This window comes from Oncorhynchus nerka, linkage group LG14 (assembly GCF_034236695.1).
Source record: "Oncorhynchus nerka isolate Pitt River linkage group LG14, Oner_Uvic_2.0, whole genome shotgun sequence".
NCBI lineage: Eukaryota > Metazoa > Chordata > Actinopteri > Salmoniformes > Salmonidae > Oncorhynchus > Oncorhynchus nerka.
In genome coordinates, this window is record NC_088409.1 from 26502356 (window position 1) to 26614287 (window position 111932).

Sequence of the window (111932 nt, forward strand, 5' to 3'; positions counted from 1 at the left end):
GAAAACACGAGACAATGGCGAGGGTTTCAATTCAAAACATCACTTGCTGTGTGATGTTTGTTCGTTCTTGCCACCCTTACCAAGCACTTCCCAACTACAAATTCCCAAATCAGCTGACAGGGTTGTAAAGCCGTTGAAGGAGGAATATGACCACTATTGTGCTGCTTCACAGCAAGCGAAATGGAGGAATCCGGGAGAAAGAGAGCGTGTTTGTTTGAAATGGAAAAAACGTTGTGGTAGCTTTGATAAAGAAGAACATCAAGACAAAACAGCTGCTTTACAAGTGGGATGCACTGTTGAGTGCTACATCCAGAGGGGTTTGTGCTGATTGTACAGAGATTGTGACAGCCGGTAACTGATGTCTTGAGATGTTGCTTCAATATATCCACATAATTTTCCTTTCCTCATGATGCCATCTATTTTGTGAAGTGCACTAGTCCCTCCTGCAGCAAAGCACCCCCACAACATGATGCTGCCACCCCCGTGCTTCACGGTTGGGATGGTGTTCTTCGGCTTGCAAACCTCCCCCTTTTTCCTCCAAACACAATGATGGTCAAGTGATCCCCTGGTGTTTTATACTTGGGTACTATTGTTTGTACAGATGAACGTGATACCTTGCTCGATTTAAAAAAAGAAATCTCACTGTTTAGGAGTGCAAAAGCAATTGAGTTATTGCACACACACTTCACAGAGTAGGTGTTCCCTAACATAAATATGCAGATGTATACTAGAACGCGCCAATAGGATATCGCTAGCGCGTGCTTGCTCTGCCCACTACGACTCATTTGATACCATTTGAAACGACAAGCTGTGGTCTATCTTGGTTTAGTTACATCTTTGCTAGTCACATGCGTTTCCTTGTTTAGTTCCACTTCCGCATCTCACATAAAGTAACGGTAGACGCTGTATAATGATTTTATAGCATAAATCGTTTACTTTAAAGTACATTTTATAGCGGACTGTTAACGAACATGATTTCGTAATTGTGCGTGATCGAAATTGATTACCAGGTGTTATTCTGTTGCATTTGCAAGGCAAAACAGGGGACAGTGTCCAGTTTAGCTAGCTTAGCTTTCTTTTGCTAGCTACCCGATCAGCTAGGTTGTAGCCATTTCAACCTAACCCAACCAACACATTCGGAATAACTGGCTACATCTTTTCGGAATGAAGGTATGTCTAAAAGTTGTTTGTGTTACAGTATCAGCCGCGGCTAGGGATGGATTCAGGATGCGTAACGTTCTAAAACGTTTCAAAAGTTGCATGACAGCTGCTTTGTTAATTACAGCTTTATCATCTATTTCGCAATGATTTACGGCATCTACCACGGTGTTAAGTTTATCTTCGACAGTTTTGCCTTGAGCGCTCACGGAACGTTGCAGAAACCATCCTGAATGTACCTTAGGTCATGGGTGTGCAAGTCAAGATGGCGGGATAGTTTCATTTCCTCCTGCAAACAGAGATGTTATGCCGCATTTAAAACAACTGTAAACTCGGAAATCTCAAACTTCTGAGCGTTCGAGACAACTGGGAAGAAGTTTCTGGGAAGAAACGAGCTCCGCTCGTTTTTTTTAAACTGTCCGCCTAATTCTAACTGGGGAACTATAACTAGGGCCTTTTACAAGAGTTCCGAGTTGTAGATCACTGACGTCATGATTTTACTTGGTATTTTTCCGAGTTCCCAGTTCTCTTGAACGCACCATTTTTGAAAGCAGCTTTGCTGCGTCATTTTACTTGTCAGAGTTCATTTGGTCTGACTCGCTGTTGTAGTAGAGTTTTGTCTTGGTAGGCCTACTTGCTCATGAGATGTGTCTCTGTCTTAGGAATCACAGAAATGGTGACAGTGTACAAAACAATAGGACACCTTCCAAATATTGAGTTGCACCCCCGTTCTCAGAACAGCCTCAATTAATTGGGGGCATGGACTCTACAAGATGTCGAAAGCGTTCCACAGGGATGCTGGCCCATGATGACTCCAGTGCTTCCCGCAGTTGTGTCAAGTTGGCTGGATGCCCTTTTGGGTGAAGGACCATTCATGATATTCACAGAACTGTTGAGCGTGGAAAAACCCAGCAACAGCGTTGCAGTTGTTGACACACTCAAACCGGTGCGCCTAGGCACCTACTACCATACCCCATTCAAAGGCAGTTAAATCTTTTGTCTTGCCCATTCACTCTCTGATTGGCACAATCCATGTCCTTAAAAATCCTTCATTAACCTGTCTCATCCCCTCCATCTATATTAATTGAAGTGGATTTAACAGGTGACATCAATAAGGGATCATAGCTTTCATCTGGTCAATATGTAATGGAAACAGCACGTGTTCCTAATGTTTTGTACAATCATTGTAAATATCACAAGGCAGGTGTTTTTTCTCAGTAGTCCTACAGCGTCACTGTGTCAAATGAATTGGTTAGGAAATGAATCAGTCATGCAGTGAAACAGACCAAATAAGCCTTACTAAGTATATTATTTTAATCGTGGACCATTCTATATTTTCCCCAGGTGTCCATGTCCCCCCCACACACAGCGACGTCTGGGCGGCTGTTAGTTCTGGCTGTTCAGCTGGTCCTGTTGGTGTGTGGAAGCCGGGCCCGTGACGACACCAAGAGGTGTAAACTGTTCTCTGAGTCCCCGGCAGAACGGAAGGTCCTCAGTCTTCTAGAACCGCTCACTAACAAGACGTAAGGAATGACCGTTTTAGAAATGGAAGAAAGCATAGAAATATCTGTGGTATATCCTATTGCTTTACCAGGTGAGGGGTATCAAAGCAATTGTTTATCAGCCAAAAAGTAAGACCACACACACTGACGTCCATTGCTTGTGGAGATGAGATTATACTTTGTCAGCTGTCACAGAAATGCATGATGGTATAAAAGGTTATTGTTCAGCAGTCAGGAGGCCACATTAAGCTTGGAAACTCCCTTAGTTTTCATGTTCCAGAGTGTTAATTTTAGTCTACCTCACTCATGTAACATCACACGTAACACTTATACAAGGTAAAGTTACCTCGTTTTTTTTTCACGGTTCCCTTGGTTACAGTTTCTCTGTGGAGACGACAAGCGACAAGGAGCGCTACACGTACCAGTTCCAGGTGTGTGGGGATGCGGGGAAAATGGTAGGAGCGGGACTCGTTCAGATCGACCATACCGAGAAAAAAGTTGAGACCGTGCTTGGCCTGTACACTGTAACTCAGGCCATCGGAGGAAGTAAGAATGTCCAGGTTCTATATCTTCTTCTCTCTTTTTTTTTGTCATGTGGCGGTCTTATCAGTGTGTTATATTATAGTATCTCTGTAAGTCAGCTCTAGCATGACCAGATATAGTGATGCCCTTTCTCCCCTTCCATCTCTCTTGCTCACTCTCTCTCTCTCGCTCTCTGCTACCCATCACCCCCTACAGGTGACTGGGTGATGTTGATCTACAGCAATGGCACCAAGTATGACGGCCACTGTTCCAAGGAGATGAGGAAAGCCATCGTCATGATCTCCTGCAACAGAGGAGTGGAACTGGTGAGAGAGGGAAGGGAGGGTTTGGTCCGTATTCTTCAATGTCTGTAGATCACTGTGGTGTGATGATTTGACTTGCCAATCTCCCTCTCTCCCTGTCACACACTGATGCACACCTCTCTACATCCCCTCCTATCGTCTTCCCTCTTGCTCAAACCTCTGTCTTTCTCTCTCTCTCCCCATGTGTCTCTTAGGGGAAGCTGGAAGTGGTGTTGGAGGAGAGGGAGAGGGACAGGGACTGTTTCTATCTGTTTGAACTGGACTCCAGTGCGGTCTGTCCCGCTCTGCCATCCCAGCTCAGTGCAGGCTCCATAATACTCATCATGTTAGTACTAAGATTATGCATCCTTCCTGATTACACACATCCCGGTGACTACAGAAATACTTAGACTTATCCCCAACCCGCTGGCTGGCACGCAGGGTAGCAACCAAAGCTCTCCATTTCTCTCTCCAACAAATACTCAATACCCTATGAAATGGACTTGTCATTCGCTCACAACAAACAAAGCTACAAGACCAAGCAAAACAGATCATATTCACATATTTATTGGTATTCATTATAATAATGGTCTCTTATTTCCTCAACGCTTAACACCGCAGAACACCAGAATAATTATCACTGTGAATCATTGTGATGTTTGTTTATATGTCAATTAATGGGATGGGTTTCCAACTGGGGATTCGACACCTTTTTAAAATGTTTATTCATTCCTCTGTCCCAGTGGGTTCGTCCTCTTGTCAGTGTACCTCATTTGTGGATTCCTCTACCAGCGTTTGATTGTCGGGGCCAAAGGGTTACAGCAGTTCCCCAACTATGTCTTCTGGACGCAGGTTGGCAACCTGGCAGCGGTGAGTGTTTGTAGAAGTCACATCACTGTCTCACGTCAGGCGGCGTCACTACTACGTGAAGCTAGTCCCTCAACCGTTCTGTCTTGTAGGACGAGGACCTAATCGAAAAAAATCACACTAACACTAATGGCTAATTCTGAAAATCGCTCCTCTCTTGGTAGCTATGATGTGCTGGCTACTACGGCATATCCTGCTCGGTCAGCTGAGCAAACTTGCTCCAGCTAGCAGCCTAGTGCAAGGTGTTTGAATGGCCATACAGTAGCTAGTTTGCCAGCTTGTTGATGAAGTACGGCAGCAAAGTTCTCGGACTGTTCTCAGAAATCAGCATGTATCTGACTCGGACAGACGGCACTGTGCCTCGCTACTTTGGAACATTTGGCCAACTCGATAATGTCCCAGAGAGCAGTAGAACTCGGCGAGCTAATGACGGCAGAACAGATATCATGAAAACGAATTTGTCCATTAGCTGGAACTTCACTGCACTAGCTAACTAGAGGGAGTATATTCAGCATGGAGTGTGTGAACTGGTGTTGTTAGCATTCCTGCCTTTCATTTCATATGGATTGATTTGAGACTGGTTCAGTAAGCAGACAGCTAGCAAATGTCTGTGCGCATTTCGAATTTCATAAATACTGATTCTACCACCACAAAATACCTAGCTAGAGAATTAGGTAGTGAAAACTTGCTCATGAAAAAACATCAATATTAGCTACAGGTTTATTGTTTTTGGTATGATTAACTCTGACTCTTTTTGAGGATGAAAGGGGGTTTAGTGGACTATGTCAACTTGGTAACGTTTTCAAGCTTCTTTCTAGCTATGCCATGAGTGTTTGTGAGTTATCAGATAGCACAACGGCCATCTGCACTGAACTATCTGACGTGAGAATATGGACATCACATATCTCTCTGGTACAATCCCAAACCAAACTTTATCCCCTACGAGTGTTTTAGGTTGGAAGAAGTTATATGGGTTGATTTGGGATTCAGGGTCTATGTTGAAGGCCACAATTATGCATTACTTGAGGGCACTTAGCTGTTCTTTTGAGGGCTGGGATTGGCTAGTCAGTCATAACTCTCACTCTCTCTCCCTCACCCTCAGGATGGATGTAACGTCGTGTGTAGAACACAGGGCCCCGAAGAGGAACGTCCCACATACAGGGGTGTGTCCACAGAGCCAGAGGAGGAGCCAGAAGAGAGGGATGACCACTTGCTTCCCATGTGATCTGATGTCAGTAGTGGGAGGGATCTATCCCGTGTGAAGCTTTTGACACTTCGGATAGATATTGCCCTTAGGCACAGATCTAGGATCATCACTTACTATCTCCAAGTCCGGAGAAACATAAAACTGACCTCAGTTCAGTGTCTAGGCGCAACGTCGTCCTAGTTAATTTTGACAGTTTCAGGGATGAGTTTAGAGGTGGGCACACCAGTTTATGGAAGGCTGGAGGATTTGTGACATCCAGGATTCCTAAACACTTAGTTCATTATATTATATGGTAAGTCACCTGCCCTGGTTTGCATGGCCCAGGCGTCATTATTTGGAGGTGGCAACAAAAACCTGGATTTTTCCTTTCATGAACTGGAGTGGCCACCTCTGGATGGAGAGTGACGTCTCAAACAGACTCTGTTACATCTGGTTCATCTGGCACAATACAAGGTGTTGTTACTAGTTAACGCAGCCACAAAGTCTTGAAACCCCACCGATTTCTACAATGTATCTTTTAAACCTAACTAACCTTAACCAAACAGATAACCTGATGCCTAACCCTGACCTTTAAATTGAGACCAAAAGCACAATTTTGTTTTCATGATTTTTTACAATGGAGCCAATTTTGACTTTGTGACTGTGTTATCTAGTGGAAACCGTAAGGCCTTTCTACATGACTGACGTGTTACTGCTGACACAATGCAACCATAGGAACAGTTTCTAACACTCCCATCCAGTTGGTTTCAGTAGCTGATGGCTGTGTACTGACTCGTAGGTCACACTTTATTTGAAGGTCTACTTATACATTGCTTAGAATCATTTTTACATAGTAATATCACAGTAAGTGAAAAAGCAGGCTTTTGTTCACGATTTATATGCTTACAGGTCATTGTAATAAATTGTTTACATTTAAAACAGTTAGATATGTTTACTATTGTTAATAAGGAAATAAACACACTATCACTTAGCCTAAAATTTATGAATGGGTAAAAATATTGAATAATGACCTTCAAATTCAGTTGGACTACAGTACAGAGCCATTTCATCCAATGCACTGCTAGACATACACATTTACTCTGTGTTGCTATTTTAGAGTAGGATGCTGACTGGGCCTTGACCAAAATGTACTTCTGATACGTTATACCTTTTCCTTAGCTATTTGAAGAGTAGGGTTGGAACCTATTCCATTTTAATTCTGTTCCCATCAGTTCACTTCCTATGTTGACAAAATTGAAATGGCATTGACCCCAAACTATGGTACTAAGTAGTAGCTGTGTTCATAACCAAGTGGGAAGGTGGTATTTACCAGTTGTGAAGTCGTAAATACCAGTTGGATATGTTTTACGTTCTTTGAATTTGTTGGGAAACGCTGATTGGCTAATGGCCAACAGGTGGCGTCAACTGTAAATTAAAAGTACAGCTTTCATGCTTGTAAACAAATTAGTGGTCAAAAACCATATTAATATATTGTTTTTTATAAATAATGCTTTGTTGCATTTAACAGCCAAAAATTCTATTATCGAGGTAATATTCTTATAGGTGACGTCAGAGGTCACCATGAGGGAGAAGTCGGAGCTCAGGGATGATAGACAAGTTTCCCATTAGTAATTACGAGTTGGAATGGTGTTCAAGTGGGTTTTTCCCAGTCATATGTGGTAAATGCCACCTTCTCACTTGGTTATGAATGCAGTATTAATGATACTAAGGATATTGATTATGTTTAGGATTTTGTAATATAATGCTGTGATTGAACAGGTCCTTCATAAGGCAACAGAAGGCACTTTGTGTTCAACAGTAAAATGGAGGAACTTAAGTCATTTATATAATCATGAAAAATACACATGTACTATCTGTGACATGTGGGTGAATTTTTTATTTTATTTTGTTTTTGTTTCTTTGTGGTGTTTTAAAAACAAAAAAACTTAGCCCATGGCACTCGCTTAGTTCAATCAAGACCTGAAAGATGGCATTAGTTAGACCCGACCCAGAACAACAGGCCCCAATGAGATGTGGTGAAATGGATCAGAACTAAACCAGGTCTGGGTTCAAAAGATTTGGTCAGTTCTGACTTTGGCTTTAGTTTGTGATGCTGTTTGTACTTGCAGAAGAGGGGAAGAGTAAAAGAGAATTTGCTTAGTTTGTTTTGTGCTTTTGCATCTAATTAAATATGAGTTATGTTTTATTACAGTTCTGAATCTGTCATGTATGACAAGTTTTAGTGTGCTGGCGTGTTTGCAGGGTCAATTAACTCCCAACGCAATGTAAAACATAATAAATATATTTTTAAAACGATTGCTCTTTGTATGTACTGATAAAATATGATTTATATTTAAGAAATAAGGCCTGGGGGGTGTGATATATGTCCAATATACCACTGCTAAGGGCTATTCTAATGCACGGCGCAACGCAGAGTGCCTGAATACAGCCCTTAGCTGTGGTATATTGGTCAAATACTGTACCACAAAAACCCCAAGGTGCCTTATTGCTATTATAAACTAGTTACCAATGTAATTAGAACATTAAAAAGTAATTTTTGTCATACCAGTAGTATACGGTCTGATATACCACAGCTTTCCGCCAATCAGCATTCAGGGCTCGAACCACCCCAGTATATAAACATGATCTAGATAATCTTTATTTTTTTCTTTCCAGTTTAATAAGTCATATACTAAACCTAAACATACTACCTAATTAATAATAAAATCACAGTTATTGAGGTTTAGTTTCTCTGGAATTTGAGGTTGAGGAGGGCTAAGTAGCAAGCCAACACCACCTGGAGTAGGGCCCTCAGCTTGTCTATCTCAGCCTGGACAGAGGGCTCTATCTGCAGGTAACTCCAGTGGGAGTCCCTGGGAGGGTTCCCTCCCTGGTGGTAGTGTCTCACAATCATCACTGCTCTCTGAGAACACTTTTCTACCTCCCCCTCCCTATTCAGAATGTACATGTAGGTCTGGACCTGGTAGCTGTACTGGTTACTGTTGGGAATTGTAGTGACCAGTTTCCCAGTAGTGCTTTTGCATTCGATCACAAGCTGTTCACATTTCTTCTTTTCAGCAGCTTTTCCATTTTTTCCAGAATTGCCCGTCTGGATTTGGGCCAGGAAGTCCAACCTTCCGCTGAGGAATCCATACTAAACTTTTGTTGCCTTTGGTGTATGATGCGGTCATGGTTCCACCTGACCAGTCCTCTCCCAGCTCATGAAAGAACTTGAGCATTTCCCACTCCTCTGCTTTATTCTGGAAGAACATACCGAACCTCCAAGGCCCGGGTGACACTCCGTTCCTCCAAAACACTGACTCGTCACAATACTCTTTGCTCTCAATGTCTTTCGATTCACTCTGGTTCCTTTAGTCACTGTCGAAGACACCCCCCCCCCCCCACCCCACCTCCAACCTAGCCCAACTCCTGGTGGCAGCACTGGTGTACATCGCCGCTGTTGAGACAGCCATATCACCCATGTACCTATTCCTCAGCCCGTGTTGGTCTTGCTCCCCCTCCAGTGTTTCCTACGCTGTTCTTCATCATTCTCTTGGTCAAAGAAGAGGAGTTTTGTGATTTGAAGGACCTGGCTGTCCCTTTTAACCTCCCGGCAGCCCAGTCGAGGAACGGCTTTGAACCGGATGTTAAAGTGTTCCAGGTCTGGGATGATGGCCTGGACATCCTGGATTCTGCTCTCCATGTTAGCCGGCTCAATCATCTGTGGGGTTAGGACACCTTCAGGGAGCCTGACGCTCAGTGATTTCATCAGCTGGAGGTAGTCCTGCTGGGTTAGATGTGTCTTCTCCTGGTCTTCCACCAACCACGGTGCTATCTCCTCTCTGTCCTACCTTATTCTCATGCTGCTCCTACTCTGCCTCCCCCCTTTCCAACACCGGTCTTTGCACCCTTTCCTCCAATGTTTTCCTGACCTAGAGCACATTTTTCTGCCCTACTCCCCCTCCTCTTGCCCTTAACTGGAGGTCTTAATTCCTCACCTCATTCCCCACTACCTCCTTTCCCCCTTGTCTGTCGCTCCTTCACTCCTCTGTGTCCCATTCTTCCTCCTCTGCCAAAGCTACGATCTCATGTGGAAGCCTGTCATGTTGGCCAGAGTTACGGTCAGAAACTCTAGCCTCTGTAGTGGATGGAAATGGAAAATAAAAAGAAAGACCCGTTTGGTTTGATGAAGTGACTCACAATCAGACAAACCTCAAAGTAGAGAAGACTGTGATCTGCCAGCCCACTATTTCACAATATCCTCTCTCACTCTTGTCAGTTTATTTTCTCCATGACAGTGTTGTAATCATTGTCATATGCCTAAAAGAGGCAACTCCCAATGTAAAGTGGTGTGGACCTATTGATACAAAAAAATAAATGACATCAAATTTCATCCTTTCTGATAAAAATGCCTCTAATATCAACAACAATGACTACAAATAAAAGAAACACAAAACATACATCAATCTTTTTCCAGAGCAGATAAAAATATTGAACGGGCCCCAAAGCAGTTACAAATTCGTAACATATCGTAGAAATTGGAATTTGTAACATCACATGAATTGCAGGAAAAAATGTTGCAAGATGTAAAATATCATACGAAATGGATGACTTTATTCTCTGGGACCTGTTTTGGCTCGTGAGCTCTACTTTCAAAACTACTGGCTGAAATGATAAAGATTACACATTTCCCTTTTATGTTGTATAAAATAGCAAAGTAGACCTTCTTAATCACTGAAATAGGTAGGCAAAACAATCAACTTTACTGACACACAAGTATAAAAAAAATAGTGATTTTCAAAGGTATTGGGACAGTGATCATTTTTTGTTTTGGCTCTTCACTCCAGCACTTTGGATTTGAAATGATACAATAAAGTGCCGACTGTCAGGTTTAATTTGAGGGTATTTTCATCCATATTGATGAAACGTTTAGAAATTACCACACTTTTTGTACATAGTCCCCCCTTTTAGGAGACCTAAAGTATCGGGACAAATTCCCTTATGTGTATTAAAGTAGTCAATTTGGTCCCATATTCCCAGCACGCAATGATTACATCAAGCTTGTGACTCTTCAAACTTGTTGGATGCATTTGCTGTTTGGATGCATTTGCTGTTTGTTTTGGTTTGTGTTTTGGTTGTGTTTCTGATCATTTTATGCCCAATAGAAATTTATGCTAAATAACGTATTGTGTCATTTTGGAGTCACTTTTATTGTAAATAATAATAGAATATGTCTCTAAACACTTCTACATTAATGTGGATACTACCATGATTACGGATAATCCTGAATGAATCGTGAATAATGAGTAAAAGAGTTAAGACGCACAAGTACAGTATCAACCCCCAAAAAATGCTAACCTCCCCTCTTATTGTCATGGTGTGAGATGTTAGCATGTCTTGGGGGTATGCTATTTGTGCGTCTAACTTTTTTACTCATTATTCACGATTCATTCAAGACTATCTGTAATCTTGGTAGTATCCACATTACTGTATAAGAGAGGATTTGACAGGTGTAAGCAATATGGTGAAACGTATTCAGAGACTATCAGAGGGAAATGTGGAGCTATTGCCATATTACTAACAACTGTCAAATTGTCTTAGAGCTCCACAAGTGCAGGGTTTGAGGGTCTAGGAGTCCATTTTGGATTGGCCTACTGTTTTTATTTTTAAAAATGTATTAACAATATATCAATACAGGAAGTACATGTGGAAACAAGTATATATACAGAGGACAATTGGGCTAGGGGCACGGCTAGGGGGTACAATATCACATTACACAAGGACCTTAAGGGCTAGGGGCACGGCTAGGGGGTACAATATCACATTACACAAGGACCTTAAGGGCTAGGGGCACGGCTAGGGGGTACAATATCACATTACACAAGGACCTTAAGGGACATACAGACACTTATTATTCTAACAGCTTTCTTGTTAGTAGAGTATTTCATTGTCTTAAAATACAGTTCAATGTATTTTTGTAAGGTAAGAAAATGTGTTTGTTTGTAAATTTACATTTGTGAATATGACATTTGGCCAAAAGAATAATGAAATTAATGACATAAAAATGTTTCATCTTATTTCTATCATAGGTAAAGAATCCAAGCAGTACATCTATCCACATTAGTGTAAGATCTTCATAAATGTGTTCAATTATAAATCTACTGATGTCTTGCCTCAGTTTTCTTACATGAATATAATGCCAAAAAAGATGCAACACTGTTTCTGGGTGGTCATTACAAAAGGAACAATTTGAGTTGATGTTTTCCTTAGACTTCTTCATATAGTGGTTGGCAGGATAATATTTATGAATCATTTAAAGGATACTTCCTTCATTTTGTTAACAATTAGGTTTGTGTGTGGCAACATCCAAACTTTTTTTCAACAGATACAGTGCCTTGCGAAAGTATTCGGCCCCCTTGAACTTTGCGACCTTTTGCCACATTTCAGGCTTCAAACATAAAGATATAAAACTGTATTTTTTTGTGAAGAATCAACAACAAGTGGGACACAATATTGAAGTGGAACGACATTTATTGGATATTTCAAACTTTTTTAACAAATCAAAAACTGAAAAATTGGGGGTGCAAAATTATTCAGCCCCCTTAAGTTAATACTTTGTAGCGCCACCTTTTGCTGCGATTACAGCTGTAAGTCGCTTGGGGTATGTCTCTATCAGTTTTGCACATCGAGAGACCGACATTTTTTCCCATTCCTCCTTGCAAAACAGCTCGAGCTCAGTGAGGTTGGATGGAGAGCAACTCAAAAGTGAAACTAGGCTACCTAAATATGGTTCTCAATCAGGGACAACGATTGACAGCTGCCTCTGATTGAGAACCATACCAGGCCAAACACAGAAATAGCAAATCGTAAAAAAACGAACATAGACAACCCACCCAACTCACGCTCTGACCATACTAAAACAAAGACATAATAAAATAACTAAGGTCAGAACATGACAGTACCCCCCGGCCGCAAAACCTAAACCTATAGGGGAGGGTCTGGGTGGGTGTCTGTCCGCGGTGGCGGCTCTGGCGCGGGACGTGGGCCCCACTCCACCATAGTCCTTCTCCGCCTCTTTACCCGCCTCCGTGGCCTCTTTAACGCGGCGACCCTTACCGCCGACCTCGGACTGGGGACCCAAGCCACAGGTCCAGAATGGATGTGAGATTCCGGCAGCACCGGACAGGCGGGAGACTCTGGCAGCTCCGGCGTGAAGGGCGATTCCGGCAGCGCCGGCGATCCCGGCAGCTCCTGGCTGACTGACTGCCCCGGCAGCTCAGAACAGACGGGAGACTCAGGCAGCTCCGGACAGACGGGAGACTCCGGCAGCTCCGGACAGACGGGAGACTCCGGCAGCTCCGGACAGACGGGAGACTCCGGCAGCTCAGAACAGACGGGAGACTCCGGCAGCTCAGAACAGACGGGAGACTCCGGCAGCTCCGGACAGATGGGAGACTCCGGCAGCTCCGGACAGACAGGAGACTCCGGCAGCTCCGGACAGACGGGAGACTCTGGCAGCTCCGGACAGATGGGAGACTCCGGCAGCTCCGGACAGACAGGAGACTCCGGCAGCTCCGGACAGACGGGAGACTCCGGCAGCTCAGGATAGACGGGAGACTCTGGCAGCGCTGGGCAGGAGGAAGACTCTGACAGCGCTGAGCAGGCGGGAGCACCTGTAGGAAGGAGATGGAGAGACAGCCTGGTGCAGGGGGCTGCCACAGGAGGGCTGGTGCGTGGAGGTGGCACCGGATAGACCGGACCGTGAAGGCGCACTGGAGCTCTCGAGCACCGAGCCTGCCCAACCCTACCTGGCTGAATGCTCCCCATAGCCAGGCCAGTGCGGCGAGGTGGAATAGCCCGCACTGGGCTGTGCTGGCGAACCGGGGACACCACGGGTAGGGCTGGTGCCATGTACCCCGGCCCGAGGAGACACACTGGAGACCAGCTGCGCTGAACCGGCTTCATGGCACCTGGCTCGATGCCCACTCTAGCCCGCCCGATACGAGGCGCTGCTACGTACCGCACCGGGTTATGCCTGCGCACCGGGGACACCGTGCGCCTCACGGCATAACACGGTGCCTGCCCGGTCCCTCTCTCTCCACGGTAAGCACGGGGAGTTGGCGCAGGTCTCCTACCTGACTTCGACACACTCCCCGTGTGCCTCCCCCCAAGAAATGTTTGGGATTGCCTCTCTGGCTTCCAGCCGCGCTGCCTCCTCATACCACCGCCTCTCGGCTTTCGCTGCCTCCAGCTCAGCCTTGGGGCGGCGATATTCTCCAGCCTGTGCCCAGGGTCCCTTTCTGTCCAGAAAAGAACTAAGGTCAGAACATGGCACTGATATTGTTAGAAATATGTCTGTTCCTCATAAAGCCAGACTGTGTTTCATCAATGATTGCATCCAGGACTTATTTTATTATTTTTGCAAGTGGTAAGCCTAATATCTTATAGTCATTATTAAGAAAGACAAATTGGATGCCAGTTATTGATGAGCAGCACTTATTTTTTAGGCTTAGGTATCAGTGTTATTAACCCCTGAGTCATTGTAGGAGGGAGAACATTGTTTTTAATACTCTCTAAAAAAAAAAGACTTCAAATAGGAAGGGAGCTACTTGTTCAGAAAATAATTTGTAAAATTCTGATATAATTCCATCAACACCTGGTGATTTATTGTTCTTTAGATGTCTATAATCTCTTCAATTTTGATGGGTTCATCACACTGTTTAGATTCTATATCACTGATACGTAGAGCTATACACATTTCTGTAAGAATTGCTACAGTATTTAGCGATTAATTTTGGGTCATCTGTAATAACACCATCAATGTTTAACTTATGGATAGTGTTATTTGTAGAGTGAAATATCTCAAGTCTAAAGAAATGGGATGAATTCTGTTCTCCCTCCTCAATCCATTTTTTCCTAGATCTAATAAAGGCTCCTTCTGCTTTGAATCTATATATATTATCCAGTTAATTTTGTAACTCAATCAGTTCCATCTTCTCCTCCCCGAGAGGCCTGCTGGGGACCTCTGAGAAAGGGACGTTATCTTAATGATCACCTTTTCCTTCTCAGCTCTTCTGGTCTTAGCAAGATTACTACCACATTTTCTAAGGTATTTGGACACCTAAAATTTAAAAAGCTCGCAGTTCATGCAATAATTGGATTGGCCTACTGTTCTGTCTCTGATGCATCTCAATGACGTAATTTTTGGCGCCGGAAAGGAACGGTAAAGAAAGAGAGGGGGCGGGATTTTTCTCATCTGCCTCACCGTTGTTTGCTTCAAACAATAATCTGAAAAACATCACCAAAGATTCCTTCCAAAAGCAAATTGCGTAAAACGTTTACGGATAAAAGCTGGATTTTATATTAAAAGGTACAAATAAAGGTCCAGGAGGTTGAGGTAAGAGAAAGATTTCACAAAGTCTTGCGGTTAACTTATTATCTAGCTCTAGCTTAATAGCTAGCTATGCTAACGTTAGCCATATGCACTGTTGCTGCAATGATCTCGCCTAGTTTTTGTTCTAATTCAACATTGCCAGTCATTGAAAGTAAATTATATAGCTAGCTAATATCAAAACGCAATTGGCAGTCCTTAATTTTGAATGTCTATTTTAACGTTTTAAACGTTTGGAAGAGCAACTTTTTGTCAGTCCTTGTTCCCTTCTGGCTGCATCCCTCGGTCATCGATCATGTTGTTGACAGCCAGCCAGCCAGCCTCCTACCGCTAATGACAATTTCACCCATTGCATTCGCTAGCTAAAAATAGCAACTGCAAAAACATACAGCAAGATATAGCTTTAGCAGTTATGGCCAGTTAATTTATAGACTAGATTAGAACGTGATAACTAGGTAGGGGTCTATTGAGGTCAAATGTGTGATACTGAGAATATAAATTTCTAGGTTATACAATTACTTTGCAATTGTTATGGTATATATGTTAATATAAGAAAGAAAAATAATGATTTGACAGTACTGTAAGAAATTAGTGCATGATTTGATTGACATTTGTGTTTTGTGCAGAGAGCATGGATGCAGGTGATGACCAGAACACAGGCTCTACCAATGGGAATGCTCCGTCTGCTGGGAACACCCGCCCTCCCCAGATAGCCCACATGTCTCTGTATGAGAGGCAAGCGGTGCAGGTGATTTTATTTTAAAAAGCCTGCTGCATGAATCATTATCTTTGATAACAGGGTGACTGTCTGCACTGAATGTTGAACGACTAGCCTTGCCTAGGAATGGCTAGTCAAGAAGACCATGTGCATACTGGAGGGTTGCTGGTATAAAATCCTAGATGCCATTGCCTGCAGTTGTGCCTTGGAGCAAGGCACTTACCCCCCCCCACAACAACAGCTCCCCGGGCACCCAGTGTCGCAGCCCCCCGCACCTCTCCAGAAAATACCTGTATGTGTGTCTTTCGTAGTGGTTGGGTTAAAAGCGGAAGTCAAATTTCCTTTGGACCTTGTGTGTATTTGAACAATGAAGTGATGTTAATCTTAATGAATATGATGTTGAGGATGATGGTGGTGATTTGTACTCTCTAGGCCCTTCAGGCGCTGCAGAGACAGCCGAACGCAGCCCAGTACTTCCAGCAGCTGATGCTGCAGCAGCAAATCAACAGTGCCCAGCAGCTTCACAACCTGGCTGCCGTGCAACAGGTAATAATAACACAATAATAACTGGTAGCACAACAGCTAATAACACAATGAAAGGTAACAGAACAGGCAATAACACAATAATAACAGGTAATAACACAATAACAGGTAGCACAACAGGTAATAAGACTAATGGGTAACAGCTAATAACACAGTAGCAGGTAACAACAGGTAATAACACTATTATACCATGGCATTGTTGAATACTTGTTTCTGATTGGCTTGAATGGCATTCTAGAGCATGCATTATTTCCCTATAACACACTGTAGAATTCAATGGCTGTAGTTCATTCTTGCATGTTCTGTTTAAGCTGCTTTTGAAAGCAAAAGTTGAATTGAAAACATTGGTATTGTTGAATTCGATGTTCATAGTAGCAAGCTAGGCATGATGTTTTGGTTAGCTAAACTAGCAAGTTTGTTTGTTTACTAAGACAACTGTAGCTATCTAGTAAACTTGCTAGCTACTTCAGTGGATGTTGAACACATTTCTACCGGCAAATTAACACATGTCTAGCAGTAAATGTGTTAAATTATAGCCATGGTATAAAAGGGATAATCAACTCAGGACTTTGCGTTCTCTGGAAAATAATGCAACCCCGTGGAAGGTCAGTTCCATTTCGCTAGCGCATCGTGGAACACACCTTCCATGTCATTCATTATTTTCCATAGAACGCATCACCCGTCGTTAGTTATCCCTTACATAGCAGGTTAGTTATCCCACAATAACAATAAGCAGAGGAATGCACTGCCACAACGTTCAAAGTTTTTACTTTCTCTTGACCTCTTTCATTTTGTGTTTCTCTCTCAGGCCACCCTCGCTGCTAGTCTCCAGTCCAACTCTCCCAACCACAGTGTCTCCCAAGCAACCACCACTGTAAGTTTCACAGTCAATATTTCAAATAAAACATGGCAAGCGCTGTTATCCTTAATTGCAGTTTCTTAGCTTCTTTCTTTGAGATTCCTGACATATGGCAGCGTCAACATTTTCCCTCTTGTCACAGGTCAATCTGAGCACCACCTCTGGGGGAGGGACCATGACCAATCCCCGCCCCCTCGGCCCTGCCACATCAGTGACATCATCAGCTCTCAGCCAATCAGTGCTGCTGGGTGGGAACTCAGCCGGGCAGGGCCAGATGTACCTGAGAGTGAGTTGAACGAGGAGAATACTTTTTTTGTCAATTGAGAAGGAGCCTCTTTATATTCAATAACCTCTGACCTATGAGCCCACAGGTCAACCGCTCCCTCAGGGCACCCCTCGCAGCCTCCCAGCTCATCTTCATGCCTGGTGGCACAGCAACGGCTGCTGTGGCGACAGTTGCGCAGCAACAGCCTCAGCAACAACAGCAGCAACAGGAAGTCCATCCCACCTCCAATGCCCAATCCGACAATGACCAGGTAGTACCCACTTCCTGTTGTGAGAAGCACTTTTTTTTCAGTCAACATTTGTCTGTAATTAAGATTTTGCACAGATAATATTGTTTCTAATTGTTTGCCTTATTTTCTCTCTCCCTGTACTAACTCTATCAGGTGCAGAACCTGGCTCTCCACTGTATCTCCACTCCCAGAGTGGCCGCAGTGAAGACTGAGTTTCCAGACAGGAGAGACGCAGGTGAAAGGACTTATCTTTGCCTCCAATATGCAGACACAATTCTTTATCAATTTGTGTGCCACTAAGATGCAAAGAACTGTCTCTCTTATTCCAACTTTAAACATGCTTTAAACTCTCTCTCTCTCCCTCTATCAGCCAACTATTCTTTTAGTCAACAACAACAACAGCATTCTCAGCAGCAACAGCAGCAGTTCTCTCAGAACACCCAGCAGCAACAGCAACATATGGCCAACAAACTGACTAGCTACACTCATCCCACTGCTCTCCCCAGTATAAATGTCAAGACTGGAAACCAGCTGAATATGGCCCCAACCGCTGCCAGCTCAGTTCCTGCCTCCTCCTCCCCCTCTCCCACGCTCCCTCTCTCCCAGCTCCTCATCTCCCCCTCAGGCCTTTGTCAGGCCCGGGCGGTAACCACAGTTACCCCTGCTGCCACGGTAACGCACATCCTAGTCCCCACCTCCAACGTTCCTACTTCCTCCCAGGGCTACCCCATAGGTTCAGTCGCTCCCAAAACTAACGTCAACACCCAGACCTTGGTGGTGCAGCCACTGCAACAGTCCAACACTAACATGGACAAGGTGAGCCACAGCTCTGGCCCTGTGCACATACAGCCCAAAACCTCACAGGGTCACCGCTTACCTGTCCAGCTTCCCCCACGCCACCCTCCACCTATCCTCCCGGCTCCGCCCAACACGGGGGGCCATCACCCGCCCCATGTCCCAGTCCAGCTGGTGGGAGCTAGGCAGGGCTCAGTAGGAAACTCCCAGGCTTTGGCACAGGCCCGAAGCTGCTGCCCCCAGGACAACGGCACCGCTATAGCCTCTACTGGAGGGAACACCACGGTAACCCTCTTAGATACTAAAAGAGTTGGGGTGTGTGTGTGTGTGTGTGTGTGTTAATCAAAACTTGTCTCTTCCTGTTGCATCAGGCAAAGCCTGCAATTGGCTCATTGAAGAGGAAGTCGGAAACTGATGCAACCAATGAGATGGCAGTCGAACCTTCCCAACCTTTCTGTCCACCAATGAGAGATTCTGCCCCTCCTCTATCTCCCGCCCCCACGTTGGACTCAGGTAAGATGTCTGAAGACATAATGTATGTTCTTGTTTAGTTGAATCCTATCTAAGGTTGGCGATCGCTTGATACAAGGATTTAAGGTTAAGTTGTAAAACTTAGATTCATATTTGATAAATTCATGTTTGTTTTTTGAATTAGTGTAAAAACTCTGACATTTCACCCACACTCTTTTCTACCCTGGTTCCCTCACTTCCTCGCTCTCCTTTTCTCCAGCTCCTAAAGTGTTGCCAGCCTTCTCCTCTCCCCCCACCCTGTCTCTGCCTCTGCCCCTGTCTCGGGGAGTGGGGGGTCAGGGAGACAGAGCCCCTCTGCCCCAGGCGGTGGTCAAACCTCAGGTCCTCACCCACCTCATAGAGGGTTTTGTCATCCAGGAGGGAGCTGAGCCTTTCCCTGTGAGTTCACATACCTGGCTAGCACCTAGCTACCTGCTTACCATGGATCAGGAGAGGAGATGTGGTTTTGTTTGCACAGAACTTTGCTTTAGGGCTAGAACATATTCTTCTCTAACACCCAAACTTGACATCGATTGACAGGTGACTGGGCCAGTGAAGGAGCCTCTAGCCGTGGGTGTTCAGCAGGCTGACAATGGAGGCCCTGCAGGTTTGTGGGTGGTACATTTTCTACCTTCCATAAAGAATACACTCCATACCAGCTGACTAATGCACCAGCCTTTATTTTGATTTGATTCTGCCTCTGATCCAGTTGTCTGTGAGAGGTTGCAGTACTATAGCTTGATTCTGTACAGTAGTTGTCATCCTTAGCATAGGAGGCTGGTGGGAGGAGCTATAGAGGATGGAATCATTGTAATGTGTTTGACAACGTTCCATTTATTCCATTCCAGCCATTACAATGAGCCCGTCCTCCTATAGCTCCTCCCACCAGCCTCCTCTGACCCATAGTCATCTCTGTACTAACAGTCTGACTCTCTCCTCACCAGTGTTGAAGTGCGAGTACTGTGAGAGCTTGGCTCCAGCCAGCCAGTTCAGGGGCTCCAAGAGGTTCTGCTCCAAGACCTGCGCTAAGAGGTACCCTAGCCACCTCACCTGTCTTCTCACTATATCACACACCTTTCTGACCAGAACAGGTCTACACTTTAAAGTCAGCACTGTTGACATCACATTTTTGTCCTGGGTGCAACCAACACTATTGACTCCTTGTTATTACCTGCTTTGTCCACTCTCCTCCAGATACAATGTGAGCTGCAGTCATCACTTCCAGGTCAGTAGGGGGCGAGCTTCTGCACGGCCGCCTGGTCCTCCCGTTCCCCCAGATAACATCGTCAGACGCAGGGGTCCTCGCAGGAGTAGCTCGGAGATCGCCTGCGCTAAAATAGCCGGCAGACATTTGCCTGTCAAGGAGGTAATGATCCATGAAATAGAAATGTTGTTGTTGTTGTTTACTCTCCTCCTGTTTCAAGTTTGAATGTCACATACACAAGTACAGTGAAAATAGTTTCCAACCAGCTCTAACCCCAACACTGTAGTAATCAATAACAATGTAATACTAAAACTAAAAAGGTAGAACTGAAACACACCAGATAGAAGAACATGATAAAGTAAGTAAGCATACTATACTGAACACAAATATAAACACAACATGTAAAGTGTTGGTCCCATGTTTCATGAGCTGAAATAAAAGATCCCAGAAACTTTCCATACCCTCAAAAAGCTTATTTCTCTCAATTTTTTTGCACACATTTGTTTATATTCCTGTTAGTGAGCATTTCTCCCATGTCAAGATAATCCATCCACCTGACAGGTGTGGCATGTCAAGAAGCTGATTAAACAGCATTATCATTACACAGGTGCACTTTGTGCTGGGGACAATAAAAGGCCACTCTAAAATGTTTTGTTTTGTCACACAACACAATAGACGTCACAAGTTTTGAGGGAGCGTGCAATTGGCATGCTGATTGCAGAAATGTCCACCAGAACTGTTTCCAGATAATTTAATATTAATTTCTGTACCATAAACCGCCTCCAACTTTGTTTTAGAGAATTTGGCAGTATGTTGATGTTGATGTCAACATTGTGAACAGAGTGCCCCATGGTGGGGTTATGGTATGGGCAGGCATAAGCTACGGACAATAAACACAATTGCATTTTATTGATGGCAATTTGAATTCACAAAAATCCAGTGATGAGATCCCGAGGACATTCTTTTGTTGTTGTTACTATCTTTGGCCAAAAGATGCTTATCTTCTACTCCCAGTAGGGAATCCGTAGATGAGGACCTAATGAAGTTATTTCAGTTGACTCTAACTCTAACTCAGTAAAATCAATGAAATTGTTGCATGATGTGTTTATAGTTTTCTTCAGTGTGTATGTATAATATACATACATCCATACATACAGGGTCAGTTCCAGTACCATATTTAAACTGCAGGCCTACATGTATGACGCTCTTCTCTCTATGATTGGCTGTAGTGTCGTTCTGAGTCCAGTCGCTCAGTGTCCAGCTGTGACGGGGAGGAGGAGGAGGAAGATTCCCCATCACTCTCCCCTAGCTCCTCCCTCTCCTGCCCTAGGCCTGCCCACTGTGATCCCCATTTGGACGACTCAGCTCAAGGCAGCCTCCCATTGGATGAGGCCAACTTCCTGTCTGGGAGCCCCGCCCATTGGGGTGTGGAGGAGGTCTGCAGGTTCATCTCTTCACTACAAGGTCAGTACTCATTCATTAACAGTCAATGAAGTAAACAATGAATTAAGAGTCTTCATAGTAGGGGAATCTGTAAAAATGGAACCCATGGCCAACTGGTCAATTAGATCAGGGTTTCCCAAACTGGGTCCTGGGGGCATGTTTTGGGTTTTTCCCTTGCACTACACAGCTGATTCAAACGTTCAAGCCTGAGATGATGAGTTGCTTATTTGAATCAGCTTTGTAGTGCTTGGTCAAAAACCTAAATGTGCATCCAGGGGGGCCCCAGGACCCAGTTTAGGTAACCCTGAATTAGATCAAAGAAACCATGAGTTCTGGTTTGCCCGTAACCCACGCCAAAGTGTATTTTAGGTTGATGTTCATTGCTAGTGAGCAGTCCCTTTTCATAGCGTATTCACTCTCCTCCCCTCCCAGGTTGTGAGGACCTGGCTGCCCAGTTCCTGTCACAGGAGATTGACGGACAGGCCCTGCTGCTACTCAGAGAAGAACACCTCATCTCCACCATGAACATCAAACTAGGACCCGCCCTCAAGATCTGTGCCTTCATCAACAGCCTACGAGACTGAGGGGGGAGGGAGGAGGAAAAGGGGTTTCAATGAACTTGAAACTGGGACCCACACTAAAGACTTGTATTAGTGACATTCAAGCCTGAGACCAAGACTGAAAGACAGGGGAAAATGGGGGTTGATTTTTATCATAAACCTCAATCATTTTAGAGACTAGATGAAGAGAAGGGGGTTAAATATAGGTAAGAGGGGAAATAATTAGAATATGCTTTGACTTTACTGGACATTGATTGTGCAAAAAATCTGTTATGAGTGAGAGGTGAGCATGAGCATCAGATAGTCTGTCTTTAGAGTTCATGTTTGTGAGGTAAACTGACAAAGCATGGGTGAGTTCATGTATGTGTGTGTCTGTCAGTAGAAACATATACATACTCATGTGACACTGCAAACGTGGTCACCTACAGTAACCGTGGCTAGCTAGCTAGGACAGTTCAAGTTGCCTTTTTCTACATTTCAACGGTGCTATAACCATAGTGTTATTATTGAAAATGGTCCATTTCACTTTTCTTTTTACAAAGTGGATTTGTAATGTTAATGTAGATGCCAGGCTCTAATCAAGTGTATGAAAGGACATTGAAGAGCTTTAACAAATCATTTTTTTATTTCACCAGATATGACTCTTTTATAGCTTTGATCTTTTGTACTACAATCAAAGTTATTATTTTGGTGTGGAAGTTTTTCATGGAGGGGGATGTAGTGAATATTAGTAACTGACTGAACTACCTGAATATGGGTATTTGTCCTGAGAGGGGAGATACTCTGTGTATGCAGTACTACCAATAAACACCTGTTACTGGAACTATGCTCTGAGTGTTGTTTGTATATGGCTGCTACAGACTGTCAGGGCTATTTAACTCTGGTCCTGGAGGGCTGAAACACTTCTGTTTTTTCTTTCTACTTGGTAGTTAATTGCACTCACCTGTTGTCCCAGGTCTGAACCAGTCCCTTATTAGGATAGGATGAAAACTAGAAATGTTTCAGCCCTCCGGGACTGATACTACACTGAACAAAAATACAACATGTAAAATCTTGGTCCCATGTTTCATGAGCTGAAATAAAAGATCCCAGAAATGTTCTGTATGCACAAAAAGCTTATTTTTCTCAAATGTTGTACACAAATTTGTTTATATCCCTGTTAATGAGCATTTCTCCTTTGCCAAGATAATCCATCCACCTGACAGGTGTGGCATATCAAGAAGCTGATTAAACGTCATGGTCGTTACCCAGGTTTGCCTTGTGCTGGCAACTCCAAAAGGTGCAGTTTTGTCACACAACAGAAGGCCACAGACATCTCAAGTTTTGAGGGAGTATGCAATTGGCATGCTGACAGCAGGAATGTCCACCAGAGCTGTTAGCAAATAATGTCAATTGCTCTGCCATAAACAGCCTCCAATGTCGCTGTAGGCGAGCAGTTTGCATTGTGAACAGACTGTTCCATGGTGGCGGTGGGGTTATGGTATGAGCATAAACTATGAACAACAAACACAATTGCATTTTATAGATTGGCAATTTGAATGCACAAATATACAGCAATGAGATCCTGAGGCCCATTGTCAGGCCCATTTTTTTAAAGGTATCTGTAACCAATAAATGCATATCTTTATTTCTTGTCAATTAACATCCATAAATTAGGGCCTAATGAATTGATTTATATTGACTAATTTCCTCATATGAACTGTTTTTGTTCAGTATAATTAGCCTTGACTCTATAGTGGCATTTCAATGACTTGTAGGGTTCTCACTGCGCAATGTTACAATCATTCAAGGCCAAACTCCTGTAACACCTGGCTTGTAGAAAAGCATTAAGTAGAAGTAGAAAAAAATGACAACAGAATTGAAAAGAGAAAAACAGCCACTGGCACAGAGTACTGCTGACCAATTCAGATGAGAAAAAGCATCACTGTGAACGATTTTAATTGACATTGGTAAACTTCTATCTTGATTCACATTGTGGAGAGTGTGCAAATGACGTGACTTCAGATGTGCTCATTTACAGTAGAACATCAACCACTGAACTCTGACCTTTCATATACCTTGTACCAAATATCCCACTCAGGCCATTTACCATAGAACAAAAAATTGTCACAGTTCCGGTCTGCTTAAGGGGTGGCACCGTGGCATTAGCGGCTGAGTCTGGTCTTCTTCATTTCATTGATTGTTTATGAACCAGAAAAAAGGAGTGAGTGAGATTTTGCTTCCTCTTCCGGGAGGTTTCATGATCACATGACCTGACCAGAACAAACTGGAGGCACAACCAGGGTCCTGAGTTTTTCCTGTTTACCTTACGTGGTCAGGAGAATTAAACTCTGGTCCTACTTATGAGACAGGCGTATTTAAAGCTAGAATCATTAGTTGCTACATACATCTTTGGACTTAAAATGATAAATGAAGTGTCACAAAACAACTTATAAACACCTTATAAACCTCTAACGAAGCCTGGTGTCTCCACCCATGTGTTCTTTCAGTCCCTCAAATCACAACAAAAATAATGAATTCTAGTCATATATTATTACTCCTATTACACAATCATTTTGATGACGAGATTTGTAAACCTTCATAAACAGCAGTGATGGGCAACTCAAGTCCTCGGGAGCCGGAGTGGTGTCACACTTTTCTCCATCCCCAGCAAACGCAGGTGATTAAACTAAATGCATTCTAAACTGAAGATCCTGATTAGTTGATTATTGGAGTCAGGTATGTTAGCTGGGGCTAGGACACAAGTGTGGCACCAATCAGGCCCCTGAGGACTGGAGTTGCCCATCCCTGATATACAGTATATACACTACCGTTCAAACGTTTGGGGTCACTTAGAAATGTCCTTGTTTTTTAAAGAATTTTTTTTTTTGTCCATTAAAAAAACATCAAATTGATCAGAAATACAGTGTAGACATTGTTAATATTGTAAATGACTATTGTAGATGGAAACGGCTGATTTCTAGTGGAATATCTACATAGGCGTACATAGGTGTACATAGGCCTATTATCAGCAACCATCACTCCTGTGTTCCAATGGCACGTTGTGGTAGCTAATCCAAGTTTATCCTTTTAAAAGGCTAATTGATCATTAGAAAACCCTTTTGCAATTATGTTAGCACAGCTGAAAACTGTTGTTCTGATTAAAGAAGCAATACAACTGCCCTTCTTTAGACTAGTTGAGTATCTGGAGCATCAGCATTTGTGGTTTTTTTTACTGGTTCTAACCAGAATATAAAGAGGAGTGGGAGGCCCCGGTGCAAAAATGAGCAAGAGGACAAGTACATTAGAGTGTCTAGTTTGAGAAACAGACTGGCAGCTTCATTAAATAGTACCCGCAAAACACCAGTCTCAACGTCAACAGTGAAGAGGCGACTCCGGGATGCTGGCCTTCTAAACAGAGTTGCAAAGAAAAAGTCATATCTCAGACTAGCCAATAAAAGATTAAGATGGGCAAAAGAACACTGGACAGAGGAAGATTGGAAAAAAGTGACAGACGAATCTAAGTTTGAGGTGTTCGGATCACAAAGAAGAACATTTGTGAGATGCAGAAAACATGTAAAGATGCTGGAGGAGTGCTTGATGCCATCTGTCAAGCATGGTGGAGGGAATGTGATGGTCTCGGGGTGCTTTGATTGTGGTACAGTGGGAGAGTTTTACAGGGTAAAAGGGATCTTGAAGAAGGAAGACTATCACTCCATTTTGCAACACCATGCCATACCCTGTGGACGCCACTTAATTGGAGCCAATTTCCTCCTACAACAGGACAATGACTCAAAGACCCTCCAAACTATGCAATAACTATTTAGGGAAGAAGCAGTCAGCTGGTATTCTGTCGATAATGGAGTGGCCTGCATAGTCACCGGATCTCAACCCTATTGAGCTGTTATGGGAGTAGCTTGACCGTATGGTACATAAGAAGTGCCCATCAAGCCAATCCAAGTTGTGGGAGGTGCTTCAGGAAGCATGGGGTAAAATCTTTTCAGATTACCTCAACAAATTGACAACTAGAAGCCAAAGGTCTGCAAGGCTGCAAATCAAGGATTCTTTGACGAAAACAAAGTTTGAAGGACACAACTACCTGGCCTGATGACTCCTTGCTGTCCCCAGTCCATCTGGCCGTGCTGCTGCTCCAGTTTCAACTGTTCTGCCTGCGGCTATGGAACTCTGACCTGTTCACCGGACCTGCTACCTTGTCCCAGACCTGCTGTTATAAACTCTCTAGAGACAGCAGGTGCAGTAGAGATACTCTGAATGATCGGCTATGAAAAGCCAACTGACATTTACTCCTGAGGCGCTGACCTGCTGCACCCTCTACAACCACTCTGATTATTATTATCTGACCCTGCTGGTCATCTACAAACATTTGAACATCTTGGCCATGTTCTGTTATAATCTCCACCCGGCACAGCCAGAAGACGACTGGCCACCCCTCATAGCCTGGTTCCTCTCTAGGTTACTTCCTAGGTTCTGGCCTTTCTGGGGAGTTTTCCTAGCCACCATGCTTCTACACCTGCATTGCTTGCTGTTTGGGGTTTTAGGCTGGATTTCTGTACAGCACTTTGTGACATAAGCTGATGTAAGAAGGGCTTCATAAATACATTTTAAAAATCATAAAAAATGAATTATTATTTATAACCTTGTCAAAGTCTTGACTATAATTCCTATTCATTTTGCAACTCATTTTATGTATGTTTTCATGGAAAACAAGGACGTTTCTTCGTGACCCCAAACTTTTGAACAGTAGTGTACATCAGTGGAGCCTGCTGAGGAGAGGACGGCTCATAATAATGGCTAGAATGGAGTGGAAGGGCTGGAATTGAGTGAATGGAATGGTATCAAACAAATGAAATTGATACCATTCCATTCCCTCCATTCTGGCCATTATTATGAGCCGATCTCCCCTCAGCAGCCTCTACTGGTATACACGATCAACTACAAACAATCAACTACAAAGTTGACTCAACGATTGTGTCTGTTCAACTATCTTAAGTCTATGGTACAAAGACAAAAAGGGCAGAAGGAAATTAATATCTTTCTGGAATGAATGGAGGCATACATATATAAACATCCACCGTCGTCCCTCGGCATAGTGCATTTCATTGGACGGCACAGCCGCCACTCAGAAAACAGTGTAGCTGTTGGACTCCCCATATCCAGCCTCTTGCAGGTACTGCTCGATGTTGATTGGCTCAGGCACCTTGAGGACTTTGTCGTTGGCACTCTTCTCTCCTGACTGGAGCTTGCGGTCAACCTCAGCCAATGTGGCGCGATCCTGCTCCTTCCATTGGCAGCAGGCCTTGATGATGGAGTACCTGTGAGAAGGGTGGGCGTGGTTAAGAGGGAATAGAGGTATATCTCAGTTTTAAAGACAGAGGATAAAGAACATTGTATCTGTCTGTCCCATTATGGCGTCTGTGAGAGCATGGGCATGAACCAGTCAATTTTCTTCTTCTACTACTTCTATGAGTTGGTAAACAAACTGAAAGGGTGCACACTGCCACCTGGAGTGTGTTGTTTGAACAAGTATAAAGCCAAGGTTTGGAATTTACTGCCACCTGCAGTTATGGAATGTTTGCTCACAAGCACAGATGAAAGTAGAATTCATTTCTTCCTGGTACGGGACCTCCTATTAGTGCGTGCATAAATCCTTTTATGTGCTTAATCATTACTTACATATAGAATCCCTATTCATGTAATAGGATCTCTGTGGATCTAGTCGTCAAAATGTGTCAATTAACTTTTACAATGTATTACCTTTTATTGTGGCATGAACACAACCTGTCATGATGTTTTCATCTGATTGTCAAACAATCCCTTCAAAGGGCTCCTTTACTAGGCTATCCAGGCACGTGAATCTGTTACACAACACCACAAAGTGTAATGACATAAGGCAAGAACGTATGCTTCCACTGCTGTCTGTTCTCATCTCGGTGTCGGACACTCATCTCTGCCTTGCCAAATGTTTGTGATCTCGTCGAACCACATCACATTTTGGCAATACCACCCATTTCCAAGTCAGTTTCGCTCATTAGTCATGCCTCTGACATTCGTTAATGATAAAAAAAGGTGGAAGAGCCTACATTTTTATGACATTTTGTTTTAAATATTGCAATATGCTCATTGGTGTTTTACCGGTACGGTGTACCCCAACTATTTATTTTGCCAGGACGCCGTACCGCCTTTCCCCTGCTCATAAGTATATTTCATTGGCCGATCCCTCCTGATCACCTGGATGGAATTATGTGACCCTTCCTTAACCCATAGGAAGTCCCACCTAGTTGACTACTTCAAAATTGTGAAATTCCTCAATGGTGCTGCCCATACTAAAACAGGCTTTTAGGAACTAGAGTCCTCTATCTATCTCTTTGGTATCAGTCTAAAGAAGCCCCCTCTCCTGGCAATAACGCAGTAATAATAGTGATGTATAATGGATAGTTACAGTGAGTTGGAGCAGTTGGCTGGCTTTCTCAGTGTTTTCCCTCTCTGGTGAAACTGTAGAAGCTCGTTGACGGAGATATCTGAAAACGGAGCATCACCTGAGAGAGGGAGAAAGAGAGAAAGAGGGGAGAGAAGGAAAGGTTAATGACACAAATTAGAGATTGTAGCTCAGAGAAAGAGATTATATCAGAATAAATGAGAGTGGTTGTTATGTGTATCATTGGCCAAAAGGGGCACTCAAAGTCAGAAGAATAGATTTCATGTAACTCACCCAAGGTTGCCATTTCAAACAACAAGATGCCAAATGACCAGCTAGTGAGAGAAAGACAAACATGTATCAGTGTATTTTGCATATCTTGAAAATGGATTGAAATGTCAGCATAGACTAAGTAGGGTAACTCACACGTCACTGCTATGATTGGCAGGCCTCCTAGCCAATAGCTCGGGGGCCTGCCATTTCTTCATGCCAGGAACTTCAGTCTGAGTAGCTCCCTGGGTATTCCTGGTGTAGACCCCGCCCAGTCCCCACAGCTTGGCCGTCAGCTCCCGGCTGACCAGTACGCTGTGAGCACGGACGTTGCCATGAAGAAGGTCTCGGCTGTGGAGGAACTCCTGATTGGATGACAGGGGATAACGTGAGGTCAAAGGTCAGAGGTTAAAGCTGTGGGACAGTGTCATATCTCAACATTTGTAAATTATTCCCTTTCATTCAATTAGTCTCTAAAGTCCACAGTGACTTCGTCCTCTTGTTTCCTTTACATAATACACAGGACAGGTGCAGTACACTGACATACAGGAAACCTACCATGGAATTCAGCTGACCAAATAAATGCAGAGAAAGAAAATACATAAGCACAGGAACCCACTGTGGAAAATACATAAGCACAGGAAGCCACTGTGGAAAATACATAAGCACAGGAAGCCACTGCGGAAAATACATAAGCACAGGAAGCCACTGTGGAAAATACATAAGCACAGGAAGCCACTGTGGAAAATACATAAGCACAGGAACCCACTGTGGAAAATACATAAGCACAGGAAGCCACTGTGGAAAATACATAAGCACAGGAAGCCACTGCGGAAAATACATAAGCACAGGAAGCCACTGTGGAAAATACATAAGCACAGGAACCCACTGTGGAAAATACATAAGCACAGGAAGCCACTGTGGAGAATACATAAGCACAGGAACCCACTGTGGAAAATACATAAGCACAGGAACCCACTGTGGAAAATACATAAGCACAGGGAGCCACTGTGGAAAATACATAAGCACAGGAAGCCACTGTGGAAAATACATAAGCACAGGAAGCCACTGTGGAAAATACATAAGCACAGGAAGCCACTGTGGAGAATACATAAGCACAGGAACCCACTGTGGAAAATACATAAGCACAGGAACCCACTGTGGAAAATACATAAGCACAGGGAGCCACTGTGGAAAATACATAAGCACAGGAAGCCACTGTGGAAAATACATAAGCGCAGGAACCCACAGTGGAAAATACATAAGCACAGGGAGCCACTGTGGAAAATACATAAGCGCAGAAAACCTTGGAAAATACATAAACACAGGAAGCCACTGTGGAAAATACATAAGCACAGAAAACCATGGAAAATACATAAGCACAGGAAGCCACTGTGGAAAATACATAAGCACAGGACGCCACTGTGGAAAATACATAAGCACAGAAACCCACTGTGGAAAATACATAAGCACAGGGAGCCACTGTGGAAAATACATAAGCGCAGAAAACCGTGGAAAATACATAAGCACAGGAAGCCACTGTGGAAAATACATAAGCACAGGAACCCACTGTGGAAAATACATAAGCACAGAAAACCACTGTGGAAAATACATAAGCACAGGAAGCCACTGTGGAAAATACATAAGCACAGGAAGCCACTGTGGAAAATACATGGGGCATGTTCATGGTTTGGTTTGAACATGGGGCATGTTCATGGTTTGGTTTGAACATGGGGAATGTTCATGGTTTGGTTTGAACATGGGGTATGTTCATGGTTTGGTTTGAACATGGGGTATGTTCATGGTTTGGTTTGAACATGGGGTATGTTCATGGTTTGGTTTGAACATGGGGTATGTTCATGGTTTGGTTTGAACATGGGGTATGTTCATGGTTTGGTTTGAACATGGGGTATGTTCATGGTTCGATGGTTTGAACATGGGGTATGTTCATGGTTTGATGGTTTGAACATGGGGCATGTTCATGGTTTGGTTTGAACATGGGGCATGTTCATGGTTTGGTTTGAACATGGGGAATGTTCATGGTTTGGTTTGAACATGGGGAATGTTCATGGTTTGGTTTGAACTTGGGGCATGTTCATGGTTTGGTTTGAACATGGGGTATGTTCATGGTTCGATGGTTTGAACATGGGGCAGGTTCATGGTTTGATGGTTTGAACATGGGGAATGTTCATGGATTGATGGTTTGAACATGGGGCAGGTTCATGGTTTGATGGTTTGAACATGGGGCAGGTTCATGGTTTGAACATGGGGCATGTTTATGGTTTGATGATGGGGGATGTTCATGTTTTGTAAATGGGGCATGTTCATGGTTTAAACATGTTGATTTCTGTGACAGAAACATGTGGCAGAAACACATTAAGCCAACATATTACCATAGTCTACTCACCAGAGCAGAGGCTACCTGTTTGGCCATGGTAAATATACGTCTCTCTGTGATCTCACATGGAGGGTCCCCGCCCACACCATCCTAACATAACACACAAAGAGAAACAATTTATACCGCAAAACATCCTTATCACAAACAGCTCCTAATTTTACTATAAATAATGGGCTAGTAGAGACAATGTCTCATCGGTAATGTGGTTCCTACCTGTCTGCACCGCCACAGGAAGCTGAGCAGATCTCTGTTCTCTAGCTCCTCAACAACGGTAACTAGGGGCACACGCAGAGAGACCACGCCCAGGAGCTCCGGCAGGAAGGGGTGTGGCCCCAGCTGGGACAAGAAGGAAGCAAAGCCCAGGAAGTTGTGCCTCTCTGTGGCGCTCGCAGAGTCTGAGGGATAGGAGGAGGAGAGGAAGATGAAATTGCCTGCCAACATGCTGTGCGAAAACGGCCTTCCCAAGCCTTTGATAAACAACTGCTATGGCTGAACATATTTTGTCTTTATCTCAAAGCCTTGAAGCAGATTTGCTGTACCAGTTGGTAATTACATTTGTGAAAGGGAGGTCAGAGAAACAGGTTGTAGAGAGACCAGTTTTACAAAGTAAACAGTTGCTGTAATTATGGTGGTGATTGTCTAACAATCCACAAGCACCAGCCACACCTATTGAAACTAGGGAAGAAACAGCCTAATGACGCTGTTCCCCCATTCAATGGCTCTTTACAGTGGCTGTTTCCTCACTTCTTGACCATGCTGGAAAATATTGAAGTAACATGCTTTGACCACAAATTCTACCTTACACTAATGTCAACCCTAACTTTAACCCTTACCCTAACCCTAAGTAGTTCTGACTATATCACCACTTTGGTATGCTAATACACTGCTTATAAGCCATTATTAAATAGCTTGTTTCAGTAGTAGCTGTTTTTCATCTCCTCCCACGCCTCTCACCGTTGAGCACTCGGAGCACAGCGTTCCTGTTGTCCATGCGGGCCCTGTAGAGAGAGACAGCCTTGTCAGAGCGCAGGGAGAAGGCTGCGGGCAGCGAGGCCACTAGGTTGAAGGACTCTGGCAGCCTCTGGCGAGGCAGCTCCCTGGGCTGGACCATAGGGGTGAAGGAAGTTGTGAAGGACTGGGGTGGGGGGCTGGACGGGGAGGATGGGGTAAAGGTCTTGGGTGGGGGGATAGGGGGGAGAGAGGGAGTCCTCACAGAGGAGAGACAGTTTGAGGAGGGGTGGGAGTGAGTTGGGGAGAAGGTATAGTAGGAGGGGGCATCGAGAGAAATAGTCTCATGTTCCAGGGGGTTGATACCCAGGGGAGCTGTGGAGTGGCAGGGAAGGATGAATAGAGAGAGGAGGGGGAGGACAGAGAGAGGAAGAGGTTATTACCTGACGTTTAGAAGTAGATAGCTACATTATAATAACAGGCTTGATTCTGTTCATTACTAGCCTGTGCAAATAGAATAAGAGCCTATGTTGTTGACTTAGACAGAAACATACACATGCATTACTTCAAATTACCTACAGTATTTCCCTATGAAAACAGTCTTTCAAAGTCACATCCTTGAGCACAAATATACACACATACACACACACTCACCATCAATGCCGTGCAGTTGTCTTCTGGAGCGCTGTGATCTGGACGTGGCCACAGTGTTCTGTGGTCGGATGCGGTCCACCTTCTCAGGACAGTACCGTAGCAGGATGATGAAGACCAGCATGACCAGGAAGCTAGCCAATAGGAGGATGGGCACGATGATCACTTCTTGCTCGTACACACTGATATCTGAGGAACAGATGTGAGCATTAAGACAACGAAGAGAGATAACTGTGTGTGTGTGTGTGTGTGTGTGTGTGTGTGTGTGTGTGTGTGTGTGTGTGTGTGTGTGTGTGTGTGTGTGTGTGTGTGTGTAACACTTACTACAGATGGTGTCTCCTGGTTGACAGCGGGAGTCTGCTTCTGACATTGAAGACATTCTAACAACAAAGCAAGGCAAAGTGGGTAAAACATGAAGCCTTGTAGGTTACAACATTGTACAGTACCAGTCAAAAGTTTGGACACCTACTCATTCAAGGGTTTGTCTTTATTTGACTATTTTCTACATTGTAGAATAATAGTGAAGACATCAAAACTATGAAAGAACACAAAAAAGTGTTAAACAAATCTAAATATATTTTATATTTGAGATTCTTCAATGTAGCCACCCTTTGCCTTGATGACAGCTTTGCACAACCTTGGCATTCTCTCAACCAGCTTCAAGAACAACAGTCCATCATCACTTTAAGACATGAAGGTCAGTCAATCCAGAAAAGATCAAGAACTTTTTTGAAAGTTTCTTCAAGCTCACTGGTCACCATAGCAGCACCCACCCGTAGCACGCGCTCCAGCAGGTATATCTCACTGGTCACCCCCCGCCAATTCTTCCTTTGGCCGCATCTCCTTCCAGTTCTCTGCTGCCAATGACTGGAACGAACTGCAAAAATCTCTGAAGCTGGAGACTCTTACCTCCCTCACTAGCTTTAAGCACCAGCTGTCAGAGCAGCTCACAGATCACTGCACATGTACATAGCTCATCTGTAAATAGCCCATCCAATCTACCTCATCCCCATACTGTATTTATTTATTTATCTTGCTCCTTTGTACCCCAGTATCTCAACTTGCACATTCATCTTCTGCACGTCCTAACATTCCAGTGTTTAATTGCCATATTGTAATTACTTTGCCACCAGGGCCTATTTATTGCCTTACCTCTCTTATCCTACCTCATTTGCACATGCTACATATAGATTTTTCAACTGTATTATTGATTGTATGTTTGTTTATTTCATGTGTAACTCTGTGTTGTTATATGTGTCAAACTGCTTTGCTTTATCTTGGCCAGGTCGCAGTTGTAAATGAGAACATGTTCTCAACTAGCCTATCTGGTTAAATAAAGGTCATTTTTTTATTTTTAAGTGCAGTCTCAAAAACCATCTGGCGCTATGAGGAAACTGGCTCTCATGAGGACCGCCACAGGAAAGGAAGACCCAGAGTTACCTCTGCTGCAGAGGACAAGTTCATTAGAGTTAACTGCACCTCAGATTGCAGCCCAAATAAATGCTTCACAAAGTTCAAGTAACAGACACATCTCAACATCAACTATTCAGAGGAGACTGCGTGAATCAGGCCTTCATGGTTGAATTTCTGCAAAGAAACCACTACTAAAGGACACCAAAAAGAAGAAGAGACTTGCTTGGACCAAGAAACGCGAGCAATGGACATTAGACCAGTGGAAACCTCTGTGTTTCTGTGAGATGCAGAGTAGGTAAACGGATGATCTACGCATGTGTGGTTCCCACCATGAAGCATGGAGGAGGAGATGTGATGGTGCTTTGCTGATGACACTGTCTGTGATTTATTTAGAATCCAAGGCACACTTAACCAGCATGGCTACCACAGCATTCTGCAGAAATACATCATCCCATCTAGTTTGCACTTAGAGAGACTATCATTTGTTTTTCAACAGGACAATGGACAATGACCCAACACACCACACCTCCATAAATTCAAAACCTTGAATGAGTAGGTGTGTCCAAACGTTTGACTGGTACTGTATGTCAAGAGATGATATTCAATCAGGTTTAAAACAAGGTTTCAGTGGCAGACAGCTCAGTGCCTGGGAGAGGAATATTCACGTAACACATCCTCTGTTTCTTTTTTTCCCATGAGGAAAGGTCACACTTACACACATAACCCGCTTAAACATTAAAACACAAGAACGGATGAATCACATGAATGATGAACAACATCATCCTCACATGATGGCCAGTAATAGTGAGTTTCAAATCCTCTGTTTATAGTGGACTAACTAGATCAGATCCTGTGATGTGAATTAAGATTGAGATTATGATCACTTTATTCGTCAGGTGTACACAAAGTCCAACTGAAATTGGACTTCTGTTTTATCCCAACCACTCCCCCGAAAGACACACGAGACAGATGTTTCCCCTTGCAGGAACCTAGCAAGTACCCTCAGAGATTCTCACAATCAATCTGAGGTGTGCCTAGACACTAATACAACTTGTGATTATCATAGACACACACACAGTCACCTCCAATTTATTCAGAAATTGTACTAACTTAAAGGAAACCAATTGTACTAACTTAAAGGAAACCAATTGTACTAACTTAAAGGAATCAAATTGTCTCTTTGTCCTGTCAAGTCTCTCTATTCTGCTCTCTCAACCTCCCCTCCCCGTTTCACTCTCACATACACAGCTCATTGTAGCTGTGAATGCAAAATTATATGCCCAAGCTTCACAAAAGGGCACAACCTGGTATAAAGCATCACGTTGCAGGACCAATGCACATCTGTACACCTATGTGGCACAGCATCTGGGGCTTCTGCCTGGTTTGGCATTAACACATTACTACCGTTTTACTGCAGGCCAACTATGAAAATGTGTCTCCCAGCTACACAAGGAAACTAAATCTCCCTAATCACCTGTGTGTCAGTGCAGTGATTACTTAACTTGTCCGGCTGCATTTTTTCAACCAAGTAAAGCACAATGACACACACTCAGAGGAACACGCACAATCGCTCTCTATCGCGTATATACAGTAATGGAACCAAGATCTAGTTCAGACAAATTATAAAACAATCACATAGACAAAGTAAACACACAGTGTAGTCATCTTACCTCTCTCCCTCTGTGTGTGTGTGCCTCAGACCTTAAGAAACCTTAACAATCGAGTGATATAATCCTTGGCCCTTTCCGTCACAGAAAGCAACACATTTCATACATTTTCCCTGTTCCGTCAGTGTGTGTAGTCCAGGGTTAGTGTTGTGGTTTCTCTCCCATTCTCTCTCCTCTCAGGGGGTTTGTCAGGCTCCCGGGATTACGGTTGTGCGGCTCTGTGTTTGTGTAAATCACACGTTCAGTGTCGTCTCAACCCCGCCCTAATCACCTGCACTACAGCCATCTTTCTCTCCCACCGTTTCTCACTCCATTTCCTCCCCCATCCAGGGAGTCTATCGTAATATTAAACCAGTTTAGTGGACTTCTCTCTGTAGAAGTTATTTCCCTCCTTATTCTGTCTTGACCTGTCAAACTCTCGTTGTGTTTGCTAGCCCTTTGTCAACTATCTTTTGTCTGGGGAAACAGGTCCTTCCACTTCTTTCTGTCCTCTTCCTTTTGTCTCGCATATCTGGCATCTAATCTTCCTAAAGCCTTGCTTGTCCTTACATGTAAATGTCAGGTTTCTTTGTGGCAGTAAAAGTGATTAGTGAAAAGACAGTCATCTATTTCAAAGAATACATTTCAGGCAGATTTAGAAAAAATACAATTTCAAATCATATCTATAGTATTTATTCATCTTAATGAATTCCATACATAACAGTCCCAGTTTCATGTTTCAAGTCACAGTTTGGCAGCAGCAGGCTGGGGTCCCATCCACTTCTCTCCTAGAAGACAGAAGGATACGATTGGATAAGGTCTGCACTGAGGTGAATCTTGATGGGCTCAAAGAGATGATAGTAATGATATAGGAACCAAAATTCAAAACAATAGAATCTACCATATTTAGCAACCAGGATGAAATAATGATATTGACTGTCTTGTGTGTTTACATACCGTTTGATAGCTAAATCTATCAAAAGACTGTGAGGTGCATGACATAAAACGTGCACAATGACATGTGACGTATTACAATAAGATGTACAGTATTGATTGCAGTCCTGTGGAGATCAGTTGGTAGAGCATGGCGACAGGGTTGTGGGTTCCATTCCCATGGGGACCAGCACAAAAAAAAGTATTAAAATGTATGCACTCACTACTGTAAGTCACTCTGGATAAGAGTCTGCTAAATGACGTAAAATGCCAAATTGCTGTAAGTATATAGCCTACAGTAATTGTTATCTTAAATGTTGACTTTGGACACAAAACGGTCAAACTCCGCCCCTTTCTCAATTTGGGGTGTGACTTTGGTGGTTCGTCGATGTGTCATTCTGGTCATGCGCACCCCGCGACTGACGTAGCTAGTTCATTAGCTAAGCTAACCAGTAACTCCTCCAGTATGTGTTGACCTAATATCACAGGATTCGTTTTTGGACAGACGCTATAGAGATCGGTAAGAAATGGCACTTCTGTAGCTAAATATTGTATTCATCCAAATTGTATTTGTTTTTAAGCATTACATGCCGTGGTATAATGGTTCATTGATAAGTCATATTGGTTAAAGTCAATTCTATAATATGCTATTTGTGAATATTCTGATGCAGCCAAAGTGAGAGTTTATGCAGGAACATGACATCTTATGATGCCAGAGGAAGTGTGGGCTCACCTATGCAGTCGGCAATGAGCTCAAACCGGTCAGAGCCAAAGAACACCTCCGCCTTTCCATTCACATGACACACAGCCAGAGGCAAACCAAAGGCCTGAGGTAGAGAGTACAGAGACAAGGTGAGATAGCAAAAGAAGTGAATGTACTGATGCTGATGGCTGCTATTATCATTAACAGCCATCTAAACCATCTACATGTATGGGGTGGGGTTGGTTGGGAGGGAACAGGGAGAGGAGGGGGAGACACTGACCCTATGGTCCAGTGCTTCCTGGGTGGATCTCTTCAGCTTGTCTTTGATTTCCTTAGAGGTGGACAGTTTCAGCAGCTCTTCCACCTCACTGGCTGAGAGCCCCGCCTTCATGGCTGCCTGGAAAAAACATGAATCACATTAAACAAACAACCTGCAATGTTCAACTCCGTCACGCCACCATCTAACCAGACCCAATCTCAAAATGCTCTAGGAGGATTATGCTCTCCACTAGTGCAATTACATTAGTGTTGGGAGATAGCACTTATTTAACAGATATTATATGAAAGGCACATGTGACTAACACTAGACAGATGAATGGAGAGAAGCCTTAAACTCAAGCTACAGCGACTGAGTACTTCCTGGTACCTCAGAGAGTGATGCAGGCTGGGTAATGTCTTTGTCTTGGCTCCAGATCCTCATCCACAGCTCCCGTGACACCTGCTCTACCTGCTTATCTCCTCCCACCTCCCTCTCCTGTACTGCCGCCACAAAGCGCATGGCAGACAGCGAGCCTGGGACAGACAAATACAGTGGGGCAAAAAAGTATTTAGTCAGCCACCAATTGTGCAAGTTCTCCCACTTAAAAAGATAAGAGAGGCCTGTAATTTTCATCATAGGTACACTTCAACTATGACAGACAAAATGAGAAAAAAATATCCAGAAAATCACATTGTAAGATTTTCACCTTTTTCAAACATGGCCTCAAAGGGGTCAGCAGGGGGACTGATGGGGACCTGGAAGTACTGGGCTAGACGGTGCAGGTCTGTGGTCATATACAGGAACTTGTTTGGGACCAGACCTGGGGGCTTATTACCTGGAATACAGGATAAAAGTACAGACTTTACGTCACAATGCAGATGACTCATCATAATGACTTAATGGCTGACTGACAACATGTGCAATGTAAACATAACAATCCATCCATAGCCTATTGTGAAGCCTGGTTTGTGTAATGTTGATCTTAGCTACTTACCTGATCCTTGCATGATGCCACCCAAGAACGCAGGACGTAGTTTAAGGTCAATGTTCCAAACATTTCTGTAACGGCACATGACCTAAAGATCGGATACATGCATGCACAATGATCAGTCAATGCATATAACTCTACGTCTGAAATGTAAAAATGTACAATCTAAAGCCGAGCTGCCCATCCCTCTTCCTGGAGATCTACTGTCCTGTAGGTTTTCAGTCCAACCCTAGTTTAGCATACCTGATTCAGCTATTTAAGATCTTGTTGAGCAGCTAATTAGTAGAATCAAGTGTGTTAAATTAGGTTGGACTGAGAACCAACAGGATAGTAGATCTCCAGGAAGAGGGTTGGGCCCTGATGTAAAGACACTAACCTCAAAGCCAAGCCATGAGTAGGGAGAGACCACGTCATAAAACAGTTCAATCACTTTCCTTGAACTTGCCATCTGAATGATTTTTTTTGTATTATTGCAACAATAATAACAATATTACACATCAATACAGGAACAATGAAATACTAGAACACCAGGCAAACCCCCCCCCCCCCAAAAAAAAATATAATTCAGGACATCATTAATGTGTGGATACAGTAACATCCGTGTAACATTGTTATCGCACTGCAAGTAAAAACGTTCCTGTAGCCAAAAGATGTAGCTAGTTGTAACATTCGTGTAACATTGTTATTGCAAGTAAAAACATTTCTGTAGCCACAAACACTTAGTTATAACGTTATTTTGTGGGGTAAATTAAAACGTTCTATCTTACGTCATTGTTAATTATGTGCACGTTACCTTTGACCACCAGCTAGATGTCCGTCTGTCAAAGAAAAAACAGTCAAAGTTCAACCATTGAAGACATTCAAATGCACTTTGAACTCTGAATGTTTTCAAGTTTAGTACATATGCATATTCAAGTTTAGTACATATGCACCAAAAGATCATTCAAATTACCCGTGCAAAAGTCAACAACTTTGTTCTTTCGTTGTGTATTTCAAGGATACATGTAAACTACCAATAAAGACACTAATTTGGAGCCGCTTTAGATAACGCGAATAGAATTAGCTGCAGTGCTTCTGGGTCATTGGTAGATGGGATACATTGTGTTAAATTACGTTTAATAAAGTAGTTTTACTTTCTAAAGTAGTTTTACTAGCTAATCCTAATCCTTTTCCTAACCTTAACCTAATTATCATAACCTGCTACGTTAATTATCATAGCCTGCTGCGAAAAGTAAATTATAGTCAATTGTGACATAAACTGTACTCCGTCTAGTCAAAACCGTGTTTGTTTACTTTATACATTCTTCTTCAAATTTTATTGGCAAATCGCAACCAACTGATATGTGCATACACTGCCACCTACTGCCCTGGAGTGTGATACCGGTCAAATGAGAACTTTGTTCTCAACAAAAACCTACCTGGTTTAATAAAGGTGAAATAAATAAAAATTAAATGTTTTTAAAAAAACTAAACTGTGACAAATCAATTTTGATTTGATCCTTTGTCAAGATAATCCATCCACTTAAAGTCGATTTCATCCACACTTGTGTTAGTCCCTGGCCCAGCATCATTCGGGTTGGTGATTGGCATTTATGCTGTGACAATGAAAAGGCAGCAGACAGACCTACAGTAGGTTTTAGCAGGGACGTTGGGTAGGATGACCTGATATGTAACTATGAAAATCCTTTTGTCAAACAGATTGCGAACCCAAAAGAGTACATTTAATTCTAGAGGGGATACAAAAAAATATAAAATAGTTTGGGTAGAGTGTAGGGGCAGTTTTATGTAATATTTTCTTCAGGAGATTTTATTAGCTATTTACTTTATTTAGTCTGATTAGTGGAACAATTCTCATTCTTAACAATGGGCTAAAATATAGGGTAATTACTGTGCTTGTCAGCAAGAACACTACTGTCACCCCCCACACGTATTTTAGTATTCCACTTCTTTCCAGTTTTACCATGACCATCTGATCAATCTCAGTGTTAATCTGAAATCTGATATACCTCCTCATGCCTTTTGCACACAATGTATAGACTTTTTTTGAAAATGAATTAATCTGAGTTGTCTGTTCACATGTATTTTTGCCAGTCATGGACAGTTTTGAATAAGTCATACATTGCATTGGATATTAAATGCTCCAGGAATCAAATATAATTTTTAACATTTTAGTATTGTGCACATGCTAGGCAGAGATGGTAGGTGGACTCACAACTCATAAACACATCACATAATGTCTATGTAGAGTAAAAAGACGGCAAGGATCTTCAACTAGTAGTCATAAACCACCTGAATATTGATCTTCAACTAGTTGTCATAAACCACCTGAATATTGATCTTCAACTAGTAGTCATAAACCACCTGAATATTGATCTTCAACTAGTTGTCATAAACCACCTGAATACTGATCTTCAACTAGTAGTCATAAACCACCTGAATATTGATCTTCATTGGATATTAAACTAGTAGTCAAATATAAAACATTTGAATATTGATCTTCAACTAGGTGGTAGTCATAAACCACCTGAATATTGATCTTCAACTAGTAGTCATAAACCACCTGAATATTGATCTTCAACTAGTTGTCATAAACCACCTGAATATTGATCTTCAACTAGTAGTCATAAACCACCTGAATATTGATCTTCAACTAGTAGTCATAAACCACCTGAATATTGATCTTCAACTAGTAGTCATAAACCACCTGAATATTGATCTTCAACTAGTAGTCATAAACCACCTGAATATTGATCTTCAACTAGTAGTCATAAACCACCTGAATATTGATCTTCAACTAGTTGTCATAAACCTCCTGAATATTGATCTTCAACTAGTAGTCATAAACCTCCTGAATATTGATCTTCAACTAGTAGTCATAAACCTCCTGAATATTGATCTTCAACTAGTAGTCATAAACCTCCTGAATATTGATCTTCAACTAGTAGTCATAAACCTCCTGAATATTGATCTTCAACTAGTTGTCATAAACCACCTGAATATTGATCTTCAACTAGTTGTCATAAACCACCTGAATATTGATCTTCAACTAGTAGTCATAAACCACCTGAATATTGATCTTCAACTAGTAGTCATAAACCACCTGAATATTGATCTTCAACTAGTAGTCATAAACCACCTGAATATTGATCTTCAACTAGTAGTCATAAACCACCTGAATATTGATCTTCAACTAGTTGTCATAAACCTCCTGAATATTGATCTTCAACTAGTAGTCATAAACCACCTGAATATTGATCTTCAACTAGTTGTCATAAACCACCTGAATATTGATCTTCAACTAGTTGTCATAAACCACCTGAATATTGATCTTCAACTAGTTGTCATAAACCACCTGAATATTGATCTTCAACTAGTTGTCATAAACCACCTGAATATTGATCTTCAACTAGTTGTCATAAACCACCTGAATATTGATCTTCAACTAGTTGTCATAAACCACCTGAATATTGATCTTCAACTAGTTGTCATAAACCACCTGAATATTGATCTTCAACTAGTAGTCATAAACCACCTGAATATTGATCTTCAACTAGTAGTCATAAACCACCTGAATATTGATCTTCAACTAGTTGTCATAAACCACCTGAATATTGATCTTCAACTAGTTGTCATAAACCACCTGAATATTGATCTTCAACTAGTTGTCATAAACTAAATGAATTATGATCTTCAACTAGTTGTCATAAACCACCTGAATATTGATCTTCAACTAGTTGTCATAAACCACCTGAATATTGATCTTCAACTAGTAGTCATAAACCACCTGAATATTGATCTTCAACTAGTAGTCATAAACCACCTGAATATTGATCTTCAACTAGTAGTCATAAACCACCTGAATATTGATCTTCAACTAGTTGTCATAAACCACCTGAATATTGATCTTCAACTAGTTGTCATAAACCACCTGAATATTGATCTTCAACTAGTAGTCATAAACCACCTGAATATTGATCTTCAACTAGTAGTCATAAACCACCTGAATATTGATCTTCAACTAGTAGTCATAAACCACCTGAATATTGATCTTCAACTAGTAGTCATAAACCACCTGAATATTGATCTTCAACTAGTTGTCATAAACCACCTGAATATTGATCTTCAACTAGTTGTCATAAACCACCTGAATATTGATCTTCAACTAGTAGTCATAAACCTCCTGAATATTGATCTTCAACTAGTAGTCATAAACCACCTGAATATTGATCTTCATCTAGTAGTCATAAACCACCTGAATATTGATCTTCATCTAGTAGTCATAAACCACCTGAATATTGATCTTCAACTAGTTGTCATAAACCACCTGAATATTGATCTTCAACTAGTAGTCATAAACCTCCTGAATATTGATCTTCAACTAATAGTCATAAACCACCTGAATATTGATCTTCATTAGATTTTTCTTGAAGGTTGGGTCATCTTGAAAAATGCGGTGTTACAACAAGAACATTTTCAAACACCCAGCACTTGGTGAACATAGATCTGGGTGGCCAACCCTCCTGGAGAGGATTTTCTTCCATCCCTATTTTAACGAGATAGATCCCAAATGACAAAATATGAAATGTTTGTGTCCTTACCTTCAAAGCAGTCTACGGACAAGCAGACTCCAATCTATGATTTGGTTACCCACTGCCATCAACCATTGATATGAACATTTCCTGTGCAGAGCCTTGTTGTAGTGCTAACACTTCCGGGCACATGTCTCATAACTTTCCACCTGAGAACAGGGATCAATCCCGGCTTCCAACCTTCCCACAGTTTATAACACTTGCCTGTCTCCCCATCTCATTTCATTACTGTCTGAAAAAAGTGTCAAACCACCTAAAAAAAACATTTAAAAACATATTAGCATACTTTACATATCATACCCAAAAGTAACAAAGTAGTGAAATTTGGAGTGTTAATTTAATGTACAAAGCATCCTGAATAGACCTAATTGTACACCTTGGTAATAGGCGTAAGCCATGTTAAAACAGTAAACTCCTAGTCCTCCGTCTATGGATTGGCCAGGGGGCAATGACATTCACATAGCAAATCTCACTCCAAACTTTCTTCAAAAGTTGGTAGCCCTGAATTATTGCAATGCTCTGAAATAGTCAAATAGTAATAATTATTGCATGACTTCATTATCATACATTTACTACAATGATGTACACATATTAACAGTGAAAATATTCTACAATAATATATTTGTATTACCTGTTATGAAAGTATACATTTTGACATCTTATTTTATAGTTTGTACAGTGCATTCGGAAAGTATTCAAACCCCTTGACTTTTTCAACATTTTATTACATTACAGCCCTATTCTAAAATGTATGAAATATTGTTTTCCCTCATCAATCTAAGCACAATACCCCATGATGATAAAGTGAAAACAGGTTTTTAGAAATACCTTATTTACATATTCAGACCCTTCACTATGAGAATTGAGCTCAAATGTATCCTGTTTCCATTGATCATCCTTAATGTTTTTTACAACTTGATTGGAGTCCATCTATGGTAAATTCAATTGATTGGACATGATTTGCAAAGGCAAGACAAATATAAGGTCCCACAGTTGAAAGTGCATGTCAGAGCAAAAACCAAGCCGTGAAGTCAAAGGAAATGTCCGTATAGCTCCGAGACAGGATTGTGTCGAGGCACAGATCTGGGGAAGGGTACCAAAACATTTCTGCAGCATTGAAGGTCCCCCAAGAACACAGTGACCTCCATAATTCTTAAATGGAAGAAGTTTGGAACCACTAAGACTCTTCCAAGAGCTGGCTGCCTGGCCAAACTGAGCAATCAGTGGAGAAGGGCTTTGGTCATGGAGATGACCAAGAAACCGATGGTCACTGACAAACCTCCAGAGCCTCTGTGGAGATGGGAGAACCTTCCAGAAGGACAACCGTCTCTACAGCACTCCACTAATCAGGCCCTTGTGCTAGAGTGACCAGACGGAAGCAACTCCTCAATAAAAACCACATGACAGCCCGCTTGGAGTTTGCCAAAAGGCACATAAAGGATTCTCAGACCATGACAAAACAAGATTCTCTGGTCTGATGAAACCAATATTGAACCATTTGGCCTGAATGCCAAGTGTCACATCTGGAGGAAACCTGGCACACTCCCTATGGTGAAGCATGGTGGTGCCAGCATCATGCTGTGGGGATGGTTTTTGGTGGCAGGGACTAGGAGACTAGTCAGGATCGAGGCAAAGATGAACGGAGCAAAGTACAGCGAGATCCTTGATGAAAACCTGCTCCAGAGCGCTCAGGGTTGGGGTGAAAGTACACCTTCAACAGGACAAAGACCCTAAGCACACAGCCAAGACAATGTGGGAGTGGCTTCGGGACAAGTCTCTGAATGTCCTTGAGTTGCCCAGCCAAAGCCCGGACTTGAACCCGATCGAACATCTCTGGAGAGACCCGAAAATAGCTGTGCAGTGACTGGTCAAGAACTACAGGAAACGTATGATCTCTGTAATTGCAAACAAAGGTTTCTGTACCAAATATTACGTTCTGCTTTTCTGATGTATCAAATACTTATGTCATGCAATAAAATGCAAATTAATTACTTAAAAATCATACAATGTGATTTTCTGGATTTTTGTTTTAGATAATGCAGACAATTACATTGGTGGAAGCAACAATCTTTCTGCAATATTAAGCAGATCCACCCCTTAGAAAATAAATCAAAATAAAATAAAATAAGTGTCTCCCCTGACATTTTCAACCTCTCCCTGTCCGAGTCTGTAATACCAACATATTTTAAGCAGACCACCATAATGCCTGTGCCCAAGAACACTAAGGTAACCTGCCTAAATGACTACCGACCCGTAGCACTCACATCTGTAGCAATGAAGTGCTTTGAAAGGCTGGTCATGGCTCACATCAACACCATTATCCCAGAAACCCTAGACCCGCATACCGCACCAACAGATCCACAGATGATGCAATCTCTATTGCACTCCACACTGCCCTTTCCCACCTGGACAAAAGGAACACCTATGTGAGAATGCTATTCATTGACTACAGCTCAGCGTTCAACACTATGGTGCCCTGAAAGCTCATCAATAAGCTAAGGACCCTGGGACTAAACACCTCCCTCTGCAACTGGATCCTGGACTTCCTGACGGGCAGCCCCAGGTGGTAAGTGTAGGTAACAAAACAACACATCCGCCACGCTGATCTTCAACACAGGGGCCCCTCGGGGGTGCGTGCTCAGTCCACTCCTGTACTCCCTGTTCACTCATGACTGCACGGCCAATCACAACTCCAACACCATCATTAAGTTTGTCGATGACACAACAGTGGTAGGCCTGATCACCGACAACGACGAGACAGCCTATAGGGAGGAGGTCAGAGCCTTGGTCGTGTGGTGCCAGGACAACAACCTCTCCCTCAACATGATCAAGACAAAGGAAATGATTGTCGACTACAGGAAAAAGAGGACCGAGCACGCCCCCATTCTCATCGACGGGGCTGCAGTGGAACAGGTTGAGAGCTTCAAGTTCCTTGGTGTGCACATCAACAACAAACTAACATGGTCCAAGCACACCAAGACAGTCGTGAAGAGGGAACGACAAAAACTATTCCCCCTCAGGAGACTGAAAAGGTTTGGCATAGGTCCTCAGATCCTCAAAAGGTTCTAGAGCTGGTCAATCGAGAGCATGGTTGCATCACAGCCTGGTGTGGCAACTGCTCGGGCTCCGACTGCAAGGCACTACAGAGGGTAGTGCTAACGGCCCAGTATATCACTGGGGCCAAGCTTCCTGCCATTCAGGACCTCTATACCAGCCGGTGTCAGAGGAAGACCCTAAAAATTGTCAAAGACTCCATCCACCCTAGTCATAGACTGTTCTCTCTGCTACAGCATTGGCAAGCGGTACCGGAGCACCAAGTCTATGTCCAAGAGGCTTCTAAACAGCTTCTACCCCCAAGCCATAAGACTCCTGAACACCTAATGAAATACCCAGACTATTTGCATTGCCCCCCCTCTTTTACACCACTGATACTCTCTGTTGTTATCATCTATGCATAGTCACTTTAATAACTCTACCTTCATGTTCATGTACATTACCTCAACTAACCGGTGCCCCGCACCTTGACCCTGTACCCCTGTATATAGTCTCGCTATTGTTATTTTACTGCTGCTCTTTTATTTCTTATTCTTATCCATATTATTTTAAACTGCATTTGTTGGTTAGTGGCTCCTAAGTATTTCACTGTAAGGTCTACACCCGTTCGGCGCATGTGACTAATACGATCTGATTTGATTTGATTTAAAGGTGCTTCAACAAAGTACTGAGTGAAGGGTCTGATATTTCAGTGTTTTATTTGTTATAAAATTGCAAAAATGTCTAAAAACCTGTTTTTGCTTTGTCACTATGGGCTATTGTGTATAGATTGATGAGGATTTTTTTTCATCCATTTTAGAATAATCAATTTTAGAATAATCCAATTTTAGAATAAGGCTGTAAAGTAACAAAACGTGGAAAAAGCCAAGGGGTCTGAATACTTTCCGAATGCACTGTACATACAAAGTATCCACTCGGTTATTACTCAAATATACACATCATTTTGTCTGTCTACATATTCTCCTGGGGACTGGAGTGGTCTTTGACCTCTGTGGAGCCCAGGTTGTCTGTGGGCGGAAAGCTGGGTTCAGGGGGCTTGTAGGCCAACTCACTGAAAGACAAAAAAACAACATCGGTCTGTCTGTCTGTCAGTCAGTCCGTCCGTCCGTCCATCTGTCTGTCAGTCCATCTGTCTGATCTGTCCGTTCTCTGTAGTATCTTACCTCTCTCCATCTCTCTCTGTAGCAGCCTGGAGAGGGAGACAAAAACCAACAGGGGTGGTCAGTATTTCCCAGAAATATATCAATAAGATATTCAGTGAAAAAGAGAAGTGCTTCCATCTTCAGTATGGGTTACCTTGGGCTTCTGTGGGAGCGGCACCCCGCCCATCTTTCTAGGTCCCCCAAGAGTGTCAAAAGAATTACTGCGCACCCTAATGGCTCTCTGCAACAAAGACAGGAAATATGGATGCCAAGTCCAAAACCCATCCTTTCCCCATACTGGAGTGAAAAGTCAAGGATTTCTGACTTCACCTTAAAGTTTTTGATGAACCCGCCACTCCCCTCAGTTACACCCCTCATCCCCTCAGAAGTCGAGAGGGTGGACACAGGCGAATCTCCCATCATGCACTGGGAGCGGGTGGACAGTTCCGCCTGCAGACCCTCCAGGAGGGACGAACGAGTGCGCAGCTTGAAAAGATAGGATGAGAGGAGAGAGGGAGGCAGAGACAGAGGAGAGAAGGAGGCATCATATAGGAGTTAAGTAAGAGATGGGGAGCAGAAGAGCGGAATTAGAACCTTTTGTGACTAAGGGGGCAGTATTTTCATTTTTGGAAAAATAACGTTCCCGTAGTTAACGGGATATTTTGTCAGGACAAGATGCTAGAATATGCATATAATTGACAGCTTAGGATAGAAAACACTCTAAAGTTTCCAAAACTGTAAAAATATTGTCTGTGAGTATAACAGAACTGATATTGCAGGCGAAAGCCTGAGAAAAATCCAATCCGGAAGTGACTCATCTTTTGAAAGCTCTGCATTCCAATGCGTCCCTATTGAGCAGTGAATGAGCTATCAACCAGATTACTTTTTCTCTGTATTCCCCAAGGTGTATTCCCCATTGTGACGTAGTTTTACGCATTTATGTTGAAGAATACCCGTAAGCGACTACATTTCGCAACTGGTCACCTGATGGCTCCCAGAGTGATTCTCGTGTAAAATACAGAGGTAGCCATTATTCCAATCGGTCCTACTGAAAAACCAATTGTCCCGGTGGATATATTATCGAATAGATATTTGAAAAACACCTTGAAGATTGATTATAAACAATGTTTGCCATGTTTCTGTTGATATTATGGAGCTAATTTGGAATATTGTTCGGTTTTTCGTGACTGCATTTTCCGGGCGATTTCTCAGCCAAACGTGAAGAACAAACGGAGCTATTTCGCCTATAAAAATAATATTTTTGGAAAAAAGGAACATTGGCTATCTAACTGGGAGTCTCGTGAGTGAAAACATCCGAAGCTCATCAAAGGTAAACGATTTAATTTGATTGCTTTTCTGATTTCCGTGACCAAGTTACCTGCTGCTAGCTGGACAAAATGCTATGCTAGGCTATCGATAAACTTACACAAATGCTTGTCTAGCTTTGGCTGTAAAGCATATTTAGAAAATCTGAGATGACAGGGTGATTAACAAAAGGCTAAGCTGTGTCTCAATATATTTCACTTGTGATTTTCATGAATAGGAATATTTTCTAGGAATATTTATGTCCGTTGCGTTATGCTAATTATTGTCAGTCGATGATTACGCTCCCGCACCCTGGATGGGGAGTCACTAGAGGCTATTAGAGAAGAGGAAATACTTGTTTATTTTGATTCTGTTCCACATAAAAGATACCAGATTTGCATCTAGAAAGTCTTTGGATATGTGCGTGTAATGCCTCAAGAATGATTGTATACATTTATAATGGTGTTAGAGTTGTTCTTCTGTGGTTACCTCCAGTCTACTGAACCTCTCAGCCTTATAACAGGAGATCTCTGCATTGATAAGCTTGGTCAGAAGGAACTCTCTCAACAGGGAGCTCTGGAAGATAGGCCAACAGAGACACACTAAGAATGCATCATGGTCTTTTACCTTGTCACCAAGTTCAGATGTGAATTCTGCTCACCTCTGTGAATATAGGAGGATCAGGGAGGGAGGGACCAAAGGGAGGTACATCCTCTCTGGCTGTGACTGACACCTGCAAACAGACCACTTCCAGGTTTGAAAAAGGCTTTCCATTCCAATAAAAATACCTACAGTGATAAGAGATCAATGTGTCTCTCCTTTTGTTTTATCTTCTTACCTGGAACACCCCTCCCCCTCCTGCCTCCTCCCCCTCGTCCCCCACTCTCTTCCTCACCCTCCTGACCACTAGGAAACAGTGCAGGAAGTGTGAGCCGATGACATCAGACAGAAAAGGGGTGTGGCCCTCCTGGTAAACAACAGCAACGATGTCGTTGCCTATGTGTCTCTTCCTCTGTAGCTGTAAGGAGTAATGAGCAGAGGGTAAGAGGGAGCCACTGGAGCTGGGTTGAAGTGATTGACTGTGGGTGAGGATGATTTGGTGTCGTTATTCAGGCTAACCTGTTGTGTATCGCCCTCTGTGAAGGGCAATTTGGTGGACACATGGAACATGATCTCTCTGCTGTGGAAGGAAGTGAAGACCGCATCACTTCCTGTCTGGCCGTGACACACGTCCAAACCTCCTCGGAACCTGGAAGAGAGGGAGGGAGAGAAAGAGGGAAGAGGCAGTCGGGGAGAGGGAGTGACAGTAAGCTGCTGGTATCTTCTTATTCATCTCTTCCTGTTACAATGTCATATTTCTGTCATTTCTCCATAAGGCCATGTCAAAATGTCGGTTACTGTACATTACCCAGTGAACCCTTGAAGTGTGACTGTATCTCCCAAAATAGAGAGGAATTCTTGAAACTCTTCACTTTCCTCATTGTTACAGAGTATGTCCTCCTCTGTCAACTGTAAAAGACAGAGAGAAAATATGAGAGATAATGTACAGTAGACTAGTGCTACTATTTAATGCTTCCAAGCTTCTGCCTGCATTCCAGTTATTTACCTGTCCCTCTCTCTGATACAAGACACCAAACTTGAAATTCAGAGACACTCTGTGTTCATCAAATGCTGTTATAAGATCTGGTGCCTGAAAGACAGAGAGGGAAGAGAGAGAGAAAGAAAGAAGCAAAGAGAGGGAGAGAGAGATAGAGAGATAAAGGGGAAGGAGAGAGCACACATTTTTGTCAAAATGGTCTCAGGGTTTAGAGGTCATTTGAAGAGTACATTCTGTGTAACATGAAGGACTAAAGCATTTGGGAATGTGTACAGTGAAAAAGAAGTACCTTGAGGTAACTGACCACATCAAATCTGGACACAGTCACACTGTCGCATAGCATCTGAAAAGGACATGGTCAGTTTGGGTTTTTTCAATGATGGTAAATGTTTTTAGTAAAAGCACAGTAAAGGTTCATCGAAAATACACACGTCTGTTGGAGAGACTAGTAATGGTACCTTGGCCAGCTCCACAGCAGACGGGATGTTTGGGAACAGAGACACAGAGAAAACCCCATGCATAGAGCATTCCCTCATCCTGGAAAGGAAAGACAGACCTAATAACTGTTGCTCATGGAATTCACCAGGGTGTTTCATTACATGAATTGAATAAATTATATTATTTCAGATATAACCTCAGGATTACTCTCAGCCTCTTCTCTTCTTCCACCAAACAGACAGAGAGAAGGAGGGGTCCCAGGGAGGGGTCCACTGCTGTGAACGAGTGATGATACTGACATAGGAGAGAAAGTCACACAGCTACTATGTATGTATTTCATCATCTTGGATCATAGTCCATCTCTACCATCAAATGGAACAGAATAAGAGTAGTCCTATGGGTGGTACTCTACTAACTCGTGAGCGGAAGAACTCCTGGTAGTATGTGGCCTCGCTGTCTCTCTCCATGATGTCATAGGTCTCTGGGTCTAGTCCATAATGAGAGGATGTCGGACTGGTCTCAGCAAACTTTTGTAGCGGAGGATCTATCCAGTAACCACCCAGCTTTGGAGGCAGGATCAGAGGAAGGTCATGACCTATCTTCAAAAGCTGAGACTTTCAAAAGGGTGAGGTGAGAATTAAAAAGTCTGGTGTATCTAATTAAATGTAGATCTAGCAGTATCTGTGGGATGATGGTTGCATCAGCATACCTAATAATGAGTTTTATGTATGCTGGTATGAGTGTTACAACTATTGTGACGTCAGTGTTTTAGGGAACAAAAATGTCTGTATCGTTGATAATATTGAAAGGTCAAATATCAACACACACACGTGTGCACACAGATCTTGACATTATATTTTAGGAGAAAGACTCACCCTCAAAGGCAGAGGGAATTCACAGCGCTGTTCATCTAGCCTGCTGCTCTGAAGAAGGAGAGTGAAGGTAACAGTGACTGACTGATTGACTAACTGGAAAGAGAACTGATGTACACACAGAGACTACACAAAACAGAGAGGGAATGGTGCTGTACACTCACCTGCAACTTCTCAATGATCTCAAACAGCTCTGTCACCTTACATGGAAAACACAGACAGACAAAGTCAGACAGAAAGAGACAGACAAAGTCAGACAGAAAGAGACAGACAGAAAGAGACAGACAGACAGACAGACAGACAGACAGACAGACAGACAGACAGACAGACAGACAGACAGACAGACAGACAGACAGACACAGAGACAGAAAGGAGGTTCAGGGAGAAACAGGAACAGAAAGAGAAACAACATTAGACAAACACAGATGCAGGGAAATGCAAGGAGACTAAATTAGTGACGATGTGATCAACAAATGCAAAAAGGATATGATGAAAGACACATTATCACAATGAAGTCCTTTTACCTTCTGGTTGCTGCCAGCAGAAAGGAACGGTTTGGTCTCGCTGGTAGGGGAGTCCAAAATATCCAGAATGCTGTGTTCTAAAGGTTCTGGTCTGCTGCAACAGGTGGAATGACAAAGCAAAGCAATGCAACCCATCACTTTTCCTATTCGTCAACTGCAAGTGTATCAAGCTTTAAATCCAGTGTCAAATGACCAGCGAGAAATAAACTACATCTAATGTGGATAAAGGTAATTAAAGGTATTTTTAAGTTTTTCTCACCTAGTCTCATTTTCACATATGAACTTGTCCACACTGTGAATAGGGAAAGTGGTAACTCCTTAGACAATTTGACACATGACATTAAGGACTACTTCTATGAACTATTTCAAGATTTTATTCAGATTCTGACACTAGAACCAAAGCATTTTAATTCCTTGTCAATACTTTGACTGCTACTCACCCTCCATATGCCCCAAAAGTGAAACTTCTCTTTCTGGAGAAGAACTTCTCATTTCTGCTGTCTCTCTCCATCGTTCGGTGTGGGTGTTAGTGCTTGTGAGTGCCAGTGTGCTAGCTATAGTCAATCAGGGATGAATTAAATCTCTCTCTCTCTCCTCTGCCCCCTGCCTCTCACTCATTTAATCTCTCTACTTCCTTCCCTCTGTCCTGCTGTCAGCCAGACGAGCAATATTAACCCCATCTTGGCCGCAGGGACACGCACTGATGGATAACAAACCCCCATGACCCATGACCCTGCCCTGACATGCAGTACATGTATGGACACAGAGACAGAGGAGTCGCTGGGTATCGATCGCCATGCTCTAAGAAACACAGATAGTGGTCTCACTGACTGGGTGTGTGTAGGAATGGTAAATAAATAAATACATGAGAGATTGGACCTGTTACCCTTTGAGTCTGTAGAACCATCAATTATTGACAGCACATACTGAGAGAGGTGCAAGGCAGCGGGAGAGGAGAGGAGAGAGGAGGGGAAAGGGGAGGGGTGGTAGTGGAGGGGGAGAGGAGAGGAGAGAGGAGGGGAAAGGGGAGGGGTGGTAGTGGAGGGGGGAGAGGAGAGGAGAGAGGAGGGGAATGGGGAGGGGTGGTAGTGGAGGGGGAGAGGAGAGGAGAGAGGAGGGGAATGGGGAGGGGTGGTAGTGGAGGGGAGAGGAGAGGAGAGAGGAGGGGAAAGGGGAGGGGTGGTAGTGGAGGGGAGAGGAGAGGTGGGAGGGGAAAGGGGAGGGGTGGTAGTGGAGGGGGAGAGAGAGGGGAGAGAGGAGGGGGGAAAGGGGAGGGGTGGTAGTGAGGGGGAGAGGGGGGAGAGGAGAGGAGAGAGGAGGGGAATGGGGAGGGGTGGTAGTGGAGGGGGAGAGGAGAGGAGAGAGGAGGGGAAAGGGGAGGGGTGGTAGTGGAGGGGGAGAGGAGAGGAGGGGAATGGGGAGGGGTGGTAGTGGAGGGGGAGAGGAGAGGAGAGAGGAGGGGAAAGGGGAGGGGTGGTAGTGGAGGGGGAGAGAGAGGAGGGGAATGGGGAGGGGTGGTCGTGGAGGGGAGAGGAGAGGAGAGAGGATGGGAATGGGGAGGGGTGGTAGTGGAGGGGAGAGGAGAGGAGAGAGGATGGGAATGGGGAGGGGTGGTAGTGGAGGGGAGAGGAGAGGAGAGAGGAGGGGAAAGGGGAGGGGTGGTAGTGGAGGGGGAGAGGGAGAGGGGAGAGAGGATGGGAATGGGGAGGGGTGGTAGTGGAGGGGGAGAGGAGGGGAGAGGAGAGAGGAGGGGAAAGGGGAGGGGTGGTAGTGGAGGGGGAGAGGAGATGGGGAGAGAGGAGGGGAATGGGGATGGGGGGTGGTAGTGGAGGGGGAGAGGAGAGGAGAAAGGAGGGGAATGGGGAGGGTGGTAGTGGAGGGGGGGAGAGGGGGGAGGAGAGAGGAGGGGAAAGGGGAGGGGTGGTAGTGGAGGGGAGAGGAGAGGAGAGAGGAGGGGAAAGGGGAGGGGTGGTAGTGGAGGGGAGAGGAGAGGAGAGAGGAGGGAATGGGGAGGGGTGGTAGTGGAGGGGGAGAGGAGAGGAGAGAGGAGGGGAAAGGGGAGGGGTGGTAGTGGAGGGGAGAGGAGAGGAGAGAGGAGCGGAATGGGGAGGGGTGGTAGTGGAGGGGGAGAGGAGAGGAGAGAGGAGGGGAAAGGGGAGGGGTGGTAGTGGAGGGGGAGAGGAGAGGAGAAAGGAGGGGAATGGGGAGGGGTGGTAGTGGAGGGGGAGAGGAGAGGAGAAAGGAGGGGAATGGGGAGGGGTGGTAGTGGAGGGGGAGAGGAGAGGAGAAAGGAGGGGAATGGGGAGGGGTGGTAGTGGAGGGGAGAGGAGAGGAGAAAGGAGGGGAAAGGGGAGGGGTGGTAGTGGAGGGGGAGGGGTGTTGAGGCACACTGCTAAAGGGGGAATACAAAAGAGGAAGGGAGGTAAGACAACATTAAGCTTCATTTGTGCAATAAGGTCAATTATGTTGTGGCATTGGTAGTATTTAAACAAATCTTTGTTATCAAGGAAGATTTTTCATATCAATCAAAAGACCCTTTTCTGTGTTTGCAAACTTTTCCGCAGGGGGGTGATGCGCCATATTGGGAGTTCTCATAGACGGTCAGCTAAGAAAGCCTCCATTTACATGTTGCTTATGAGTAGATTTATTATGATAATAATAATAATTAGGTGGGTGCTTACATTTGTCCTATTTCACACATGTACAAGTGTGTATTATACACATTTGTGAATTGGACATGTGTTTTTTGCATATCCCACTCCCCCTGAGACAACCTCAGAGAGTGGGGTCACAGCCAGGGATCAGACATATACCCCACTCCCCCTGAGACAACCTCGGAGAGTGGGGTCACAGCCAGGGATCAGCAATTATTGACGGCGACCCTGGAGCAATTAGGGTTAAGTACCTTGCTCAAGGGCACATTGACAGATTTGTCACTTAGCCGACTCAGATTAGAAACCAGCAACCTTTCGGTTACTGGCCCAATACTCAACTACTTGCTGCCCAATTTCACATTACTTAGGGATTATGATTGGATTTTCACATTCTAGCTAACAACTGCTACATCCAAAATATATATTTTTTAAGATCACAAACAAATATAATATTTGCGACTATTCAAGCAATAATCAAAACCAGGAATACGTCAATCAAAATTCCCTGAACTGTCATTGGCTATAATCCAAAACTTCTATCAGTCCCACTACTCCCACACTGCAGAGGTGCGGAAGTTGGTTGTTAGTAGGGTACATTGTTAACCTCTGATGTAAAGTCCCTTATTTAGGAGACTAGTAGCAGTTCTGGACTGGTTCCGAATTACCTACATTTTTGTGTACAGAACGTTCTGTGAACAGTGCAACGTCAATTGCTTTAAACTCAGCAAAACAGCTGAGTCTCCCAACTCAGTTGAAGCTGAGTTGGGTTTGAAATCTTACACCTCATTTGCATAGGGAGTGACATGTCACATTTTTTGTCCTATCCAGACAAAGGATCTATTCCTCTGACTGTGACCATAGGAGCCCCACTTACTATAGAGCCGGGCTCTCCAATCAATGAAACTCAAGATTCTCAAATGGAGATAACGTTTGTTGTATTACGTTTTAGCTATGTTGGATGAACAGATTACTATATTCTATATGAAAACCCTTCAGTTGGCATGCTGAATGATATTTCCCCAGTTTGACTGATAAACAAAATGTACCAGGAACATATTATACAGTAATTGTATTCATGAACATTGAAGAGAAGAAGTCTGAATTTGCTCAATCTAGTTCTGTTTATCCACCACAAATATTTATTTGAACCAAAATTCACTACTGGTTCCATAATGCATTCTTATTGATTTCAAGCAGCTCCTTCCTAGAGATCAAACACAACGCATGGTAACCTTACAGAATCAGCCGTATCAGTGAGCTGTTGTGAAGCTCATCTAAGAATTGACCTTACAAAAAAAAATCATATTTGCATTTTCACATATGAAATAGCTGTTTTCACATGTTGAGCTGAAATTTTCACGTGAAACCATACCTTTTCACATAAAATGTGTTCAACTCACATGTGAATTGCAGTTTCACATGTGAATAATAAAAGTAATGCTAACTTTTTTTTTACCAGTACTGAGTCGATGTGCAGGGGAACGAGTTAATTGACGTAGATATGTACAGGAATAAAGTGATGTATAGTAAACAGTAGGCCGACGTCAATTAGTGAGAGCTGAGAGCTGTCAAAAGGAGAATACTCCTTCAGGTCATAGACAGCTTGGTTAACCAACTGGGCATAGAGCGGCAAAGATGCACCAGATAAGGCAGGAGTTAAGAACAGTTCAATGAGGCGAGTGAAGAAGAAAGACCAGCCTTGTCAGAACTACGGAACATCCTCAGGGCCTTTCAGAGAGCTGAGTGGCATAGAAGGCACAGGAAAAAGAGGGCAAGGAAGCGGGCTGCCTTTTAGCAAATCTCTTTGGATTCACCGAACAGCTGCTAGGTCAGACGCACAGTGGTCACCTTACCTGCTCCAAAGATGAGATCAACAACCATCTCTGCAGCACGTACAGCAACGCAATCAGAGAGAAAGATCTGGAGCAATGCAAGGCTTTGATAAATCTACCACTACCAACCACAGAGTTAAACAAGAAGGAGCCCTGCTGGAAGGATGCACATGAGGTTGTCAAGAGGGCAAGAGCATCCTGAAGGTGACCTGGAGGAGGGGCTAAGTCTCTCAACAGTGGAGATGTGCAGAAGGAGTATGGATTCTGAAGGAGGAGAACTCGAAGAACATCAACCATTTCAGAACCATCTCGCTGCTCAGTGTTAAAGGAAATATATTATTCAGCATTGGGGCCAGCCTTCTGACAGACGACATCCTGAAGAACTCCTACATCAGTCCAGAAAGAAGGGATCCTGGAGGTGCCAGGATGACTGGAGCACACAGGTGTGGTCAAGCAGATAATCAGGGAAGCCCGGGAGAACAGAAGATACCTTGTTGTACTGTGGCTAGACCTCACAAATGCCAAAGGCTTCATACCCTACATCCCAGACAAGATCAGGGATCTCATACTGAATTACTACAACAGTTTCCGTTTGAGAGTCACCTTTGCGTCCACAATATTGGAATGGCACAGGCCTGGGAATGGAATCATCACAGGCTGCACCATTTCAGTGATCCTGTTCGCCCTTGCCATGTCAGTGGAGGTGGAATGTTGAGTCCTGCTGACCAAGTCTGGCATGCGACAACAGAGTCTTCATGGACGACCTGACTGTGACAACAACATCCATCCCAGGGAGTAGATGGATTCTGCAGGGGTTGGGGAAGCTTGCCACTTGAACTTCAAGTTTGACAGCAGCCTGAGGGATACAGCATCCATCAAGACATCCAACCAGGAGCTGGAAGTGTGGTTGGCTACAGTGGACATGTCAGGTTTACCTGGCAAGATCAAGGCCTGGATATATCAACATGGTGTCCTCCCACGGATGCTCTGACCCCTCCTGGTTTACAAGGTCCCAATTTCTACAGTTAAGTGCTTTGAAAGAAGGTTCAGTAGCTACCTCTGCAAATGGCTGGGATTATCTTGAAGCCTGAGCAGCATTGCCCTGTACAGTCACAAGAACAAACTGAAGCTACCCATCAGCAGCCTGAATGAGGAATTCATGGTGACTCATACAAGGGAGGTGCTGCAATACAGGGATTCAAGCAACACGAAAGTATCCTAGGCAGGTATAGAGGTGAGGACAGGAAGGAAGTGGAGGGCTCAGGATGCAGTAGAGCATGCTGAGTCACGGCTATGGCACAGTGTGCTGGTGGGTAAGGTGACTCTGGGAAGAGCTGAACTTGGTAGCATTGCAACACCACACTATGACCAGGCACAGGGGAAAGACAGGCGGAAGCTCGTTGCGATGGAAGTGTGAGCAACAGTCGAGGAGGAGGGAGCCAGCTGGATGGTAGGAATGCGGCAATAAGGCAACAAGATGGGAGAAAATGGTGGAAAGCACATGGTCCGAGCTGTGGAAGGCCGAGCCCCATCGCATCAAGTTCTACGATGTCCTGAAAAAGAAAAGGAGAGCCGCAGACTCTAGGAGCTCAGATGCAATAATTGAATAAACAGTCCAGCTGTCTTCATCAGGGTATAATCTACAATATCCTACCAAGCCCATCTAACCTGTTCTGCTGGGGCAAGGATCGATTCACAATCCTGCTCTCTGCCTAAAGAGAGGAGGACATCCATCCTCAACTGCTGCTCAAAAGCCCTAGGCGAGGGTCACTACCGCTGGTGCCACAACCTGGTGTTTAAAGCCTTTGTGGAAATCATCTTCAGTGGGATCAGCCACTGCAAGCGCCCCCGACAAGCGAAGTAGGCAATTGCAATCAGAGCCGGGGAAAAGCCAACGCCAGCTACCAGAACCTCCACAGGTCTTTTCGCAACAGCTCAAGACTGGGAGCTGAAAGTCAACCTGGGAAAACAGTTCAAGTTCCCTGACATCATCACAGCAACAACACTGAGGCCAGAGGTGCTGCTTTCTGAAACATTCAAGCAGGTCATCTTAATGGAGCTCATTGTCCCTTGGGAGGACCGCATTGAGGAGGCAAATTAAAGAAAATAGGCCGAAGTATGAGGACCTGGTGGAGCAGTACCAAAGGGCAAGTTCTGAGTCTGTCGAAGTGGGATGCAGAAGGTTCGTAGGTCAATCCTTCTACAGGGCATTATGACTACTAGGCACCACAGGGAGGAAGGCCATCAAGACAGTGGAAGCAATGCTTTGGCTGTTAATTGTTCATTATCCATGTTAACCATGTTACATTTCATAAATGTCAACTTCAATGGGGTAGGGACGTCACAAGGATTTTGGATAGCACTGAGCTGTGCTAGTGTGCAGGCGTTATCTGCTCTGATAAACCGAATCTAAAAAGAGGGCAATAAACACAGGTTTTGCAAACAGGTTTTGCCTAGATGGTTAGTTTGTCAGAAAGGATTTTTCATAGCAGGTTAGGAGAACGTACCCCGTAGGCTCGGATAATAAATGTAGCAGGTTTGGAGAATTAGGTTAGATTTGGGAAAAAGGTTAGGGTTAGCTAAAATGAAAAAATAATCAACTTTTGACATCAATTTGATAAACTGTATCCCATCTAGCAATGACCATGCGAAAGTAAGTAGTTTATGTTGAAAACAACGGGCATCCATCTTGGACATTGTCTCTAGTTAATTTATAAGCTAAGTGCACTCTGCTCCTAAAATAAATACTAATTTTACCCTCTTCATGTAAAAATTAAAAACTGCCATTGGGTAAAGTATAAGCCTATACCTGAAAATATATCTACTATATACAAAATGTATTAGCTAAAACGATTATAACTATTGTAGTTTGTAGTTCATGACTAGCCATAATTGTAGAATTTTTTGTCTATAATTGTCGGTTATACGGCTGGCTATATGTTTATTGTGCCAGCCCTACTTGTGCAGCTATTTAATAACAAATAGGCAATACCAGTTGCTTCTATGATTTTCCAAAAGTTATGTCACTGTTTTAGAAGTGTATTACCAAAGTTATCTATTGTACAGTACACCAGGACTAAACCTTGCACTGGGTAGGTTAACCTTTGGAACCAGGGTTGATAATAATTTACTTATCCTGGAAGCAGTCTATGGAAAAGGTATGACAGCAATCCATGATTTGGTTTAGTTTCCCTGGCAGTTTGCACATGCAAACGTTAGCATTTGTGGCACAAATCCCATACAAGTCATGCATGCAATGTTCCCTCACATTTTTTCCGGCACTGAGCAAATTTAAGGTCTGCAGTGCGCAAACTTGAAAGTTTTGAAAGTTGTGAAAAGTCAGTGCAACTTCGAGCATGTGTTTACTGTGAACACAGAGGCTGTACCCACTTTAAGTTACAGTCTAAACAGTGGCCATGTAGGCTACTGTGGCTATTTGATCATAATGTAGGCCTACCAGAGTGGGCTACTTAATTTATTTGATTTATTTCACCTTTATTTAACCAGGTAGGCAAGTTGAGAACAAGTTCTCATTTACAAGATAAAGCCAAGCAGTTTGACACATACAACAACACAGAGTTACACATGGAGTAAAACAAACATACAGTCAATAATACAGTAGAAAAATAAGTCTTTATACGATGTGAGCAAATGAGGTGAGATAAGGGAGGTAAAGGCAAAAAATACATTATAGCAAGTAAAACACTGGAATGATAAATTAGCAGGGGAAGAATGTGCAAAATAAAAATTAAAATAATGGGGTGCAAAGGAGCAAAAATAAAGAAATAAAGACAGTAGGGAAAGAGGTAGTTGTTTGGGCTAAATTATAGATGTGTTATGTACAGGTGCAGTAATCTGTGAGCTGCTCTGACAGCTGGTGCTTGAAGCTAGTGAGGGAGATAAGTGTTTCTAGTTTCAGAGATTTTTGTAGTTCTTTCCAGTCATTGGCAGCAGAGAACTGGAAGGAGAGGCGGCCAAAGGAAGAATTGGTTTTGGGGGTGACCAGAGAGGTATACCTGCTGGAGCGCGTGCTACAGGTGGGTGCTGCTATGGTGACCAGCGAGCTGAGATAAGGGGGGATTTTACCTAGCAGGGTCTTGTAGATGACCAGGAGCCAGTGGGTTTGGCGACGAGTATGAAGCTAGGGCCAGCCAACGAGAGAGTACAGTTCACAGTGGTGGGTAGTATATGGGGCTTTGGTGACAAAACGGATGGCACTGTGATAGACTGCATCCAATTTATTGAGTAGGATATTGGAGGCTATTTTGTAAATGATATCGCCGAAGTCGAGGATTGGTAGGATGGTCAGTTTTACATGGGTATGTTTGGCAGCATGAGTGAAGGATGCTTTGTTGCGAAATAGGAAGCCAATTCTAGATTTAACTTTGGATTGGAGAGGTTTGATGTGAGTCTGGAAGGAGAGTTTACAGTCTAACCAGACACCTAGGTATTTGTAGTTGTCCACATATTCTAAGTCAGAACCGTCCAGAGTAGTGATGCTGGACGGGCGGGCAGGTGGAGGCAGCGATCGGTTGAAAAGCATGCATTTAGTTTTACTTGTATTTAAGAGCAGTTGGAGGCTACGGAAGGAGAGTTGTATGGCATTGAAGCTTGTTTGGAGGGTTGTTAACACAGTGTCCAAATAAAGCTACCATCAAAAACAATGGAGAAAATGCACCCCATAACATTTTTACATAGAAATAGCTGTTCTGCCGTTAAGCCCACAGCAGCAGCCAATGGGTGGTGTTCAATGTCGGCCTACATTCCATGAGACTTTTGAAAAAAAACATGCAGGGCTTGACATTAACCTGTTTATCCACTTGTCCTTCAGACAAGGAGGTGACTGAAAATGTTGTGTTATTTGATGCAAGAAGCCATTTTACAAAATAAAATGTATTATTATTCCCATACCACTATTACGGAGAATCAGATAAATTATGCTACCCTCTGCGTATTGGCTACTTCGCTTATTCAACCCTGTCCCAAAACACAACACTGCCCCTTCAAGACAAAAAAAGCTCATTACCTGACTCGCTTTTCAAAGATGCCAAGAAATGTACACGTTTGTCCTCTTGTAGGAAGCAATCACTCCCCTATTGCTGTCAACAAATAAATGTAACTGGGCTAAAAACTCATTAACTAGCAAAGGATATGAACAAAATATGCACACGTGGCTCTCGCTTTTATCTCAAAACAAGCACATCTACTCATGACCGCTCATGCTATAAACACAGTCCAGTTCAAAGTAAATGGCACAGATCCATATACATTGCCGTGGGGTCTGAAAACTGTCCTATTACTTTTTCCACATTTTGTAATGTTACAGCCTTGTTCTAAAATTGATTACATTTTCCCTCATCAATCTACACACAATACCCCATAATGACGAAGCAAAAAAACAGGTTTTTAGACATATCACATTTACATAAATATTCAGACCCTTTACTCAGTACTTTGTTGAAGCACCTTAGGCAATAATTACAGCCTCAAGTGTTATTGGTATGACGCTTCAAGCTTGGCACGCCTGTATTTGGGGAGTTTCTCCCATTCTTCTCTGCAGATCCTCTCAGAGCTCCAAGTCCGGGCTCTGGCTGGGCCATTTAAGGACAGTCAGAGACTTGCCCCGAAACCACTCCTGGCTGTGTGCTTAAGGTAGTTGTTGCTCTGTTCATCTTTCCCTCGATCCTGACTAGTCTCCCAGTCCCTGCCACTGAAAAACATCCCCACAGCATTATGCTGCCACTACAGTGCTTCACCGTAGGGATGGCGCCATGTTTACTCCAGATATGATACTCGGCATTCAGTCCAAAGAGTTCAATCTTGGTTTCATCAGACCAGAGAATCTTGTTTGTCATAGTCAGAGTCCTTCGGGTGCCTTTTGGCAAACTCCAAGCAGGCTGTCATGTGCCTTACTGAGGAGTGGCTTTCATCTGGCCACTACCATAAAGGCCTGATTGGTGGAGTGCTGCAGAGATGGCTGTCCTTCTGGAAGGTTCTCCCATCTCCACAGAGGAACTCCGGAGCTCTGTCAGAGTGACCCTCGGGTTCTTGGTTACCTCCCTGACCAAGGACCTTCTCTCCCGATTGCTCAGTTTGATCCGGGCAGCCAGATCTAGGAAGAGTCTTGGTGGTTCCAAACTTCTTCAGTTTAAGAATGATGGAGGCCACTGTGTTCGTTGGGACCTTCAATGCTGCAGAATTTTTTTTTGTACCCTTCCCCATGTCTGTGCCTCAACAATCCTGTCTCAGAGCTCAGCAGACAATTCCTTTGACTTCATGGCTTGGTTTTTGTTCTTACATGCACTGTCAACTGTGGAACTTTATATAGACAGGTGTGCGGCTTTCCAAATCATGTCTAATCAATTTAATTTACCACAGATGGACTTCAATCAAATTGTAGAAACATCTCAAGGATGATCAATTGAAACAGTATGCACCTGAGCTCAATTTCGAGTCTCATAGCAAAGGGCCTGTATACTTATGTAAATAAAATGTGCAAAAATGTTGAAAAACCTGTTTCCGCTTTGTCATTGTGAGGTATTGTGTGTAGATCAATGAGGAAAACATGTATTTAATCCATTTTAGAAGAAGGCTGCAACGTAACAAAATGTGGAAAAAGTCTGAATACTTTCTGAATGTTCATACTGAATCTATAAATTCAACATATTAGGCTCCATTTGTGCAATAAGGTCAATTATGTCGTGGCATTTTAAGAATCATTTTTCACATCAATCAACAGCAGTTTGGCAAATATGGATTTCTCACAATCAAAAATTCCTTGTGGACAGATGTGAGCTGTTTCCAGTTCATTCCTGAATCCCACTCCCTTATTTCCTACAAAGGACATGCCATCCTCTCTACTTCATCTAAAAATTAGGTAGCTGTTTATGTCAGTCTTCCATGATATTCTTATCAATTGGTTGATTATTTACTGTAACAACCGATTCAAATTCAAAATTAATTTGCTTAATGTTTCCACCCACGCCCTGGGAAAGCTGACTCGTATTCGACCAGGAAAACGTCAATCCAAATCCTCCGAACTGTCATTGGCTATAATCCAACACAATGAATTTAGACCACTCCCGCTACCATTTTCACACATTGCAGAGGCGCGGAAGTTGGTTTACTTGGGTAAGTTATGTTGTTAATTTGTGCGAAATAATTTCAAATACAGTTAGCTAAATTGGCTATCTAGTTTTAGGACATATGGGTTGGGAGCAGATGAACGCATTGAAGGTGTTCTGAATGTTTGAAATCCACCCCAAAAAATAACATCCCAACGTTAGCATGCCGATGTAACGTTAAACTTAGCTATTTGCAGTTGCATATCTAAAGGTACATTGTTTTGAAAAAATGCAACGAAACTGATTGACACTTGCTTACATTTTGAACAAATTTCTTAGCATAGCTACCTGTTTTTATGCAATAGCTTACAAGTTAGTATTGTTCGGACGTTAAGGTGATGTCAACTTTTCCTTCACACATTAATTATTAGCTAGCTAACGCGTTAGCTGGAGACAGTTGGCTAACGTTACCTGACAGCCATTGTAAGTATCTGCTGCTGAGTGTTAATAGACTTAGGAAAGAATAGGAGATATAACTACCAATTACTTTCTCTTATTCATCCAGACAGCTACTATAGCTAGCTAGTATAATGTTAGTTATCTTACAGAAAAACGTATTCAGCATCCTTACCACTCCGACTTAGAAAACAAGGTAAATTGAGCTATTATAATAACTAGATTCAATTCCAATGAGTAACGTTAACACGTTGTTGAGAAGCTAGGCCTATATACCGCGCCACGGTTTTGCAAGAAGAATGGAAGTTGACAGTAAATTAAGCGTTTTCTTGTGTGTTGTCTCGTAGCAGAATGTTGGGGGAATGCGGTATGCTGGAACGAGACAGAAGGGGGCTTCGGAAATACGCTGTGACTCTCTGCAAAGAGATGGTGGTGGACGAGCTGTTCATTCAGTCGCTGCAGACAGACGACATTCTCACCGACAGCATGGCAGAAAGCATCCTGGTATGTTGTGTTCAATTGTGTAGCTCGATACTACTACCAGGTCAGGTGACTTATGACCCTTATCAACTTCCCAAAAAATGTATGCATTCATTGCCCAAATGTCTTATTGTTGATGTATGTCATTAACTTCAATCACGTAACCAAATGTGAATGTTAGTGTGGATCAGGGTTTCCCATACTTGGTCCTTGAAACTCCTGCTTGCCCCCTGTGTGCATGCCCCCCCCCAAGCTTGATGATGAGTTGGTTATTTGAATCATGTAGTGCTATGGCAAAAAAAATAAATGTGCACCTGGGGCAGGACCCAGTTTAGTTTCCCTGGTGTAGATTAACATGTATTCCACTTTCTATTTTTTCTTTCTAATCTGTTGATATCCGTTGTTCCCCAGGCGGAGCTGACCTCCCACAAGCGGAGCTGGCGTCTGCTGTCCCTGCTCCCCAAGCGTGGTCCCAGAGCCTTCAGCAGCTTCTGCTCAGCACTGAGAGACACAGAGCAGCAGCACCTATGTGCCCTGCTCACAGAGTCACCAGAGAGGGACGGAGAGAGACAGGTGAGTGGGCACTGAGAGCCACACCACAACCAGCACAACAATCAGATGTTGATCCTGACAGACGAGCAGAAGGACAAAGATAGAAAGGGTAGAGGGTAGACATGGAGAGAGAGATGGGTGAGTGCCACAACCAACCTAAGCTTCAAACTGCGCCCCTTACTCAGTGTCCCCAGACAGCTAGGGTGAAAGACAGGGCTGAGGGGGTGAGTTCCACAAAATACCCAATCCAAGCTTCAGACCGCTATTTCCCATTCACAAAGACCCCAGTCAAAGACAGTGAGGAAGAGGGGGATGAAGAGAAAGAGGTGAGCGCTACCCAACACCTAGCCCAAGCTACATACTAAGTTAGAATATTTTCCTGGTATTTTACAAATGTTCCATCCCAAGAATAAAACAAGTTTTCTCATGGGTAACCCTGTGTTTCCCACCAAAACTGGAAGTGTCATTCAAAAGCATTATAAAAGCATATAAATATGTAATGAAAATTCAAACCTAATGCGTCCGATACATTTTATGAGCCCTACATTAATTATGTCGCTCTTGCTGCTGGTGATTCTCTGATCCACCTCTACATAGATTCTGTATACTTCTGGCCCTTCTTTGGACACTGTGTTAACTAACCTCCAGACGAGCTTCAATGCCATACAACTCTTCTTCCGTTGCCTCCAACTGCTCTTAAATGCAAGTCAAATTAAATGCATGTTCTTCAACCGATCGCTGCCCGCCCGTCCAGCATCACTACTCTGGACGGTTCTGACTTAGAATATGTGGACAACTACAAATACCTAGGTGTCTGGTTAGATTGTAAACTCTCCTTCCAGACTCACATTAAGAATCTCCAATCCAAAATGAATTCTAGAATCTGCTTCCTATTCCGCAACAAAGCATCCTTCACTCATGCTGCCAAACATACCCTCATAAAACTGACCATCCTACCGATTCTTGACTTCGGCGATCTCATTTATAAAATAGCCTCCAACACTCTTCTCAACAAATTGGATGCAGTCTATCACAGTGCCATCCGTTTTGTCACAAAAGCCCCATATACTACCCACCACTGCGACCTGTACGCTCTTGTTGGCTGGCCCTTGCTTCATACTTATCGCCAAACCCACTGGCTCCAGGTCATCTACAAGTCTCTGCTAGGTAAAGCCCCGCCTTATCTCAACTCACTGGTCACCATAGCAGCACCCACACGTAGCACGCACTTCAGACGGTATATCTCACTAGACACCCCCAAAGCCAATTCCTCCTTTGGCTGCCTTTCCTTTCAGTTCTCTGCTGCCAATGACTGGACTGAACTGCAAAAATCACTGAAGCTGGAGACTCATATCTCCCTCACTAACTTTAAGCACCAGCTGTCAGAGCAGCTTATAGATGGCTGCACCTGTACATAGCCCATCTGTAATATAGCCCATCCAACTACCTCATCCCCATACTGTATTTATTTATCTTGCTCCATTGCACCCCCGTATCTCTACTTGCACATTCGTCTTCTGCACATCAATCACTCCAGTGTTTAATTGGTATATTGTAATTACTTTGCCACCATGGCCTGTTTATTGCCTTCCTTATCTTCCCTCATTTGCAAATCAAATCAAAGTTTATTTGTCACGTGAGCCGAATACAACAGGGGAAATGCTTACTTAAAATGCACACACTGAGTATAGATTTTTTTCTACTGTATTATTGACTATATGTTTGTTTACTCCATGTGTAACTCTGTGTTGTTGTATGTGTCAAACTGCATTGCTTTATTCTTGGCCAGGTTGTAGTTGTAAATGAAACTTGTTCTCAACTGGCCTACCTGCTTAAATAAAGGTGAAATAAAAAAATATATGGCTAGAATTAGATGCAGAAGGCTTCCCTTCATGAAGATTGAATGGTTATGGGTCTGAATAAATAATTGCTATAGCCTGCCGCCATCGCACGCATTCACTGTTCTTTCAAAGTACCCGTGAGTTCTGTTGGCTGCTGTATATAACATTCAGCAAAAAATATATTGCATTAATTAGCTCAATATAAGGCTGAAGGTAATACATTATTAGCCTTATATTTAGCTAATTAATGATGGGTTATGCATAATAAGCATCTAACTTATAGCCTCTGTCTCTTACGCAAGTGCCTGTGCACCGCTGGCCTCTCTTTACAAAACGTCCTTAGCTCTGAGTCCCATGCAGGAAAAGCTAGACAATCTTTTTAGCATTTCATACACCAATAGACTATTCGAAGAGGGATGCAATATAGATTTTCTAGCCTACCTATGTCAATTTAGAACAGGATTATCTATTTTGGATGCAACTTGAATGGAGTTGATGGAGATAGTGTGTGTGTGCACTGATTTAAAGCAACGCTATTCGAGTGTTAGGCTGTTTTTAAAACTCTTTACAATAAATACAATTTAAAAAATGAAGAAAAACAAGGTTACCCCTGAAAGCCAGATCATTCTGTCTTTATATTACTGTAGCATAGGCTATGCTGCAGTCAATGTAGGCCTACCTGTCACAAGAACACGTTACCATGATGAGATGATACAGGAAGAGTAGCTGCTGCTTTTGCAACAGCTAATGGGGATCCTAATAAAATGCCAATACAGTAGGTCCTCCTACATGCACTGTGGATTGCGCTCCATACTGAGATGGGCTGTCTGTCCCCACCCTGAGCGTTGATTCATCAATCAGCGGCCATAGAGAAGCCAGATTTGGACATTGCATATCATTTTAACAGTTCCATTTCACTCCATGCTGTTCATATAAACAATTTATTATAATTTACCGGTTTCTCGCAGTTATTTATCCTGGGAAAGAGGAATGGTTTTGGACGGTAAATCTCGGAAACCGGGTTCCTGCCATTCAACCCTACTACGACTGTCCCCAGATAGTCACCAGAGAAAGAAGTGACCACAACACTCCCAAGCCAAGCTACAGACTGCTGTAACAGGAAGAAAGAGGGGGATGGGGAGAAAGAGGGGAATAAGAAAAGAGGAGAGATGTAGATTGGGAGAGAAGTGAGTCAGCCATCACTCCCAACCCAAGCTACAGGCTGCTGTAACAGGGAGAAATATGAGGAGAGATGTAGATTGGGATAGAGGTGAGTCAGCCATCACTCCCAACCCAAGCTACAGATTGATGTAACAGGGAGAAAGATGAGGAGAGATGTAGATTGGGATAGAGGTGAGTCAGCCATCACTCCCAACCCAAGCCTCCTCCGGATGTTTTGGTATTCACACTGCAGGCGAGGAAAACAATCAGGAATGAACTGGTTTTGCCTATAAATGTTCAGATTGTATTGACGTCGAAGGTAAAAATAAAACATGGTTAAATTCTCCTTTTTCTTTGTCCTTCAGAGATATGTGGACTCTCCCCTCCCACTTCCCACCCAGGAGGGGATTGTTCCAACCAAGAGAGCCAGAACACAAGGTGAGTAGAGCAGTCATCTGAGGGGGGTGCATTCAAGATCACAGTTTTACAACTGTTTCATTCACAATATTTGCATGTTTCCTAGGAGATCATGGGAGGGGTTGTTTGTGTGGTTGTTTGGAAGAAGAAAAAAATACATGTAATCATTCTGTTTTTTGGCTTGTAACTCAGTCTTTTATAAAAAAATATAAAAAAGAAGCTATTTTTAATAAATCCAATAAAACTGTAAATGAAAATGTCCCAATTGAGTCCATTTGTATAATTTGATCAGTGTGGAAGCAGTGTGCTGTAGCCTTGGTATGGAGTGCCACTGCCCAGCCAGTCTCGCCACCTGCAGGCACCACGCCTGTGTGACTTGCTCACATAGCTGTAGTACAAAGGTTGTTACAACACCATTATATGTTGCTAACAGCTTCCCTTTCAAGGCAGAAACGTGACCTTGACTGGAACCCTGCTCTGATGGGCATTATTGTAATTGTCTCCACTGGTGTATTTTATGGAATGAAATGCATGCAGGGTGTAATGCCATCCTAATATGTGTTTCAGAGTCAATGGAGATGTGTCTGGATGCAGACAGTCCCATCACCAGCTCTGTTCTTCCCTGTACACCAGACTTCTACCTAAAACACTGCCAACAGGTACAACGCTCACTGTTAATACAACCCAGTAAATCACCTGTCTGTACCATGTCACTGCCAACAGATGACTTCCGGCGCCGACAGAGATGGCCGCCTCGCTTCGCGTTCCTAGGAAACTGCAGTTTTTTTTTTACGTGTTATTTCTTACATTAGTACCCCAGGTCATCTTAGGTTTCATTACATACAGTCGAGAAGAACTACTGAATATAAGATCAGCGTCAACTCACCATCAGTACGACCAAGAATATGATTTTCGCGACGCGGATCCTGTGTTCTGCCTTTCAACCAGGACAACAGAATGGATCCTATGCGGCGACCCAAAAAAACGACTCCGTAAAAGAGGGAAACGAGGCGGTCTTCTGGTCAGACTCCGGAGACGGGCACATTGTGCACCACTCCCTAGCATTCTTCTCGCCAATGTCCAGTCTCTTGACAACAAGGTTGATGAAATCCGAGCAAGGGTAGCATTCCAGAGGGACATCAGAGACTGTAACGTTCTTTGCTTCACAGAAACATGGCTCACTGGAGAGACGCTATCGGAGGCGGTGCAGCCAGCGGGTTTCTCCACGCATCGCGCCGACAGAAACAAACATCTTTCTGGTAAGAAGAGGGGCGGGGGCATATGCCTTATGGCTAACGAGACGTGGTGTGATGAAAGAAACATACAGGAACTCAAATCCTTCTGTTCACCTGATTTAGAATTCCTCACAATCAAATGTCGACCGCATTATCTACCAAGAGAATTCTCTTCGATTATAATCACAGCCGTATATATTCCCCCCCAAGCAGACACATCGATGGCTCTGAACGAACTTTATTTGACTCTTTGCAAACTGGAATCCATACATCCTGAGGCTGCATTCATTGTAGCTGGGGATTTTAACAAGGCTAATCTGAAAACAAGACTCCCTAAATTGTATCAGCATATCGATTGCGCAACCAGGGCCGGAAAAACCTTGGATCATTGTTACTCTAACTTCCGCGACGCATATAAGGCCCTGCCCCGCCCTCCTTTCGGAAAAGCTGACCACGACTCCATTTTGTTGATCCCTACCTACAGACAGAAACTAAAACGGGAGGCTCCCACGCTGAGGTCTGTCCAACGCTGGTCCGACCAAGCTGATTCCACACTCCAAGACTGTTTCCATCACGTGGACTGGGATATGTTTCGTATTGCGTCAGATAACAACATTGACGAATACGCTGATTCGGTGTGCGAGTTCATTAGAACGTGCGTTGAAGATGTCGTTCCCATAGCAACGATTAAAACATTCCCTAACCAGAAACCGTGGATTGATGGCAGCATTCGCGTGAAACTGAAAGCGCGAACCACTGCTTTTAATCAGGGCAAGGTGACTGGTAACATGACCGAATACAAACAGTGCAGCTATTCCCTCCGCAAGGCTATCAAACAAGCTAAGCGTCAGTATAGAGACAAAGTAGAATCTCAATTCAACGGCTCAGACACAAGAGGTATGTGGCAGGGTCTACAGTCAATCACGGACTACAAGAAGAAAACCAGCCCAGTCACGGACCAGGATGTCTTGCTCCCAGGCAGACTAAATAACTTTTTTGCCCGCTTTGAGGACAATACAGTGCCACTGACACGGCCTGCAACGAAAATATGCGGACTCTCCTTCACTGCAGCCGAGGTGAGTAAAACATTTAAACGTGTTAACCCTCGCAAGGCTGCAGGCCCAGACGGCATCCCCAGCCGCGCCCTCAGAGCATGCGCAGAACAGCTGGCCGGTGTGTTTACGGACATATTCAATCAATCCCTATACCAGTCTGCTGTTCCCACATGCTTCAAAGGGCCACCATTGTTCCTGTTCCCAAGAAAGCTAAGGTAACTGAGCTAAACGACTACCGCCCCGTAGCACTCACTTCCGTCATCATGAAGTGCTTTGAGAGACTAGTCAAGGACCATATCACCTCCACCCTACCTGACACCCTAGACCCACTCCAATTTGCTTACCGCCCAAATAGGTCCACAGACGATGCAATCTCAACCACACTGCCCTAACCCATCTGGACAAGAGGAATACCTATGTGAGAATGCTGTTCATTGACTACAGCTTGGCATTCTACACCATAGTACCCTCCAAGCTCGTCATCAAGCTCGAGATCCTGGGTCTCGACCCCGCCCTGTGCAACTGGGTACTGGACTTCCTGACGGGCTGCCCCCAGGTGGTGAGGGTAGGCAACAACATCTCCACCCCGCTGATCCTCAACACTGGGGTCCCACAAGGGTGCGTTCTGAGCCCTCTCCTGTACTCCCTGTTCACCCACGACTGCGTGGCCACGCACGCCTCCAACTCAATCATCAAGTTTGCGGACGACACAACAGTGGTAGGCTTGATTACCAACAACGACGAGACGGCCTACAGGGAGGAGGTGAGGGCCCTCGGAGGGTGGTGTCAGGAAAATAACCTCACACTCAACGTCAACAAAACTAAGGAGATGATTGTGGACTTCAGGAAACAGCAGAGGGAACACCCCCCTATCCACATCGATGGAACAGTAGCGGAGAGGGTAGTAAGTTTTAAGTTCCTCGGCATACACATCACAGACAAACTGAATTGGTCCACTCACACAGACAGCATCGTGAAGAAGGCGCAGCAGCGCCTCTTCAACCTCAGGAGGCTGAAGAAATTTGGCTTGTCACCAAAAGCACTCACAAACTTCTACAGATGCACAATCGAGAGCATCCTGGCGAGCTGTATCACCGCCTGGTACGGCAACTGCTCCGCCCACAACCGTAAGGCTCTCCAGAGGGTAGTGAGGTCTGCACAACGCATCACCGGGGACAAACTACCTGCCCTCCAGGACACCTATACCACCCGATGTTACAGGAAGGCCATAAAGATCATCAAGGACAACAACCACCCGAGCCACTGCCTGTTCACCCCGCTATCATCCAGAAGGCGAGGTCAGTACAGGTGCAGAAAAGCTGGGACCGAGAGACTGAAAAACAGCTTCTATCTCAAGGCCATCAGACTGTTAAACATCCACCACTAACATTGAGTGGCTGCTGCCAACACACTGACACTGACTCAACTCCAGCCACTTTAATAATGGGAATTGATGGGAAATGATGTAAATATATCACTAGCCACTTTAAACAATGCTACCTAATATAATGTTTACATACCCTACATTATTCATCTCATATGCATACGTATATACTGTACTCTATATCATCGACTGCATCCTTATGTAATACATGTATCACTAGCCACTTTAACTATGCCACTTTGTTTACATACTCATCTCATATGTATATACTGTACTCGATACCATCTACTGTATCTTGCCTATGCTGCTCTGTACCATCACTCATTCATATATCTTTATGTACATATTCTTTATCCCCTTACACTGTGTATAAGACAGTAGTTTTGGAATTGTTAGTTAGATTACTTGTTGGTTATTACTGCATTGTCGGAACTAGAAGCACAAGCATTTCGCTACACTCGCATTAACATCTGCTAACCATGTGTATGTGACAAATAAAATTTGATTTGATTTATAAAACACAGTCTCTGTCTGGTATCTCTTACCTGAGACAATTAATGTTGTTAACGGCTGTATATTTTTGGTTCTCATATTTGTCACTCCAAATATAACTGTTACAATGCAACTTTATGCAACCCCCTAGGGCGTTAGTTTCAAGGCAGCACCCACTGCAACATGCACCTTTGCAACAAACGCATGCATGCACTTCCTGTGTCCAGAATGTGTTTCCAGCTGCTGTTTAGCTGCATTGTTCCCCAAGGTATTTCTAGGGAACAGGAGAGTAGATCTTCCTATTCATCCACCTCAACCTGTAACAGCTGTTGAAGTGTCTCCGCTCTAAACAGACAGCTATTAGACCTCTGCAGTATAGACAGAGTTTAGACAGTACCAGGCGAGTCCCACTGGTCCGTAGAAGACAGTGTTTGTCTAGACCACAGTCAGTTTGACAGGAAAGAGACACAGGGAGAATTCCCCCAGCACATGTGTTGAAGTCTCTGTAAACCTGCTCAGGTTGAGGATGATTCATCACTGAGCTCCACTGGGTTGTAAAACCGTCATTTAAATACAGGGACAGAAACCACAACAAACACTACTGAGAACAGCAGCAACAGAAGCACATTATTATTTTCCTTCAGGTAAACCATGTCATTTTCTCGTGCTGCATTTTTGTCTCTTGTCCCTCACTCTTTTCTCCTCCTTTCCCTTCTTCGCTTTCTTTCCTCCCTTTGCACCTTTTTCTACTCCCCTCACACTTTCTCTCTTCCCCCTCTCCTCTCTTTCTCCCGTTCTCTCCCCTTCAGTCCTATAGTATGGTGTCCAGTCCTCGTGGCCTGGCCTTGGTGATCAGTAATGTCTCCTTTGACTCCTGTGCTGCTCCTGACCTGGACTCCAGGAAGGGAGGGGAGGTGGACGAGGAGGTCCTCAGGAAGGTGTTCACTGAGCTGGACTACATAGTCACCGTCCGGAGAGACCTCACAGCTCAGGTAACACACACACACAGAGAGCAAGACAGTGGTGCCAAAGGTACAGCAGTGCTTCAACAACATGGACTGTATCGGTGGATCCCCCACTGGCTTCAATCAGTGGCACTCAGGCATTTGTTTGCCTTGATCTTCATAGACCTGTTGCTATTAGAGTCATGTTGTTAGCTAGTGGAGACAGCTGTGTGTAGCGTTGGTCTTTCCATGACCATGTTTAATGCAAAGAACAAAGGGTGAATTTACAGCTCTTACACTTCCTCTCTGTATAACTAGTGGCGCTTGCACTTTGTGACAAAATGTACCAAAATAATTCTAAAAGTTCTATGTAATTAGAATATAGTTTAATACTTGATTGATCTCTCTCTATGACAGGGCATGCGGGAGTGCATTGAGCAGTTTGGCAGACGGCAGCAGCACCAGACCGTATCCAGCTGTGTGGTGTGTCTGCTGTCCCATGGAGTAGAGGGGGCTATCTACGGCACAGACGGACAGCTGCTGGAGGTGTGTGTGACCTCATTCAGTTTAGAGTGAAACCCTTTCTGATGATAATAATCATATTAATTGAATCTCTGTCTCTCTCTCAGTTGGACTGGGTGTTTGAGGCATTTGACAACGCCCACTGTCCTCTACTGCAGAATAAACCCAAGATGTTCTTCATCCAGGCCTGCAGAGGAGGTGAGCACACACACAGTCTCTCTGCCCTCACTCTCCCTCCTTCCATTTCCCCAACCCTCCCTTCCTGTTCTCTTCTTCTAACCCGTCTTCTCTCGGTCTCCCTCCAGAGGAGATGGACTGTGGGGTGGAGCAGCCAGACGGGCCAGAGAGGACCCAGTCTCCTGGCTGTGAACAGAGGGATGCAGGGAGGGAGGGAGAGGGGGATGGAGACACCAGGCAGATGGAGGAGCGAGGCAGGCTCAGAGTCAAACTGCCCCAGCGCTCTGACATGATCTGTGGCTTCGCCTCCCTCAAAGGTGTGTGTGTGTGTGTGTGGTGTGTGTGTTGTCTGTTTATGATGTGAATGTTGGAATATTTGGTGGTGTGTTTCTTTGTTGTGTATGTGTTTTGGTCCCTAATGGGTAATGTGTGTGTTGGCCCCTACTGGGTAATGTAGTGTCTGTTGGCCCCTACTGGGTAATATAGTGTCTGTTGGCCCCTACTGGGTAAAGTAGTGTCTGTTGGCCCCTATTGGGTAATGTAGTGTCTGTTGGCCCCTATTGGGTAATGTAGTGTCTGTTGGGCCCTACTGGGTAATGTAGTGTCTGTTGGGCCCTACTGGGTAATGTAGTGTCTGTTGGGCCCTACTGGGTAATGTAGTGTCTGTTGGGCCCTACTGGGTAATGTAGTGTCTGTTGGGCACTACTGGGTCATGTGTTGCGCCCTACTAGGTCATGTGTTGCGCCCTACTAGGTCATGTGTTGCGCCCTACTAGGTAATGTAGTGTCTGTTGTGCCACACTAGGTAATATGTTGGGGCCTACTAGGTAATGTAGTGTCTGTCGGGCCCTACTAGGTAATGTAGTGTCTGTCGGGCCCTACTAGGTAATGTAGTGTCTGTCGGGCCCTACTAGGCACTGCAGCCATGAGGAACACCAAGAGAGGATCCTGGTTCATCCAAGAGGTCAATTCAGCACTCCGCTTCAGAGCCAGAGACACACACCTATCAGACATACTGGTGCAGGTAAACACAAACACACACCATATATCACAGTCATAGTAAGTACATTTTCCCTCAATAAAGTAGTTATCAGCAAGTTCAGTGCTAGTAACCTTTTGTAACCTCTGTCCTCAGGTGAATGGTCGTATTAAAGACAGAGAAGGCTATGCTCCTGGCACCCCCCACCATCGCTGTAAGGAGATGTCTGAATTCACCAGCTCCCTCTGCAAAGACCTCTACCTGTTCCCCAAGTACCACCCTCAGTACTGACACGCACACATTTCTGCACCCCACAGCACCGCACCCACTACTGACACACACAATCATAGAGGATTAATTCATTCACATTTGCTGTGCAAATTCCCTCTCACAGACAACTTGGAAAGGAAAATTGAACGAGTTGTTGTAAATCTATGTGCTTGGTAATGGGCATGAAGTATACATGACTGGTATGAAGCTGATGTGTGTACCTACCTATCAGCTAGGCTTGCTATATGTGTATCTGTGCCAGTTAGAAATGGGATTGAAATGTTTGAGGAAAATATTTTAGCTTGCTAACACACCAGAATATATTTAAATGTATCGCTTTTAATTTCTTACTAAACAGTAACTTTTGGGTTTCAAGATTATTCTTTTTTTTTAAACATGTATTTTGTATGCAGATCTATTTTTATCCATTTATTTTGTATCAAATCGTTTTGAAGCTCTTTTTTTGTAAGAATTGTAAAGCCCTTGTCTCCTTTTTGTATTACATTTTTTTTATTATAACATTATAAGCATTATAATAGGAAATCCCCCCTGACCAAATGAAGGTGTCCATCTGATGGGCAGACAGGTGGTGGTGTAGTAGAGTTCTAGGCTGAGGATGCAGCATGGAGGGAGCTGCATTTCAATACTCTCCTAGTAATCTGAGTCTTCCACTGAAGGATACTGGGACAAGTAGATGTGATATTGGGAGTTTCAGGGTTTGTTAGCAATGATTTGATATGTTATTGAGGCAACAAGTGTACTGCATTCCATTTGAATAGAATGGAGTCATGACCATTTCTCTCACAAACAACTGTCCTCCCCCTCCCCTCTCTCTACCTCCATGAGGGGGTTACGGTCTAAGGCACTGCATTTCAGTGCAAGAGGCGTCACTACAGTCCCTGGTTCGAATCCAGGCTGTATCCCATCTGGACGTGATTGGGAGTCCCATAGGGCAGTGCACATTTGGCTCAGCGTCATTCGGTTTTGGCCGGGGTAGACCGTCATTGTAAATAAGAATTTGTTCTTAACTGACTTGCCTAGATAAATAAAGGTTAAATAAAAAATGTAGACAAGTTAATGCACGTAGGTTAATTAATGTTATAACTACATTGGTAACCAGACTGTTATTACTTAGATGTGATGAAAGATGTCAACATTTTATTTAAATGAATTACATTTATATGTTACACCAATGAATTAAATTAGAATTCTATGTAACTGCTTGTTATCTCTGGTCAACTTGAGACCTAAGTTACCTACTGTCAATGTTTCCTTCACCATTAAGATTTCAGTTCACAGGATGGTTGTTTTAAAGATGTATGGATTGATTTTAAAGCAGCTACAGTATTTTCCTTTTCAATTTGATATGCAATATTCCATAGCAATGTGTGCCATGTGAAAGCTGTGGTATTGTCTTTAAAATACTTGGTTTATCATTTACATAGGACGATGCATCACATTCAAGTGTATGAGCAGCAATATTGATGTTTGGTTCTAACAGTGTTGTAGGGAGGAGTGATATGACAGGAACAGTATGAATTGAGCTGTTGACCAACCAATCACAGAGGCAGCACGTAGTGCTCATGTTAAACATTTTAAAAAATCCATAGAGATCCTGTTAAATTAGTATTCTAATTCTATGGACAGTTCACCCCAAATTCTAAATGCCCGATGTTTGTTAGATGCTTTCCATTCGGTTTGAAGCCTCTAGTTCGGTTTAAACTAACTTAATGTGTACAATATAGCATCTACACAACTGGTGTCGTGACAGTCATATTTTTTGTTATTGTACATTTTCAGAAAGATTTTGTGGCTTATCCCTTGAAAGTAGGTTATCCCTTGAAAGTGAAGTACTGAGGTCTGGGGTTCATTGCCATAAGCTAAGGAGCTGCTGGGGATGGGGGGAGGAGATGACTGTATTTATGTCTAAAACAAAGACTGCCAAATGTTCAGGAAAATAAACAACCTTTTGTTTTTTCTATGAATTCACTTTCTATGAGTTGAGTTGACGTGTGTGTGTGTGTGTGTGTGTGTGTGTGTGTGTGAGAGCACTGTACATATGTACACTATGCATGATATTATATTTTGATCTCTCCTTGTTGCTGTTTCTTTATATCACAGTGTACATCCAGTCCCCCTCAGTGTACTGGTATAGTATATCTCACAACCCTGTAGTAAGGACTGATTCATGACTGCACAATATGCGTTGTGAGTCACACACTGACCACTACCACTGTGATAATGTTCTCTGTGTATCAGGTAGTGCCTGAGCCAGCTGTCCATAATCATTCTCCCTGACACACATCACACACTCGCCCGCGGTCGGAGTGACACATTTCTCTCTGGCCACCACCATGCAGTGAGATTAGGTTGTAATGTGGTGGCGTGTGGTCTCCAAAGCAGAGAAGGGTTAAGGGATTGGTGGGGCCGGGGCCATTCTCTCTCTCCCTCTCTTTAGGTGGGCCATGTGCCATGCTGTCTCATCCGGCTGAAATGGAAACAGGTGATTTCAGATCAGTAAACATGATTGAGTGAGAACCACTTCAGACTTTTGAGATGCACGCCTACAACCCAGACGGAAAACCATTATATCAGATGGGATAGATGGCCATGTGTGTTATGTTGACTGCTATACAGCAGGGGGAATGAGGGCTTGGAGCATGTGAGGGTTCGAAGGGATAGCCTTGCATCATTGGCTGATGACGGGGGTGTTAATGTGCACCTACCCTCACGTTGCAGGGGCAGCCCTGTGGGGGGTGGCATCACCCTCACCCCCGCCTGTCCAAACAAAAACACCCCATCCAAAAACAAAGATCTAATGGCCCATGGGTCTAGCTGGCCTGCTCACGGGGACAAGAGGCTTGTATGCCAGTATCGGTGTCGTTAACGTGAGCCCGGGCTGTGTGTGTGATTAGGTGTCTGCTGTTCTAATAAAGGAAAGCGCTGCGTCTGTCTCTGCCTCATATCACTACCAAGAGTCTCTGTACAGACGTCTTTCTGTTGACTGTCTTACAGGACAGGTGGAGGGAACACCGCCTCTGGATCAACTGAACAAGATTGGATCTGAACAAGTGTCAATCTCAAGTGTGTGTGCACTGAACTGCTGTGTATGTTAGAATGCATATGTAAGAAAGTGTACACTCTTGACGTGTGTGTTTGTTTAGCTGAGAGTGTGCGGGTGGAAATGCTGAAGCCACCATCAGGGTTATTTTTGGGTCAGTGACAGCGTGTCAATGGCTGCAGATGCGTCGCAAAGGAAGGCTCTGAGATACCAACAGACCCTGGTAGGTCTCTGTCAGTCTGTCCACTTCTCTCGCTCTACCTGTCCGAGTGTCCGTCCGTCTCAGTCCATCTCTGTCTCTGCCCGTCTGTACATCTCTCACTCTGCCGTCTGTCCACCTCTTACTCTCTACCCGTCTGTCCACCTCTCACTCTCTACCCGTCTGTCCACCTCTCACTCTCTACCGTCTGTCCACCTCTCACTCTCTGCCCGTCTGTCCACCTCTCACTCTCTGCCCGTCTGTCCACCTCTCACTCTCTGCCCGTCTGTCCACCTCTCACTCTCTGCCCGTCTGTCCACCTCTCACTCTCTGCCCGTCTGTCCACCTCTCACTCTCTGCCCGTCTGTCCACCTCTCACTCTCTACCCGTCTGTCCACCTCTCACTCTCTGCCCGTCTGTCCACCTCTCACTCTCTGCCCGTCTGTCCAACTCTCACTCTCTACCCGTCTGTCCACCTCTCACTCTCTGCCCGTCTGTCCACCTCTCACTCTCTGCCGTCTGTCCACCTCTCACTCTCTGCCCGTCTGTCCACCTCTCACTCTCTGCCGTCTGTCCACCTCTCACTCTCTGCCCGTCTGTCCACCTCTCACTCTCTGCCGTCTGTCCACCTCTCACTCTCTGCCGTCTGTCCACCTCTCACTCTCTGCCCGTCTGTCCACCTCTCACTCTCTGCCGTCTGTCCACCTCTCACTCTCTGCCCGTCTGTCCACCTCTCACTCTCTGCCCGTCTGTCCACCTCTCCCTCTCTGCCCGTCTGTCCACCTCTCACTCTCTGCCGTCTGTCCACCTCTCACTCTCTGCCCGTCTGTCCACCTCTCACTCTCTGCCCGTCTGTCCACCTCTCCCTCTCTGCCCGTCTGTCCACCTCTCACTCTCTGCCCGTCTGTCCACCTCTCACTCTCTGCCCGTCTGTCCACCTCTCACTCTCTGCCCGTCTGTCCACCTCTCACTCTCTGCCCGTCTGTCCACCTCTCACTCTCTACCCGTCTGTCCACCTCCCACTCTCTGCCCGTCTGTCCACCTCTCACTCTCTGCCCGTCTGTCCAACTCTCACTCTCTACCCGTCTGTCCACCTCTCACTCTCTGCCCGTCTGTCCACCTCTCACTCTCTGCCGTCTGTCCACCTCTCACTCTCTGCCCGTCTGTCCACCTCTCACTCTCTGCCGTCTGTCCACCTCTCACTCTCTGCCCTTCTGTCCACCTCTCACTCTCTGCCCGTCTGTCCTGTCCCTCTCACTCTCTGCCCGTCTGTCCACCTCTCACTCTCTGCCCGTCTGTCCACCTCTCACTCTCTGCCCGTCTGTCCACCTCTCACTCTCTGCCCGTCTGTCCACCTCTCCCTCTCTGCCCGTCTGTCCACCTCTCACTCTCTGCCCGTCTGTCCACCTCTCACTCTCTGCCCGTCTGTCCACCTCTCACTCTCTGCCGTCTGTCCACCTCTCACTCTCTGCCCGTCTGTCCACCTCTCACTCTCTGCCCGTCTGTCCACCTCTCCCTCTCTGCCCGTCTGTCCACCTCTCACTCTCTGCCCGTCTGTCCACCTCTCACTCTCTGCCCGTCTGTCCACCTCTCACTCTCTGCCCGTCTGTCCACCTCTCACTCTCTGCCCGTCTGTCCATCCGTCCACTTCTCTCTCATTTGCAAATCAAATTTTATTTGTGACAACTTGTATAGACTTTACCATGAAATGCTTTCTTATGAGCTCTTCCCAACAATGCAAAAAAATCAAAATTGTAACACAAGGAATAAAATAAAATACAAGAATGGATCTATATACAGGAGTACCAGTAGCAGATCAAGAATGGAGCTATATACAGGGAGTACTAGTACCAGATCAATGTGCAGAGGTACAAGGTATTTGAGGTAGATATGTACATGATGGCAAGGTAAAGTGACATCAGAATAAATAATAATAAGATAAAATAAAGAACAGAGTAGCAGCAGCAAATGATGTGTATTGTGTATGTATGTGTGTTTGTGTTGTGTTGGTCTGCATGTCTGTGCTTGTGAGTATGTGTGGGAGTGTCAATGTAATGTGTGGGAGTTAGTGTGTGTGTATATGGTTTGTATACAGTATTTAGTTGAGTGTGTGTGCGTATGGTCAGTGCAAGATAGTCAATGCAGATAGTTTGGGTGCCATTCTTATGGCTTACGGGTAGAAGCTGACTCAAAGCCTATTGGTCCAAGAGCCAATGCTCCAGTACCATTTGCCCGGACGGTAGCAGAGTGAACAGTCTATGGCTTGGGTGGCTGGAGTCTTTGGTAATTCTTTGGTCCTTTCGCTGACACCACCTGATATAGAGGGCCACAGTAATGTACTGGACTGACCGCACCACTCTTGTCAGCCTCCTGAGGCTGTGATGTGGGCGCCAAGGAACTTGAAGCTGGCTGTCTCTCTCTCTCTCTCTCTCTCTCTCTCTCTCTCTCTCTCTCTCTCTCTCTCTCTCTCTTTCTCTGACCTCAATAATGTTCTGTGCTCAGGTGTTATGAGCTTGTCTGTTCTGCTGGTGTGATGACATAAATATCTGACGCTGTAGAGAACCTAGTCCTCCCTCGTTCTCTCCTGGCCTGTCTTCAATAAGAGAATCTGAATTCTCGTTGCTTCTTCATGTATGAGGTTTCATGGCCCCCCATTCATCTGAGTATACTGAGTATACCAAACATTAGGAACACCTTCCTAATATTGAGTTGCACCCTCATCCCCCCCCCTTTTGCCCTTGGAACAGCTTCAATTTCTCCGATGTGGCAAGATGGCGCTGACAGACATTGCAGCTTTGCAGTATTTACTTTTTGTGTTATTACATACAGCCGGAAATAACTTTTGGATATCAGAGCGACGGTAAATCATCAATACGACTTTCCCGAATTGGATCCTTTGTTTCTACCCCCAGGGCAATTTAACTTATCCCAGAGGCTGCTCCAAGACCCTGCCGGCGGAGAAGAGGTATTCGGAGTGGACTTCTAGTCCGACTCAGGAGGCAGGCACACCATCCACCACTTCCAAGTATATTACTCGCTTATTTTCAGTCTCTGGACAATAAAGTAGACGAGCTCAGGGCGAGGAACCCCTTCCACGAAGACACCAAGGACTGTAACATACTCTGTTTCCGGAATCATGGCTCTCTCGGGATATACTTTCTCCGTCCATATAGCCATCTGGATTCTCAGTACATCGCACAGACAGGAATAAAGAACTCTCCGGGAAGAAGTGGGTGATTGTGTGATATTGTGATAACAAACAGAAACTCAAGTCCTTTTGTTCCCCCGACCTAGAATACCTCACAATCAAATACAGACCGTATTACCTCTAAAGAGAATTCTCTTTGGTTATAGTCACAGCCATGTATATTCCCCCTCAAGCCGATACCACGGCTGCCCTCAAGGAACTACACTGGACTTTATGCAAACTGGAAACCACATATCTTGAGGCCGCATTTATTGTAGCTGGGGATTTTAACAAAGCAAATTTGAGGAAAACGCTACCGAAGTTCTATCAACACATTTACTGTAGTACTCGCTCTGCTAAAACACTTGACCACTGCTACTCCCCCTTTCGAGATGCCTACAAGGTCCTCCCCCACCCTCCTTTTGGCAAATCAGATCACAACTCCATTTTGCTCTTCCCTTCCTATAGTCAGAAACTCAAACAGGATGTACCCGTGCTAAGGTTGATTTAACGCTGGTCTGACCAATCGGAATTCATGCTTCAAGATTGATTTGATCATGGCTATATGTTCTGGCTATACACGGACACGGTGACTGAGTTCTTCAGGAAGTGTATAGGAAGTGTATAGGGGATGTTGTTCTCACTGTTACTATTAAAACCTAACCAGAAAACATGGATAGATGGCAGCATTCGCGCAAACTGAAAGCACGAACCACCGCATTTAACCATGGCAAGGTCCTAGGAATATGTGACTAGGAATATGGTAGAATACAAACAGTGTAGTTATTCCCTCCATAAGGCAATCAAACAGGCAAAATGTCAGTACAGAAAGAAAGTGGAGTCACAATTCAACGGCTCAGACATGAGACGTATGTGGCAGGGTCTACAGACAATCACGGACTACGAAGGTAAAACGAACCACGTCACGGACAGTGACATCTTGCTTTCAGACAAGCTAAATACCTTCTTCGCCCGCTCTGGGGCTTAGACTCAGTATGTTTTATTAACAATGGTGCAGGCTCCACCAAGTCCTCACACTTGGGCAACTCAGATATATTGTTATGCTTTTATTGTTGATCTCTGGTAACGTGCGAACAAACCTTGGGCCGGTAGATACCATCTCTACCGACTCTCTATGATTTTAAAAACAAAGCAGATTTTGGCCTCTTGCATGTTAACGTCAGAAGTCGATTTCCAACAATAGACGTGATTAGAAAATGGGCCAAAATGACAAATGTAGACGTAATGGTTTTATCAGAAACTTGGTCAGATAATGGGACATGGTTTTAAGAATGATCAGATGAGTAAAGTAGGGTGGATTGCAATGTATGTGAAATCTGAGTTTAACAACTCTGAAATTCTCTCGATTTCCAAAAGCCAAACATTTTGAATTGCTTGCGGTTATAGTGAACATATATAAGGACTCCCACATCACTGTAGTCGGCTGCTACAGACCGCCCTCGGCTTCGGGACACGCTCTCAACTCTCTTTCTGATGTCCTGCAAGCTTAATCACTCTGAATTCATTATTTTAGGAGATTTGAACTGGGACATGCTTACATCTGTATGGAACTCTTTTAAAGAACTGTGTGACTCTCTGAATCTCGCTCAATGAATTAATGCACCTACATGACCGAATCCAAGAGCACCTAACAAATCAACGCTATTGGACATTATTCTAATGAATAACCCTCACAAATACACATCGACTGGGATATTCTGTAATGATGTCAGTGATCACTGTGCAATTACTTGTGTTAGAAATACAAAAATGACCAAAGCCAAACCCTGTTATATTTTTAAACAACATTTTAGACAATTTGATGAGCAAGCATTCTTACATGATCTGTACCATAATGTTGACAGTAAGTCTGATTCCCGATGCTGACACTGCCTGGGACTAAGCATGCCCCTGTGAAGACATTTAGAATCAGTGGAAGGGACAATCCCTGGTTTTCAGATAACTTGGCAGAATTCATTAGAAAGAGAAATATCTATTGGGCTCAAGCTTGACATACAAATGCTCCTGTTGACTGGGCCTCCTTCAGAGTGCTAAGAAACAATTGCACAGGATTGATCAGGAAGTCCAAATCAGATGACTATTTAAATGCAGTGACAGAGAACCTAAACAACCCTACCAAGTTCTGTAAGCTAATCAAATCAGTATCAGGTTCTAATGTATCCTTTGGCTGTGAAGGATAAAGCCGATATTGTAGGGGCTTTTAACAAGCACTTCATATCTGCTGGGTCAGTTTTTGATAATGGTGGGGCCCAGGCCTCTAATGTAAACTCGGCTACAGTCAACTATGATATAGGCCCTCATGTGAACCATTTTAACTTTGAGCCTGTTTCTTATACTGAGGTCTATAAAGCACTAAAGGCAATAGACACTAAAAAGTCTGCAGGTCCAGACAACCTGGACCACTACCTCTTAACTTCTTGTTGACAGGGGGCAGTATTTTCACGTCCGGATGAAATGCATGCCCAAATTCAACTGCCTGCTACTCATCCCCAGAAGATAAGATATGCATATTATTTGAATCATGTCTGTGAGTATAACAGAACTTATTTAGCAGGGGAAACCCTGAGGTCACTCTCTTTTCAATGGGCTTTCATTGGGAATCCAGATATCTAAGGGACCTTCTTGCAGTTCCTATCGCTTCCACTGGATGTCAACAGTCTTTAGATATTGGTTGAGGTTTTTCCTTTGTGTGATGAAGAAGTACGGCCATCTTGAACGAGGGTCACTTGAAGTGTACTGTTAGATAAAGGCGCGTGACCAGAAAGCATGCTTCAGTTTGTTTTCTTCCTGTATTGAACACAGATCATCTCGTCTTCAATTTTATCGATTATTTACGTTAAAAAATACCTAAAGTTGTATTACAAAAGTCGTTTGAAATGTTTTGGCAAAGAGTACAGGTAACTTTTGAGATATTTTGTAGTCACGTTGGGCAAGTTGGAACCGGTGTTTTTCTGGATCAAACGCGCCAAATAAATGGACATTTTGGATATATATTGACGGAATTAATCGAACAAAAGGACCATTTGTGATGTTTATGGGACATATTGGAGTGCCAACAAAAGAAGCTCGTCAAAGGTAAGGCATGAATTATATTTTTATTTCTGCATTTTGTGACGCACCTGAAAGGTTGAAATATGCTTTCTCTCTTTGTTTACTATGGTGCTATCCTCAGATTATAGTATCGTTTGCTTTCGCCGAAAAGCCTTTTTGAAATCTGACATGTTGGCTGGATTCACAACAAGTGTAGCTTTAATTTGCTATCTTGCATGTGGGATATAATGAAAGTTAGATTTTTGTAGTAATTTATTTGAATTTGGCGCTCTGCATTTTCCCTGGCTTTTGGCCAGGTGGGACACTAGCGTCCCACATATCCCAGAGAGGTTAAAGATAGCAGCTGGTATTATTACTGAACCTGTGGCTCACATTTTCAACTTGAGTCTCTTGACCAATTCCATACCCAGCATTTGGAAATCAGCTTATATGACTTAAATGTAAATGTAATGTCCTCCCACTACTAAAGGGTGGAGATCCCTCAGATGCATCCTGTCTCTAAGCTCCCTATCCTGGTCAAAATCTATGAATCCCTAGTGAACTCACAGAACTCACAGTTAATTGAAAAGAACATACTGAGCGGGGTTCAGTCTGGCTTTAGATCGGGGCACAGCACCACAACTGCAGCTATGGCAGTGGGTGGCAAACGACATCATTAATGCACTTGATAAAAAGCAATATTGCGCTGCTCTGTTTGTGGATTTATCAAAGGCCTTTGATTCAGTTGACCATGAATTGTTGCTAGCTAGACTAAAGGGGCAGGAGCTTGGTTTGGAACTATCTTTCTGACAGACACAGTGTGTATATACTGTCAATCACAACTCTAGCTTTCTTGAGATTAATAGAGGTGTGTCCCAGGGTTCCATTTTAGCTCCTGTGTTGCTCACAATTTGTATTAATGATTTGGGAAATGGGATGCAACCAGCGAAGTTACATTTATAAGCAGATGATACAGTTACAGTTGAAGTCAGAAGTTAGAAGTTTACATACATTTAGGTTGGAGTCATTTAAACTAGTTTTTCAACCACTCCACAAATGTCTTGTTAACAAACTATAGTTTTGGCAAGTCAGTTAGGACATCTACTTTGTGCATGACACAAATAATTTTTCCAACAATTGTTTACAGACAAATTATTTGACTTATAATTCACTGTATCACAATTCCAGTGGGTCAGAAGTTTACATACACTAAGTTGACTGTGCCTTTAAACAGCTTGGAACATTCCCTAAAATGATGTCATGGCTTTAGAAGCTTCTGATAGGCCAATTGACATCATTTGAGTCAATTGGAGGTGTACCTGTGGATGTATTTCAAGGCCTACCTTCAAACTCAGTACCTCTTTGCTTGACATCATGGGAAATCAAAAGAAATCAGCCAAGACCTCAAAACAAAATTGTAGACCTCCACAAATCTGGTTCATCCTTGGGAACAATATCCAAACGTTACCACGTTCATCTGTACAAACAATAGTACACAAGTATAAACACCATGGGACCACTTAGCCGTCATACCGCTCAGGAAAGAGACATGTTCTGTCTCCGAGAGATGAACGTACTTTGGTGCCGAAAAGTGCAAATCAATCCCAGAACCACAGCAAAAAACGTTTTGTCGAAATGTCTTCTGGTCTGATGAAACAAAAATAGAACTCTTTGGCTATAATGACCATTGTTATCTTTGGAGGGAAAAGGGGAGGCTTGCAAAGCCGAAGAACACCATCCCAACCGTGAAGCACGGGGAGTGGCAGCATCATGTTGTGGGGGTCCTTTGCTGCAGGAGGGACTGCTGCACTTCACAAAATAGATGGCCTCATGAGGTAGGAAAATGATGTGGATTTATTGGAGCAACATCTCAAGACATCAGTCAGGAAGTTAAAGCTTGGTTGCAAATGGGTCTTCCAAATGGACAATGACCCCAAGCATACTTCCAAAGTTGTGGCAATTTAAAAAAAATATATATATTATTTTACCTTTATTTAACTAGGCAAGTCAAGAACAAATTCTTATTTTCAATGATGGCCTAGGAACAGTGGGTTAATTGTCTGTTCAGAATGACAGATTTGTACTTTGTCACCTTTGGGGTTTGAACTTGCAACCTTCCAGTTACTAGTCCAACACTCTAACCACTACGCTACCCTGCCGCCACATGGCTTAAGGACAACAAAGTCAAGGTATTGGAGTGGCCCTGACCTCAATCCTATAGAACATTTGTGGGCAGAATTTAAAAAGTGTGTGCGAGCAAGGAGGCCTTACAAACCTGACTCAGTTATACGAGCTTTGTCAGGAGGAATGTGCCAAAATTCACCCAACTTATTGTGGGAAGCTTGTGGAAGGCTACCCAAAATGTTTGACCCAAATTAAACAATTTAAAGGCAATGCTACCAAATACTAATTGAGTATATGTAAACTTCTGACCCACTGGCAATGTGACAAAATAAATTAAAGCTGAAATAAATCATTCTCTCTACTATTATTCTGACATTTCACATTAAAATAAAGTGGTGATCCTAACTCACCTAAAACAGGGAATTTTTATTTGCATTAAATGTCAGGAATTGTGTGAACCTGAGTTTAAATGTATTTGGCTAAGGTGTATGTAAACGTCTGACTTCAACTGTATATATTCATGTGCTCCTTCTCTGGTTCAGGCTGTTGAAGAGCTCCAGAATGCTTTTCAGTCACTGCAGGCCTCCTTTTGTGGTCTCAAACTGGTCTTGAATGTACAAAAAACTAAATGCATGACCTTTACCACAGCTAGAACTCTGCCAGAGAACGTTGGCATTGTCACATCTGGTGGCTTATCCATTGAAAAGTGTCATCCTCCAAATACGTATTTGGTTGGATGACAAGTTGTCCTTTAAAGTTCATGTGGATAATCTTGTGACAAAGGTTAAATTGAAATTGGGTTTTATTTTTGTAATAAGGCTTGCTTCCGGTTTATGGCTAGAAAGAAGCTTGTTCAGGCCACTTTTCTCTCTGTAGTTGATTATGGTGACTTGTTGTATATGCACACAGCCTCCTCCGTCTTACAGAGACTGGACTCTGTTTATCATGCATCCTTGCACTTTATTACAAATGCCAAGTCACTCACTCACCATTGCACATTGTACCAAATGGTTGGTTGGACCTCACTTTATATGTGCAGAAAGATACATTTGTATGTGTTCATCTACAAAGCCCCATTGGGTGAACTCACTCTTTCCCTCTGTTGTCTGGTCTCCTTCACCACAGCAGTTACCATACCTGGTCTGCTAGGTGGTTGCTACTTAAAGTCCCCAGGACATTCCCAGTATGAGGCAAGACTTCCTTCTCTTCTTGTGCCCCAGACACATGTACTCCCTGTTCACCCATGACTGGGTGGCCACACATGCCTCCAACTCCATCATCAAGTTTGCAGACAACACAACAGTAGTAGGGCTGATTACCAATAATGACGAGACAGCCTACAGGGAGGAGGTGAAGGCCCTGGTGGTGTGGTGCTAGTAAAACAATCTCTCCCTCAACGTCAACCAAATTAATGAGCTGATCGTGGACTTCAGGAAACTGCAGAGGGAGTGGGTGTTCTTAATGTTTTGTATACTCAGTGTATGGGAAAAGTTAAGATCCCTCTAATTGATATCCATCTCTGGTATGGTGGTCAGAATGCTCCTAAGACTTCAGTCTTGTAAAGCTATCACTGTTTTCATGGATATAAATAGATATTCCTATAGCAGGAAATGTGAGCAGACAGGTTCAATGTATTTATACAGCATCACTTCCCTGTGAACACATGGAGGGATGAAGTTATGTCCATAGAATAATTATGAATAGAACAGGTGTCCCCATTCAAGTCAATGGTGACAAAATGGGTGGACTCGCAGCCATTTTGAGTATACCCATAAGAGCAAAGCAGAAAGTGTACCCATCAATCTGTGCTGTGAATTGTTGAATCAATTCAACCGACATTTAAAAAAATGCATCAAATGAGCAGCATCACTTAGCATCCTTTGAATGAGCATTCTACATTACCATGGAAATGATTGCATCACAGTACCAGGCAGGCATTGGGAGTGTACACATGAGTTTACCAGTCTCATTTCCAGGGTTAGAGTTCCAAGGCCATTCTATTCATTGTATTTATATGGTCATGTCACCTTCTCCTCAGCTTCATCATTTTAAATCCTCATCAGTGGAGGCTGGTGGGAGGAGCTATAGGAGGACGGGCTCATTGTAATGGCTGAATGAGGCAATCATGAATCTATGAGGCAATCAGTTGTGACAAGGTAGACATGAAGGTCAGTCAATGCGGAACATTTTGGAAAAACTTTGAAAGTTTCTTCAAGTGCAGTCGCGAAAACCATCAAGCGCTATGATGAAACAGGGTCTCATGAGGACCGCCACAGGAAAGGAAGACTCAGAATGACTTCTGCTGCAGAGGATAAGTTCATTAAATCAAATCAAATTGTATTGGTCATATACACATGGTTAGCAGATGTTAATGTGTAGCGAAATGCTTGTTCTTCTATTTCCGACAATGCAGTAATATCTAACAAGTAATCTAACAAATTCACAACAACTACCTTATACCTTATACACACAAATGTGTATAAATGTGTTTTCCTACTTACAAAGCATGTAGAGGTTTGTGGTTGTTATCATAGGTACACTTCACTTCAACACTTCAAATCCAGAAGGTCACATTGTATGATTTTTAAGTAATTAATTTGCATTTTATTGCATGACATAAGTACACCAGTAAGAATTCCGGCTCTCACAGACCTGTTTTCTTTAAGAATCCCTGCTGTTCTCCACTCATTACCTGTATTAACTGCACCTGTTTGAACTTGTTACCTGTATAAAACACTCCTGTCCACACACTCAATCAAACAGACTCCAACCTCTCCACAATGGCCAAGACCAGAGAGCTGTGTAAGGACATCAGGGATACAATTGTAGACCTGCACAAGGCTGGGATGGGCTATAGGACAATAGGCAAGCAGCTTGGTGAGAAGGCAACAACTGTTGGCACAATTATTAGAAAATGGAAGAAGTTCAAGATGACGGTCAATCATCCTCGGTCTGGGGCTCCATGCAAGATCTCACCTCGTGGGGCATCAATGATCATGAGGGATCAGCCCAGAACTACACGGCAGGACCTGGTCAATGACCTGAAGAGAGCTGGGACCACAGTCTCAAAGAAAACCATTAGTAACATACTACGCCGTCATGGATTAAAATCCTGCAGCACACGCAAGGTCCCCCTGCTCAAGCCAGCACATGTCCAGGCCCATCTGAAGTTTGCCAATGGCCATCTGGATGATCCAGAGGAGGCATGGGAGAAGGTCATGTGGTCTGATGAGACAAAAATAGAGCTTTTTGGTCTAAACTCTACTCGCTGTGTTTGGAGGAAGAAGAAGGATGAGTACAACCCCAAGAACACCATCCCAACAGTGAAACATGGAGGTGGAAACATCATTCTTTGGTGTTGTTTTTCTGCAAATGGGACAGGATGACTGCACCGTATTCAGGGGAGGATGGATGGGGCCATGTATCGCAAGATCTTGGCCAACAACCTCCTTCCCTCAGTAAGAGCATTGAAGATGTGTCGTGGCTGGGTCTTCCAGCATGACAATGACCCGAAACACACAGCCAGGGCAACTAAGGTGTGGCTCCATAAGAAGCATTTCAAGGTCCTGGAGTGGCCTAGCCAGTCTCCAGACCCGAACCCAATAGAAAATCTTTGGAGGGAGCTGAAAGACCGTATTGCCCAGCGACAGCCCCGAAACCTGAAGGATCTGGAGAAGGTCTGTATGGAGGAGTGGGCCAAAATCCCTGCTGCAGTGTGTGCAAACCTAATCAAGACCTACAGGAAACATATGATCTCTGTAATTGCAAACAAAGGTTTCTGTACCAAATATTAAGTTCTGCTTTTCTGATGTATCAAATACTTATGTCATGCAATAAAATGCTAATTAATTATTTAAGAATCATACAATGTGATTTTCTGGATTTTTGTTGTAGATTCCGTCTCACAGTTGAAGTGTACCTATGAAAAAGATTGCAGACCTCTACATGCTTTGTAAGTAGGAAAACCTGCAAAATTGGCAGTGTATCAAATACTTGATCTCCCCACTGTATATGGATGAGCGATGGCCGTGCGAGTCACGCCCTGACCTTAGTTATCTTTGTTTTCCTTATTATTTTGGTTAGGTCATTGTGTGACGAGGGTGGTATGTGTGTTTTTATCTTGTCTAGAGTTTTTTGTACATCTATGGGGGTTTGTCTAGGTATATATAGGTCTATGGTCGCCTGAATTGGTTCCCAATCAGAGGCAGCTGTTTGTCGTTGTCTCTGATTGGGGATCCTATTTAGGTTGCCATTTTGCCATGTGGGTTTTGTGGGTTATTGTCTATGTGTAGTTGCATTTCAGCACTCGTTCTATATAGCGTCTCGTTTGTTTAGTGGTCTTTCTTTATTAAAAGGAGAATGTATTAATATCACGCTGCGCCTTGGTCTCCTCTATACGACGAACGTGACAGTGCGGCAAAGGCAAGATGCAGTAGATACTGTACAGTCGTGGCCAAAAGTTTTGAGAATGACACAAATATACATTTTTACAAAGTCTGCTGCCTCAGTGAATTTAAATATTTTTGTCAGATGTTACCATGGAATACTGAAGTATACATTTATTAATTACATGAAGTTGATGCAAAGGGTCAATATTTGCAGTGTTGACCCTTCTTTTTCAAGACCTCTGCAATCTGCCCTGGCATGCTGTCAATTAACCTGTTTGGGCTAGGGGGCAGCATTTTCACTTTTGGATGAAAAGTGTGCCAAGTGTAAACCGCCTCCTACTCAATCCCAGATGTGAATATATGCATATTATTAGTAGTATGTGATACAAAAAACTCTGAAGTTTCTAAAACTGTTTGAATGATGTCTGTGAGTGTAACAGAACTCATGGCAGGCAAAAACCTGATAAAAAATCCAAACAGGAAGTGGGAAATCTGAGGTTTGTAGTTTTTCAACTCAGCCCCTATTGAAAATAGTGGTTATGTTGCACTTCCTAAGGCTTCCACTAGATGTCAACTGTCTTTAGAACGTTGTTTGATGCTTTTACTATGAAGGGGGGCTGAATGATTTTTGGTTCCAACCGCCTTGTCTTTGTGAGACACGTAGGTGAACAGATGATCCCTGCATGTGTGGTTCCCACCGTGAAGCATGGAGGAGGTGTGATGGATAAAGTAATCCTTCTCACCCCCCCCCCCCCCCTTAAAAGACCTAGATGCACTATTGTAAAGTGGCTGTTCCACTGGATGTCATAAGGTGAAAGCACCAATTTGTAAGTCGCTCTGGATAAGAGCGTCTGCTAAATGACTTAAATGTAAATGTAATGTAAATGAATGGTTGGAAAGCTGCCTAAGGCTGCCTCAATTCTCCCTCTTCTCCCTCTCCTTCTCTCTCTGCTCTTCCTCTCTTTCCTCTCCTCTTCTGTCTTTCTTTCCCTTGGAGGTGCTAGGATAGAGTTGAGGTCTACCCAAGGAGGCCCCTCTCCTTCCACTGTCCCCCTCCTCTTCTCTCCTGTGTCTTTCCCCTCTCCCTCTTCTCCACCCTCTCTCTGTCTTGGAGGTTGCAGAGACGTGGTGGCCTCTTGCCCAAGGCAAATCCTTAATCCCTGGCCATAGCAGAGTGTCTATGGGACCAGAGGTCAGATAAAAATAAGACATCTAAATTAGTCACACTATTTACAGGCTTAATATCCCCCCACTGGAGGTACCCACGTCTATCACACAGGGATGATCACTATGATGTGTGTATGTGTGTGTGTGTTATGATCACTATGGTGGGTTACAGAGGGGGAGAGAAGTGGGAGAAGGGTGTGTGGAGCTGTTGAAACTGGTACACTATCTTAATACTGTTTATTTATTCAATGCCTTGACACGGCCGGGCATAATTTCCTACAAGATGTTTAAGTAAGCTAGCTAAACCCCTTCTGAGGATGGTGGACTGGGTTTATGTAGTGAGGTGTGTCCCATGTTGTAAGAGGAGCAGATTATCTATACAGGTTTTCACTTCAAGGTCACAAATGCGCACACACACACACACACACACACACACATAAACTACCATTCAAAGGTTTGTGGTCACTTAGACATTTCCTTGTTTTTGAAATAAAAGCAACAATGTTTTTGTCCATTAAAATAACATCAAATTGATCACAAATACAGTGTAGATATTGTTGATGTTGTAAATGACTATTGTAGCTGAAACTGGCTGATTTTTAATGGAATATCTACATAGGCGTACAGAGGCCCATTATCAGCAACCATCACTTCTGTATTCCAATGGCACGTTGTGTTAGCTAATCCAAGTTTATCATTTTAAAAGGCTAATTAACCATTAGAAAACTATTTTGCAATTATGTTAGCACAGCTGTTAAACTGTTGTTCTGACTAAAGAAGCAATAAAACTGGCCTTCTTCAGAGTAGTTGAGTATCTGGAGCATCAGCATTTATGGGGTTCGATTACAGGCTCAAAATGGTCAGAAACAAACTTTCTTCTGAAACTCTATTCTTGTTCTGAGAAATGAAAGCTATTCCATGTAAGAAATTGCCAAAAAAACTGAAGATCTCGTACAACGCTGTGTACTACTCCCTTCACAGAAACAGACACCTCACAAGTCCTCAACTGGCCAGCATCCTGGAGTCGCCTCTTCACTGTTGACATTGAGACTGGTGTTTTGCAGGTACTATTTAATGAAGCTGCCAGTTGAGGACTTGCGAGGCATCTGTTTCTCAAAATTGACACTCTAATGTACTTGTCCTCTTGCTCATTTGTACACCGGGGCCTCCCACTCCCCTTTCTGTTCTGGTTAGAGGCAGTTTGCACTGTTTGCGCATTTTGAGCTGTTCTCTGTACACACACAGAGACACAGACAGTGTCTTTCTGTTGGTGTGTGTCTGTCAGCACAGCCCCAGCTCCAGAGGTCACAACCTCTCTCAGCCAGGCCAGGGGTCAAGACAGCTGTGTGACCTGGAAGTAAATCACTTAATATTCTGCTCCATTAACACAACAACATCAGTCTGAATAGTCAGTCAGTAGGCTATAGTCTTGGTCTATGGGCTATAGTCTGGGTCAGTAGACTATAGTCTGGTTTATAGTCTGTGTCAGTAGGCTATAGTCAGTAAGTAGTCTTTAGTCAGTCAGTAGCCTATAGTCTGGGTCAGTGGGCTATAGTCTGGATCAGTAGACTATGGTCTGGGTCAGTAGGCTATGGTCTGGGTCAGTAGGCTATAGTCTGGGTCAGTAGGCTATAGTCTGGCTCAGTAGGCTATAGTCTGGGTCAGTAGGCTATAGTCTGGGTCAGTAGGCTATAGTCTGGGTCAGTAGGCTATTGTCTGGGTCAGTAGGCTATTGTCTGGGTCAGTAGGCTATTGTCTGGGTCAGTAGGCTATTGTCTGGGTCAGTAGGCTATAGTCTGGATCAGTAGGCTATTGTCTGGGTCAGTAGGCTATGACCTGGTCAGTAGGCTATAGTCAGTCAGTAGGCTATAGTCTGGGTCAGTAGACTATGGTCTGGGTCAGTAGGCTATATTCTGGGTCAGTAGGCTATTGTCTGGGTCAGTAGGCTATAGTCTGGGTCAGTAGGCTATGGTCTGGGTCAGTAGGCTATAGTCTGGGTCAGTAGGCTATTGTCCTGGTCAGCAGACTATAGTCTGGGTCAGTAGGCTGTAGTCAGTCAGTATGCTATAGTCAGTCAGTAGACTATAGTCAGTCAGTATACTATAGTCAGTCAGTAGACTATAGTCAGTCAGCAGACTATAGTCTGGGTCAGTATGCTGTAGTCAGTCAGTATGCTATAGTCAGTCAGTAGACTATAGTCAGTCAGTAGGCTATAGTCAGTCAGCAGACTATAGTCTGGGTCAGTAGGCTGGTCAGTCAGTATGCTATAGTCTGGTCAGCAGACTATAGTCTGTAGTCAGTCAGTATGCTATAGTCAGTCAGCAGACTATAGTCTGGGTCAGTAGGCTGTAGTCAGTCAGTATGCTATAGTCAGTCAGCAGACTATAGTCTGGGTCAGTATGCTGTAGTCAGTCAGTAGGCTATAGTCTGGGTCAGTAGACTATAGTCAGTCAGTAGGCTATAGTCAGTCAGTAGGCTATAGTCAGTCAGCAGGCTATAGTCTGGGTCAGTAGGCTGTAGTCTGGGTCAGTAGGCTGTAGTCAGTCAGTATACTATAGTCAGTCAGCAGACTATAGTCTGGGTCAGCACGCTATAGTCTGGGTCAGTATGCTAGTCTGGGTCAGTAGGCTATAGTCTGGGTCAGCTATAGTCAGTCAGTAGGCTATAGTCAGTCAGCAGGCTATAGTCTGGGTCAGTAGGCTGTAGTCTGGGTCAGTAGGCTGTAGTCAGTCAGTATGCTATAGTCAGTCAGCAGGCTATAGTCTGGGTCAGTAGGCTGTAGTCAGTCAGTAGCCTATAGTCTGGGTCAGTAGGCTATAGTCAGTCAGTAGGCTATAGTCAGTCAGCAGGCTATAGTCTGGGTCAGTAGGCTGTAGTCTGGGTCAGTAGGCTGTAGTCAGTCAGCTATGCTAGTCAGTATGCTATGGGTCAGTCAGGCTATAGTCAGTCAGTAGGACTATAGTCAGTCATTAGTCTATAGTCTGGGTCAGTAGGCTGTAGTGGGTCAGTAGGCTATAGTCAGTCAGCAGACTATAGTCTGAGTCAGGTATAGTCTGGGTCAGTAGTCAGTCAGTATGCTATACTCAGTCAGTATGCTATACTCAGTCAGTATGCTATACTCAGTCAGTAGACTATAGTCTCAGTCAGTAGACTATAGTCAGTCAGTAGGCTATAGTCAGTCAGCAGGCTATAGTCTGGGTCAGTAGGCTGTAGTGGGTCAGTAGGCTGTAGTCAGTCAGTAGGCTATAGTCTGAGTCGGTAGGCTATAGTCTGGGTCAGTAGGCTGTAGTCAGTCAGTATGCTATAGTCAGTCAGTAGACTATAGTCAGTCAGTAGGCTATAGTCAGTCAGCAGACTATAGTCTGGGTCAGTATGCTGTAGTCAGTCAGCAGGCTATAGTCTGGGTCAGTAGGCTATAGTCTGGGTCAGTAGGCTGTAGTCTGGGTCAGTAGGCTGTAGTCAGTCAGTATGCTATAGTCAGTCAGCAGGCTATAGTCTGGGTCAGTAGGCTGTAGTCAGTCAGTATGCTATACTCAGTCAGTAGACTATAGTCAGTCAGTAGGCTATAGTCAGTCAGTAGGCTATAGTCAGTCAGCAGGCTATAGTCTGGGTCAGTAGGCTGTAGTCTGGGTCAGTAGGCTGTAGTCAGTCAGTAGACTATAGTCAGTCAGTAGACTATAGTCTGGGTCAGTATGCTGTAGTCAGTCAGTAGGCTATAGTCTGGGTCAGTATGCTGTAGTCAGTCAGCAGGCTATAGTCTGGGTCAGTAGGCTATAGTCAGTCAGTAGGCTATAGTCAGTCAGTAGGCTATAGTCAGTCAGTAGACTATAGTCAGTCAGTAGGCTATAGTCAGTCAGCAGGCTATAGTCTGGGTCAGTAGGCTGTAGTCTGGGTCAGTAGGCTGTAGTCAGTCAGTAGACTATAGTCAGTCAGGACTATAGTCTGGGTCAGTAGGCTGTAGTCAGTCAGCAGGTCTATAGTCAGTCAGTAGACTGTAGTCAGTCAGCAGACTATAGTCAGTCTGGGTCAGTCAGCAGACTATAGTCTGGGTCAGTATGACTGTAGTCAGTCAGTAGACTATCAGTAGACTATAGTCAGTAGACTATAGTCAGTCAGTAGGCTATAGTCAGTCAGCAGGCTATAGTCTGGGTCAGTAGGCTGTAGTCTGGGTCAGTAGGCTGTAGTCAGTCAGTATGCTATAGTCAGTCAGCAGGCTATAGTCTGAGTCAGTAGGCTGTAGTCAGTCATTAGTCTATAGTCAGTCAGTAGACTATAGTCAGTCAGTAGACTATAGTCAGTCAGTAGGCTATAGTCAGTCAGCAGACTATAGTCTGGGTCAGTATGCTGTAGTCAGTCAGTATGCTATACTCAGTCAGTAGACTATAGTCAGTCAGTAGACTATAGTCTGGGTCAGTAGACTATAGTCAGTCAGTAGGCTATAGTCTGGGTCAGGCTATAGTCTGGGTCAGTAGGCTATAGTCTGGGTCAGTAGACTATAGTCAGTCAGTAGACTATAGTCAGTCAGTAGACTATAGTCAGTCAGTAGGCTATAGTCAGTCAGCAGGCTATAGTCTGGGTCAGTAGGCTATAGTCTGGGTCAGTAGACTATAGTCAGTCAGTAGGCTATAGTCAGTCAGCAGGCTATAGTCTGGGTCAGTAGGCTATAGTCAGTCATTAGTCTATAGTCAGTCAGTAGACTATAGTCTGGGTCAGTGGACTATAGTCTTGGACAGTAGGCTGTAGTCAGTCAGTATGCTGTAGTCAGTCAGTATGCTATAGTCAGTCAGTAGACTATAGTCAGTCAGTAGGCTATAGTCAGTCAGTAGGCTATAGTCAGTCAGCAGACTATAGTCTGGGTCAGTAGGCTGTAGTGGGTCAGTAGGCTATAGTCTGAGTCGGTAGGCTATAGTCAGTCAGTAGACTATAGTCAGTCAGTAGGCTATAGTCAGTCAGCAGGCTACAGTCAGTCAGTAGGCTGTAGTCTGGGTCAGTAGGCTGTAGTCTGGGTCAGTAGGCTGTAGTCAGTCAGTATGCTATAGTCAGTCAGCAGGCTATAGTCTGGGTCAGTAGGCTGTAGTCAGTCATTAGTCTATAGTCAGTCAGTAGACTATAGTCAGTCAGTAGGCTATAGTCAGTCAGCAGACTATAGTCTGGGTCAGTATGCTGTAGTCAGTCAGTATGCTATACTCAGTCAGTAGGCTATAGTCAGTCAGTAGGCTATAGTCAGTCAGTAGGCTATAGTCAGTCAGTAGGCTATAGTCAGTCAGCAGACTATAGTCTGGGTCAGTAGGCTGTAGTGGGTCAGTAGGCTGTAGTCAGTCAGTATGCTATAGTCAGTCAGCAGACTATAGTCTGGGTCAGTACGCTGTAGTCAGTCAGTAGGCTATAGTCAGTCGGTAGGCTATAGTCAGTCAGTAGACTATAGTCAGTCAGTAGACTATAGTCAGTCAGTAGACTATAGTCTGGGTCAGTATGCTGTAGTCAGTCAGCAGGCTATAGTCTGGGTCAGTATGCTGTAGTCAGTCAGCAGGCTATAGTCTGGGTCAGGCTATAGTCTGGGTCAGTAGACTATAGTCAGTCAGTAGTCTATAGTTTGAGAAGCCTGGTGTAGAGACATCACATCATGGGTGAGAAGATCCATCTGACATTTGGAATGCTTTGGTCACCTGTTTTGGCTTTTTCACCATGGTTAAATAAAATGCAATATCTAGGTAAATACTATATAACTATCTGTACTAAAAGGTCTAATTAATACACAGATCTTACAATTTAATTACTGTATATATGGTTACTATTGTTCAATAACATTTGTTAATGATATGCAACGGCTTGGAGTGAGTGAGTGAGAGAGAGAGAGAGGTTTGCGGAGAAGTGTCTCAGTGAGCATTGAGTCACACTGGCCCTAAATTTAACCCAGAGTTGGGTTTCACCCCAGCAGGCGAGGGTTAAGGGGGAGACAGGGTTGAGGGGTGGTGAGAGGGAAAGTTTGGGGGGGGGGTGAAAGGGAGGAGGGGGAATAGGTGAGATTGTTTTGAGAGATGGAGAGGATAGGGCTGCGGTTAGCCTAGTGGTTAGAGTGTTGGGCCAGTAACCAAAAGATCGAATCCCTGAGCTGACAAGATAAAAATCTATTGTTCTGCCCCTGAACAAGGTAGTTATCCCACTGTTCCTAGGCAACCATTGTAAATAATCATTTGTTCTTAACTGACTTGCCTGGTTAAATAAAATAAAAACATCCCAATAGGTGTGTACGGTACTTTACCTTGTACCTTTGCATGCATATATTATATTTCCAGTACTGTCAGTCACAAATGAGTCTCCTAAATCAAATATTATGTTTTACAGAGACCTGGCTGAACGACGACACAGATAATATACAGCTGGCTGGCTTGTCCATTTTTCGGCAGGACAGAGCAGCTACGTCTGGTAAAACGAAGGGTCGGGGTGTGTGTCAATTTGCCAATAACTGCTGGTGTGCGATGTCTAATATTAAAAATGTCTCGCGGTATTTCTTGCTTGAGGTAGAATTCCTCATGATAAGCTGTAGACCACACTATCTACCAAGAGAGTTCTCATCTATATTATTTGTAGCCGTCTATTTACCACCACAGACCGATACTGGCACTAAGACCGTACTCAACCTGCTGTATAAGGCCATAAGCAAACAAGAAAAGGCTCATCCAGAAGCGGCGCTGCTAGTAGCCGGAGACTTTAATGCAGGGAAACTTAAATCCATTTTCCCTCATTTCTACCAGCATGTCACATGTGCAACCAGAGGGAAAAAACTCTAGACCACCTTTACTCCGCACACAGAGACGCATACAAAGCTCTCCCTCGCCCTCCATTTGGCAAATCTGAATATAATTATATCCCCCTGTCTCCAGCTTACAAGCAAAACCTAAAGCAGGAAATAGAAATACCAATGACTCAATACGGAAGTGGTCAGATGACGTGGATGCTAAGCCACAGGACTGTTTTGCTAGCACAGACTGGAATATGTTCCCAGGATTCATCCAATGGCATTGAGGAGTATACCACCACAGTCACCGGCTTCATCAATAAGTGTATTGACAATGTATCAACAATTTCCCAACCAGAAGCCATGGATTACCGGCAACATCCGCACTGAGCTAAAGGCTAGAGCTGCCGCTTTCAAGGAGCAGGACACTAATCCGGGCTCTAAGAAATCCCGCTATGCCCTCAGAAGAACCATCAAAAAGGTAAAGCATCAATACAGGACTAAGATTGAATCCTACTACACCGGCTCTAATACTTGTCTGATGTGGCAGGGCTTGAAAACTATTACTGACTACAAAAGGAAACCCAGCAGCGAACTTCCCAGGGACGCGAGCCTTCCAGCCGAGCTAAATGCCTTTTATGCTCGCTTCAAGGCAAGCAATAATGAAGCATGCATGAGAGCACCAGCTGTTCCGGACAACTGTGTGATCACGCTCTCCGTAGCCGATGTGAGCAAGACCATTAAACAGGTCAACATTCACAAACAGAACACCATAGTCCCTGTGCACAAGAAAGCGAAGGTAACCTGCCTAAATGACTACCACCACGTAGCACTCACGTCGGTTGCCATGAAGTGCTTTGAAAGGCTGGTCATGGCTCACATCAACACCATTATGCCAGAATCCCTAGACCCACCTAATTCACATACCCCCCAACAGATCCACAGATGACGCAATCTCAATCGCACTCCACACTGTCCCGTCCTGTACTCTCTGTTCACTCACGACTGCATGGCCAAGCACGACTCCAACACCATCATTGAGTATGCTGACGACACAACAGTGGTTGGCTTGATCACGACAACGATGAAACGGCCTATAGGGAGGAGATCAGAGACCTGGTACTGTGGTGCCAGGACAACAATCTCTCACTCAATGTAAGCAAGACAAATGAGCTGATCGTGGACTATAGGATTGACGGTACTAAAGTGGAGCGGGTTGAGAGCTTCAAGTTCCTTGGTGTCCACATCACCATCAAACTATCATGGTCCAATCCCACCAAGACAGTTGTGAAGAGGTCACGACAACACTATTTCCCCCTCAGGAGACTGAAAAGATTTGGGTCCCCAGCTCCTCAAAATGTTCTATAGCTGCACCATCAAGAGCATCCTGACTGGTTGCATCACCGCCTAGTATGGCAACTGCTCAACATCTGACTGTAAGGCGCAACAGAGGGTAGTGCATACTTTTTTAAACCTTTATTTAACTAGGCAAGTCAGTTAAGAACAAATTCTTATTTTCAATGACAGCCTAGGAACAGTGGGTTAACTGCCTTGTTCAGGGGCAGAACAACAGATTTTTACCTTGTCAGCTCGGGGATTCGATCTGGCAACCTTTCAGTTACTAGTCCAATGCTCTAACCGCTAGGCTACCCTGCCGCCAGTATGGCCAGTACATCACTGGGGCCAAGCTTCCTGATATCCAGGACCTCAATACAAGGCAGTGTCAGAGGAAGGCCCTAAAAATTGTCAAAGGCTCCAGTCACCCAAGTCATAGACTGTTTTTTCTGCTACCGCATGGCAAGCAGTACCAAGCGCCACGTCTAGGTCCAAAAGACTCTGAACAACTAATCAAATGGCCACCGGACTATTTACACCCCACCCTTTGTTTTTACACTACACGCTGTTAATTATCTATGCACTTTACACATTATCTCGACTAACCTGTACCCTGCACATTGACTCGGTACTGGTACCCCTTGTATATAGTCTCGTTATTGCTATGAAAATGTATTGAGTTACTTTTTGGTTGATTCGATTTTTTAAAACTTTAATTTATTTGGTACATATTTTTTTAACTCTATTTTTTTAGCTGCATTGTTGGTTACTTCCATTCATGCTCTGCAATGTGTCCTTAGTTAGTTTTATAATCTTGGACTGGATAGCTGGAGTCTCCTAGACTGACTGGCTGACTGGCCGACTGGCTTATAGGGAATAGACCTAGGAGAATGAATAGCTGTTGACAACCTATTGTCAACTCATTTTGTTAGCCCCCACAAGGTCAAATGTTATATCTAGGCGGTTTAGGGCTAAGGATAGAATTACTGTTAGGGCTAGAATTAGGAGCTAGGGTTAGGTTTAGGGTTAGGGTTAGGAGCTAGGTTTAGTTTAGGGTTAGGAGCTAGGTTTAGGGTTAATGGTTAGGGAAAATTGGATTTTGAATGGGACTGAATTGTGTGTCCTCACAAGGCTAGTTAAACAAGACTGTGTGTGTGTGTGTGTGTGTGTGTGGTGTACTTAATTGACCATACCTGTAGGTCATTGAGGACGATACTGTACTACCTCCCCTTGGACAAAAACAAGGCAGGTACAGTCACTCTTACAGGGATGTCTTAAAGGACAGAAAGGACAGATGTGACATCCAAATAGAGGTTATATACAATGTATATTAGAGAGAGGAAGGACAGAGTGACATCACACAGCACCTGAGAAGAGAGGAGGGAAGATGCAGGAGCGTATCAACACTTTTGAGACAGGTCTGAATTTAGACCAGATTCTGGTAAGAGCTTTATTGATATTTTACTAGTAATATTTATGTGTCTTTGTTATGTTATAACATCACATAATTGCAAATTATTGAGAGGTCATGTTGATATTGTTTATGTTAGAATGTTACATATTTATTTACATGTGGCCAAGTGGTCTCAATTTTGTGTTCTCAAAAAACGTTATGTTCTCAATTTAAACTGCTTGACATATCAATGTCTTAAGGAAATCAATATTGCAGTCAATCAACTAAAGAAAACATTGTGTTTAAGATATGTGTGAAGAGATATTGCACAAAGTTTGGAATATTATCTTTAAACTATTGTGCATGAAACATTGACTCTTGGGGATGTCTTAAAACGGTGTGGTTTTACCCTTATAGGGGATGTCCTAAAACAGTGTGGATTTGCCCTTATAGGGGATGTCCTAAAACAGTGTGGTTTTACCCTTATAGGGGATGTCCTAAAACAGTGTGGTTTTACCCTTATAGGGGATGTCCTAAAACAGTGTGGTTTTGCCCTTATAGGGGATGTCCTAAAACAGTGTGGTTTTACCGTTATAGGGGATGTCCTAAAACAGTGTGGTTTTACCCTTATAGGGGATGTCCTAAAACAGTGTGGTTTTACCCTTATAGGGGATGTCCTAAAACAGTGTGGTTTTACCCTTATAGGGGATGTCCTAAAACAGTGTGGATTTGCCCTTATAGGGGATGTCCTAAAACAGTGTGGTTTTACCCTTATAGGGGATGTCCTAAAACAGTGTGGTTTTACCCTTATAGGGGATGTCCTAAAACAGTGTGGTTATCCTTATAGGTTGTCTGTTAGGGTTTACTTGGATGCTCTAAATTGTTATGGGAGTGTTACCTGTGTGTGTGTGTGTGTGTGTGTGTGTGTGTGTGTGTGCGTGCGTGCGTGCATGCGCGCGCATGTGTGTGTGGTCAGCCCTGACAATATAGCCCTGTCTTGGGACACAAGGTTAATAATATAATCTGAACCAGTCACTGACGGACAGACACAGATATTAGGACATGAGGCACCACACAGACACACACTCACCAGGGACCCAGGAATCTGTGGTTATTAGTATTTTTTAATTAACTCTGAATGTCACCCTGCCCTTCACTCTCTGAATCTGTTAGCAGCTCTCACTCTCTCTGTGAGTCTCTCTCTACCCTGTCTGTCTGTCTGTCTGTCTGTCTGTCTGTCTGTCTGTCTGTCTGTCTGTCTGTCTGTCTGTCTGTCTGTCTGTCTGTCTGTCTGTCTGTCTGTCTGTCTGTCTGTCTGTCTGTCTGTCTGTCTGTCTGTCTGTCTGTCTGTCTGTCTGTCTCTGTGTGTCTCTCTCTCTCTTTCTCTCTCTCTTTCTCTTTCTCTCTCTCACTCTCTCCCTGGGTATCTCTCTACCCCTCTCTCTCTCTCTCTCTCTCTCTCTCTCTCTCTCTCCCTGAGTTTCTCTCTACACCTCTCTCTCTCCTAAGTCTCTCTCTCTCCCTAAGTCTCTCTCTACCCCCCTCTCTCTCTCCACGCTGAGTCTCTCTCTCTCTCTCACGCTCTGAGTCTCTCTCTCCTCTACCCCCGTCCTCTCTCTCTCTCTCTCTCTCTCTCTCTCTCTCTCTCTCTCATGCTGAGTCTCTCTCTACCCCCCGTCTCTCTCTTTCTCTCTCTCTTCCTTGTTCATTCTAAGCGGTTCTATACCTCCTCTCTTCCTTCCGTTCAGTGTTGTTACTGATGGACATGATGATTAACTGTTAATCTTCTAGTTGAGGCACATAGAGGCCCTTACAACTCCCACATCAGGTTGGTTTTGAAGTGAGTGTTTCTCTGATACCACTATGTATTTCAATATAAAGAAATGGGTAGGATTGAACCCTGAGCTAGTTTCTCTCTGGCTCTGTGCGTATTGAGTCCTTTGGCATGGTGAGTATGTGTGTGGAATAGTAGTGAATGTGTTATCAGTGTATTGAATGGAGTGTACAGTGTATGACTCCACACACAGGGTCACACAGTGACACAGGACCAACACATGCTGACAAATGAAGAGTGATAGGCTCTCAGTAATAGATGTATCACAGTCTCACGCTGTCTCTCTCTTTTTCTCTCTCTTTCTTTCTCTAGAGAGAGATACTATGTTCTCCCCGTGGATGATTCATTCTTTCATTCCGCGTCTTATCTTTTGATCTCTCGATCTATCATGCTGTCTGTCTCTCACCCTCTGTCTCCCCCTCTCATTTTTGTCATCACTCCCCAGGTTCCTGTTTTTTTGCCAGTCCTGCCTGTTTGTTCATCCCAGATTGATAGTGTTGTGTTGTTAATGTTTAGTGTTGACCTGGTATTACAGTCACATATAATACTGTAGGACAGGGAGAGAACAGTCCCATGAAATAATGCCGAAGAAAGCAGACACAGAACAGGTACTGTATGCAACAGCATTATATATTTATCTTAAGCTGTTAAATGCATATGTATCTTTTGAGGGGTTATACAGTGAGCTCCAAAACTAACAGTGACACATTTTTTGTTGTTTTGGATTTGAAATGATACAATTACTAGGAGGTTAAAGTGCAGACTGTCAGCTTTAATATGAGGGTATTTTCATCCATACCCGCTGAACCGTGTAAAAAGAACAAAACTTTGTACACGTCCCCCATTTTAGGGGACCAAAAGTATTGGGACAATTTCACTTATATGTGTACTTACTGTATGTTCATGTGGTCAATACAGTATAATGTCTATTGCTTCCTCAAGAGAGGGAACATTCAAGTCAACTTGCCCTGGCAAGACATCAGTGTTCTACTTGTTTTTATCTTAATTAATTATAGATCCACTGTTAGTACAGCTATTACAGTGTAAGTGTCAGAATGAAAACAATGAAATGCTTGTTGCATGGCAGTTCATAAGCCTCTGGATATAATACAGTGTTGTTTTGAATAGGAACGAACAGATCGTAGAGATAGTTCATAAGCCTCTGGATATAATACAGTGTTGTTTTGAATAGGAACGAACAGATCGTAGAGATAGTTCATAAGCCTCTGGATATAATACAGTGTTGTTTTGAATAGGAACGAACAGATCGTAGAGATAGTTCATAAGCCTCTGGATATAATACAGTGTTGTTTTGAATAGGAACGAACAGATCGTAGAGATAGTTTGCTCCCTTGCAGTAACATTTTCTATAGGACTTTAAAAACATGAAAATAACTTTTAAGAGGTGTGTTCAAGAATAGTTGGCAACATTAGATGTGTTTAACACCAACCTCACTATAGCCTGTAATTCCATCACCCTATTAGGGTAAAGGGAAGGGTCACTATGGGGAATGAGTCAAGAGACGTTCAACCAAGGTGAAACATTGCACAAGGCAGTTCAGCATTATTGTTGTTGACCGTTTATTGTTCACAAAAAATGAATCCCTCAAAGTAGCCTAGACATTGCCCCTAGAATGTTTTATTTATTTTTTATTTAACCTTTATTTAACCAGGCAGTCAGTTAAGAACACATTCTTATTTACAATGACGGCCTACCAAAAGGCAATAGGCCTCCTGCGGGGACCGGGCCTGGGATACATACAAATATAAAAAAAGAATATAAATATAGTACAAAACGCACATCACAACAAGAGAGACACCACAATACAACATAAAGAGAGACCTAAGACAACAACATAGCAAGGCAGCAACACATGACAACACAGCATGTTAGTAACACAACATGACAACAACATGGTAGCACACAACATGGTAGCAGCACAAAACATGGTACAAACATTACTGGGCACAGTCAACAGCACAAAGGTCAAGAAGGTAGAGACCACTATACATCACACAAAGCAGCCACAACTGTCAGTAAGAGTGTCCATGATTGAGTCTTTGAATGAAGAGATTTAGAACCAGATTACAAACACACGTGAGGTGGGTAAACAGTGAAACACAAATCACTAGAGTGTCACATCTTTAATGCTTTTACTCTGCATAAATATACAAAGCCATTTTGAAATGAACAACAGTTGCACCTGTATTATCCAGGGTTCCGGTTAATTCCACAAATTCCAATCTAATTCCAGGTCAGTTTTTGAATTCAAAGAAAATGTAAATTATTTTCAATTACAACTCAAGTAAATTTCAAGAATTAATGTTCCCAATTCAATATTCAATATTGTACCAGACAATTCCACAAATTCCAATTTGAATTCAAACAAAATGTAAATTATTTTCAATCCCAATGTTATGTAAATTTCCAATTTAATATTCCACCAGACATTTCCACAAATTCCATAATTCCTTCAGGCTTTCATGATGCCACTGTTCATAGAGCTTAGCTATACTGGAAATATAGAAATTCAAGTTGAAATGATTTAAAACAAATCATGCTGTCAATTTTTGGATATTAACTGGGAAATGTACAAATATTGAATTCCAATTAAATTCTAAAGATGACATGTTTTTACAATTCCAATTAAATTCTAATTCCAACAGTCCAAACTTGTTGAAATTTGAATTTAATTCAATGTAAATTCTCCTATCAAATGAAATTGGATTTCTCCACAACCCTGGTATCATCTGACATGTTTGTCAGTGGGCCTCCTGGTTGGTTGCATCAGCTTTCCTCTCCTGTGAGAACCTGATACAGGACTGTCTGGCGCCAGTGATTTAGTTCTTCCACTGATTTAGACTCATGCGTTGCAACTTAGTGGTATGCAGATATACTGTAGGTGTAAGCATAACTTGTTTTCAAGCACAGGTCCAGGTCCAGGTGTGTTTTATAGCCTGTGTAGGTTAATTAGGAGTGGGGTGGTGAAAGCTGATCCTAGAGCAGCTCCTGTGTGTATGTGTGTGTGTGTGCGTGCGTGTTGGAAGAGGAAGGTGTGGAATGTTCTGTCTTCCTGGGATCTCTTCCTCTGGCAACCTGGCTCCTGTCCAGCCCAGCTTCCACTCAGGGAGGGGTTTTTCCGATCTCTTGGCCCGTTTTGTCTATTTCTGGCCTGCGGCAGGGTATTCAGGTTGGTGTGTATCCCTTACAGACACGCCGCACATTCCCTCTCTACCTCGTTATCTCCAGCTATCCCACTGTGCCGGATCCAGTTTTCTCTACTGCTCCGATTTATGATCCCCCTTTTAATTTCCTCTGATCCTCCCACTCCCAATCACTTCCTCTCTCTCTCATCTGCCTTTCTACCTCAAATTCAAGACAATGCAACACATGAAAAAAACCCTACTGCATCCTGGGTATTTCTGGTATTTCTTGCTAATGTAATCTCTTATCTCAGTGTTAAGCTCTATGGGGAGAAGGCCTACAGGGAGCCTATTGGTAGTGAAGAAAGCTGCAATGCTTTCTGGGTAATGAAGTCTACTCTGTCCAGGAAACTGCAAGGGGTTCTGGGTAATGTCGTCTTTGATCTCAGCGTTCAGCTCTATGGGGAGAAGTCCTAGGGAGCCTCTTAGTAATGAAGAGAACTAGAAAGCTTTCTGGGTAATGAAGTCTGCTCTGTCCAGGAAACTGCAAGGGTTTCTGGGTAATATTATATAGTCTTTGCTCGATCCAGGGAGGTGCTCTTGGTAATTATATGTAGTATCCTGCTCTGTCCATGTCCATGGGTGAGTAGAGGGAACCCGCTGGGCCTTCTGGTTAATGTGATGTAGATTCAACAATGCTTCCTGGGTAATGTAGTCTTTGCTCTGTCCAGCTCTACGGGGAGTACAGGGAACAACTGGGTAGCTTTGCCAGGCGGGAAGCAACACGGTTGCTGACAGAGAGACAATGGAGGAAACAGACAGGAGAAAACAACATGGTCAATGCCAGACGGGGGCGTGGCCAACGACATCACAACCCCATCACCATGGAGTCATATCTCAGCCACACCTCCTCTACAAAGAAGCCCCGCCCCTACTCCAAATGCCAAGGTGAGAGACAAGGACTAGTTCTAGCTACATCACTGTAAATAACCCCCGGTAAAAGTTATTTTGAGGCCTAAACACATAGAGTAATATAACTTATTGTGTTGGTCCAGACTGTGTGGCTCGTATACAGCGGTACATCGTGACCAAGCTGGGGGAGGACTGGATCTTCCTGGTGCTGCTGGGCCTCACTATGGCCCTGGTCAGCTGGAGCATGGACTACACCAGTGCCAAGAGCTTACAAGGTACATGACTACAGTCCCCATAATCCACTGTGGCTGTAGCAGGCCATGTACCCTCACTAGATGGCCATACAAGACAGGATAAAAACTGATGATCAATATTATGAGCTATTTGACCACAATTTAGGCCTGCTACCCAATTCCAAGTCAACCCCCTGTCCCTACCCCCTAGGTAAGTCAAACAAAGTCAAATCAAATGTTATTAGTGAGATGCGCCGAATTTAACAGGTGTAGACTTTACAGTGTAATGCTTTACTTACGAGCCCCTAACCAACAAAACAGAGTTAAAAAGTAAGACACATATTTGCTAAATAAAAAAGGAAACAAGAAGACAATGAGAACAATCGCGAGGCCAAATACAAGGAGTTCCAGTGCCAAGTCAATGTGCAGGGCCACCAGGTAGTTGAGGTCATCATGGTAATACTGTATGTACAGGTAGGTAGGGGTAAAAGTCACAATCAGGATATATAATAAAGAGAGTAGCAGCAGTATGAAAGTGTGTCTATGTGTGTGTGTGTGTGTGTGTGTGTGTGTGTGTGTGTGTGTGTGTGTGGTGTCAAATCAAATCAAATCAAACTGTATTTGTCACATGCGCCGAATACAGCAGGTGTAGACCTTACTGTGAAATGCTTACTTACAAGCCCTTAACCAACAGTGCAATTCAAGTAGAGTTAAGAAAAATATTTACCAAATAAACTAAATTAAAAGTAACACAATAAAATAACAATAATGAGGCTATATACCTGGGGTACCGGTACCGAGTCAATGTGCGGGGGTAAAGGTTAGAGGTGATTTTGTACATGGTAGGGTTGAAGTGACTATCCATAGATAATAAACAGCAAGTAGCAGCAGTGTACAAACAAATGGAGGGGGGGGGTCAATGTAAATCGTCCGGTGGCCATTTGATGAATTGTTCAGCAGTCTTATAACTTGGGGGTAGAAGCTGTTAAGGAGCCGTTTGGTCCTAGACTTGGCGCTCCGGTAATGCTTGCCATGCGGTAGCAGAGAAAACAGGCTATAACTTGGGTGACTGGAGTCTCTGACAATTTATTGGGCTTTCCTCTGACACCGCCTATTATATACAGTAGGTCCTGGATGTCAGGAAGCTTGGTCCTAGTGATGTACTTGGCCGTTCCTACTACCCTGTATAGCGCCTTATGGTCAGATGCCGAGCTGTTGCCATACATATGCATGTGTGTGTGTGTTTTGTATGTGTGAGCTTATGTAGCGTGTGTGTGTGTGTGTGTTGGTGTGTCAGTGTAGTATGTGTGAGTGTGTGGGTAGAGTCTAGTGAGTCTGCAAACATTTGATTAACTGTTCAGCAGTCTTATGGCTTTCGGGTTAGAAGCTGTTCAGGAGCCTTTTGGTCCAAGACTTGGCGCCCCGTTACCGCTTGCCTTGCGGTAGCAGAGAGAACACTATGACTTGGTGGCTGAAGTCTTTGACCATTTTTGGGGCTTTCCTCTGACACCGCCTGGTATAGAGGTTCTGGATGGCAGGCAGTTCTGCACCAGTGATGTACTATGCCGTATGCATTACCCTCTGTAGCGCCTTGGGGTCAGATGCCAAGCAGTTGTCATACCAAGTGGTGATGCAGCCAGTCAAGATGCTCCCCAATGGTGCAGCTGTAGAACCTTTTGAGGATCTGAGGGCCCATGCCAAATCTTTTCAGCCTCCTGAGGGGGAAGAGGCATTGTCGTGCCCTCTTCATGACTGTGTAGGTGCATTTGGACCATGATAGGGCCTTACTGATTTGGACACTGAGTTACTTGACCCGCTCCACTACAGCCATGTTGATGTGAATGGGTGCGTGTTCTGCCCTCTGTTTTCTGTAGTCCATGATAAGGTCCTTTGTCTTGCCCACATTGAGGGAGAGGTTGTTCTGCCAGGTCTCTGACCTCCTCCCTATAGGTTGTCTCATCGTCCAGGCCTACCACCATCGTGTCGTCGGGAAACTTAAGGAGGGTGTTGGAGTCATGCGCGGTCACGAAGTCATGGGTGAGCAGGGAGTACAGGAGAGGACTGAACAACCACCCCTGAGGGGCCCCCGTGTTTAGGATAAGCATTGCAGATGTGTTGTTGCCTACCCTCACCACCTGGGAGGGGCCCGTCTGGTAGGCTTGCGTCACTGGTCAGCTCTCGGCAGGGTTTCCCTTTGTAATCTGTGATAGTTTGCAAGCCCAGCCACATCCGACGAGCGTCAGAGCCAGTGTAGTAGGTTTCGATCTTAGTCCTGTATTGCCTATTTGATGGTTCGTCGGAGGACGTAGGGACATTTCTTATAAGCATCTGGATTAGTGTCCCGCTCCTTGAAAGCAGCAGCTCAGTGAGGATGTTGCCAATAATCCATGGCTTCTGGTTAGGATATGTGCGTACGGTCACTGTTGAGACGATGTTGAAGTGTATAGATGCTGACCTTCCCTGCTCTACACACTTCCCTGCTATTTCCTTCTCTTCCCAGCTCTACACTCTTCCCTGCTCTACACTCTTCCCTGCTCTTCCCTGCTCTACACTCTTCCCTGCTCTTCCCTGCTCTTCCCTGCTCTACACACTTCCCTGCTCTTCCATGCTCTTCCCTGCTCTTCCCTGCTCTACACTCTTCCATGCGCTTCCCTGCTCTACACTCTTCCCTGTTCTTCCCTGCTCTTCCCGGCTCTTCCCTGCTCTACACTCTTCCCTGCTCTACCCTGCTCTACCCTGCTCTACCCTGCTCTTCCCTGCTCTTCCCTGCTCTTCCCTGCTCTACGCTCTTCCCTGATCTTCCCTGCTCTACACACTTCCCTGCTCTACACACTTCCCTGCTCTTCACTCTTCCCTGCTCTTCCCTGCTCTTTCCTGCTCTTCACTCTTTCCTGCTCTTCACTCTTCCCTGCTCTTCCCTGCTCTTCCCTGCTCTTCACTCTTCCCTGCTCTTCCCTGCTCTTCACTCTTCCCTGCTCTTCCCTGCTCTTCACTCTTCCCTGCTCTTCCCTGCTCTTCCCTGCTCTTCCCTGCTCTTCCCTGCTCTTCCCTGCTCCTCCCTGCTCTTCCCTGCTCTTCCCTGCTCTTCCCTGCGCTGCACACAGATAAAAAAAGGATTCAAAGGGGTTCTTTGGTTGTCCCCATAGGAGAACCCTTTCTGATTCCAGGTAGAACCCTTTTTGGTTTCAACTTTCTGTGGAAAGGGTTCTACCTGAATTCTCCTATAAGAACAGCCGAAGAACTGTTTTAGGTTCTAGATATAACCTTTTTAAAGATTGTAAATCCACTGCTCCAATCTCCCTTCCTCCTCCTCCTCCTCCTCTCTCCCCTCTCCCAGCGTATAAGTGGATGCACGGGGAGCTGAGGGGGAATGTCCTGATCCAGTACCTGGCCTGGGTCGTCTATCCCATGGTCCTCGTCATGTTCGCCTC

The 111932-nt window shown here is 43.9% G+C and overlaps 8 protein-coding genes and 1 long non-coding RNA gene across 20 annotated transcripts in view; 5 read left to right on the top strand and 4 right to left on the bottom strand.

Moving 5' to 3' along the window:
* The first annotated feature begins 828 nt into the window (after positions 1-828).
* On the top strand, positions 829-7853 carry LOC115140804 (cation-dependent mannose-6-phosphate receptor-like). Its single transcript, XM_029679157.2, has 7 exons — positions 829-1170; positions 2503-2681; positions 3040-3206; positions 3399-3508; positions 3700-3830; positions 4228-4354; positions 5454-7853. The coding sequence occupies exons 1-7, from the start codon at positions 1165-1167 to the stop codon at positions 5574-5576; spliced, it is 843 nt and encodes a 280-aa protein (XP_029535017.1). The 5' UTR covers positions 829-1164; the 3' UTR covers positions 5577-7853.
* A 3324-nt stretch (positions 7854-11177) lies between these two features.
* Positions 11178-14702, bottom strand: LOC135575196 (putative protein FAM47C). Its single transcript, XM_065027856.1, has 2 exons — positions 14593-14702; positions 11178-13837 (listed from the first exon to the last, which is right to left on the bottom strand). Exon 2 carries the CDS (start codon positions 13755-13757, stop codon positions 12522-12524), a length of 1236 nt encoding a protein of 411 aa, XP_064883928.1. The 5' UTR covers positions 13758-13837; positions 14593-14702; the 3' UTR covers positions 11178-12521.
* A 117-nt stretch (positions 14703-14819) lies between these two features.
* LOC115140805 (polyhomeotic-like protein 1) lies at positions 14820-22898 on the top strand. 3 transcript variants are annotated; one of them, XM_029679158.2, is made up of 15 exons: positions 14820-14907; positions 15555-15676; positions 16079-16192; positions 16998-17063; positions 17191-17334; positions 17420-17584; positions 17717-17798; positions 17934-18643; positions 18730-18871; positions 19089-19267; positions 19409-19475; positions 19813-19900; positions 20063-20234; positions 21302-21536; positions 21948-22898. In XM_029679158.2, the coding sequence occupies exons 2-15, from the start codon at positions 15560-15562 to the stop codon at positions 22097-22099; spliced, it is 2433 nt and encodes an 810-aa protein (XP_029535018.2). In that variant the 5' UTR covers positions 14820-14907; positions 15555-15559; the 3' UTR covers positions 22100-22898. The 3 variants fall into 3 exon arrangements, with proteins under 3 accessions (XP_029535018.2, XP_064883927.1, XP_064883926.1); XM_065027855.1 differs by having other exon boundaries at positions 14846-14934; XM_065027854.1 differs by lacking the exons at positions 14820-14907; positions 15555-15676 and adding an exon at positions 15732-15938.
* A 1098-nt stretch (positions 22899-23996) lies between these two features.
* LOC115140806 (tyrosine-protein kinase STYK1-like) lies at positions 23997-36262 on the bottom strand. The gene is made up of 10 exons (XM_029679159.2): positions 35841-36262; positions 33082-33137; positions 32761-32946; positions 32113-32481; positions 31372-31553; positions 31168-31248; positions 28917-29125; positions 28785-28825; positions 28515-28611; positions 23997-27387 (listed from the first exon to the last, which is right to left on the bottom strand). Exons 2-10 carry the CDS (start codon positions 33134-33136, stop codon positions 27195-27197), a joined length of 1413 nt encoding a protein of 470 aa, XP_029535019.1. The 5' UTR covers position 33137; positions 35841-36262; the 3' UTR covers positions 23997-27194.
* Positions 36263-36493: 231 nt separating this feature from the next.
* Positions 36494-40026, bottom strand: LOC115140807 (glutathione S-transferase kappa 1-like). 2 transcript variants are annotated; one of them, XM_029679162.2, is made up of 9 exons: positions 39652-40026; positions 39467-39517; positions 39076-39147; positions 38706-38787; positions 38418-38546; positions 38099-38244; positions 37733-37849; positions 37483-37576; positions 36494-36604 (listed from the first exon to the last, which is right to left on the bottom strand). In XM_029679162.2, exons 3-9 carry the CDS (start codon positions 39145-39147, stop codon positions 36561-36563), a joined length of 684 nt encoding a protein of 227 aa, XP_029535022.1. In that variant the 5' UTR covers positions 39467-39517; positions 39652-40026; the 3' UTR covers positions 36494-36560. The 2 variants fall into 2 exon arrangements, with proteins under 2 accessions (XP_029535022.1, XP_029535021.1); XM_029679161.2 differs by having other exon boundaries at positions 39493-39517; positions 39652-40025.
* Positions 40027-43606: 3580 nt separating this feature from the next.
* Positions 43607-53133, bottom strand: LOC115142109 (rap1 GTPase-activating protein 2-like). Its single transcript, XM_029681576.2, has 19 exons — positions 52661-53133; positions 52480-52512; positions 52221-52314; positions 51861-51896; positions 51700-51747; positions 51241-51438; positions 51021-51118; positions 50845-50923; positions 50676-50729; positions 50396-50479; positions 50198-50298; positions 49909-50038; positions 49628-49807; positions 49451-49522; positions 49279-49365; positions 47815-47970; positions 47639-47725; positions 47506-47531; positions 43607-47393 (listed from the first exon to the last, which is right to left on the bottom strand). Exons 1-19 carry the CDS (start codon positions 52729-52731, stop codon positions 47294-47296), a joined length of 1734 nt encoding a protein of 577 aa, XP_029537436.2. The 5' UTR covers positions 52732-53133; the 3' UTR covers positions 43607-47293.
* LOC135575197 (uncharacterized) lies at positions 49715-50373 on the top strand. The gene is made up of 2 exons (XR_010465747.1): positions 49715-49830; positions 49934-50373. It is a non-coding gene; the product is annotated as an uncharacterized LOC135575197 (long non-coding RNA).
* On the top strand, positions 52021-77719 carry LOC115140808 (caspase 2, apoptosis-related cysteine peptidase). Of its 6 annotated transcripts, none has more exons than XM_065027860.1 (12): positions 52021-52448; positions 64574-64730; positions 65118-65279; positions 68626-68698; positions 69245-69336; positions 69847-69936; positions 73653-73835; positions 74205-74333; positions 74417-74507; positions 74615-74803; positions 75400-75509; positions 75621-77719. In XM_065027860.1, exons 2-12 carry the CDS (start codon positions 64578-64580, stop codon positions 75753-75755), a joined length of 1407 nt encoding a protein of 468 aa, XP_064883932.1. In that variant the 5' UTR covers positions 52021-52448; positions 64574-64577; the 3' UTR covers positions 75756-77719. The 6 variants fall into 6 exon arrangements, with proteins under 6 accessions (XP_064883932.1, XP_064883930.1, XP_029535023.2 ...); XM_065027858.1 differs by lacking the exon at positions 52021-52448 and adding an exon at positions 63739-63837; XM_065027859.1 differs by lacking the exon at positions 52021-52448 and adding an exon at positions 63787-63837 and having other exon boundaries at positions 64577-64730.
* A 24514-nt stretch (positions 77720-102233) lies between these two features.
* LOC115124359 (chloride channel protein 1-like) overlaps positions 102234-111932 on the top strand; it is a 53511-nt gene continuing 43812 nt past the window's right edge. For 3 of the 4 annotated variants that reach the window (XM_065027862.1, XM_065027865.1, XM_065027863.1), the window contains exons 1-4: positions 102234-102426; positions 108088-108304; positions 108412-108543; positions 111839-111932. The exon at positions 111839-111932 is cut by the window's right edge and continues 35 nt beyond it. In XM_065027862.1, coding sequence (XP_064883934.1) covers positions 102373-102426; positions 108088-108304; positions 108412-108543; positions 111839-111932 — 497 coding nt within the window. In that variant the 5' untranslated portion in view covers positions 102234-102372. Of the gene's footprint in view, positions 102427-104773; positions 104821-108087; positions 108305-108411; positions 108544-111838 lie in introns of those variants that run through there. The other variant, XM_065027864.1, reaches the window with a different exon arrangement.

Excerpts from the sequence above, each read along its gene's own strand:
- LOC115140804 (XM_029679157.2), top strand. Across the intron at positions 3,509-3,699 it reads GCAACAGAGGAGTGGAACTG|GGGAAGCTGGAAGTGGTGTT; the intron begins GTGAGAGAGGGA and ends TGTGTCTCTTAG. Across the intron at positions 3,831-4,227 it reads GGCTCCATAATACTCATCAT|TGGGTTCGTCCTCTTGTCAG; the intron begins GTTAGTACTAAG and ends CCTCTGTCCCAG.
- LOC135575196 (XM_065027856.1), bottom strand. The coding sequence starts at position 13,757 with ATGAGGAGGCAGCGCGGCTGGAAGCCAGAGAGGCAATCCCAAACATTT.
- LOC115140805 (XM_065027854.1), top strand. The coding sequence starts at position 15,792 with ATGTGCATACTGGAGGGTTGCTGGTATAAAATCCTAGATGCCATTGCC. Across the intron at positions 15,939-16,078 it reads CACCTCTCCAGAAAATACCT|GCCCTTCAGGCGCTGCAGAG; the intron begins GTATGTGTGTCT and ends TGTACTCTCTAG. Across the intron at positions 17,064-17,190 it reads TCTCCCAAGCAACCACCACT|GTCAATCTGAGCACCACCTC; the intron begins GTAAGTTTCACA and ends CTCTTGTCACAG.
- LOC115140806 (XM_029679159.2), bottom strand. The coding sequence starts at position 33,136 with ATGTCTTCAATGTCAGAAGCAGACTCCCGCTGTCAACCAGGAGACACC. Across the intron at positions 32,947-33,081 it reads ACCAGGAGACACCATCTGTA|ATATCAGTGTGTACGAGCAA; the intron begins GTAAGTGTTACA and ends TCTGTTCCTCAG. Across the intron at positions 32,482-32,760 it reads ACAACTGCACGGCATTGATG|CTCCCCTGGGTATCAACCCC; the intron begins GTGAGTGTGTGT and ends GCCACTCCACAG.
- LOC115140807 (XM_029679162.2), bottom strand. The coding sequence starts at position 39,147 with ATGGCAAGTTCAAGGAAAGTGATTGAACTGTTTTATGACGTGGTCTCT. Across the intron at positions 38,245-38,417 it reads TGAGGCCATGTTTGAAAAAG|GCTCGCTGTCTGCCATGCGC; the intron begins GTGAAAATCTTA and ends TGTCTGTCCCAG. Across the intron at positions 37,850-38,098 it reads AGCCTGCATCACTCTCTGAG|GCAGCCATGAAGGCGGGGCT; the intron begins GTACCAGGAAGT and ends TGTTTTTTCCAG.
- LOC115142109 (XM_029681576.2), bottom strand. The coding sequence starts at position 52,731 with ATGGAGAGAGACAGCAGAAATGAGAAGTTCTTCTCCAGAAAGAGAAGT. Across the intron at positions 51,119-51,240 it reads AGGAGTTCTTCCGCTCACGA|TATCATCACTCGTTCACAGC; the intron begins GTTAGTAGAGTA and ends CTCCTATGTCAG. Across the intron at positions 50,730-50,844 it reads CTGCTGTGGAGCTGGCCAAG|ATGCTATGCGACAGTGTGAC; the intron begins GTACCATTACTA and ends TGTCCTTTTCAG.
- LOC115140808 (XM_065027860.1), top strand. The coding sequence starts at position 64,578 with ATGTTGGGGGAATGCGGTATGCTGGAACGAGACAGAAGGGGGCTTCGG. Across the intron at positions 65,280-68,625 it reads AGAGGGACGGAGAGAGACAG|AGATATGTGGACTCTCCCCT; the intron begins GTGAGTGGGCAC and ends TTTGTCCTTCAG. Across the intron at positions 75,510-75,620 it reads TATCAGACATACTGGTGCAG|GTGAATGGTCGTATTAAAGA; the intron begins GTAAACACAAAC and ends CTCTGTCCTCAG.